At 39.9% G+C, this 144,179-nt stretch overlaps 1 protein-coding gene across 1 annotated transcript; it reads left to right on the forward strand.

Moving 5' to 3' along the window:
• The first annotated feature begins 32,732 nt into the window (after nt 1–32,732).
• Nucleotides 32,733–109,500, forward strand: Tbh (Tyramine beta hydroxylase). Its single transcript, XM_090374952.1, has 12 exons — nt 32,733–33,078; nt 58,247–58,393; nt 77,217–77,390; nt 78,767–78,853; nt 81,750–81,929; nt 82,890–82,992; nt 85,518–85,684; nt 94,256–94,438; nt 94,609–94,668; nt 97,712–97,839; nt 98,046–98,199; nt 109,275–109,500. The coding sequence occupies exons 1-12, from the start codon at nt 32,776–32,778 to the stop codon at nt 109,374–109,376; spliced, it is 1,788 nt and encodes a 595-aa protein (XP_090231078.1). The 5' UTR covers nt 32,733–32,775; the 3' UTR covers nt 109,377–109,500.
• Nucleotides 109,501–144,179: the final 34,679 nt, after the last annotated feature.

Raw genomic sequence — 144,179 nt, forward strand, 5'->3', positions numbered from 1 at the left:
AAAGTTTTTTCATTAAATAATCTTGCGAAATTTCAATATCATTAATTACATATTTTTCAACTTAGCTCCCACAATTTCCGATTGCCACAAAAGATTTTTCATTTGTAAATATCGATGCAAAATAACTGTTGAGTTCATCTGCAACGGCAGCTGTTGTATTTAATACTATCCCCTTTCTCTTACGTAAAGCTCCGATCTGGTTTGTCAAGCTCTTCTTGGCATTTATATATGTGAAGAATTCCTTATCCCCCCCCTCTTTGCTAGTGATTTCTCATAAACTGCCTTTGGCTCGGCGCCTCCGTAGCCAGGTGGAAAGGAGCAGCAGTGCGTAGCACACGCTTCTTGATTACACCGGGGTTCGAGCCCGTCCCCACCAAATACGGAGGATGCGGAAAGGTCCGGGAATGACACCGCATATCCCGGAGCAATATGGCCTTAGTTGCTAATGCTCCAAATAACAACAACAGCCTTTGGCTATATTACAGATCATCTTGTAGCTGTTATAGGCTTCAGCACTTTTTATTGCTCTGTAACCTTTCCATGCCACCTTTTTCTTCTCAAGCAATGTGGCAACTTCACTATTCATTCAACTTGGAACCCTCCTCGTGGAGTATTTTTCGAATGGTAAATACGCATTCAGGGCATCTGTAATTAATGTTTTAAAAGCATAAAAAAGGTAAAGTGCAGCCATTATCAACCCACTGCAGGATGGAAGCCTCCTCAACAATTCATGCTGAGGGAAATGGACCATAATCTGCCACGCTGGTCCAGTGCGGGTTGGCAGATCGACCATATTCAGCACTCAGGGGCTTGAACCCCGGTCTACTCAAAGAGTGTGTGTGCTACTGCACTCCCGCTCCTGACCACTCGGCTACGGAGCCCCGTTATGTCGTCTAATTCATGGGTGATGATGAGGTCTAGGATATTCTTTTCTCTAGTACTTTCCCTGATATGTTAATACAAATAACAGTCATCTAGTTGATTTAAAAATTTTGTTCCCCCTGTCGAGTTTCCTTTCCATTTACTCCAATCAATTAGAGACAAATTGAAATCACCCATAATAAGACATTGACGCTTACTTGCCCATTCCATTTGCATGTAGAGGCTTTCGTCATAATCTTCACAATCACCTGGTCTGTAGATTACTCTTACTCGCATTATACCTTTGTTTCCAACTATCTCACACCATACAGATTCTATACTAGCACGTGAAACATCTGAATCCGGGAAAGCTATCGTCGCACTCAGGCTGCTTCTGATAAGAAGCATTACCCCACCACCCCTTCTATCTAACCTATCCTTCCTAAATACATTATACAAGCCGTGCTGAAACTCATCATCCCCAATTTCCGGATGGCACCACGTCTCCGTAAGCCCTATTATGTCCGCGTTACTTGTTTTAACCAGCAGTTCGAATTCACTCATTTTATTGACGACACTTCTAACATTACTATATAAACAATTAAGACTTACTGTTCTTGTATATTTAACAACCCTAACACAACCCTTGAAGTTATTTAGGCTCTCTTCCCTGGCATTAGCTACCCGCTCACTTGAAACGTTTCTGTCCCCAGAACATCTAGATAATATGTCCAGTTGGGGTAATAGATAAGAACTCTTGAGGTAAGTGCAAGAATTACTTTGACCAATATTATCAGATAAACGCGTGTCAGTATTACCCACATCCCCCCCTAACTTGCAGTTTCCCAGAACCTTTAAGGTATCCTCAATAATACTGGTAAAAACTTTTGCTATTCATCCTTTATTTAAGTGTATCCCGTCTCTACAAAACAAATTCCTTCTACCAAAAATGTGGGCCATGCTGATAGAAATTTCCCCCCTAAAGCCCTTGCAGAGTCCTTCAAGTCTTGAGTTAATCCACAAGGCTTTTAACATATGATCCCTCCTATCGTGTTTGGGCAGAATTGCAGACACATAGACACTGTGGCCTAGCTCGCGGCATTTCCTCAGCATGGGCCTGTATTTTTCCAACAAATCGTCAGATCGTGTACGTTTAATGTCATTAGTCCCCACATAAATAATAATATTTTCTTTACCCCCCTTAAAATCTGACAATCTGTTGCTTACATCATTAATAGTTGTTCCTGGCAGACATATCCTGGTTCTGCTCCACTTATCCTTATTACAAAAAATATTCCCCGTTTCCCTGACAATGGAGTCTCCTAATAAAACAATGTTCTTTTTAACCAGAGTAGTTTGCACTTGGTTTTTCTGTTTTGAGGCCCGAATCGGGTGTGGATCACTTGGTAGATTGCTGGAGTCTTGAGTCCCTGACAAGCTCCCAGATGCATTATTCTCGAGGGCAAGCACCCGTTTTTTCAGTGACTCAAATTGTTCCATCAGTGCACCAAATTGTAATTTAAGATCGGTGCACTCCTTACATGGATCACAAAGAAAAGAGTCCCCAGGTGAGCTATGATTAGTCACCAGGTCGACCTTGGAAAATATTCCACAGGTTCCGCAACGGATTAAATCATTACTCACCCGTAAATCGCCATCGGCTATTTCCGTGTGAGTCACGATACTCTGTGACGTGTTTAAGGCAGATCTCCTAACTACCATTATAAAATTAGCTAAATATCAATGAAAATTAACTTTAAAAAATTATATTTATAATATTATAAAAATCAAACTGTTACAGGAAAACCTATAAAAAAATAATCCAACAATATCTAAATAAATGAAATATTTAAAAGCACTAATTAACAGTAATCCAATCCACTTAACTAAGGAGCCCTGACGAAGCACGTCCGCTCACCTCGAATGCCAACACTCGAATTATATGGTGCAAGGAAGCCTGAGGCTTATATGCTGCACTAGCCAAAAAAAAAATTCTGAGTTACCCTGGGAGAGAAGAGGAGGGAGAGAGAAGAGAAGGAGCGAGTCAGAAGTAGAGGGGAATCATCAAGAAAGAGAAGCATGATGATATCCAGCTCAGGACCCTGTGTGTGCCAAGCCCATACTCACCAGATATCAGTCCCTGGGGTATACGCAAGTTTCTGTCTGTAACTTGCGTATATTCTAAGGTCGACTTTTCTATATATAGTTTGCTGGACGAAAAACCCGAGTCCCAGGAGAAAAAAACCATGCTACCCTTGCCTGAAGCCGACTAACTCATCCACGTTGTGAAAAAGGTCCATAAAAATTCCTCCCGCCATTCACAGCGACTCGAGCTGAGGTCTTTTCCACCCGGTTTGGGGAGGACGGCGATCCTACCAATTGTGCTGCCTGTGAGTTGATTCTTCTACCTTAACCCTATACGTAATATCGTTGTTTACTTTAAGAAGTTTTTGAAGAGAATTTTTTTTTTTTTTTTTTTGCCGCGTGTCACTGACAGAGAAATATAACCTTCTATTTATTATTATTTTTTGTTTGGTGGATTGCAAGTTACAATTGCCTATTTCTATTTAAATCTTCCCTTATATTGGTAACTAAATTTTATTATGTTTATGCTTTTTAACCTTTGGCTTGCGATTTGCATCAGAAACATTGCTATTTTGGTTGCAGTTCCAGCTGTTGGCACCTGATGAAAGGCCGATTTTATAAGTTGTGTGACAACAATTTCATTTGATCAATTTTCATAAATACTGTATATGCTTTTTTATTATGCATATTTTATTTGTTATCTTCACTGTCTGTTTCTCTTACTTTCTTTAATTTTAACTTTCTCATTTTCTCGCTTCTTTAACATTTAAGGAATGCCGAACTGGAATTTGGGGAGTACAATGTATACAGAAAGGATAGACAGGATAGGAAGGGAGGAGGTGTTATGCTGTTAATAAAGAAAAACATAAAATCAAAAGAAGTGCATCCAGTTGATATAGATGAACAGTGCACTGTTGAGTCAGTTTGGTGTGACATAAGCACTGCGAAAGCAAAAATTAGAGTAGGAGTGTGTTATAGGACTAATGACTTGAATGAGTACAATGAACAATTGTACAGAGAAATAGAGTGGGCTAGTAAATCGGAATGTCTTATAATGGAGGATTTTAACTTCCCAGATATTAACTGGAACTTGTGGGTTGGGCACTCACACACTAGTCAGACTTTTGTGGATTTATTGGATGATTGTTTTCTGCAGTAGCATGTTCGAGAGGCAACCAGAGAAAGTAATACTCTTGATCTGGTTATCAGCAGTGATCATTCATGTATTAGGAATTTGCAGATAAAAGAACCACTAGGTGGTAGTGATCACAGTGTACTGACGTGGGATTTACTTAAAGATTTAATTACTATCAGGGGTAAAGAAAACGGTTTTTGCTTCCGTAAAGGCGAGTACAGTGGTCTCCGACAGTTTTTAAATTCTGTACAGTGGGATAAACTGACGGTGTTACCAACAGTAAATTCTAAGTGAGAAGCATTCAAGGAATTAATCGTGGATGCTACCAAACGTTTCATACCCATTAAGAAATATTGTTCAAGGTTTAGGCCTAAATGGTTGTCAAATGAAATAATGAGACTCGTAACAGAGAAGAAAAATGCATGGGATGCATATAAATTATCAAGCAACTCAGAAGCCTATGGCAGATATAAGTTAATCTGTAATCAGGTCACAAAGGAGGTTCGGCAGGCGAAGGCAGATTACGAGAAATCCTTGGCAAAAGATGCTAAGAAAAACAGCAAGGATTTCTTTACTTATATAAACTCTAAAAGGTAGGGGATGAATCTGATTGGTCCACTTGACATCGATGGTTCGACTGTTGATGATCCTGCTCAGATAGCAAACAAACTGAATGAGTATTTTGCATCTACATTCACACGTGAAGAATTATTAAGGTTTGAAAATGGCAGAAGGTTATCAAATTGTAGCAAGATACTTAATGATTTTGTAATAACTGAGAGCAAAGTGGAAGAGAAATTGTTGAAGTTAAACGTAAGAAAAGCACCTGGGGTGGATGGGATCTATCCAGTTATATTAAAGGAGGCGGCAAAGCAACTAAGCAAACCCTTAGCCATAATTATGAGAGCATCCTTGGACTCAGGGGAGGTTCCCACGGACTGGAGATGTGCAAATGTATCCCCAATTCACAAAGGGGGATCGAAGGGTGACACGAGTAATTACAGACCAGTTAGTGTAACTTGTGTTCCGGGTAAAATAATGGAGTCGCTGGTTAAAGATGCATTGCAGGATCATCTAGACAAAACTGCAGCAATAATTCAGACACAGCATGGGTTTGTTAAAGGAAAGTCTTGTCTGACAAATTTGATAGGTTATTATGATGTGGTTACAAAGGAACTGGATGCAAAAAATAATTTTGATATCATATATTTGGATTTCAGGAAAGCTTTTGACATTGTTGCGCATGGAAGACTATTGTACAAATTGGAGCAGAATGGTATTAAGGGTAAGTTGCTACAATGGATAAAAGGATGGTTAAGTGCGAGAAGACAGAGGGTGGTAATCAATGGGTGCTGCTCTTCTTGGACTAATGTTATTAGTGGAGTCCCACAGGGTTCGGTGTTAGGTCCACTGTTGTTTTGTATATTTATCAATGATATTGATGAAGGTATATGAGGCTTAATGTCGAAGTTTGCAGATGATACAAAGGTTGGTAGGGTTGTTAATGACAATAATGGCAGCGTGCTACTGCAACAGGATCTAGATAATTTGGACAGATGGGCTAAGAAGTGGCAACTGAAGTTTAACCTTGACAAATGCAAAGTACTGCATATGGGTAGAAGTAACCCCAGAGAAACGTACCAACTGTGTGGTACTACACTTAAGGTGGTAGAAAATGAAAAAGACCTGGGAGTAATTGTGCAGGCAGATATGAAGTTTTCTGAGCAATGCAGACAGGCTGCCAGGGCAGGTGATGGGGTTTTGTCAATGATATATAGGAATTTTGCTAGCAGGGAAAAGGAGGTGATTATCCCCCTGTATAAGGCAATGGTCAGGCCACGCCTTGAGTACTGCGTACAGGTCTGGAGGCCTCATTTTAGGAAGGATGTAGAGTTACTTGAGCTTGTACAGAGAAGGGCGACAAGATTGGTGAGGGGAATGAAGAGATCCTCTTACCAAGAGAGGCTTAAGTTCTGCAAATTGCAGTGGCTGGAGACTAGGCACCTGCGCGGTGATCTGATTGAGGTATATAAGGCCTTGAATGGGTTGAGCAAGCTGAATTCTGATGGGATCCTTCCACTTGTTCAGATTACGAACCTAAGGGGGCATAAATTCAAATTAAGAAAAGACAGATGTAGAATAGATGTGCGGAAATTTGCCTTTAGCCAGCGGGTGGTTAATTGCTGGAACAAACTTCCATCTGTCGTTTTGGAAGTTGATAGGTTGAATAAATTTAAGGAGGAACTGGACAGGCATTTGGAGGGAATGGTGTGATTTTTTTTTTTTTTTTTTTGGCTGATGCTGCATAAGCTCATACATTTGCTTTCTTGCATCACATGCCACTACTACTACTACCGACCGGGCTAGCCGCGTGGGTAAAGTGCCTGCCTACCAACCCAAAGGTCGCGGGTTCGATTCCGGCCTCGGGCTTGGATCAATGTACTGTAAAAACCTTGGGAGGTGCATTATGGCCACAGAAGCCTATACACCAACAACTACCAAAAAAAACCTACTACTTCTAGTACTATTTTTCTAAACTGTTCTTTTATTCCTTTTCCTCTCCCGTTATCATTTTATTGTCCCTACTCTGCTTTGGTTTAATTTTTGCTGCCTTAATTACTCCCCCATTTTCCTACTTTCACTTGTTATTCTATTAATATATATATACTGTGTATACATACATATACACACACCTGTATTTGTAAATATATAAAGAGGGACGCCGGTCTAAATTAGTTATTTACTGGCTTGTAATCTCGGCTTATATCTTTAAAATTTTTATATGCATATTCCTTCCAATTTACCTTTTTTTTTCCCCTTTTTTTTTTTTTTTTTGCCTTTACTCTATCTTCCTTTATTTATTTGTTTCTTCGCTCTTTTCCATTCTGCCTCTCCTTTATTTCCTTAATAAACGTCGTCTATACACTAAGTCTAAGCGGACAGAAATCATGGGATACCTACATAGTAACGGATGGGCCCCATCTTTCGCCCGATTAAGGGAGGTCACACGGAGAGGCCACTAGTTCACGAAAGCATTCCACAGGTATTTCCATCTATGCTTTCTGCACAGCTGTCCATAATTCCGTCGCATTCCTGGGTGAAGGATCGAAAGCTCGAACAGACCTTTCCACAGCATCCCAAAGATCCTCCAAAGGGTTCATGTCCGATGAACGAGGAAGCCATTCCATGGTAGTAAAATCTACGGAATGCTCTTCGAACCATGTTCTAGTCATCACGGCTCTGTGGGGATGCGCATTGTCCTGCTGAAAGAGTCCATTGCCCTGTGGGTGCACAATGACCATGAAGGGATGAAGATGGTCTACAAGGATCGACACGTAACCTGCACCGTTCAGAGATGCGTCTAGACGTACCAGAAGTCCCAACGTATGCCAGCTGAACACCCCCCAGACCATTACCTCCCGTCCACTCGAAATAACCTGAAACGGGACTCATCACACCAGGAGACCCGTCTCCAATCATCCAAGGTCCAGTGCCGATGTTCGTTCGCCGAGTTGAGGCGTACAGTCCCTGTCGTGGTGTTAGCAATGGGACTCTGGTGGGTCGGCGGCTCCCGTAACCTATTGTGACTAATGATCGCCTGATGGTCTTGGCGGAGACGTTCAATGCGAGACAGACGTCGACGGCCAGATTCATCCACCACTTTTCTCCGCCCACAGTGCTATACAAGATGAGATGTTATTCCGGAAATGGCATATTCCCAATACACTCTTGATACTGTCGAACGGAGACAGTGCAATTTCTGTACCATCTTTGCGATAGAGTGACCCATGTGTCGGGCACCCACTACCATCCTTCTTTCAAAGTCGGTTAACTCACGACGTTTATCCATACTGACATCGAATTACCATCAACGTGAGTGCAGTGTACCTATATACCTGACAAGCGGTGGTTCGTCCACTAGCGAGAGGTGGGCGACAGCATCGCGTTGCCCAGGAACCAGGTGTATCTCATGAATAAAGAACATATTCAATTTAATTTTATTGTGACAACAAAACAAATTAAATTGAATATGTTCTTTATTAGAAACCAATTATTGTATATGACATAACAACTAAGTATAAAATTTCATCAAAATCGGTAAAACCAGTTTTGAAAAAAATGTAATTTTCAAATTAACCTTCAACTACAGTTCACTGACCTTGGCAAGTAGAAAGTTCAGTTTCCGATAAAAAAAAACATTTAAAAAATACTAGTGAAACACAGCAATGAGTTTTTAAAACAGTGATTTTGGGACTCCCACCCTCCCTCAGATCGGTTCCCCCAAGCATATGTCTTTTTTACCTACAGAATAACGCGCCACTGTCCGATATGCAAAATAGATAATCTGTCGCGCGCGCGCGCTAAGCGCCAAAGAAACTAATGCGTAACTTACGTCTCGTAGCCTTAGTTTCTCTTCATTTATTTTTATTATTTATTATTTATTTATTATACAATACTATGAATATGTGAAGACGAAAAACGACAGACACTCAATCATTTCGCTAGTTAACAGCTTTAAATACACTGTTCGACAAAAATAACAGAACAAATTGTGTTTCTTGAATATTTTATTGTATACAGTGTCACCGAAGGCAAATATTTGATATTATAGGCAGCCTGGCATGCAAATTCCAAGTATCCAATAAAAATCGATCTACCACCTTAGAGAGCCGCACATTATGAAAATTATTTCTGCTATAAAAACACGGGTTGAGACCAATCACTTCATTCCCGTTTATTGGCTTGCTCAGTGGGACAGCCACATCTCCAGTACTCAGGATGATCACTCATCATCGTTAGATGATTCTTTGAGATGGTGGGCCGTTGGATGTTCTGTCAACTGTCTCTTGAGGGTTTTTTTTTTCTCCCTCCTATGGAGTGGCCCCCAGAGAAATCTGGCCTCTCTTTTGCCAACATCAAGTGGGTCAGAGGCTCGAATTGAGACAGTGCAAGCTCCATTGGGACTGGCTTACCTTCTCGTGGTGTGGATGAGTACCCAGAATCATCTCTCCAGGTGACTGATGCTTCTGGGTAGCCAAGAGGCCAGAACACACACAAAAATACACTACTCATTTCTGGCCCTTCTAGTGATACTGTTGTTCACAGAGATACGAGGCGGATATGAACTGAATTTCCAGGTGCCACCCATTACAAAAACACATGTCCACACACATGTTAACCCCAGGGGCTCACATCTGGTGAGTACGGGCTTTGCATACACAGGGGTCCTGAGCTGGATAATCATCTCTCTCTCTCTCTCTCTCTCTCTCTCTCTCTCTCTCTGTCTCTCTCTCTCTCTCTCTCTCTCTCTAACTCAGAAATTTCTTTATACACCTCATCAGATCTCGCAGGTGCCTAGTCTCCGGACACTGTAATTTGCAAAACTTAAGCCATTCTTCGTAAGAGCAATTCTTTGTTCCATTCACTAATCTTGTTGCCCTTCTCTGCACTCGCTCCAGCAGCTCTACATCCTTCCTAAAATGAGGCCTCCAAACCTGTATACATTACTCAAGGTGACCATTGTCTTATACAAGGGGACAATCACCTCCTTATCCCTGTTACAAAAAACCCTGTATATCATTGACAAGACACCATGAGCTACTCTTGCAGACCGTCTGCACTGATCAGAAAACTTCAAATGTAAAACTATTATGTATGAACAGGCCGATTTTCATACTGTGTGGGATGAAAACCGAAAATAACTCAATAGGAACCCTGCTTGCTCTGTCTGAGATCTGAAAATTACAGCGCCATTGAAGAAATCTTGCAGAATTTCTTCAGCTGATTTCTTCAACTCATATGACAAACTACTGACAAAAATACTAGATGGAGTAATATTGGTATCTTTAATTAGCATTTATCTGTTTTTATTTGCAGTGTTCTTTTATTTTTTAATCTACTTCTGTTTTAATCTGTTTTATAATATGCAAGTATATTTTACGTATTTATTATAAAACAGGTGCAAGTTATTATTATTATAACTTTTTTTTTTTTTTTCCTTTATAGGATTTTTCCGGCCCATGACGGATACTGGTACCAAGTACATGGTCGCGACTGGTTATTATTATTATTATTATTATTATTATTATTATTAAATTAAGTAAGACAATATTCCTTGAAAGCAATATCATATTCGGGGGCGCGCCAAGGGTGTTTGGTGCTTGGGTGCGAGAAATAATTTGCCACCCTTTAAGTATTTTACATCAACTCTTTTCTCGTCAGTCACTGAAAAGTTAATGAAGACGAGTTCGATTCGTATGTACATGTCTTATTTTGAAGACTAAATGCACAAGGCATATTGTAAACTCTACTGACTTGGTTGTCGTGCCGGAGTATAAACAGAAAATTTAATAATATGTTATGGGTTAAATTAATTCTATAATACTGATGCAAATACACCATAGTTTACCCATAAGTTTAACTACATGTAGTAGTGTAAAGGATTGTTTGATTTTATTTCATATTGTGGCTACCTTCACAATGAGATACCAGGTAGTAATAGTAATAATAATAGTAATAGAGGCATGTGATGCAAGAAAGCAAGCGTATGAGCTTACGTAGCATCAGCCAAAAAAAAAAAAAAATCACACAACTATTCCCTTTAAATATTTGTCCAGTTCCTCCTTGAATTTATTTAAGCTATCAATTTTCACAACGACAGATGGAAGTTTGTTCCAGCGATTAACCACCCGCTGGCTAAAGGCAAATTTCCTCACATTTCTTCTACAACTGTCTTTCTTCAATTCGAATTCATGCTCCGTTAGGTTCGTAATCTGAACAAGTGGAAGAATCCCATCAGAATTCAGAGTGCTCAACCCATTCAAGGCCTTATACACTTCAATGAGATCACCTCACAGGTGCCTAGTCTCCAGCCGCTGCAATTTGCAGAACTTAAGCCTCTCTTCGTAACAGGTTCCCTTCATTCCCCTCACCAATCGTGTTGCCCATCTCTCTGTACACGCTCAAGCAAATTTACATCCTTCCTAAAATGAGGCCTCCAGACCTGTACGCAGTACTCAAGGCGTGGCCTGACCATTGCCTTATAAAGGGAATCACCTCCCTTTCCCTGCTAGCCATTGCCAGTATAAAGGGATAATCACCTCCCTTTCCCTGCTAGCAAAATTCCTGTATATCATTGACAAAATCCCATGACCTGCTCTTGCAGCCTGTCTGCATTGTTCAGAAAACTTCATATCCGACTGCATATTTACTCCCAGGTCTTTTTCATTTTATACCACCCTAAGTGTAGTACCACACAGTTGGTACGTTCCTCTGGGATTACTTCTACCAATATGCAGTACTTTGCATTTGTTAATGTTAAACTTCAGTTGCCACTTCTCTGCCCACCTACCCAAATTTTCTTGATCCTGTTGCAGTAGCACACTGCCATTACTGTCATTAACAACCCTGCCAACCCTTGTATCGTCTGCAAACTTCGGCACTAAGCCTGATATAACTTCATCAATATCACTGATAAATATACAAAACAACAGTGGGCCCAACACTGAACCCTGTGGAACTCCACTAATAACATTAGTCCACGAAGAGCAACGCCCATTGATTACCACCCTCTGTCTTCTCCCACTCAACCACCCTTTTATCCATTGTAGCAACTTACCCTTAACACCATAAATGCAAAGTACTGCATATGGGTAGAAGTAACCCCAGTGAAACGTACCAACTGTGTGGTGCTGCACTTAAGGTGGTAGAAAATGAAAAAGACCTGGGAGTAATTGTGCAGTCAGATATGAAGTTTTCTGAGCAATGCAGACAGGCTGCCAGGGCAAGTCATGGGGTTTTGTCAATGATATATAGGAATTTTGCTAGCAGGGAGAAGGAGGTGATTGTCCCTCTGTATAAGGCAATGGTCAGGCCACGCCTTGAGTACTGCGTACAGGTCTGGAGGCCTCATTTTAGGAAGGATGTAGATTTACTTGAGCGTGTACAGAAAAGGGCAACAAGATTGGTGAGGGGAATGAAGGGATCCTCTTACCAAGAGAGGCTTAAGTTCTGCAAATTGCAGTGGCTGGAGACTAGGCACCTGCGCGGTGATCTGATTAAGGTATATAAGGCCTTGAATGGGTTAAGCACGCTGAATTCTGATGGGATCCTTCCACTTGTTCAGATTACGAACCTAAGGGGGCATAAATTCAAATTAAGAAAGGACAGATATAGAATAGATGTGCGGAAATTTGCCTTTAGTCAGCGGGTGATTAATTGCTGGAACAAACTTCCATCTGTCGTTGTGGAAGTTGATGGGTTGAATAAATTTAAGGAGGAACTGGACAGGCATTTGGAGGGAATGGTGTGATTTTTTTTTTTTTTTTTTTTTTTGGCTGATACTGCATAAGCTCATACACTTGCTTTCTTGCATCACATGCCACTACTACTACTACTACCATTCTGCTCCAATTTGTACAGTAGTCTTCCATGCGCAACAGTGTCAAAAGCTTTCCTGAAATCCAAATATATGATATCAAAATTATTTTTTGCATCCAGTTCCTTTGTAACCACATCATAATAACCTATCAAATTTGTCAGACAAGACTTTCCCTTAACAAACCCATGCTGTGTCTGAATTATTGCTGCACTCTTGTCTAGATGATGCTGTAATGCTTCTCTAACCAGTGTCTCTATTAATTTCCCTGGGCAAGAAGTTAAACTAACAGGTCTGTAATTATTTGTGTCACCCTTTGATCCTCCTTTGTGAATTCACAAAGGAGGATCACTTTTGCACATCTCCAGTCCGTGGGGACCTCCCCTGACTCCAAGGATGCTCTCATAATTAATGCTAAGGGTTTGCTTGCTTCCTTTGCTGCCTCCTTTAATATAACTGGATAGATCCCATCCACCCCAGGTTCCTTTCTTACGTTTAACTTCAACAATTTCTCCTGCACTTTGCTCTCAGTTATTACAAATTCATTGCATTACTTGGAATAAACAACGCTTCTCTAATAGAGGAGACTACTGTTATTTATTTTCAGTGGGCACCAGCACCCCGACGCATGTCAGAGCTTGTTGAGTCACTCATCGGTGGGTGTCTCCTCCATTAGAGAAAGGTTGTTTATTCGAAGTAATGCAATACCTGGTATTTTGTTGTGAAGGTAGCCACAATATGAGATAAAATCCAACAATGCCTTTACACTACTACATGTAGTTAAACTTAAGGGCCTATGGTGTATTTACACCAATATTATATAGTACATGTCTTATGAACCGATGTCTTTACATTAGTCCAGCAAAGATGCCGGTCCGATACTGGTGCATCGTCCGGTCGTCTTAACCATCATACGATGACATCTTGAGAGATGGAATCCTCCCCGAGAGATGGAATCACTACTTTGTGCGACCGGTGCCAAAAAAGAAGAGTCCTAAGGCTTCTTCAGACTTTCGGCCTATATCCATCAGTTGTTCTCTTTTAAACTGCTTTAACCCAACAGCGTTTCGCGCACAGGCCACCCCACCTCCATACCGTAGTACCGAGACGATCCACTACTACTAATCTGTTGGAGACTCTCTTCAGAATGCAGCACGCATTAAATGAAAAAGCCCAAATTGACATCATATTCCTTGACATAAAGGCAGCTTTCGATAATGTGTCACTACCTGCACTTGAAAACATATTGAAAGTATATTTCCGCATTGAGAGCAAACTATTGCAGATCATCAAGACCATTTTGAAGCCAAAGCACCTCATTGTATAACACCAAGAATTCCGTGCAGAATACACCCTCACTTGGGGCATCCCTCAGGGAGGAGTTTTATCAGCTTTGCTGTTTGCTGCCGCCCTAGAGCCTTTTCTGGCGCGAAATCAGAATTTTATTTCCTACGTCGATGATATTAAGTATTTTGTTGTTTCTAACGAAGGATCTCAGGTGCCCGACGTCAATTTCAATGCCAACGCTAAGCTGTATGAACTGGAGACATACCTACGCAAAATCGGTTTGTGGCTAAACTCAGACAAGTCAGCACAACTGACAATAACTAATAAGAAGATAAAAAATGAAATCAAATTATCTATTAATGGAGCACAGATTAAGAAAGTCAACTCATACACCGACCTAGGAGTGACGTGGGACGAGGGCCTTTCCTTCCAAAGGCACTTTCAGAACACGAGAACAAAAACTCTCGCTGCCATATGGGCTGTAAGACAGGAAATAACTGGGGTTCGAAACCAGCAGCTACTGACCCAATATATCCAAAGATGTATCGTTCCTGTATCCTTATATGCTTCGACAATTTGGTCCTCTGCTCCAAACACTTATATCAGTAAATTTCTCAGCCTGAAATACTAGTTGCTCCGGTGGTTAAATAGGATCGCCGGGAAGCCCTTCACAATTTCGAAATCCATACTGTACGCAAACGTGAACACAGCTCCGTGGATTCAGATGATCACAATACGTAACATCTGCACTCTAGCACAACTTCTCACTGGGAGTTTAGATGCCCCTCAAATTGAAAATCTTGTAGTTAGGCCCCGCCCTGGAGCCCGCCTCCACAACCCTCATAGTCTCCGAAGCGCTCTTCACCACACGGACGGATTAAAGCGGATGTTTCCTGCCAATACTCTGGAGCTGTTTAGAGACCTCAAAATAGACCCGGACAGGTACTGCCACGAGAAAACTTACAGGAAGCTCATTGCAGCGGATCTGTATACGAAACTAGAGATATGATGAAGAACGTAATTGAAGAGAGACTTCAAGTGCCCTCGAACTCATAAAAATCTTAAATGAACGATATATTATATTCCAAAAGATTCTTATAGGACTGAGGGTATTCCTTTTGTTCAGAGAATAAAAAATGAGGACCGATTCATAGTGTAAATGACGATGTCATTTTTCTATGTATGTACATTGTTTTGTAATTTTGTAATTTTTCTATGTGTACATATATTGTTTTGTAATTTTTCTGTGAATGCATGATGTCTGTATGTAATTCTTCCTCTATGTGTACATATCTTATGTATTTGCTGATATTTAATCCTATGTTACACTCTAATAAGTGATGTATGTATGCGCCACCCTCCTAGGAAATTTCTGTACAGGGGTGTTTGTTAAATAAACTGATAATAATAATAATAATAATAATAATAATAATAATAATAAAAAACGTCAAACGTCTTTTCAGCTATCAGAGTCAAATTTATTTATTTGCCGCCTGTATAGGTTAAATTTTTTTTTTTATGGAGCAATAAAAACGCAACTACTAGATATTCTTTACCACTTTTAAAATTAATCTAGCTCTGCATTGAAAATATAAAGGAAATATTAAAAATAATAAACTCTATATTTTAAATTTTTTTATTATATTTTAATCAAAGTTATAGAAAGAATAATTGCATAACATAAAACAAATGGGTTTTTCTTTCCACGTTTATCAGAAATATTAGACCAAAAAAATAAAACAAAAATAAAAATTACAGACAGATTTAAAAAAGTAACTTGCATTAACTGCAGAAAACAAAACTTTACAGAAATATGAACACAAAAAATAAAAGAAATGCAATATTTATCACAACAAACAAAAATATATACCTATAGTAAACTATATTAGATTGTTAACTTTAGTAAATTATAGTAAACTGTATTAATATACAATAAAAATTGCATTACCTATATGTCATTACGTAAAATCAATTTTCCTTGCTTTTTATAACTTTTTGTTGAGATTTGTAATATAAGAATTATGTAATTTAATGGCCTTTAGCGTCGGTGCCCCTAAATATTCAACGCCCTGGTGCACCCTTTGCACCCCCGGTCGGCGCGCCCCTGATCATATTACTGCTTTCAAGGAATCAGAAATTTTAACATCTGATTTAACTGACATTATTTTTAACCTCCTTAAAAAAAGTGCGTAATTTTTTTTTTCCTTTTCATTATAATTTCAAATTTTTTTTCCAGTTTGATTTTAATTAAAAGGCAATATTATAAATACTAATACAGGATTATTAAAATCACACAGGGAAACAGGGATTATTCGGAATTTTTTGAAGGTTACAAAAACTTATTTTATAATCTAATGTATGTATAAATATATTTTTGTTCATGTCTTTAAAAATAATCAGTTATATCCGAGAGTGTTACTTTAAAAGATATGCAATTAGTTTAAATAATCTATTAACCATTATTAAAATAGTTTATTATTATTTAAAATTGCATTTACTGAGGCCTGTGTAATTTATGAGTGGTCATTTATAATTTTTCGCTATATAAATGACCATGTCGGCAATCTATTTTCATTTGATTTGTTTTATGTTAGAAATTATCAAAGAATACTTTTAAAATGTAAGTAATATTCTTTTTAAAAAGTTTAAAGATTTGCAAATTTTCTCATGATAAAATATAAATACTTGACCTTTCATCATATCGGTACCCCAAGATGATGAATCTTGATAATCTCTCACAATAGTACGCTGTCTTCTTTCATGCACAGCGCCTGCAACCAGAAAAGCAGGACCGAATCGACGCCTAGCAGAATGTGTAGTTCCCATCTTGTAATAATGATAGAAGAATATCTTGGTTATATCACTTAATCCAAATTATACAAGACATAACATAAATCAAAAGAGTCGCCATTATTAGATACTCATTGTACATTGGATGCAATACTTATGACGTCACCCACTAGATGTCTCCTTACAGTCACATTTATAGATGTATAGATAAATAAATGGCAAAATTTATTTGTTTATTGACATTTATTAATCTCAATGTAATTAATTTTTTATTGTGTAAGAATTTATAAACATTATCAACAAATAATGGCAGTCACAATCAGGTTTTAAATTACACAAAATTCACTGCTATTTAAGTAATTTCCAGAGCTTGGTCTTTTATATTCCAACTTTAATTCGTAGCCAGTTCGGAATATTAATTAGCTATTCTAGAGTCTCACATCTGGTAAGTATGGGCTTGGAAAACCCAAGGCCCTGAGCTGGATATCATCATTATCCTCTTTCTTGCTTTCTTGGTGATTCCTCTCTCTCTCTTTCTCTCTCTCAGGGTAACACGGGAATTTTTTTTTTTTTTTTTTTTTTAGCTAGTGCAGCACAAGCCTCAGACTTCCTTGCACAATATGGCTAATAATAATAATAATGTTATTATTATTATTACGATGTGTTTCTTTTCACTGAAACTTGATTAAATAGTACAGTGTCAATTGTGAACTCCTCACATCAGATTATACTGCGATATTTACAAAAAAGGCCATAATAATCATGGAAGCTTTTGGTGTAACACAATATGTTATTGAATGATGGCACCTTTCTCAACATTGGGGACTGTCCCAACATTAAAGATTCCACTGCCAAATTTGGGCCTTGTCATAAGATCTGAAAACAATTACTCAATTCGAAATTCATAAATAAATTACGCTAGTATATAATGAATGGCTACTTTATTAGATACACAACAGGGGTAAAGGGAAGGGTTTTTGCTTCCGTAAAGGCGATTACAGAGGTCTCAGACAGTTTCTAAATTCTGTACAGTGGGACCAACTGATGATGTTAACAACAGCAAATTCTAAGTGGGAAGCATTCAAGGAATTAATTTTGGAATCTATTAGGATCTTTGTTCCAACTAAGAAATGCTGTTCTATGTTTCGGCCCAAATTGATGTCAAATGAACTAATGAGACTCATGGCAGAGAAGAAAAATTCATGGAATGCATATAAATTATCAGGCGACACAGAAGTCTGTGGCAGATGTACACCGATGAGCCAAAACAGGTCAACTACGGCGCGTGCGCGGATCAGGACATGATATAAAAAACACCTGATACTCAGCTCCGTTAGTATCTGAACAAGTGTTACACTTGTTCAGATGGGAAAGGCAGCGGATTTAAGCGAGTTTGACAAAGACCAAATTGCAATGGCCAGACGACTGGATCAGAGCATATCCAAAACACCAAATTATGATATTAAATATATTCTCTGTTTTATATTAAATATATAAACTCCTCTGACCGTTTGGTCGTCCGGGACGACCAAACGGTCAGAGGAGTTTACAAGATACACAGAATACAAGAAACAGCACCGTATTCAGCAGTCACGGGCTTGAATTCCGGTCACTCAAGGCACGTGTAATTATGCACCCGCGCGCCTGACCACCAGGCTACGGCGGCCTATTTAGGGTCCCCTGTAAATGATTACATCTACCCATATATTTGTTTTGTCTGTAAATTGCGTGTGTTCTCTGGTCGATTTGCCTGTTTGCTGGACGAAAAAATCCCAGTTTCTGGGGGGGGGGGAACCTTGCTATCTACATCTGAGACCGACTAACTGAGCCACAGAGTGAAAAAAGCCCAATAAAGTTCTTCGCATCATCGATGGGATTCGAACTTTGTCTTTTTCCACCCAGTGTGGGGAGGACGGTGCCGATACCGCTGTGGTACCGCGCAGACGGTTAGAGCATATCCAAAAAAAACAAAACTATTATATTTAGGCCACCGGAATAATTAAATTCATCTGCCGTGCTGTGTCTTATGTCTGTTAATTGCGTGTGCTCTATGGTCGATTTGTCTGTTTGCTGGACGAAAAACCCCAGTTTCTGGGAAAAAAAACCTTGCCATCTACCAACCGAAAGTGATCCGAGGAGGGAAAACACACGAACCGCCGGCGAGGTGTTGGACGACCACGGCTCATCGATGCTCGAGGTGAGCTTAGCTCTCCCAGATGGTACGTGGCAACAGAAGGGCGACTGTACTCAACTAGCCGGTAATTGGAATGCTGGTGATGGGAGCAATGTGTCACAACACACAGTACATCGAACTCTGCTGAAAATAGGGCTGTTTAGCCGTAGGCCGCTCCTAGTGCCCATGATAACCACAGTTCACCGACCACAGTATCTACAATGGGCACGCGAGCATCGAAACTGGACCTTGAGTGATTGGAAGAAGGTCGTATGGTCCGATGAATCACATTTCCACCATGTGGACGGCCGGGTACGTATGCGTCGTTTACCCGGGGAAGTGATGCCGCCTGGATGCACCGTGGGACGAAAACAAGCCGGTGGCGGCGGTGTAATGCTTTGGGTGATGTTCTGCTGGGATACGCTGGGTCCAGTCATCCATGTGCCGGACACTGTGACATCTTATCTGGAACATTGTGCTTTAAGACTGGCTGGGCCGCTCTCTTCAGAATTGTAAAATTTTTGCTTTCGCTGGTGACCTGACAATTGTGGTCTCAGGCAGTTCTCGTGCGGTGTTGGAGGTGAATGGAAACCGAATTTTAACTGACCTTTCCACCTGGTCATTGGCTAACAAACTTAAAATTAACCCAGTGAAAACAAAAATTATGCTTTTTAAATCCAAGTTGGATCTCAGGAGGCCTCCCCAAGTAAAAATTTTTGGCAAGCGCTGTCTATAGTGACTGAGGCAAAATTCCGTGGTGTCATTATTAACCATAAGCCTTCCTTCTATCCTCATCTCATTCACATAAGTATTAAAATCAAAAAATTCACAGGGTCAATTATTAGAATTTCCAGAGGGGAGTGGAGTGTCTCCAGGAAGTCACTCTTTCTCTACTCTAATGCTGTTTACCAGTCCATAGTCACCTATGCTGCAGGAGCTTGGTTTCATCGGGCCACCAATTCCAAAATGAGGTTAAAACTGAATTCCACCCAGAGTAGCATGCTCCTCTCTATTACCAGAGTCTGTAGAACAGTTTCCACCACTGCAGTGCAAGTTATTGCGGGGTCCCTTCCGTTGGATCTATTTGTCATCTATCGTGGCTTCTGCTTTCGACACAAAAAATTCAGAATTCAGAAAACCTTCAGAATTACTTGGTATCCAGCTAAATTTAAATGAAGATCCTAAAAAAGAGAAATCGAGATGCTTTAACGAGCTAATTTGCATCTGGCGGACCAAATGGGACACTACCCCGCTTGGAGCGGCCACAAGAAAATTCCTGCCTGATGCGACCTTTTTACTCTCTAAATCGGTTAAAACCTGGTACTCCTTAACTATGGAAACTTCCTTTCTGGTAACTGCACATGGTTCTCTCAATCAAAAACTCTTTCAGTTTCACTTGCATCACACCGATCTCTGCAGCTGCGGTAATACAGAAGATTGGAGTCACCTGCTCTTTAACTATGCAATCTACGACGATCTTAGAGTGAAGCTCTGAACTGACGTTCCAGGTCTCTCTCTCCAGGGCGGGAGGAGTTGCTTCTACAGAATAAGAACCATCTCTCAGCTCTTCAGAACTTTGCCTCCGAGGTGTTTGCTCGCAGAAAGAGAATCAACGCCGGAGTAGCGCACCAAAACAATCCACCAAATATACCTGTGTAAGCGGGACAATAGTTTGCTTCTCTGCTATCCTGGATGACAAAACATGTACTTTCAGGGAACATTCAGAAATTTCTGTGCAGTGCTGGGCTACTCATGAATTAAGCACAATTGCATCAATTCGATATATTTTGTTCTATGGCTCATGTACGCAAGAACTGTCATTGCACTGATCCTAAAGGTCATCAGTTTTACATCTGAATTATCCTGGATACAAGAGTACTTGTTGAAAACTACTTTTCTCTTGTTTTTTTTTTTTTTTTTCATTTTTGTCAACCAGCACAGGTGTTTTTTTTTTTGTTGTTTTTTTTTTCACCAACACCAGTACCTTTTTATTATTATTTTTTTTTTTACCAGCACCAGCTTTATTTTTTATTATTTGTTTATTATTATTATTTATTTAAATTTTATTAAATACTGTTTTTTTATTATTATTAATATTTATTTATTATTTTTTTTATCCCAACTATCACCAATGCGTCTTTTTTTTTGCACTAATGTTTGTTTTTTTATTATTATTATATTTTATTATTATTATTTTTTTTTTTTCAACCAGCACCACGGGTTGATCTTTTTTTTTTTTTCTTCCCTCTCTTACTTCTTTCTTTTCCTCTGGAATGGGCCCCTAGAGGATCCTGGCTCACCTTTTGGCATCACTAGGTGGGTCAGAGTCTCTTTTGAGACATTACTTGCTCTACTGAAACTGGCCCACTTTCCCGTGGTGTGGACGAGTACCCAGAATCATCTGTCCAGGTGACTGATGCTTCTGGGTAGCCAAGCGGCCACATACAACAACAGAACACACACATAATACACACAAACCTAGGTCACACACATATCTGCCCCATTTGTAGTGATACTGTTCTTCACAGAGATATCATCATTTGTTAATGTATATATGGTGGCACCCGGGCAAGCGCCCATCTCCACCCAATATCATATATCCAAAAGAGAACTACTATTAATAGGCGAAAAAAGAAAGCCTCATCGCCACCAGGAGACATACACTCAAGCGTGACTGCCCCTGGTGCTCGTCCCTTAGCACCTGTAGGCAGACCTGAATCATCTCTGTCGGTATTAAGTACCATCTTCACGCCCATTGGATGTAGTGCAATTCCAATGGGCGTCATCTTCCACACCTCCTAGGGTCCTAACTCAGGAGGTCCTAAAAAAAAAAAAACAATAATAATAATATCAACAGCAATATTAACACTATTACGAGTAGAACAAAAACTTAAAAGCGTCAGACCACATGAAGTGGCAACAGTCATCAACATCAACCAGTATACAGAATACCTAAAAATTATCCACCAACACTTGTAACCTTTTTCTCTTCCGAAATATTAACTCACAAAAATTGCTAAACTTATTAAAATTAGACTTAGTCTCCATGTAATGAGGCTCAAATCCTCTTCCAAAATATAATAATTCATTCCTGAACAATTGGCGATATTCCTCATACAATAAACAGTCATACAATATATAATCCCAACTTTCCTTATTATGACCACAATTACAATTTGGCTGGGTTTCCAGACCAAGATCATATAACTTACTCCTTAAGGATCCAAGTCCCGTTAATATATAGGACGTCAACATATTAGGAAAAAAACCACTGCTTATTCTGGTATGTAAAATGAACTCTTGGAATAAATAATCTGGTAACCCCCTCAGTTACACTGACATCCCATCTGCCCTGCCATATTTCCAGGAGTTTACCAACAATCTCCTTTTTTCCCTCTTTAACTCCCACTGTCACATCATTAGTTATTCCTTAAATAGTAACCAAAGGCTGTATGTAACAACTGACAATCTAACGGTAATACTCCTGCAATGACTTGCAGAGCATTTGTTTACACTATCCTGCAAGCTCTTACCATTAACAACAATATTGATCTTTGAATTGACATCAACTTACTTCTAAATTTGACATTGGATATTCTCCCATACAATATCGAAGCCGCGTAGGTTACAATTGGAATAAAAATAACTTTATAATATAGCCCTAGAACTCTCTTATTTAATCCCCACTCAGTTCTTGTCAACCTTACAATAGATGCAGTATAATTCTTAACTTTACTTCTTAAATAATCCAAGTGTGAGAAAAAGGATAATTTATCATCTAACAAAACTCCTAAATATCTATTTTGAGATACCAATGGTACCTGCTTTCCATTAATAAGCAGCCTGGGGGGGGGGGGGTCTGTAATCAAGTTTCCCTTTGAGCAACATCCTTACAATCTTGCTCGAGGAAACCACCAATCTATTATTTGTAGATCAATACACCAGGCTATCAATTATATCCTTAATTTTTAGTTCCAACTCATTTCTGGAATTTCCCTGCACTGCCAAGACCACATCGTCCGCAAAATCTACTTTGTGGCAATCCTTGTGATTCATTGACAACCAAGAATTAATTACCAAATTCCAAAATATTGGGCCTAATACCGATCCCTGGGGACAGCCCCTACTCAAGTTGTCCTCATATCTTAAATGTTGTGATCTGACAACTACCTGCCTTCTGCTTAGATAATTTTGAATTGTCCTATATAACCTATCAGGACATGCCAGTTTCCTTAAAGAATCGAGGACGCTCTCGTACCAAACAGTATCGAAAGCGCCCTCAAAGTCAATAAACACAGCTAACACATATTTTTTATCTGCCAGTCTGTTATAATCCAACAGATCATGTATTGTATCCTCACTTGAAAACTTCTTCTTAAAACTTTCCTCACCTTCTTATTGGTGAGGAAACAATAAATTGTTGTTTTCAAATAAAGATAGCAGTCTAATTAGTAACAGGCGCTCAAATACCTTCCCCAAATTCGCTAATAACGAGATTGGGCGAAAGACTTTTGGGTCATTATTTTTCCCAGGCTTAAACAACTATTTCAGTAAAGCTATCTTCCAAGGACCCGGAAACAAACCTTCCAAAAGACATTTGTTAAACATGTTTAAAAATATGGCAGGAAAATTCTCTACAGCTTTCACAATACAATTGTTTTCAATCAAGTCCATTCCTTAACTATTATTAAAATTTAATTTCGAGCAGACTTGCACAAGTTCATCAGTATTCAACAACATAATTTCCTCTCCCCCCCCCCAACATACTCTTCATTCAGCCTTCTAACCTCTTTTTGCCATTCATTATCATCCTCTGGATAATCTCTCCTAAAAAGCTTCTGTACAATTGCCTTTACTGTTGTTACCCAATCAAAGGATTTCGCTCCGTTCACCACCACAGTATACACCAAGTTACTTATATTGAACTTATTCCTAGTAAGCTTGAAAATGAGGCTGTTCCCCACATCATGCACCAGATCTTGCCACGCTTTAACCTTACATTTTAAAATCTGCTGATGGTAATACAGTACTTCCTTTTCAGCTTATAAAGATCACTATTCCTCTTTTCTTCTCCCCCACCCCTAGCTCTAGATCTTTGATGGTCTTGGCGCATTATAGCCTTAGTAGCTAATGCGCCAATAAAACCAAACCAAAAACAACAACATCTAGATCTTTGATATACTTTCCGTAGATTAAAAACCTCCCTTCTGATCAATGTCAATTCAGCTGACCACCATGGAACAGTTTTACTCCTCTCCCTTTTCTTCCTGGCAGAGAAACTAAGAGCATTAGCTAAACAACTCTGCACGTAAAATACTAACTCTTTTTCTGACATACTATTTAATTCTCCCATGGTATAATCAAAGCTAACAGACAATGACCCTCTAAACTTCTCCTAATCTATTTTTTTATAATTATACCTTTTATAATCATTAAAAGCCAAGGAAGCATTTCCATCACAGGTGTACAATAACTTAAAATCAATGACTCTATGATCACTGTTTGTCAGATACATTTTAACATCCCAATCAATAATTTTTCTGCTTACGTTAACTGACGTCATCGTCATATCTATATTAGAGGAACCATGTACATTATCAAATGTACATGGTTCCTCTAATATAGGTGTTGAATGAGGGAGCTTCCCTCCCTCATTCAACACCTGTAAACCATAACTGTTCACAAATTATTCTAATAAAAAAACCCTTCTATCAGTAAAACCACTATACCATAGATCTGATTTGGCGTTTGCATCCATAGTAAAAACAATACGCTTACATTGTACAAAGCTCATTACATTTTCGATATATTGGATTGATATCTCCATCTCCAAAGAGGGAGGACAATATAATGACACTACATAAAAAGAATCTGCGGGGCTGACACAGAAATACATACACCCCACTGATTACATAGACTAGTTATCACTGTTACATTTAAATCCCTATTCAATACCACAATAACTGCCTTAGGTTTGGCATCTAACCCCTGTATAATCTGGGCTGACACCGGAAACCCTGTCACTTTATAATTTTCACCGAAGGTAGCCACATAAGGTTCTTGAATACACACTATATCATAGTTATCATGTACCCCAGATAATCTGACCTTTTCATTTACAGCGTTGGCTCTCTGGCAGTTTATCTGCATAATCTTAACATATTTCAGATTTATACTGTTTTCAACGTTACTACCTAAAGAACTGTCTTATGCCCTCCTACAATCCTGTATTTCAGTACTACTATTTCCACCAGACGTATTTATATTAGCTGTATTATTCATGATATGTCCTACTACTAGCTAGATCCAAAGCTCTGACCAATCCGGGCAGTTGCTGTCGCTAACCGAATGGTCACATTGCCTCCCTTTCCGCTTACAATTCACACATTTTGGGTCTTGATCTTTACTAGGACAATCAACAAAAATATGGCCGCCCTGGACACAATGCCCACATATTACAGCTTTATGGGTACAATGAATAGCTGAATGGCCGTATCCCAGGCATCGAAAACACTTACTCACAACGACAGAAGCACGCAATTTATGAGATGTAAATCCCAAATATACCCTGTCCTTGTCAAATAAACGCTTGTACAACTTCGGGCTTAACCCCACAATCCAGTTTGTCATTTTAGACTTAACCCCTGTGCTAAACCTAAATATCACCCCATCAGTAACCTCCTTCTCAGAAAAACCATAATCACTAAAATTCTTAGCATATAAATCATGCAATATTTCCTCCTTGGTAAGTTTCTTACTAACATCATATATCAAAATAGATGGATGAAATAGCTTCAACCTGTCAGGGACTATCCCCTTACTTGAAAGTTCCCCAGATCCTATTACTTTATTGAAATCCTCACTACTTTCTGTCTCCAAATAACCCTCTTATTTCTTATCATACGCAAATTCCTTACTCTAATATCCTTATTCAATGCAGCAACCACTACATCTTTAACCTCATGACTAGCAACATATCTAGACTCTTTATCAGCCCTCAAAACAATAGTTGTATCAAATTTCTCCTTAAATTTCCTGTTCTTATTTCCAACTCCAGCACCCCCTTCTACTATTTGGTTAGCTGTACCATCATCATCACTACTTTTTCTCTGTCGCCAACTATACCAGCATATGACTGATGCGGACTCTGCTCAACTACCTTACCCATTCCTGAATATCCTCTCAACAAGTCGTCAAGAAAAGCAACTCTTGTTTGTAACTCCTCATTCTTTACCTTCAGCTTCTCGTTATTTATTAACAATGCAGTTGTCACAGCCTTCATATCCAACCATTCGTCTAATATGAAGTTTGACGTAGCCTTAGTCACTTTATTAGAATCGTGGGTAGTATAATCTACCACGATTTTCTTTAATTTAACCATCAGTTCATAAATGGTGATTACGTCACCATATCCAACTTGCTGCTCACTAATATTTGAAATAATTATCTCACTCTCCCTGACATTTGTAGCTACACTCTTCCGACCACAATCTCCAAAGAAGCTATCAAGACTCCTCGAAGGAAAATCTGTCAGTTCACCCATTTTAGGATCGTCACTCATTTGTAACTCCTTAATCCCCTCAGTGATATTCTCAATCAAGGCTCCATGATCCATACTCGGCCCTGAGCTTTCACTAACCACAGGGGTTCCTACACTCATTGACACAGGTTTCTCCCCTATATCACCAATCACTAGATTTCCCTAATCTTTCTGACGCATTAATCACACCATTATCTTCACTTACTTGGGGAGCGGGGTGAAACTGCACTTCCCCTAGCTTTTGCAACTTTTTGACTTCAAATACTTAGCCTCCAACACTTTTTGCGCTGAATCAGCTTTTAATCTAGGTAACCTTAAAGAAGAACTTAGGGGGGAAAGAACTGGAACCCTCCTCCCTTCCACCCCCCCTCCACGTTGCGACTTCCTACTATAAGATTTACCTTCCATTATCCAGACTCATCGTAACAAATTAACCAAATCATCAATGTCCCTGTACTTCTCCCGCTAGTCCGATTCCAATTTTAATACTCCGACATAACACTACTTGTCGGAAAAAAAAAAAAAAATGCCTAAAACACTTATTCACTGATTACATTTCTATACAATCTCCCCTTCAACTAAAATTGGTATACCTGTCCCCCCTGAACAGACGTTCTAAGTGCCGCCCTATACATATACACATATCCACATAAACATCATTGTCTGAGTAGGTAGCACAGTGTCCTCCCCACACCGGATGGAAAAAGCCTGGGTTCGAATCCCGTCGATGACGATAGGAATTTTAATAGGTTTTTTCCACTCCATGACTGAGTTAGTTGGTCTGAGGCGTAGATAGCTAGATTTCTCCTCCCCCCCCCGCAGAATCTGGGGTTTTTCGTCAGCAAAACAGACAAATCGATCACAGAACACACGCAATTAACAGACATACGACACACAGCACGGCATATGAATTTAAATATTCGGGTTGCCTAATATAAGAGTTTTAGTTTTTTTTTTTTTACCTAAATATCATTGCTGACCAGATACACCCTTTCATGTCAATGGTCTTTCCCTCTGGCGGTGCCGTCTTTCAGAAGAATAATGCGCCACGCCACACCGCTCGGATGGTTCGAGATTGGTTCGCGGAACATGAGGTAGACTTCCAGGTATTGCCCTGGGCTCCAAATTCCGCAGACATCAATCCCATCGAGCATCTGTGGTTTGTGTTGGAACAGCAACTCCAATCTGCGGCGTCTCAACCACGGACCTTACAGGAGTATTCTCCTGTAAGGTCCGTGGATCAGCTGGCTACGTGTTGGTACCATATACCACAAGACACATTTAGAAATCTTATAGCGTCCATGCCTCGCAGCGTACGAGCTGTTTTGGCTGCACGTGGAGGACCAATATCATATTAGATAGGTGGTCAAAATGTTTTGGCTCATTGGTGTAAGCTAGTCTGTAATCAAGTCACAAAGGAGATTAGGCAAGCGATAGCAGATCATGAGAAATCTTTGACAAAAGATGCTAAGAAAAACATCAAGAACTTCTTTACTTATATAAACTCTAAAAGGAAGGGGATGAATCAGATTGGTCCACTTGATATCGATGGTTCGACTGTTGATGACCCTGCTCAGATAGTTGACAAACTGAATGAGTATTTTGCATCTGTATTCACACATAAGGAGTTATTAAGGAAGAAGAATGCCAGAAGTTTATCAAACTGTAACATTATGTAATGTAATGATTTTGTAATAATGATTTTGAACTTAATGATTTTGTAATAACTGAGAGCAAAGTGGAGGAGAAATTGTTGAAATTAAACATAAGAAAGGCACCTGGGGTTGATGGAATCTATCCAGTTATATTTAAGGATGCAAAGAAACTAAGCAAACCCTTAGCCTTAATTGATTATGAAAGCATCCTTGGATTCAGGAGAAGTCCACACGGACTGGAGATGTGCAAATATATCTACAATTCACAAAGGGGGATCTAAAGGGTTACATGAAAAATTACAGACCAGTTAGTTTAACTTCTGTTCCGGGTAAAATAATGGAGTCACTGGTTAAAGATGCATTGCAGGATCATCTAGACAAGACTGCAGCAATAATTCAGACACAGCATGGGTTTGTTAAGGGAAAGTCTTGTCTGATAAATTTGATTGGATACCATGATGTGGTTACCAAGGAATTAAATGTAAAAAAACAATTTTGATGTCTTATACTTGGTTTTCAGGAAATCCTTTGACACTGTTGCGCATGGAAGATTACTGTACAAATTGGAACAGTATGGTATTAAGGGTAAGTTGCTACAATGGATGAAAGGGTGGTTGAGTGGGAGAAGACTGAGAGTGGTAATCAATGGACGCTGGACAATGGACTCTTCGTGGACTAAAGTGGAGTCCCGCAAGATTCAGTGTTAGTCCCACTGTTGTTTTGTATATTTATCAATAATATTGATGAAGGCTTAGTGTTGAAGTTTGCAGATGATACAAAGGTAAGCAGGGTTGTTATTATTATTATTATTATTATTATTATTAAAATCAGTTTATTTCCCAAGAAACCTTGGGTCACCCCGGGACGGCTCTGTGCCAGAAGGGTGTGAATACAGACTAAGGTGCGAGGAACAAAATGTACAATAAACAAGGGTACATTCGTGCTCGACCCGAGACTTTTACAGGATTAAATAAACAATAATGTACAAAATATACAGTAATATACATGATTACATGAAGACAGAAAGTCTTTGTCATATACAAAGAGACAAGTTAAAAAAAAAAAAAAAAAAGGTCTGTCCAGGAGCAGGTGAGTATTATAGGTTCATAATCTGGTAACAGGTCTTGAGGATTTCCTTCCTGTAGGGCTTGTCTTCACAGAACCCATCAGGGTGGATCATAAATTTATTGAAGATCCGAAGACAATTGGCTGGAAACATGTTCCTCAAGGAATCAATGCTTGACAGCGTAAGACGTAGAGGGAGACAGGAGTCGGGGTGCTTCCCTCTTGCCCTGTTCGGGCCAGAGATTAATGCGGATACTGATGGAGCATCAATTCGTCTCGTTATAAGCCGAGCAAGCGTGAGAACATTTTTTGTCATGATGATATGTCTCCAGGGAGTGGTGCCTAGATTTGCTTGTAGGATAGATCTGGAGATAGTTAGGGGATGGCCTACCACCCTGTTCATCCATCTAAGCAACCAGTACTCTAAACTAAGATACTTCTGAAGGTATGAGGCAGGGGCAGATGACCAAATTTCTGAAGCATAGAGAGGAATCGGCGTAATACACCTCAGGATGTGCCGAACAAGCAGCGCTGGCTGATGCACACCAACGAGCTCTTGACGCACTGCCCAAAGAGCAGCGTACGTCTTCTGCCTCATCCTGGCAAAATGAGGCTGAAATGTGAGCCCAACGTCGGTGAGGCCAAGATCAGTAGGAGAGGTCACCTTTTGCACCGGTTCCCCACTCACAAAGATTTGGATATCATTTTTGGCTTTCTTCTTGGTTATCGTTAGTTGTGCTGATTTGGAAGGGCTCAGATGCAGTCCTATTGTGGCAAGATAACTTTCCAAGCTCAATATCTGCCTAGAAGCTTGTTGGTTGTTATCATGAATCTGATGATTATGATCTGAGCTCACGTAGAACTTCAGATCGTCGGCATAAGAAACAAAGTTCGGATTCTGAGCAAGGAAAGGCTCCAAAACTGCTGCAAACAGGATAGCTGACAGTACACTTCCTTGTGGAATGCCTCTTGAGACGTCAATAGTTACTTGAAAGTCATTGTGGGTCACAGACAGATGTCTAGGAAGTAAAATAGACTTCAAAATTTGAAGTAAGGTTTCCGCCAGGCCGAAGTAGTGTTTCAAAATGGTAAAAAGAGCTGGGAGGTGTATTCTGTCATAAGCCGATTTTATGTCGAGGAATATGATATCAATCTGTGATTTGTTGTTAAGGGTGTGCTGAATTCTGAAGAGGGTATCAAGAAGATTGGTAGTTGTCGATCTCCTTTGTAGAACTGTATGGAGGTACTCGGGCCTGTGTGCAAAGCAATGCTGGGCAATTGTTGGCTGAATTACTTTTTCGAAAATTTTGAGTAAAGAACAGCTGATGGATATTGGTCTCAGGTCTTTGGGAGATTTGGGTTTCTTGATCTTTGGAATGGGCTTAACATGGTAAGTTTTCCAAATTGAAGGAACTATTCCAGATTGCAGGATTTGTCTGAAAAGGTGAAGGAGAAGGTCGACTATATATGGGCTGCAAATTTTGATAATAAAGAGTGGGAAACCATCCGGACCTACAGTGGCTTTGTTGGGTAGTTTATTGATGACATCAATTAGGGTCTCTCTAGTTATTTCTATTTCAGATAAGTGTGCCCTAGGTAACCAGTCCTCCTGCGAGAGAAAGGAATCAGAGTCAGGAAAATCTGCCTGCTGTAAGCTGAACTGTGCCCATTCCTGGACAAGCTTTTTGTCAATGGCTAGATGATGATAATTGTCATTACTGTTAACAACAGTAATGACAGTATACATTACTGTTATTTCAGAATGCACAACTTAAGATATCTTGTCATAGATAGGATATCGCAGCCGATGACCGAAATGGGTTCCACTTCTGTCTGCAAATAAAAAAAAAAAAAAAAAACAAGAAGGTAATAGCGTCAGGAGTGGTTTTGTAGTTTTGTATTGTACGAATGAAGTATTAGCCTCTGTTAATACTAATACTTTCATTTGTATTAGTATTAGCAGAGGCAAAAGATGTAAGAAAGCAAGCTTATAGAGCATCAGTCAAAACTTCCTACCACTAATCTGTTTTCTTCAATAATTTGTCTAGTTCTTCCTTGAATTTATTCAAACTATCTATCCTGAAACCAATCTTCTTCAATTTGAATTTATGCCTCTCATGTGTGTAGTCTCAGCTAGAAAAAGAATGCCATCAACATTGAGCTTACTCTTTCCATTCGAAGCCTTAACACATTGGACCGCTATCATGATACATGTGAACTTGTGAAGTAATAATTGAATGTCACAGGTTATCTTGAAATTGTTTCCGACCAAGCGACTTCGTGGCTGTAGTGCATCCAACTACAAAGCAGCTGTTCGAAAAGGATAATGCAACATGGCACAAGAACAGAATTGTACAGAACGGATTCCAGGAAATTAAGAGTAAATTCAACTTACTTGTAGTGGCCTCCCGAGATCACCAGATCTCAATTCAGCACCTGTAAGGTGAGGAGAAACGAGCTTTTCGGTGTAGAAATCAGCAGCCATTCTATTTGTGAAAACTGGAGTTGCGTCAACATGGACAAGCATTTCTGTGGCACGCTTTCGACACCTCTCTCAGTCCATTCCACGAGACTGCTGAGAGAGAAAGAGTGAACACTTCGCCATTAGGTAACTAATAAAGTGGCATAATAAATACTAAATTTCCGCATTGGTTTAAGAACGAGATCAAAATTTAACTGAAACCAAAAAGGTAAAAATCATCGTTGTTTGAAAAGTGCAAGTTCATTTCTGTAGCGTGCTAGTATTGATATCCCCGCGTTAAATGCAGATATTAACTGTTCAGTTGTTTGGTGACGATTATACCTGATAATCCGCTGCCGACTTCAACCATTTCGCTACCACTTTGAATTTACGCCTTCAGTTATGTCCCTTCACGTATGTCTTTCCAAAGATTCGACTGATACATGATACTTTAAACATCCGACTGATACTTTAAACATCCGACGAGCGCAAGTTGCGCAACCGTCCTTGGCTGTAGCACTAGCTAAAAGCACACCAACAATTACATGTCTTCTAAAGTCTGTGAGATTCTGTCTTTTACCCATTGAAGGTGAATTTATTTGGAAAATAATTGGGTAACATGGCTTTATATTTCTTTTCTGCATACGTCACACATCATGTGATCTCTTAGATTTACATATATTTGCGTAGAATAAAGTGTACGGCTTTTCATTACGACTGTCACAGATTAGCTATGTAGTAACAATATATGAAAAATTGTATGGATTAAAGGAGGTGTGGGGATACCGAAAACTTTGCTCTGGAGACTAAACATGCTAAGGAATCCTGGTTTTATCCTGATAAGTAGCAATAACTTCTAAAATCAAGAATGACGATCATTGATTGGAAGTCTTTGTTTTAGTAATGAAGGAGATAATTTATTGTAAATAAATTTCTTTCGTTCTTTGATTAATTGTAATTATAATACAATTATAGTATGTTTAATGAACTAATTGAGCATTAATTATAATCAGTGCATCAGTAAACAGCTTATCATATTTCAACTGAATGATAAAATAAAATAAAACAAGGCTCGCCTCCGCATATGAAAATTTTTCATTTATCGAAGCTGAACTCCATGTCGGGTTAATATTCCTTTCCTCAATAATCAAGCATTTTTCAGAGTTCACATTGGCATTTCTTTAATGCACATTCCACGCAGAACATATCATTACTTCATACTCTCATTGGCTACCGTCGGATGCTAATACCTCATCAGCGTCACAGCACAACTTTCTCTAGGCCTATATAGGCACGAGCCTTTTCGGCGTTCGCTTCAAGAAGAGAGCGCATGTTATTGTCTCAGGATGCCTTGCGTGTCCACTGTCCTGCTTCTCTGCACGGCACACTTAGCGCTCTCAACACCTGTGGAGCAGACGAAGCATCCTGTAACGTCCAATGTGCCCTATTTTGATGTTCCTTTGGATCCCGAAGACCGCATCCATCTGTACTGGATGGTTGACTACGATGATGAGAGGGTGACGTTAGAAGTTCGAGCTAAAATGAGCGAAATGGATTGGATTGGAGTCGGATTTTCAGACTACGGAGAAATCGCTAATGCTGATCTATGCCTGCTGTGGGTGGATAGATTCGATACACCCCATTTTGAGGTAAGCGAATTTCCTAAATTAAAAATAAATTTTTTTTATTCCAAGAAAACATTTGAGTTTCTCTCAAGATATTACGTTTTATTAACTGCTTGAAATTTTTATTATTTGTATATTTATCAAAGCCATTATTATTTGTATATTTATCAAAGCCATTATTATTTGTATATCTATCAAAAATAAATATACAAATAATAATGGCTCCACTCAGTCTCAAATATTTCTGCATCATGGAAATATAATTTTCACTTAATGACGTCGTTTAAATTAAAATTGATTAGATGGCGTGCCTGAGGGAAAAACGCTGTTATACTGAAAAAATAAAAATAAAATAATAACTGTCTTCTGCTTCTTATGTTTAAAAAATATTGTTCCATCTTCATTAATTTCATATACAATCCAAGTTAAAATGATTTTATTTGGAGCAACGACTATTGGAAAAAAAAATACATTTATTATAAGAACTAGTTACGCATTTAGGAGGCCAAAGGACTGGCAAGATTTCGGAATGGTTGATAACTATTATGCAATTTTTGGCATCGTACAATTTAGCTTTCAAATGCCACGAGGAAACGTTATCCTTAGATGCAGCTGAAAATTCAGGTAATTTTATAATGAAATTAATTTCTAAATATGACGCAGTGTTGCATTAGCATTGCCGTTGTATAAATGAAAACGAAGTCAGATCATTACTTATGCCATTAAATCCAAAATGGACTGGCAAAGTTAATGGCAAATAAAGTCAAGCAGACATTAGTGAACAAAATCAAATATTAAGTATTTTGCAATATTATTAGATTGTACTATGAGATGTTGGCCGCGTGTAGCAAATTACTATGATTTTTGAGATGTACTGAAGAGCATTTCGTGGAATTTGTTTCCGATAAAGAGACAACTGTTGCTAAGCTTACTTATTGTAAAAGAACTACAAGGCGATAAGACTCTTCGTAATAGCTATTGGCACACATTTTACATAATAATTAATCGCTGTTTTTAATTCAGTCATACTTTTGGAGGTTCTGAGACAAGAAAACGATGAATGGACAGCACACTTTCAGCATTTCTTTAAACGCAATGTATGTAGTATTTATAAATGTTATGTAAAATGTTTGCCAAAAAATTAAATTGTATGTCTACTACTGTGGAGAGACTTTTCGGTCATCTTGTACTATATCTCGGTCTCAGTGTCCTGTAAATGATCTTGTGGACATGGGTAAGACAATGGCAGAAACATAATTGGAATGAGTTTGGGTGTGAAAATGCGTATACTAGTCATCAATTCAAGAGTTTTTTTTATTTCTATTTCTATTTTTTTTTTTTTTTTTTTTTTTTTTTTTGTACCATGTGGCTATTACAATGAATCTGTTTTGGGTGATGCTTTCAAATCATTAATGGTGGTCAAAAGGTTTTTGACTTAATTTAAAAAGTATACACTATTTCTCCAGCTATCCGAAGAGGTGAGCTATTTTCAATCAAAAATATCTTTGAAACCTCTTTCCGAAATACGATGGAAATGCAGAATGGATAGCGTCAAAGTTATAATATTTCAGTTAGATGGCATATGCAAAACCTTCTTAACACTGGCGATTTGGCAGCTCCCGAGTGAATCTGAACCAGTTTTAAAGAAAATAGCAGTTCTCGAGTTTGTTCTATCATTGATCATATCGTTTGAAATTAGGAGGATTGGCAGGTAATGTGGAAAGTGTGGTTTTTTTTTTTTTTTTTGGCTGATACTGGATAACCTTACATACTTGCATCATTTGCCACTACTGATACTAATACTAAATTCTGTCTTGGTTGGTTGTTGTTAGATTTTAGGCGCATTAGTAACTTAGGTCATATTGCGCCGTTTATAATATATTTCTAAATTGCGTGTCTTCTTGATCGATTTGCTGTTTTCTGGGCGAAAAACCAGAGTTTCGAGAGAAAAAAGCTATGTAGCATAAACAGGCGGCCAAGAAAGCCTATGGTATCCTATCGATGATTTATCAAACAATATCCTGTAGAGATAAGGAGGTCATAATCCCACTGTATAAGGCAATTGTAAGATCGCATTTGGAATACTGAGTCCAAGTATGGAAACCACCTAAGAAAAAAGACATTGAACTTCTTGAAAGGGTCCAAAGGCAGGCAAATCTCATGATGAAATCGGTAAAAGGGCGACCGTACGAGGAAAGACTTCGATTATGTGATCTACAGAGCTTGGCAACCTTTGGGCTGAACTCATCTCCATTTAGCATACCCGTTGGTCAACTGGGGACAAGGGTCACATTACCAGGAACTTTCTTTCCTTAGTCTCTTTGATTGATAAGAAATGGCTTCAATGGTTTACATCAAACCTAGAGACACCCTATCTCTTAACTCATGAAATCTCTTATCTCTTAACTCATCAAGAAAGAGCTGCATGATCTGGGCCTTTCTGAAGATGATCGTTTCTGTGGAGAAACTGAAGACTGGGAACACTTAATCTCTTCTTGCACCATCTATCTTGACCTCCGGCAACACCTACACACAGATCTTCACCTGACTACCATGCAACCTGTTAGTGCACTAATGAATTCCAAGCAAGCTTTCACAGCTTTTTCCACATTTGTTACTTCTCTCTTCAAGCGAAGACGCCTTATCCTGGCATCAGCTCCTCCACAAACCATCCAGCAACCAGCTCCCAAGTCACGTATAAAGTTCCAGCCTGCTTCTCTGAGCCAACGCTTGATGTGTTCCCCTTCTCTTAATTTCTCCTTGCTGACCTGGATACTTCCTTCTCATTTAGGTGGATGAGAAGGAAGTATCCAGGATATGTGGAATTTTAAGTGCAAAACTTGGAAAAATGCAAACTCGGGCCGTCTCTCCCGAGTAGGATCTGCTGACGACGAGTTCTTCGTCGTGGGATTTTTATGATGTCATGCTTAACCCTTCTGGGGTTAGGATTGCTACTTGTTATGTGGCCTTCACGTAGCACTCCCATGGGAGCATCTGTCTCCCATGACTTTCTCCCCCCTGGGGCTAGTCCCCGTCCTCACTCTTCTCTGATTCCATCCCTAGCAGGGCCCCTTCTCCGTGGCCTGCTCTCTCTCTCTCTCTCTCTCTCTCTCTCTCTCTCTCTCTCTCTCTCTCTCTCTCTCTCTCTCTCTAACTACTTTGTACCCCACCTTTCTTCACTATTTCCTTACTCACGCCTTCGAAACCTTTTTTTTTTGGTCCCTGTCGGGAAGCTCAGTCGACCCTGGCAGAGGCCAGCCAGAGTATAATGCTGCTGGCTCACCTCTCTGTGTTGGTGGTGGGCAACGTGGGGTTCCACTAGGGGCTCTGCAGCCAAGCAGCCAGAGAAACAACAGTAGAACATAACACCATTCTGACACAAACCAGACATTACACTTTTGTGGCTTTTGCAGAGGTTCTGTAATTTTTCACAAAATACCATGGCACAGATGAGGGGAACCACTGGTGACGCCTTCCACAAAACACTATGCCACTTATATGCATCTTAGAGGGTATCTGATTGAGGTTTATAAGGCTCTGAGAGGGGTTAATAAGATGAATGAAGGCGGAACTTTCACTGTTATAAAGAATTCCAGAACTACGGGCCATAAATTCAAATTCCAGAGGAAGAAGTTTAGACTATATTGCAGGAAGTTTTCTTTTAGTCAGCGAGTTGTTGATCATGGAACAAGTTGCCTTCGCAGGTAGTTGAGGCTGACAGTTTGAATAAATTCAAAGATCAACTGGACAGTTACCTACGAGAAGTGCGTAATTCGCATTCTCTTGCCTGTTTTTTTATTTTTTGGCGGTTGCAACAAGAGCCTATGGTTCTTTGCGCTGTATGGCTAAAGTTAATACCTCGCCCGAGGCCGACTAACTCAGCCACGTTGTGAAAAAGGCCCATAAAAATTCTTCGCGTCATTGACGGGATTTGAACTCAGGTTTTTTCTACCCCGTGTGGGGAGGACAGTGATTATACGAACTGTACTATCCTCGAGAGTGTCCTATTCATGTTAATAAAAAAATAATAATAATAATAAGTCAACTTAGAAAAGTTGAAACTCATTACATTACACTTTGTGTCATCTTCAATATTCTCATCTGTTTTTCGGCTCCATGAGTATCAAATGGATTTCAATCTGCACTGAAGGGAACTCGCCACTCTGAAGAAATCAGTAAATATGCTATTCCTTTAAATGTGATATTTACTGTTGATGTTATTTCGAAAATGCTCACGAATCTATAAAAAATCCAGAGATCGTTTCACGATCATCAAATCTAAAAAAAAAAAAAAAAAAAAAAAAAAAAAAAATGTCGATGGAAGGCCTTTTAAAACATTGCCAATATTTAAAAAAATCCTTATACCCTTGTAGATAGCATAGTTGGTATAATCACCGTTCTTCCCCGCGCCGGGTTAAAAAGACCCATGAACCCTATCAACGACGAGGAATTTTTATGGGTCTTTTTCACAACATAGCTGAGTTAGTCGACCTCAGGCATGGATAGCAAGGTGATTTTTCTTTTTTTGTCCAGAAAAACAGGCAGAAAGATCAGGGAACACGCAATTTACGGACACAATACAGACATGGGTATATGAATTAACTTGAATACTGTGTACAGGTCTGGAGGCCTCATTTTAGAAAGGATGTAGAGTTGCTAGAAAGAGTACAAAGAAGGGCAAGAAGATTGGTGAGGGGGAACAAAGAGGTGCTCTTACCAAGATAGGCTTAAGTTCTGCAAATTGTAGCGCCTGGAGACTAGGCACATGCGAGTTGATCTGATTGAGGTGTATAAGGTTTTGAACGAGTTGAGCAAGCTCAATGCTGATGGGATTCTTCATCTTGCTCAGAATAATCACCTGAGAGGGCATAAATTCAAATTGAGGAAAGACAGATGTAGGATAGATGTGCGGGAGTTTGCCTTTAGCCAGCGGGGTTGATTGCTAGAACAGACTTACATCTCTTGTTGTGGAAGTTGATAATTTAAATAAGTTTAAAGCTGAGCTGTACAAGCAACTGGTGTGAATAGATGAGCGAAATGGGAGGATTTTTTTTTTTTTTTTTTTTCTGGCTGATGCTGCATAAGCTTGCTTTCTTGCATCGTATGCCTCTGCTAATGCTAACTTTCCTGATGACTCTAATATAACTGTTTGGTTTTTGGTTTTTTGTAGTTGGATTTAGGAGCGTCGGCACTAAGGCCATATTGCTCTGTGTATACTGTTTGTAATTTGCGTATGTCCTATCGTCGATTTTCTGTTTGCTGGACGAAAACCCGGATTTTCCGGGAGAGAAAACCATGCTACCCTCGCCTGAGACCAACTAACTCAGCCACGTTGTGAAAAAGGCACATAAAAATTCCCCACGTCATCGATGGGACTCGAACTGAAGGTTTTTTCCATCTGGTGTGGGAAGGACAGTGATTCTACCAACTGTACTACTCACGAAGGAAAAAGTAAAGTACAGCGAGAAAATTAACAATATAACAAACTTTAGCTCTTTCAATTATGGTTTTTTGCTCTTTAATGTCATACATAGTAGCAGCAGAGCCATATTAAATTGATTCATGGTAACATTGACTTTTCGAAATTTTATAAAGAAATTTTATTCCTGTTTGAAAACTTTGTATGGCTTCCCTAAGCAGCGTCTTTGCCAATGCTGGACAAACTTACGCCAAGCAGGGCCGCCACAAGTGGGTAGGCGTGGTAATAATAGTTTGAGTAGAACGAAGACAATTTCCCTATAACGAACGGATTACGAGAGACTTTACTGGGAACGCATATTGTTCGCACCTATTGAGGCTTTGAGTCAATTAGTGCTGCTGCTAAGCACGAATTAAGAGCCAAAGGGATTACCATTCTGAAACTTGATGTTACTTTTAAAACCTATCCAACGGCCTGTCCCACATACCCAGAAGTCGCGTTGGTCATCCGATTGGTTTTATACAATCAGATGATCAGCGCGACTTCCGTCGTTCACCAGTATTCAACACGACAGGCAAATAATTCATTTGAAATAAATACAGTACATGACATTGCAAGCACATTAAATCGCTTATCCGGATCTGTGTTTCATATTTATATTTTGCAGTCATAAAATCTTCTTTTTCTTCAAGTTCTCTGCCCTCAGGCAGGTTCAGGGCTTCATTGACGCATGCTTCTCTATCTTGTGCTATACTTTTAATTCCTGCATTATAGAAATGGCTAAATAGGGTTGCTGGGCTAACACCTACAATCTCAAAATCTGTTCTGGTCACCAATCTTAATACGCTTCCTTGGAGGTATCACATCATCTCTAGGAACCTTCTTACCCTCTCTCAGCTTCTATCCGGAAAACTGAAGTCACCAGTTATTTGGGATATCATCGCCAGACCGTCCGACAGTAGAAGATGCCAGTAAAACACCTCCCCATACAGGTCGAAGCTGCGTAGCATGTCCTCCTTGGACAACATGTTTCCACACAACTCCTTCCAAATATTTAACAGATTAGCCATAGACGCTGAGAAACTTTGCAAGGACAGAACCTACAGATCTTCCATTCTTGCAGACATGTATGCCTTAGTCAAGCTCTAGGTGGACTCTCTGTGATACCGCAATATCCACGCTTCGATGTATCCGGATGCACTTTTATTTGTTGTAACTTTATGTTTTTGTACTTGTTGTAACTTTATGTTTTTGTATTTCTTATAACTTTATGTTTTTGTATCTTCACCAGTGGCTGTTTAAGGCCGTATATTGTATCTGGCTCTGTATGCAATGCATATGTCTGTATTTTATGTTTTTTTCTCTGTATATAACTCATGTCCTCTAGCTGCATAGCTGTAAAAGGACAGTTCTTCGGAAATAAATTGATATTAATAATAATAATAATAATAATTTCCTCTTACCGTCCAATCCGTCATTCCAATTCTCCTTCTCCCAACAGTTCTCTTCCCACACATCTACCCCTCAATCCCTTTCCTCAGCATGCTTTCTCTCCTCAATACATGTCCTATAAAGTAATTTTGTCTTCTTAATTCTTTGCAAACATTCTGGCTTCTACTTTCCGCAAAATCTCATTATCACTCTGTCCACGCATTTCACCCTTTCCATTCTCTTCCACATCCACATCTCGAAAGCTTCTAGGCGTCGAATCTCCTCTTTCCCGGGTTCCATGGTTCGGAGCCATATAGTACAACAGTCCATATAAATGTTTTCATCATTTGCTTTCTTAATTCCTCCTTTCAATTTCTTCTCAATAGTTCTTTTCTATTACTAAATGCTTCTTTCCCATTGTAATTCTTGTTTTTATTTCTTCCAGGCTTTTCCCGATTTCGGTCATTATGCTTCCCAAGTAGCTGGATCCGTCGACCTGTTCCAATATTATTCCATCTAATGTATTGATTCTTCTTCCTGGCCACTTTGAAATTAACAATACCTTGGTTTTATCGCTGTTAATCTTCATATTTTATCCTTTATTGTGCTGTTCAAGATGTCCAAGGAGCTCTAATTCTTCATTATTAGCAATCAATATCTAGTCATCTGCAAATCTTATTGTCTTTATCTTCCCCCTTCCTACTTTTACACCTCCTTTCTGCTCTTCTTTGAACTCTTTCATCAGTTCTTCTGCATATAAATCAAAGAGCACAGTGGACATGGAACATTCTTGCCTTACACCCCTACCAATGGGAAATCACGGAATATTTTCAAGAAAATGAACAGAGGAAGCATTGCAAAAGATTCTCGATTCGGCTAATAATATGGATACTATCACTGGCATTGCCGCTTCCTTTCCAGAATTAACACTGTAAGGAAAAGATTGAAAAGACGTTCGATTAAGGACGTAGAGAGGAAGCTATTCAGGATCCGCAACAAAATTTCAAAATTAATTTTTTCTTTTAAATTAAGGGTACGCTAATTTTCTCTTTAAAGACAATATTACTCCATTTGAAGTGTTACAATATATTTTTAAAAACAATTTTACAGATACTTTTTCAAATGTAACAGTTGCATTAAAAATTTATGCAAATGAGGGGAACAAAGGGGTGTTCTTACCAAGAAAGGCTTAAGTTCTGCAAATTGCAGCTTCTGGAGTCTAGGCCCCTGCGAGGTGATCTGCTTGAGGTGTTGAATGGGTTAAGCAGGCTCAATGTTGATGGGATTCTTCCTCTTGCTCAGATTGCGCACTTGCGAGAGCATAAATTCAAATTGAGGAAAGACAGTTGTAGAACAGTTGTTCGGAAATTTGCATTTAGCCAGCGAGTGGTTGAATGTGGAATAAATTTCCATCTGTTGTTGTGGAAGTTGATAGCTTAAATAAATTCAAGCAAGAACTGGACAATCTTTTGGAGCGGATGGGGAGGTGAATGGGAAATGGGTTTTCTTTTCTTTTTTTTGTGGCTGCTGTTGCATAAGCTTGCTTTCTTGCATCATATATCATTGCTAATGCCAATTTTTCTGACAATTTTTCCAGTTTCAGTTGGCTAGGTGAACGGAGTTTTTCAAAATTAAAATTAATGAAAAATTATTTACGATAATGTGTCAACAACTCTCTAATTTGGCAATAATTTCAATGGAAAATGATCATTTGGAACAAATAAATATAAATTAAATACATAATTAATAAATTCGTATCTTTTAAAGCAAGGAAACATAGATTTGTATAATTTTTTTAACATTTCTATTTTATTACTGTGATAGAGAATGATTGCTGTGATTTAGAATTTAAATTTTATTTCCAGAATTTCAGAATGATTTTGTTTGTTGTTTCATAATATTATATGTGAGATATGTTGTAATTCTTTTATTTTTCAATAAATTAATAATAATTATATACATTTCATTTTAATTTTTAATGAAATGTTTTGGGGGGGCAAATTTGATTTCGCTTATTGGGGATGCATAGAGTCGCAGTGGCCCTGACATCAGGAGAATATTCGATAGTCCACCATTGCGAAATTTATAGTTTTTAAATTGCTTCATATGAATAATTTTTATACTATGTATTAAATTAATTATAAAAAAGATACATTAATTAATCCAATATTTTGAATCAATTAACATAAATCGAAATAAAAATCACTGAAGATGAGATATTACAAATTATTCCAACATACAAGGTTAGCTGGTTGTTGTAGGGTTTTAAGGCTGTATTGCGCAGGATATATGTCTGTAAATTGCGTGAATTCTGTGGTCGATTTGCTATTATCTGGATGAAAAATCCAAGTTTCCGGGAGAAAAAACTATGCTGTGAAAAAGACCCATAAAATTCATTGCGTCGTTGACGGGATTCGAACTCAAGTCTTTTCCAGCCGGTCTGGAGAGGACGGTGATTATACCAACTGTGCTACTCACGAGGGGCTTCGATTTTCAAAGAGGAGTGGACCAGAATTTTTTTTCTTCATTTTATTGTATAGACTGGGACCACGATAAAAAAAGATAATTTTTATTTTGCTTGTTCTTAATTGTGCTTAAAATCATTAGTGAAGAACAGCATCTGAACTGATTCTCAACGATTTCAAGATATTTCTAGAAAAACCCAAAGAAATGCAAAGAAAAAAATTGCTGCCTCAAGATATCTCAATAGTCCACACGTGTTTATAAACATCCAAGTGACCCAAGCTCCAAATATATACAGCTTAATGCTGTCATATATGAAAAACTAAGCTGAATGCATAGTTTTCAAATATTTCTTTATTTTTCCTCTGATTTAATTCACATGATGAAAAGTTGCTGTGTCAGCGACTTATGAGCACAATTGAAATGCGTTATGTCAACCTAATGCATCATGTAAGAAACACATGGGCAGTACAGTAGTTATAATCACCATCCTCTCAATACCTTCTGGAAAAAATTTGGGTTCGAATCCTGTCAATAACGTCAAGAACTTTTATGGACGCTTTTCACACCGTAGCTGAGTTAGTTGGTCTCGGGCGAAACCAGCAAGCTTTTTTCGTTCAGCAAAGCAGGTGAACTGACCAGAGGACGCACTCGATTAATCGCACGACGTGTGAAAAATCAGATCGCACCCGTGTGATCTGATTTTTCACACGTCTGTGTGAAAAATCAGAGTCACTGATTTTTCACACAGACAGCTGCCTTCCTCGTGCTATAAATTAATTTCAGCACGCAGTTATGCCTTAATTTTAAACAATTGTATTATCATCAGCCATTTTCAATTCAATGCAGGATGAAAGCCTCTGATCCTGCTGTCTTGATGGCAATAAACAATTGTATGCATCTGCATTACTGCGGTCATTTCAAAGTTCGAAAGTGATGACGAGTGTGTGTGTGTGTGTGTGTGTGTGTGTGTGTGTGTGTGTGTGTGTGTGTGTGTGTGTGTGTGTGTGTGTGTGTGTGTGTTAAGCTTCAACGCAACTAAGGCTATGAGGCGACTGTACACCGTGTCTATAAATTGCAGGTTTTTGTGGGTCGATTTGCCTGTTTCCGGTCAGTTTCCGAGAGAAAACTAGCATGTGACCAAATACACTGGTGTACAAAACTTAAGAACCAACACTATTTCTAAAGGTTACAATCACAAAATCTCTACTTAAGGTACTCTTATGAGATTAGATTCAGTCTCAGCAGCGATTCTGGACGTCAGCTAATCTGGCAAGAGGTTGGCACACGTTATCACCCCGCAAACATCACTGAAAGGGATCGATATGGCGGTCGAGGTATTATCTTGGTCCATCCAAGCGTTATCTTGGATGGACGTACACAACTCCAGATACTGGAAGGCGGTACTGTAACCGGTGCACGCTACTGTACTGAAGTAATCCTTCCCCATGTGCGTCTCTGTTCCGAGGTGCCATTGGCCCCGAGTTCGTGTTTATGGGTGATAACGCCACACCCCAGCGCACTGCAGCTGTTTATATGCTCAAAACATCGAAGGCAGATATTGTTGGGATATCAGAGACGTGGTGTCACACAGATATAAGGGATGCAGAACTGGAATTTGGGGAGTACAACGTCTACAGAAAGGATAGACAGGATAGGAAGGGGGGAGGGGTTATGCTATTAGTTAAAAAACACATAAAAACCAAGGAAGTGAAGCCAGTCGACATCGCTGGACAGTGCAGTGTGGAGTCAGTTTGGTGTGACATAAACATTGGGAGATCAAAACTGAGAGTAGGAGTGTGCTATAGGCCTAATGACTCTGATGAGTATAATAAGGAACTGTACAGGGAAATAGAGTGGGCCAGTAAATCAGAGTGTCTTATAATGGGAGATTTTAATTTCCCAGATATTGACTGGTATTTGGGGGCTGGTTACTCACACACTAGCAGGGCTTTTGTGGATTTATTGGATGATTGTTTTCTACATCAGCATGTTCGGGAGGCAACTGGAGGGAGTAATACTCTTGATTTGATTATCAGCAGTGATTCTTCATGCATTAAGAATCTGCAGATAAATGAACCACTAGGTGGCAGTGATCACAGTGTGCTGAAGTGGGATTTACTCAAAGAGGTAACTACCATTAGGGGTAAAGGGAAGGGTTATTGCTTCCGTAAAGGCGACTACGATGGACTGAGACAGTATTTAAATTCTATACAGTGGGACCAACTGATGATGTTACCAACAGCAAATTCAAAATGGGAAGCATTCAAAGAACTTATCTTGGAAGCTACTAGGCTTTACATACCAACTAAGAAATATTGTTCAAGGTTTAGGCCAAAATGGATGTCAGATGAACTAATGAGGCATATGGCAGAGAAGAAAAATGCATGGGATACTTACAAATTAACACATGACACAGAAACCTATGATAGATACAAGTTGATATGCAACCAAGTTACAAAGGAGGTTAGGCAGGCGAAAGCAGATTACGAGAAATCTTTGGCAAGGGATGCAAAGAAACACAGCAAAGAGTTCTTTACTTATGTAAACTCTAGAAGGAAGGGGATGAATCAGATTGGTCCACTTGATATTGATGGGTCAAGTGTTGATGATCCTGCTCAGGTAGCTAACAAACTAAATGAATATTTTGCATCGACATTCACACATGAGGAGTTATTCAGCAAGGGGAATGCCAGAGGTGTATTCAACTCTAGCAGTAAGCTACAGAATCTTGAAATAACTGGGAGTAAAGTGGAGGAGAAACTGTTGAAGATAAACACAAGAAAGGCACCCGGGGTGGATGGGATCTATCCAGTTATATTAAAGGAGGCAGCAAAGGAAGTAAGCAAACCCTTAGCCATAATTATGAGAGCTTCCTTGGACTCGGGGGAGGTACCCATAGACTGGAAATGTGCAAATGTGACCCCAATTCACAAAGGAGGATCAAAGGCTGACACAAGTAATTATAGACCTGTGAGCTTAACTTCTGTTCCAGGAAAATTAATGGAGGCACTGGTTAAAGAAGCACTGCAGGATCATTTAGACAAGACTTCAGTTATAGCTCAGACACAGCATGGTTTTGTTAAGGGGAAGTCTTGCCTGACCAACTTGATTGGATACTATGATGCAGTCACAAAAGAACTGGATGCAGGGAATAACTTTGATATTATATACTTGGATCTTAGAAAGGCTTTTGATACTGTTGCACATGGAAGACTGCTACACAAATTGGAGCAGTGTGACATTGGAGGCAAATTGCTGCTATGGATAAAGGGGTGGTTGAGGGGGAGAAGACAGAGAGTGGTAATCAATGGACACTGCTCATCGTGGACTGATGTTATTAGTGGAGTCCCTCAGGGCTCAGTGTTGGGTACATTATTGTTTTCTATATTTATAAATGATATTGATGATGGTATATCGGGCTTAATGTCCAAGTTTGCAGACGATACAAAGGTTGGCAGGGTTGTCAAGGACACTACTGACACTATGCTGCTGCAACAGGATCTGGAAAGGTTGAGCAGATGGGCTGAGAGGTGGCAAATGAAGTTTAACATTGACAAATGTAAAGTACTACACATGGGAAACAGCAACCCCAGAGCAACGTATCAACTCTGTGGTACTACACTGACAGTGGTAGAGAATGAAAGGGACTTGGGGGTGGTTGTGCAGGCAGATATGAAGTTCTCTGAGCAGTGCAGACGGGCTGCAAGAGTAGCTCATGGAGTATTGTCAATGACATACAGGAATTTTTCCAGCAGGGATAAGGAGGTGATTATTCCATTGTATAAGGCGATGGTCAGGCCACACCTAGAGTACTGTATACAGGTCTGGAGGCCTCATTTCAAGAAGGATGTAAAGCTGCTGGAACGAGTACAGAGAAGGGCAACAAGATTAGTGAATGGAACAAAGGGGTGCTCTTACGAAGAAAGGCTTAAGTTTTGCAAATTACAGTGTCTGGAGACTAGGCACCAGCGAGGTGATCTGATAGAGGTGTATAAAGCCTTGAATGGTTTAAGCATGCTCAATGCTGATGGGATTCTTCCTCTAGCTCAGAAAAATCACCTGAGAGGGCATAAATTCAAATTGAGGAAAGACAGATGTAGGATAGACGTGCGGAAATTTGCCTTTAGCCAGCGGGTGGTTAGTTGGTGGAACAGACTTCCATCCCTTGTGGTGGAGGTTGATAGCCTAAATAAGGTTAAGGCTCAGCTGGACAGGTATTTTGAACGAACAGAGGGGTGAAGTGGAAGTGGGTTTTTTTTTTTTTTTTTTTTTTTTGGCTGATGCTGCATAAGCTTGCTTTCTTGCATCAAATGCCTATGCTAATGCTAATGCTAATGCTAAATATGCTTTTGGAAAGTGAGGACATTGTTCATATGGATTGGCCTGCCCCTTCCACCGATCTAATTGGACGCTCTGGGGAGACGTCTAGCGGCAGATCCACACCCACCAGAAAATGTTCACCACCTGAAGATGGCGCTGACAGAGGAGTGGACGATGTTACCGCAAGAACTTATCAACAACATTGTTCTAAGTATGGACAGGCGGTGCAAAGCCTGCATCGACATTAGGGGTGGCCATATCTCCTACTGAGGACCACCTCTTCCCTTTGTTCCATCTTTGGCAGTGATGCATCTGTATCATGGCAGCCAGTGCTATATTGCCATTTTTGAATAAAATCCCTCTGTACCGTTTTGTTTCCGTTGTTGTGTCGCTGTTGTTTCCTTCATCATTTCTGTACCTCACGAGGTTCCTGTGGTATGCTTTTCCCATATCCAAGCCACACCTATGAGAAGCTACAGGTGAAAACCTGACTGGTCCCTAAATTTTGCACATCAGTGTAACTAAGCCATGTGGCGAAAAAACCCATAAAAACTCCTCGCATCATTGACGGGATTTGAACATAGGCCTTTTCTTTTCGGTGTGCTGGGACACATGATAATATGCACTGTGCTAATCAAGAGGGCTTGTGGGAGGTCAGTTATTATAACCACTGTACTATCGCAAGAGACGAACTTGCTAAGAATTATTATTATGCAGCGAAATCTCCAAGGATTCAAGAAAGAAAATACACACTACGCAGCTTGTTAACTGGCTCGCTGAGATGCCAGTTGATTGTTTCCAGATAAATCACATGTTGTTTTATTTGTGTTAGGTCAGAGAGGTGTTAAGAGCCTAAGCAAATAAAGCTATGGTGTGTGAGTATATTACATCTGTAACTGATTGTATTCTTCGGTGGTTTACTGTTTGCTGAATCAAAACTTGAATTTCCTGGAGAAAAATCTAAGCAACCGTCTCCTGAGACCGACTAACTCAGCCACCTGAAAAAAGCCCATTACAATTCCTCCCGTCCTTTATGGGATTCGCACTTAGGCCTTCTCAGATTGGAGGACGGTGGTTATAACCACGTCAGCGAAGGCGTGGTTATTCTAGAACTAATTCTATAACTTGAAGTAGCTTAATTTCTTAAATGTAATTTACTCGAAAAGGCCCCCGCTTATTGCTCAGGGCCTCTGGATTCGTTTGGCTGCTACTGAGGTATGCGGTGGAAACTGAATTCCTGTAAGAGGAAATATAGTCAGTGTGAAAAAAAAAGGAATAATTATTTAACTTGACAGACTTTTGGATTGACTGCAGAAGCTTTAGAAAAAAATTTGGGCAACTCACCCTTCATTGCTGGGCCGCCCTTTACTGTAGATTCCTCCAGGGAATAATGTTTTCCTTCATTTTCATGCTTTTTCTGTTACTCGAGTAGTCTGTATCGCATAATAACTCGGCCATCAAGAAGGGACAAATGAAGCTTTAACAACGCAGGCTATATGAACCAGAACAATTCTTTGCTTAACATCAACTATCGCCTACCTTCGATATAGACAAAAAGAACGGAGGACAGCTTACCACCATATATTTCCGGATTACCATGTCACAATCGGATGCAAGCGGACACAGACACATTGTACATCCATCCCACATCTCACGCTAAGCCGATTACAAAGGTGGACAAAGGATTTCAGGATTTCCGATATTTGTTGGTTTAATCAATGACATATTTAAGTATTTGGAGTTATTTAGTGCGTGCTCCTATTTTTAAAATATCCACAGAAGCAGGTTTTGTGGGTGTAAATACTTAGCAAATCTCTTAATGACTCGATGGTTGCTTCATCGACTTCAAAAGGCAATGTAGAAAACTATTTCCAGTATATTCCCCTCTCCTCACCCCCACCATCTTTCAACAGCCATCCAAGAAATTGTTTTTCATGACTATTACAATTTTCCTGTAGAATGGCACTGCTAAGCGGATTATTATTAATTAAGATTCATTATTAAAAGCTACTAATTAAAGCGCTATTACAGAATACATTAAATGTCTAAAAAATATAGAATCAATATGTATAACTCCTAAAATAAGAGAAATCTCCATCAAATGTCTCTAAACATTTAATAAATCTCTTAGCGTAGGTACTTATCCAAGGAATTTTAAATTTACTTCCATCGCTCTGATACTTAAATGCAGTTTTAAGTAAGTGTTTTCAATTAGTCTCGCTGAAATGTTTCTTTCCGTTGTCCATTAGAAAGTTTTCCTTTTACTTTCAGTGTAAGTAGGAGGTCACGTGGTGTGATCGATTAGTGCCCATATCAATTCACCAGCACTGTGGCCCAATCATTGTCCCACAGACTTCGAAAGGCCCTCGTGGGTAGCACATTTGGTAGAATTGTCGTCCTCCTCACACCGGGTGGAAAAGACTCGAGTCGAGTCTTGGTGACTGGAGGAATTTTTATGGGCCATTTTCACAACGTGGCTGAGTTAGTCGATCTCAGGCGTGGGTGGCATGGTTTTTTTCTCCCGGAAACTCGGGTTTTTCGTTCAGCAAAGCAACAGAAATTCGACCTCAGAACACATGCAATTTACAGACACGGGGCAATATGGCCTTAGCCTTATGCTCCTAAAACCCTACTACAACGACTAAAGAGATTATTGTCCTGGGGAAAAACAAAAATTTTTAAGGAGAACAATCCTCTGTTAATCTCTTAATTCCTAGCACTACTTAACTATCTGAATATTTATTGCATGGATATGGATACTAACATTACAATCAAGTCATCATGTCCTGCGAATCATTAGGACAGATATTCCATCATAAATTCTGTTTACCTACTGGAAAACAGTCTTTAATCTTTATTTTTAATACTCAGTGTCCACGTCAAATATTACATAATATCCTCAATATCCTCGAGAGCGAAAGAGAAAACCAAGTTTTTTAGATGCAGAGGAAGCAATATTTCTAATGTGCTTGTGCCAAGAGAGATTAAAAGGTAGGGTAATCCCCAAAGAGATATATCATCTTGCCTAGAAATCGGAGTGTCGCCAAAGATAAGCATAGGAGCAGAAGAATCCTTTTAGCATTAGTAGAGGCATATGATGCAAGAAAGCAAGCTTATGCAGCATCAGTCAAAAAAAAAAAAAAAATGTCCCCATTTAACCCCTCCGTTCGTTCCAAATACCTGTCCAACTCAGCCTTAAATTTATTTAGGCTATCAACTATCACAACAAGGGATAGAAGTCTGTTCCATCAACCAACTACTCCCTGGCTAAAGGCAAACTCCCGCACATCTTTCCTACATCTGTCTTTCCTCAATTTCAATTTATGCCCCCTCAGGTGATTATTCTGAGCAAGAGGAAGAATCCCATCAGCATTAAGAATGCTCAAACCGTTCAAGGCTTTATACACCTCAATTAGATCACCTCGCAGGTGTCAAGTCTCCAGACACTGTAATTTGCAAAACTTAAGCCTTTCTTCGTAAGTGCAACCCTTTGTTCCATTGACTAATCTTGTTGCCCTTCTCTGTACTCGTTCCAAAAGCTCTACATCCTTCTTAAAATGAGGCCTCCATACCTCCATACAGTAGTCAAGGTGTGACTTGACCATTGCCTTATACAAGGGGATAATCACCTCCTTATCCCTGCTAGAGAAATTCCTGTATATCATTGACAAGACACCATGAGCTACTCTTGCAGACCGTCTGCACTGCTCAGAAAACTTCATATATGCCTGCACAATTACCCCCAGGTCCTTTTCGTACTCTACCACTGTCAGTGTAGTACCACAGAGTTGATACGTTACTCTGGGGTTACTGCTTCCCATATGTAGTACTTTACATTTGTCAATGTTAAACTTCATTTTCCACCTCTCAGCCCATTTGTTCAACTTTTCTATATCCTGTTGCAACAGCGTACTGTCATTAGTGTCCTTAACATCGCTGCCAACCTTCGTATCATCTGCAAACTTGGACATTAAGCTTGATATATCATCATAAATATCATTTATAAATATAGAAAACAACAACGTATCCAAAATTTCACCCTGAGGGACTCCACTAATAACATTAGTCCACGATCAGTAGTGTCCATTGATTACCACTCTCTGTCTTCTTCCATGAGAAGACAAAGAATGGTAATTTTTGCGAGATATAAGACAAGGCTGAGTTTTAGAAGGATTGAAATCAACTAAGTTGTCTTTGCCCCACTGGAGAAATACCTGGAGATCGGCATTTAAGGAATTGGTAGCGGATATTTGAGAAGGTGAAGCTGATTGAGCCGGAGAAGGTTTCTCAAAATGGAAAGTGTAATGCAATGTGCTATCATAGGCAAAAACTATGGATAGGATTTCCAGTCAATGGAAGAAGGTCATTAATATACAAGAGGAAAAGAGTGGGGGGAAAAAGCTGAACCTTTGGGGAAAACAGCATTATTGGAAAAGTTAGAAGAGAGAGGGCCATCTACCATCACCTTCAGTGAGAGATCAGAGAGATAACTGGATAACCAATTGCCAAAAACAGTTGGCAAACCATAAGATGGAAGCTTGTTTAGAAGACCTTTATGCCAAACTCAGGCCTGACATAGCCAAGTGGTCAGGAGTGTAAGTGCAGTATGACGCGATCTTTGAGTGGACTAGGGTTCAAACCATGACTGCTAAATGCGATTAACATTTGTATTGATGATTTATTATTGTATGCCAAACATGATCGAAAGCCTTTGAGACGTCAAGAGCAACTGCTTGTGTTTCACCGAACATTTCCATTGAATTTGTCCATAAATGGGTAACATAAGCCAGAATATAATAAATAAATAAATAAATAAATAAATAAATTTTCTGTTTATACTCCGGCACGACAACCAAGTCAGTAGAGTTTACAATAAATCGTCAATACAAATATTTATCGTATTTAGTAGTCACGGGCTTGAACCCCGGTGCACTCAAGGAACGCGTGCTATGTACTCTCGCTCCTGACCACTGGGCTACGTCAGGCCTATTGACCGACACTGACAGAATCCTTACTGGAGATCGTTGAGCAGATGAATGGTTTCTAGGTAGTTTAAGAGTTGGCGGTTAATTGATTTCTCCATTACTTTAGAAAGAGCAGAAGTAATTGGAATGGGTCGATTATTGAATGGGACGGATTTGTCACCCTTTTTAGGAACTGGCTGGATATGAGCAAATTTCAAAGCAGAAGGAAAAACACCTTTGGAATAAGAAAGTGAAAAAAGGCGCAAAAATTAGGAGTAAGATCAGGAGCACAGGTTTTGAGAACAAGTAGAGAAATACTATCAGGACCTGGAGCTTTCTTGGCATCAAGATTCGTCAAAATCCTTCTAACATCCTTTTGACGGAAGACCACAGGAGGCATTTGAATGCAGCGTGTTGGGAATGGTGGGAGGTCTTTTACCAAGATCATTAATACATATGTTGGAAGCAAAATGGGATGCTAGCAAGTGAGCTTTATCCTTGGCTGAAGTGACAACAGAACCATCTTGTTTTGACAAAAATGGAAGCAGAGATGGGCAAAAGTTGTGGCCAATAACTTTGGCAAGAGACCAGAATGCTTAGTTACCTTTAGGGAAAGAAACAATTTTTCTACTCTATACTATAGGGATGCATTGGGCCACATTAAAACTTACAATTATAAAGTTGCGTTAAATTACAAAGTTTAAGCGCATCACAGGTATTACCGATAATGAGATAGAATTCTCATCTAGTTCTGCCCAGATTCAACAGGCGTAACATTCTTTTTTTTAAATGTGCTTTGATATCCATTTCGGTTGGTTGTTTTAGAGTTATAAGCACATCAGCAACTTAGGCCATATTCCAGGGGCTCACATCTGGTGAGTATGGGCTTTGGTACGCCCAGGGTCCTGAGCTGGATATCATCATTCTTCTCTTTCTTGTTGATTCCCTTGTACTTCTGACTCTCTCTCTCTCTCTCTCTCTCTCTCTCTCTGAGAACTTTAGAATTTTTTTTTTTTTTTGGCTGGTGCAGCATAAGCCTCAGGCTTCCTTGCATCATATGGCTAATAATAACAATAATATTATGTGGTATATAATATGTCTGTAAATTGCATGGTTGTTTTGCCATTTACTGAATAAAAAGCCGATTTTCATGGAGAAAAATAGGCTACTCTCGCCCGAGGCCGATTAACTCGGCCACGTTGTTAAAAAGGGCCATAATAATTCCTGGCGTCATTGACTGGATTCGAACCCAGGTATTTTCCAACCGGTGTGGGGGAGGACGGTAATTATACTATCTGTGCTACCCACAAGGCCTGGGTTTTCGTTAATCTTGTGTTAAGTATGTAAATTCATTTTTAGTTATTTTGTGTTTGATTTGTCACTCTACTTATTCTAGTATGTGGTTAACCGGAGTTGAAATGGTTTGCTGAAATGAGTGGTTAGGGTGTGTCCTAATTTTTGAATGTAAATAATTTAATTTAATAATACCAAAAAAAAAATAAATAAATAATAATAATATATGAACTCATAACATAACTGTTTTTGATAGCCTTATCCAATAATAAAATTCTATAAATAAATTTTTAAACACAGATCGTAGATAAATTCTTTCTTTGGCTTTTTCTGTAAGCAAACAACTTCATTTAAGTTCGTATTGCGAATAAGTTAATGCTGGAATAAGTGTTGTGAAAATAAATTCATAACCAAATGTGCAGAAACTCTTTCCGATTTCTTTTAAAACAGCAAAATAGATTTAACTCAATGGCACTTTAATATGTTTGATGTAATGTAGTGACGCCTTAGCATGAAGAATACCCTAGGCCTAGGAACACCAAACGAAGAGTACATAGGCCTAGGAACACCAAACGAAGTACACATAGGCCTAGGAACACCAAACGAAGAGTACATAGGCCTAGGAACACCAAACGAAGAGTACATAGGCCTACGAACACCAAAATTAAAATGCAGACGATGTTGTATGACGACCATAAGCTGCTCAAATTAAATCATATGGTATCTACGAATACCATACGAGGAGTACCTAGAGCCTGCGAACCAAATGGTGTCACTGGTTGCCAGACCCAAAAAATAGAGTGAGTGGAACGAGAATGATTATAACCATTTCGCTAATTTTGAGGAAGCACAAAAAAGTTTTTTTTTTTAAATAGATATCTGCATTATCTCTGATTAAGACGGATTCATATTGCGCTAATGATTATGAAGTTTGCACTCAATGTTGCAGAAAAACTGAAAGAAGAAAAACATTAAAAGTTTGCAAAAACTTGCAGCTTTAAAGAACACTAACCTTTTAGGACTGCATTTATTGCGAAAAATCCAAAATCTGAATAATTTGAGCAGCTTATGGTCGTCATACAACATCGTCTGCATTTTAATTTTTTACAGTTTATTTAAAATTACTGTATTTGGATTTTTATGGCACGAGGGAAATTTAGGACATGACGCACCAAGTCCAATGATATAAATATTGTGTGTGTTCTGAGGTCGATTTTCTGTTTGCTAGACGAAAAACCCATGCTACTCTCGCTTGAGACCGACTAACTTAGCCACGTTGTGAAAATGGCCCATAAAAATTCCTCACGTCACGGCCGGGATTCGAACTCAGGTCTTTTCGGCCGGGTATGGGAGGGAGCATGGCGATTCTACCAACTGTGCTATCCACGAGGGGCATGTGCGTGTGTAAGAGCCATATCTTTTTCTATTAAGCACTCTGTTTAGAGCCTACAAACACACACACACACACACACACACACACACACACACACACACACACACACACACACACACACACACACACACACACACACACACAAGGGGTCTGAAAAGAAACTTTGAATTGAGCGACTTTATTCCAATAATAAAACTCTGCAAACCAATATTTAAGCGCAGCTTTCTAAGACAGATTGTTTCTTCGGCTTTTATCATTTGCAAAATCATTAAGAACGTTATCAAAATATAATCCAAACCAAATTTATAGGAACACTTTTGGATTTATTTAATTTTAATATGTTTGATGTAATGTCCTTGTATTTGTATTCTTTTACTCAGCCTCAGTAGTTGCTTACAAAACTGCATTTAGTATCACTGTGGTAATGCAAGATTCTGCAGATGTCAGATGAGTGTCTGAGTTATATGGCGTACCGTGAGTTATGTGTTGGAGTGTTGTTTGTGTTATTTGTCTGGTCATTTAGTTACTGGGAAGCCCGATCAAAAAGAAAGCGCCTTCCAACATCTGTCCATCGGCATGGGTAACCGGGTGAGGACAGGAGAGGACGCTGAAATAGAGTTACCACATTCCTCAAAGCCAGAAATGGAGGAAGCTCAGTACGTGCTTTTACTGCGTCGCCCTGTTCCGGACCCAACAGAGGGAGGGTACCAAAGTTTGGAAGACTCATTCTCTTTTTAATAACTTGACACAGTATGGGTTGACACTGTGTCCAAATTATTTATTAATGGTTTGAAAAAGAAGAAGAAGAAGGCTTCTTCTTCTTCTTCTTCTTGGGTGTGTCAAGCCCATACTCACCAGATGTGAGCTTCTGGGGATATAACAGGGAACAAGCAGTATAATGATTGGGAGATACTGCACATCTGGATTTTTTTTTTTTTTTTTTTAAGTGAGGGATAAATAAAGGAATTAAAACTGTTATTAGATTGATCCGAATCTCTCTGGTATGCCACTTTCCATTAATAAATTAAACAGTCTAATTACAGTTTTGATTTAATTGTAGCTCTTCCGACTATATTTCAGTTATGTTCACCATCGAATAATGAAAAGACTCAAAGCAGTGGTTCCAGGGGGTGATGAAAAGTTGGTGGAGCTTAACTCGAAGAAAAGAAAATAATAAACTCTTATTAACCGTGATCCACACTGAGAAATAGGTCACGTGCTCCTGTTGGCAGCCACCTGAGCTCTTCTAAGTTCAGGAATCCTTAATAACTTTTCACATTTCCTCTCTATTTATCACCCTTCCAGGCAATTGTCGTTTTAATAACCCTCCGACTGTGCATCACGCAGCGCATTCCTGCACATACGCAGAAGTGGGCCGAAAGACGGCCTGTCTCTAATGACGACACAGGACGAAGGACAATAGGCAGCATTTCATAAGGCACTCTTTGTTATTCTGCATTCTTTGCATGTTTTCGAACCACTCTGGCCACATATTTCGTCGTGGCGTTGAGTGACAGCGGGTGAACTTTTGTCAAACCCTTCTTATCACATTAGCGTTCACAGGGAGGGGAATCACAACCCCCAGTAGCAAAGACATGCAAGCCTCTGTCCTACCAGAAAACCTCTATGTTAAAGATTCATTATAAACCATAATGGACACAGACTCGTTGTTTGTTATAAACACAAGCCACGGTTTCATTTTAATGAATTTAATTTGAATTCCCTCTTGAAGTCTGCGAGAAAGATATTCCTATTGTGGGGACCAAATAATCAATAATCAAAATGGGAAGTACAAACTGCTTGTAGAGAAGAATTATAACTTTTGAAAATCGAGGAAGAACGTTTAATAATATAATAAGTTTGGAAGTCTGAGATATTATACGATCAATATGGGAAGAGGGATTAAGGTCGGATCGCAATAGGACACCTAAGTCCTTGAATGTATCAGTGGTTGCAATTAGAGAGTTTCTTAAAAGATGGAGGGGTCTAAAGCGACATAATTTACATTTTAATGAGTTTAAAAACAAGTTGTGTTTATTGAGTAGAGTGAGAGGGAATCAAGACAGGACATTTATTCTTCAAGTTACAGCAATGTCACTTGAAGAATAAATAACTTTGTAAAGTTTAATATCTGCATAGAGTTGCCACTCAACATTAATTTAAGCAATAAAGAAGAGCGGACTCAAGGAACAGCTTGCGAAACAGTAAAGGGATTTTTAATAATTGATGAAGTACCATGTGGATGGTTTACGATTTCTAAGCAATGATTCAAACAAATCCAATAAAGGGGATCGTAGACCATAAGATGGAAGCTCGAAGAGCAGAAAATCGATGTGGACATAGTCAAATGCATGTGAAATAACAAGGAAAAGCGAATCAATTTGATTTCCTTTGTCCAAATTAGTTTCTAGGAAATGAGAGAACAAGGTCAGATTTGAAGCAGTTGATTTCCTGAAAAAATGCGTGCTGGTGATTAATGATAAAAGGGTGAAGGTAGGAACTAAGATATTTATAAAGTAGGAGTTCAAAAAATTTCGAAATTGTACTCAGGGTAGTAATAGGTGGTAGTTGCTAGGAGTAGCTTTCTCACCCTGTTTTTTATATATCGGGATGATATAGGCCTCTTTGAACGCTGAAAGGTTCAAATTGAAGAGATTTTTAAGAAATGGAGCTAGAGACGAACTACTTTTCTTGAATTCTATTATTTTTTCTTTCATTAGCATGTTTATTTTAAGATTTCTTTATTTATTTTTTGTAATTAGCAAATTATTTATAATTTACAATTTAATAAACTTATTAGCAAATTATCTATAATTTGATAATGGCAAAAAAAAAAAAAAAAAGAAAAGAAAAAGCAGGCTTATTTAATTAATATCATCCAAAGCACCTTTTTCTACTTTGAGTAATGTTACTGTAATTGGAAGCCTTGTGAGGTTTCATTTTACAAATGGTTCTTTACGCTTTTCGAGATAGTCAAAGAAGACAATTTAGTTAGCTACAGCATCGAGAATGATAGTTACCATCTATTCGCCTGCATCATATAATAATACATAAATAAAGGCGCATAACAAACCACGGCGGGTGGAGTGATAGATTCTAGTTCAGGGGTTCTCAACCAGGAGGGATTTTAAGGTTTAATGGGGGGGGGGGGGAATTGAGACCAAAGATTGACAGACTCAAACTGTTGGAATATTGATCTTTCTACAAATTACAATTTGTACATAATTTACAGGACATCACACTTTATTGGATGTCACATAAAACTGCAGCCATTATCACCCACTGCAGGATGGAAGCTTCCTCAACAATTCATGCTGAGGAAAATGGACCATAATCTTCCCCGCTGGTCCAGTGAGGGTTGGCAGATCGACCGTATTTAGCAGTCAAGGGCTTGAACCCGGCCTACACAAAGGATGTCACATATTAAATTAAAAATAAAGATAAATATTTCACTTTTTTATCTGTGGAAATATTCCATTTATAGTTATATTTGACTAAAGGGTGCATAGGGCAAAAAAGGTTGAGAACCACTGTTCTAGTATATTGAATTCGCCATATTGGTTTAATGTATTGGCTAAAAGCAATGATTTTAATGCACGAACCGAGAAGATTTCCTTTCTGCGTATCCACCATATTGTCCATGCATTCCTCCGTTTCCTTCATATCAACAAACATAATATCCAGTGCTTCAGCTGCAACATGCAGTATATGGATAGCTTTCCAGTGATCGTTTGTCGAAGCCAAAACTAGAGTCGTGGCCCATGGTAAATGGGGGAGGGATGTTGTCATTTGAGAATATTTAACATTTTTTGTCATTTCTACTGGCTTTCTGCTCTCTCTGTCGTTTCCTTCATACACATATTTTTTCATCAAACATCTTTTTAGCAATTACTATAAATTTTTCAGGATATTAAAACAGATGAAGACGGATTTGTAACCGTTGATGATCACAATGACTGTAAACTGCTGAGTATGCGCAGAAGAGGGAAGATATCTCGGTTTGCATGGACTAGAAAATTCGATACTTGTGACGCTCAAGACTACATTATCGAGGTAAGTGATCTTAACTGTTCATTTAACTGTCTCTCTCTCTCTCTCTCTCTCTGTTGTGAAACTATTGTTACTTATTCTCAGTGAGTACCACTCAGTGAGAATAAGTAACAATAGTCTTCTCTATTAGTGAAGCGTTGCTTATTCGAGGTAGAGCAATACCATAGCAATTCGTTGCAAAGGAAGAGCACAATATGAGATACAGAGCAAATGATGCCTTCCACACTACTATCGTTGTTTCTTAAGAGTTATCTATGATGCATCTACACCGATATTATTTAGATACTAAACTCAGTATATATGTAATGATCGGTTTGCCTGTTTGCTGAATGAAACGCACGAATTTGTGGGTTGGGGACATGAAACGTTCTTTTGTCTGCGCGTGTAGTACAGTGGTATCGTCACCGTCCTCCCCATACCGGGTTGAAAAGGCCCGGGTTCTAATCCCGTCGATGACACGAGGAACTTTAATGGGCTGTTTTCACTCCGTGGCTGAATAAGTCGGTCTCAGGCGTAGATAGCAAGGTTTTTTCCCCAGAAACTGGGGTTTTTCGTCCAGCAAACATACAAATCGACCATAGAACACTCACAATTAACAGACATAAGACACAGCACGGCATATGAATTTAATTATTCGGGTGGCCTAAATATAATAGTTTGGTCTGGGGATGCATAACAAGCAAAGGGGTGAGGCGAATTAATTTTACTAACGGAACGGTGAGTGCAGAAACCTACACAGCCATCTTGGAGGAGTGCCTGAATCTGGAGAGTATGGGCTTGGCACACCTAGGGTTCTGAGCTGGATATCATCATTCTCTTTCTTGGTGATTCCCTTCTACTTTTGACTCTCTCTCTCGCTCAGGGTAGCCCGGGAATTTCTTTTTTTTTTTTTTTTTTTGGCTAGTGCAGCATAAGCCTCAGGCTTCCTTGCACCATGTAGCTAATAATAATAATAACCTGTTATTAGGGATCACCACACAGACGTCCGAAACTGCATTTTTCAACAGGACTCACCACACAGCAAAATTGGTAAGTTTTATGCTATTTAGATATAATGATGAGTTTGTCTTCTTGTCTCGCAAGGCTTAAAACATATTTACACCAATGTTTTCCCTCGTTTTTCTCCCTTAAGGCGCAGTCATACCTCAGAAATGCTGGCATTACAGTGTTGGACTGGCCTGGCAACAGGTCAGATTTGAACCCTATTGAAAATTGCAGGTACATAATGTCGTCTAAAATTGCTCAAAAGAAGCCAACAAATTCAAATTATTATTTTAGGGCCATCCGTAATCTCTTACATATATCCATATATGTATTATGACTCTAAATTGCGTGTGTTCTCTAGTCTGGACGAAAAAAACCCTGTTTCAAGGAAAAACCTTGCTATCTACGCCTGAGACCGACTACTCAGCCACGGAGTGAAAAAAAGCCCATTAAAGTTCCTCGCGTCATCGACGGGATTCGAACCCGGGCCTTTTCCACCCAGTGTGGGGAGGACGGTGAAGATACCTGTGCTACACACGCAGACAGAAGAAGCCAACAAGTAAGATTGAGCTGCAGGAGAGCATTGTAAGCGTGTGGTACCTCGAAATTGTGCAACCGATTATTGGCACTTTTGAAAATTCAAAAGTGATGCAGTATGTAAGAAATTACAGCCACCGTATGTAGGAAATTACAGGTGGCCCTTATATAATAATTTGAATTTGAATGAAACTTTCTTTCAGACTGACTAACTCAATCTCGAGTATGAAAAAAAACTGAATTAAAGTCTAGCAACAAAACAATGTGGGGTGGGGGAGGTGTTTTGTTGGCTGTGAGGCATAGGCTGCCCTTCTGTGATTGGTTCACGCATCATCACATTCTGCAACTAGTCCAGCGTCATAATTCATAGAGATAGAGTATTAAATGGATAAGTAGTTTAGAAAACATTGTTATAAATACTGTTCATTGTTTTATTGCATGTATAATAATTTACAAAATAAATAAGGGGAAGCCTTTCCATAGAATCCAATCAGAGGACGCCATTGACTCACTCAATATGGGCAGTTGACTCGACCATATAACTAGGTTCGCCGCTCAGCCAGGATCCACTACACCAATGGAATTCCCAATCAAGCCGATTTCGACAGACCCCTTAAATTCAGTTCAACTCAACAAATACCAGCTGATCGACGCAATAATGAATTAGCACCTACGGCCACATCCGGTGCCGATGGAATTCTTCAGTTTATGCTGAAATGCCTCAGTACATTTGTTGTTGATCCTATCCTGTCGTTATTTAACAAGATCCTTAATCAAAAATTTTCCCCTCCTATGTGGCATGTCTATCTAGTAAGACTGCTGCCCAAAATACGCTCTGCTTCTCAGCCCAGTCACTTCCGTCCAATTTCTTCTGCATCAAGCCTAAAGCTCTTTGAGAAATCTCTTCTGAGAACGTTAACCATCCAAATTATGCCACAACAGCTACCGCTGATCCACTATGCTACCCGGTCAAGATCCACTGCTACAAATCTAGTCACCACCACTTCCAAGATCCTCGAGGCATTTGAGCACGAAATCACCGTTACATATATCGACGTCCAAGGAGCATTTGATTCCATATCCGTTTACGCGTTGGAAAAGCTACTACGTGAGCATTACCTCATTGGTGGAGACGTGCTCTGGTTCATTCATACAATGTTTGAGAACAGGAACATTATTGTTCGCGATGGCAATCTGCGCTACACCAGGACTATTACAGCTGGAGTCCCACATGGCGGGGGCCCTGTCTGGAATCTTGTTCTCAGCTGTTGTCGTGCCATTTGTGACAGGCCGAACTGACATCCTCACCTTTGCCGATGACATAAAAGTGTTTACTCCCATCAGCCCTGGAGACACTACTGAATACATCAATACCTTAATCCTTCAGAAAATCCGGAACCTTGAGGCCTTCCTCTCCGTTTTCGAACTTCACATCAATCCTGAGAAGTCAAAACAATTGCCTTTCTCTCTCAAACGGGACCCAACAATAGTGCAAGCCATTTTAAGAGGATCCGCGATTTCTGCCGTCCAACAACATACAGATCTGGGCGTTATTTTTGATCAAAAGATCTCCTTCCTACCGCACATAGACCACCTGCAAATAAAGTTCTGTCGACTCCGGTGGATGATTAAACAACAACTTATGCACGTCCATGACCAGGCTGTTGGATGCAGATATATTAAGACATGTGTTTATCCGGTCATACTCAATGGCGCCGAAGTCTGGACTTCAACTGCTACGACCCATCTTAGACAGATTTTCGCGGGGGAATTCTGGCTACTGCAGTGGGCCATATGGAAATTTCAGCTTCCCCCTGCACCAAGGACCACCCAGATGGCGGAAGCTCTCAACATGAGATGTCTTCCTGCGATCATTGACGAGAGAAGTCTCGTCTTTGCCATCAAAATGATGGTCGGCATTATTTCAGTACCAAATTTCTGGGCTAACTGCGGATGGAGGATCCTGGTCCCAATAGTGAACGGTGTTTACTGTTTACTTGTTTGAACTTAAGAAGGGCAAGCTGAGAGGGACTGCCCACGTTTACAATAAGGTAATCTATTTCCAGAGCTTACAAATTTACCCTACTTGTTCATATATTTTCAGTGTATGTAAATATATTTTTCTAAAACATTGAAGTCAGCCTGAAAAAATCGCCAACTTAGTTGTTCAGCTCCTATTTGACCATTTTCTTGTGGTCAAATAGGGGCTTTTTTTGGCAATTACAACGAGCTCTGCTTCAAATTACTACGAGTAGATAATCGATTATCCGTATTCCTCTTGTTAATCCAGATACCCACTAAAACAACATGAGCGACGCTGAAGTTGAACTGATTGTAAAGGGACAGGTGGATTACCCAATCCGCTCAAGGAATGAGGCCCTGGCAACTGGGGAAGGTACGAATAAACCTACAAAGACCAAGGCCAAGAAGAAAGAGAGGGGTAGAAAAGACACCAACCAGGAGCAGATGAAAACTGTAAAAATAAAGAGTATTAGAAAGACCAGACATCCAGGAGTCTTAATAGAAACAGACACCAGGGAGGAGGCACAAACCATTCTGAATAATGCCGTCTGCTACAGACGTTCCAACAACGAAGGAAGTCTCTGAAGAGGCTGCCAATGAATCATTCAGCGAATCTGACCATGAAGAACAAAAGCTAGGAAACTGAGCATGAAGGAAAAAAGAGTCAGGAACCCCCTATTACCCAGGTTCCCCCGTTGACTGGGACTCTAGTAGAACAGATTATGCCATTAGAGGAATCCTAGAAAAATACATGGCCAAGCAATCAAGTAGAATTACAGCTGCCATTAGAACTGACGTAATAGAGATCTTCAGTAAAATGGATACAGTGGTCCAAAAATTACACGTTGACCACGAGAGGCTTAAAGCAAAAATCGAAGTCTCACACAGGAGGGGAGAAAAACAAATGCAACAACGCCCCCGCTCCTTTGAAGAGGCGTTGAGGAATGGAGCTCAAAACGTGCCCAACCATCCAGGAAAAGTACAAAACCAAAAGGCGGTAAGAAAGCCTGAATCACATGTTATTTTGTTTAAACCAGTGGAAGATGCACATCTAGATACCAGTGAAGCGGTCAAGGAAGCACTCACAAAAAACTTCAAGGAGCAGATGAAAACTGTAAAAATAAAGAGTATTAGAAAGACCAGGCATCCAGGAGTCTTAATAGAAACAGACACCAGGGAGGAGGCACAAACCATCCTGAATAATGCCGACATGACAAATTTTGGGGTTAGGGCAGAAGCCCCAAAGAAAAAAGGGCCTTCAGTTGTGATCTTTGATGTGGACCAGAGCTTAACACCAGAGGAGCTCAAAGCCGAGATCTTTAATAAAAATCTAAGTATATACCTGCAAGATGAGGCGAGCGTGGATGATATTAGTCCGAAATACAAAAAGAAGACCAAGTCACCTACAAACGTAAACTGGGTAATCGAACTATCAAACAGAGCATGGCAAATTCTGGGATCTCAAAACAGAATATTCATTGGATCGGGCAGCCATAGATTCAAAGAATATATTCCTGTCCGCAGATGTTACAGGTGTCTCCGCTTTGGCCATACCTCACATACTTGCAATCAGCGTGAATCCACATGTGGCCGCTGTGCCCAAAAGGGGCACGACTATAAGGAGTGTCCTGTCAGAGATCAGCTGCCAAGCTGCGAAAATTGCAAGGCTGCAAAGGCTCCACATCAACATTCCATCCGAGATACCAACTTCCCTGTCTATCTAAAAGTAGTCCCTACCAAATGCGGATAAATTATGGTTAGAATTCCTTCTCCCAATTACCAAGTAGAGACAAGAATTGTACAACTAAATGCACAGAGGGCAAGAGTGGTTGCAGATCAGCTATAGATAAAGTCTAAGGAAAAACAAATAGATCTAATCCTGTTTCAGGAGCCCTATGTTCGCTCTGGGGTGGTTATGAGTTACTCCCTCATCGTATAAAATTGCCCACTGTACAAATGATCAACCATGGGCTGCGATTGTCAAAGGAAACCCTGACATCACAGCAACCAAGATCACCTCACTATGCACTTCCATCAGTGCCTGTACCCAAATCATGGCATCTCTTGGATCACTGTTCGTCCTCTCTCTCTCTCTCTCTCTCTCTCTCTCTCTCTCTCTCTCTACAGTCATTCAGGTGAAGACATCACTGCTGCGATCTCTCTGATTGAAATGGCACTCGAGCTCCTCCCGGGTGGGCGTCTCCGTAGCCAGGTCGGCAGGAGTGGAAGTGCGTAGCACACGCTTCTTGATTAGACCGGGGTTCGAGCCCGTGATCACCAAATACGGAGGATGCAGAAAGGTCAGGGAATGACCACCGCATATCCCTGGAGCAATATGGTCTTAGTTGCTAATTTTTTATTATTATTTTTTTTTTAGGGTTGCCCGTAATTACATTAACCCGTATTTGTGTCTGTAAATTGCGTATGTTCTATGGTTGATTTGCCTGTTTTGCTGGACGAAAAAACCCCAGTTACTGGGGAGAAAAACCTTGCTATCTAGGCGCCTCCGTAGCCAGGTGGGAAGGAGCAGCATTGCGTAGCACACGCTTCTTGATTAGACCGGGGTTCGAGCCCGTCACCACCAAATACGGAGGATGCGGAAAGGTCAGGGAATGACCACCGCATATCTCGGAGCAATATGGCCTTAGTTGCTAATGCTCCTAAAAAAGAAACCAAACCTTGCTATCTACGCCTGAGACCAACTAACTCAGCCACGGAGTGAAAAAAGCCCATTAAAGTTCCTCGCGTCATCGACGGGATTCGAACCCAGGCCTTTTCCACTCGGTGTGGGGAGGACGGTGATGATACCACTGTGCTACCGCGCAGTTCTTAGTTGCTAATGGTACTAAAAACCAAATAACAACAACAACAACAACAACAACAACCTCCCGGGTGGGCAGCTACCGATAGGTATGGACTCAAACTGTCGCTCGCCACTCTGGCATAGTCAGGCACCAGATAGGAATGCCCTAGGAAATGCTCAAGACTTGAGGACCTTATCCTCACATCAGGCTTACAAATCTTAAACCGCCCAGGACATCTACCCACTTACAGTGGCCCACTCTGGGAGAGCGAAATTGATATCACAATGGCTACGCCTGACTTAGCCAACAAACGTTCCGGCTGGACGATCAAGCCGTAGAGTCCTGGACCACTTCAGACTACAGAGCGATCACATTCTCCCTTGTTCGCTCTGTGGAACGCGTCGCATAGATTCCAAAGGACATTGTGCGCTATAAGGTATAAGGTATAAGGTATGTTAGTGTCTAACGGCTCCTGGGATTTCTCCCATCTCCGCGGGTGTACATTGTATCGGGGCCAGAGATTTGAAATGTGTGGGGGTCATGTGCTGTATATTGTGTTGTGCCCTTTGTTCCTCCGGTCTAGTATTAGTATTAGTATTAGTAACGGCCGTATGGTGCAAGAAAGCCTATGGCTTATGCTGCACCAGCCAAAAAAAAAAAAAAAAAAAAAAAAAATCCGAACAAAACAATGATAAAAACAAAAATTAAATAAATAAATAATAATAATTAATAAATAAATAAAAATAATAAAATGAAATTAAAAATTAAATAAAAAGGAAATTAATCCTATCATCCTATGCGCTTCCCTTACCCGAAAGTACTATCCAGATGACCTTTGAATTTCCCCAAACTGTCGGCCTCTACCACCCATGAAGGCAACTTATTCCAGTAATTTATAACTCGCTGGCTAAAATAAAACTTCCTGCAGTCCAATCTAAACATTTCCCCGCGTAACTTGAATTCATGTCCCCTAGTTCTAGCATCATTTATAATCTTGAAAATTTTGTCCTCATTCATTTTACTGATGCCTCTCAGAGCCTTAAACACCTCAATCAAATCTCCTCTAAGGTGTCTAGGTTCCAAACTCTGCAACCCACATATTCGAAGTCTTTCTTCATAAGGACGCCCTTTTGCCGATCTCACCAGGCGAGTTACCCTTCTTTGCACCCTTTCAAGAAGCTCGATGTCTTTCTTTAGGTGCGGTCTCCATACTTGAACACAGTATTCCAAGTGTGGTCTAACATAGGCCTTATATAATGGGATTATCACGTCCCTATCTCTACTTGCAAAAGTTCGATAGATCATCGATAGGACACCATGGGCCTTCCTTGCAACCTGTTTACAATGCTCAGAGAATTTCATGTCTGACCGTATCGTAACACCCAAGTCCCTTTCCTCCAGTACTGGGTTTAGTTGAGCTCCACCAAGTGAATAAGTTATTTTGGGATTACTGTTTCCCAGGTGTAATACCTTACACTTTGTTGGATTAAAGCACAGCTGCCATTTTTCTGACCATTCTTGAAGTCTATCTAGGTCTCTCTGAAGAAGCTCAGCTTGACAGTGATCATTAACTACTCTACCAATTTTAACATCATCTGCAAATTTAGACATCACGCCCTCTATCCCTTCATCAATGTTGTTTATGAAAATTAAAAACAACAGTGGTCCTAATACTGATCCTTGGGGAACCCCACTTCTTACATCAACCCAATCTGAGGAATAGCCATTTATCACAACCCTCTGCCTCCTGCCCTGAAGCCATCCTTCTATCCATCTAAGGATTTTCCCAGTGATTCCAACCTGTTCCAGCTTATAAAGCAACCGCTCATGTGGGACTGAGTCAAAAGCTTTGCTGAAATCTAAATAAACAATGTCGAAATTATTCCCTAAATCCAGCTCGTGAGTGACCCTTTCGAAATAGCGAACCAGATTTGTTAAACATGATTTTCTCTTTACAAAACCATGCTGAGTATCCTTGAGAATTTCAATTCGATCCAAATGATCCTGAATTCCACCCTTGATCAATGCCTCCATGATTTTCCCTACTACTGAAGTCAGACTGACAGGTCGATAATTTCCCACTTCACTTTTAGAGCCACCCTTATGTATGGGAGATACATTTGCAATTTTCCAATCCAAGGGAATCTCCCCAGAGTCTAGTGATGCTCGCATAACCAGCCTCAGTGGTTCAATGCACTCGCTTGCCGCCTCTCTCAAGATTATAGGGTATATTCCATCAACTCCAGGAGTCTTACTAGTCTGTAGGCTTGAAAGTTTTTTCATTAAATAATCTTGCGAAATTTCAATATCATTAATTACATATTTTTTAACTTCGCTCCCACAATTTCCCATTGCCACAAAAGGCTTTTCATTTGTAAATATCAATGCAAAATAACTGTTGAGTTCATCTGCAACGGCAGCTGGTGTATTTATTACTATCCCCTTTCCCTTACGTAAAGGTCCGATCTGGTTTGTCCTGCTCTTCTTCGCATTTATATATGTGAAGAATTCTTTATCCCCCTTCTTTGCTCTGTTTGCTAGTGATTTCTCATAAATTGCCTTTGCCTGTCGAACCTTTTCTGTGGCTCTATTACATATCACCTTGTAGCTGTTATAGGCTTCAGTACTTTTTATTGCTCTGTAACCTTTCCATGCCACCTTTTTCTGCTCAAGTAATGTGGCAACTTCACTATTCATCCAACTTGGAACCCTTCTCGTGGAGTATTTTTTTAATGGTATATACGCATTCAAGGCATCTGTGATTAATGTTTTAAAAGCGTACCACAGTTCAATTGTATTCATTCTCTGCGCGATATCTACCCAGTTAATAGAGGCCATGTAGTACCTTAAGGCATCGTAATTTCCTTTTCTGAAATTAAAACCCATTCCTTTGCCTTTTACTTCTGCTACCTCTCTCGTCATCATCCACCGTAGAACTCCGTGATCACTTCCTGCTACTGGTTCCTCTACTGTCAGCCCTGTTATGTCATCTGATTCATGTGTGATGATGAGGTCTAGGATATTCTTTTCTCTAGTACTTTCCCTGACATGTTGATACAAATAACAGTCATCTAGTTGATTTAAAAATTTTGTTCCCCATGTCGAGTTTCCTTCCCATTTACTCCAATCAATTAGAGGCAAATTGAAATCACCCATAATAAGGCATTGACGCTTACTTGCCCATTCCATTTGCATGTAGAGGCTTTTGTCATAGTCTTCACAATCACCTGGTCTGTAGATTACGCCTACTCGCATTGTACCTTTGTTTCCAACTATCTCACACCATACTGACTCTATACTAGCATGTGAAATGTCTGAATCTGGGAAAGCTATCGTCGCACTCAGGCTGCTTCTGATAAGAAGCATTACCCCACCACCCCTTCTATCTACTCTATCCTTCCTAAATACATTATACAAGCCGTACTGAAACTCATCATCCCCAATTTCCGGGTGGCACCACGTCTCTGTAAGCCCTATTATGTCCGCGTTACTTGTTTTAACCAGCAGTTCGAATTCGCTCATTTTATTGACGACACTTCTAACGTTACTGTATAAACAATTAAGATTTACTGTTCTTGTATATTTAACAACCCTAACACAACCCTTGAAGTTTTTTAGGCTCTCTTCCCTGATATTAGCTACCTGCTCACGTGAAACGTCTTTGCCCCCAGAACATCTAGATAATACGTCCAGTTGGGGTAACAGATAAGAACTCTTAAGGTATGTGCAAGAGTTACATTGACCAATATTATCAGATAAACGCGTGTCAGTATTACCCACATCCCCCTAACTAGCAGTTTCCCTGAGCCTTTAAGGTATCCTCAATAATACTGGCAAAAACTTTTGCACCACCTTTGTTTAAGTGTATCCCGTCTCTACAAAACAAATTCCTTCTACCTACAAGTGTGGGCCATGCTGATAGAAATTTACCCCCTAAAGCCTTGCAGATTCCTTCAAGTCTTGAGTTAATCCACAAGGCTCTTAACGTATAATCCCTCCTATCGTGTCTGGGCAGAATTGCAGACACATAGACATTATGGCCTAGCTCGCGACATTTCCTCAGCATGGTCCTGTATTTTTCCAACAAATCGTCAGATCGTGTACGTTTAATATCGTTTGTCCCCACATGAATAATAATATTTTCTTTACCCCCTTTAAAATCTGACAGTCTGTTGGTGACATCATCAATAGTTGCTCCCGGCAGACATACCCTGGTTCTGCTCCACCTATCTTTATTACAAAAAATATTCCCCGTTTCCCTGACAATGGAGTCTTCTAATAAAACAATGTTCTTTTTAACCAGAGTAGTTTGCACTTGGTTTTTCTGTTTTGAGGCTCGAATCGGGTGTGCATCACTTGGTAGATTTCTGGAGTTTTGAGTCCCTGACGAGCTCCCAGAAGCATTATTTTCGAGGGCAAGCACTCGTTTTTTCAGGGACTCAAATTGTTCCATCAGTGCACCAAATTGTAATTTAAGATCGGTGCACTCCTTACATCGATCACAAAGAAAAGAATCCCCAGGTGAGGTAGGATTAGTCACCAGGTCGACCTTGGAAAACATTCCACAGGTTCCACAACGGATTAAATCATGACTCACCCGTAAATCGCCATCTGCTATTTCCGTGTGACTCACGATACCCTGTGACGTGTTTAAGGCAGATCTCGTAACAACCATTATAAATTTAAATAAATATCAATGAAAGTAACTTTAAAAAATTATATCTATAATATTATTAAAATCAAACAGTTACAGGAACACCTATAACAAAATAATCCAACAATATCTAAATAAATCAAATATTTAAAAGCACTATCCAAAAGTAAACCACTTAACTGAGGAGCCCTGACGAAGCGCGTCCGCTCACCTCGAATTCCAACGTACGACTCAACGTCTATTAGCCGCCGAGCCCCTAGTGGGACCCTACGTTACCACACCATGCCACGGGGAGGCTGACCGGGTGTACCACTGTAGCTAGAGTACTCTAGCTACAGTGGTACTTGGTGGTAGATGACTAGGTGGTAGATGACTCTCATCAACCGGTGAAATACCACCACTTTGCTTATTGGAGGCTTGAAGTGGTGGAACCCATGTTTAGTCTCTAGAGCTAAGTTCCGGTCAACCCTTCCCCATCTCTTCCATCATGCAGTATGATTGATGACTTTTGAGGTTATGATGAACGTTGTGGCGAGATCCAATATTCCTTACATTTCGAGGGTACAGCTCTAAAACGGTTTTCGCAGGCCGGCCGCTAGTTAGTACACCGGACCGAACCTATTGGTAACTCTCTAGGAGGCTTCCGGATCAGCTAGTGTATAATCTTGCTACCTCTACTCTGCCAGATAGTGACTGGAGGGAGTCCGAGTAGTGTGTATGCGGGGAGCATTGTCGAGGCCACGTTATGTCAAGGATCTGGGTATATTCTTCCCACATGTACGCCATATCCAAAAATTTCATTACTTCATACAGCACGTCCCACCCACTTTTTCTTACTATTGAATACACCATGAATTGTCAAACTAATAGAACAAGCTTATCTGCGAAAAGATCTAAACCTCCCAAGGATTTCCTAATTCATTTCACAAATATACGTGGTCTCAATTCTAATCTCAACGATGTCCATTTCCACTTGCAGTCTGCCAAACCCCATGTACTTTTTCTGACAGAATCTCAGTTAGCGGTTGATTCAACTACTGTTCATCTCAGATGCCCAAATTATTCGCTGTATGATTCCTTTCGCCTCAAAGGTGGTACTTGTGCATATGTCCGTTCTGATATTCCCTGTCAGAGACTTGGCAATTTGGAATCTCCTCTCTTTGATCTTCTCTGGCTTAAAATCTCTCTACCTCATTGTGTCAAATTCATCTGTTGTCTCTACCGTTCTCCCAACTCCACTAATCACTTGGAGCTCTTTGACTTCCTCTCGTTGCAACTTGACTTTCTCCAGTCCAACTTTCCTAACAGTGAGGTAATTTTCCTTGGTGATTTTAACGTTCACAACTCCAGCTGGCTTCCGTTTTCTAGTCACACCGACCCAGCAGGTCGAGATGCTGAGGCTTTTGCAATTACTAATGACCTAGCACAGATTGTTCATTTACCTACAAGAATACCGGACAATCCTAATCATACAGCCAATACGCTTGATCTTTTTCTCACAAACAACCCTTCTAAGTACACGGTCGAAGTGAGAGGTCCTTTAGGCACTTCAGATCACAACTTGGTGATTGTCTCTTCTCCAATGGAACCTTTATCTCATGGCTATTCCCAACCTCGTGTTGTTTGGCATTACAAGAATGCAAAATGGGATGACCTGCGAGACTTCTTTTCTTCTTTTCCTTGGTCGGATTACTGTTTCAAAACTCCTGATGTCAACGTTTGCTCAGATCGTGTCAGTGAAATTATTCTTGCAGGAATGGAATCCTTTATCCCACACTCCACTTTAAAATCTCGTCCTTTATCTAAACCTTGGTTTTCCAATAAATGTGCTAAGGCTGTTCAAGAGAAGAATGTTGCATATCGTAATTGGCTTGCTTCTAATTCTTCAGTTTCATTTTCTGCCTACACCAAAGCCCGCAACAATTGTAAAGCAGTTATTAATCAGTCCAAACTAGAGTTTGAACAGGCTAAGAGTAGAAAACTTGCTTCTTGCCCTAATGGTAGCCGAGCATTCTGGTCTCTTGCCAAAGCTATTGGCCGCAACTTTTGCCCATCTCTGCTTCCACCTCTGTCCAAACCAGATGGTTCTGTTGTCACTTCAGCCAAGGATAAAGCTGACCTGCTAGCATCCCATTTTTCTTCCAGCTCATGTATTAATGAACTTGGTAAAACACCTCCCACCATTCCCAACACGGTCCATTCAATGCCTCCTGTGGTCTTCCGTCAAAAGGATATCAGAAGGATTTTGATGAATCTTGATGCTAAGAAAGCTCCAGGTCCTGATGGTATTTCTCCACTTGTTCTCAAAATCTGTGCTCCTGAACTTACTCCTATTCTTTGCCGCCTTTTTTCACTTTCTTATTCCAAAGGTGTTTTTCCTTCTGCTTGGAAATTTGCTCATATCCAGCCAGTTCCTAAAAAGGGTGACAAATCCCTCCCATCCAATTATCGTCCCATTGCAATTACTTCTACTCTTTCTAAAGTAATGGAGAAATCAATTAACCGCCAACTCTTAAACTACCTAGAAACCTTCCGTCTGATCAACGATCGCCAGTATGGATTCCGTCGGTGTCGATCCACTGGTGATATTCTGGCTTATGTTACCCATTTATGGACTTCTTCAATGGAAAGGTTCGGTGAAACACAAGCAGTTGCTCTTGACATCTCAAAGGCTTTCGATCGTGTTTGGCATAAAGGTCTTCTAAACAAGCTTCCATCTTATGGTTTGCCAACTGTTTTTAGTAATTGGTTATCCAGTTTTCTCTCTGATCGCTCACTGAGGGTGATGGTAGATGGCTCTCTGTCTTCTAACTTCTCCACTAATGCCGGTGTCCCCCAAGGTTCAGTTCTTTCCCCCACTCTTTTCCTCTTGTATATCAATGACCTTCTTCCATTGACTGGAAATCCTATCCATAGTTTTGCCGATGATAGCACATTGCATTCAACTTTCCATTTTGAGAAACCTTGCCCTGCTCAATCAGCTTCAACTTCTCGAAAATCTGCTACCAATTCCTTAAATGCCGATCTTCAGATAATTCTCCAGTGGGGCAAAGACAACTTAGTTGATTTCAACCCTTCTAAAACTCAGTCTTGTCTTATATCTCGCAAAAAGGATTCTTCTGCTCCTATGCTTATCTTTAGTGACACTCCAATTTCTAGGCAAAAGGATATATCTCTTTTGGGGATTACCCTGACTTCTAATCTCTCTTGGCACAAGCACATTACAAATATTGCTTCCTCTGCATCTAAAAAACTTGGTTTTCTCTTTCGCTCTCGGCGTTACTTTTCTTCCAAACAGCTGCTCACTCTGTATAAATCGCAAATCCGCCCTGCCATGGAATATTGTTCCCACATTTGGGGCGCTGCCCCCAAAACCTCTCTCAGGCTTCTTGATTCCATTCAGAAGAGGGCAGTTAGGTTAATTAATGATTCATCTCTAACAGAGTCTCTCCACTCGCTTTCTCATAGACGTACTGTTTCTGCTGCATGCCTCTTCTACAGATATTTCCATGGGCACTGTTCTTCTGAATTGGCTTCTATAATTCCCGCTCTCTCTTTCAAAACAGTCCGAACACGTGCCGCCACCAGCCAACATCCATTTACTGTCCAACTTCAAACCCACAGAACCAACTTTTCATCTTCCTCATTTATTCATTCAACTGCCGTTTTCTGGAACAACCTTCCTTCATACGTATTTCCTGAAAATTACAATCTACAGAAGTTCAAGTCCAATGTCAACAAATATCTTCTTTCGTCTTCTCAACCTCCAACCCAAGCACGGTACTAAGTACTAAGTACTCTGGCGGGTCCTGCCACCTACTTTCTTGGGATTTCAGTGGCTAGGACCAGATTTGAGAATGAGATGATCGCTGTTTCTTGAGCAACGGTTGTAATTGTAACAGAGCGTAGGATTGTTCGCTGATAGCTTGTTCTAGGGCCAAATAGGTCGGGCAGTAATTTTGATGTTTTTAGATTTAGACCTGTGGGGCATGTATATATATATATATACACACACACACACACACACATACACACACACACACACACACACACACATACACACACACACACACACACATATATATATAAAACATTGTGCAAGAGAAAAGTAAGGGAGGAAGGCAGAAGACTGGCGGGTAGGAAACAGAAGAAAGGGGCCAACAGGGAAGATGGCCCCTGATGACAGTGTGGCATGCCCAGTGCCTCACCAGAGAGAAGAGTGGGGTGGCGGGTGGACGAAAACCACCTCCCCACCAAAAAAAAAAATCATTCTGTAAGAGAAAAATAGGGGGGGGGGGAGTAAAAGAACAGATGGTAGGAAACAGAAGAAAGAAGCCGAAAAAAAAAAAATGAGAGAGAGATATACCCCGCAAGTTCAGGGTAGGTACAGCTAGCACGGCCAGTCAGTTGGAGCCGACAACTTGCTGGAAATCCAGCAGTGTGAGTGCTGCTATGGCGGATGGGTCAAGTTCAGTAAGGTCTAGTTCAGGTGTCGTCATTGGGACTCCATTTGGTGAGTCTGTGTCGCATCCAGACTGAAGGCTGGTCCAGTAGTCCATGATAACGAATAGTGGGGGTGGTCAAAACCGAGAGTCCAAGATTGATGGTCAAGTCCAGGGATCGATGGTAGGCCTCTTTTTGATGAGATGTGTCACGTCTGGTCGAGAGAAGTTGGTCCAGGAATCAATGATGAGGAATTTGTCAAGGTATGTGTGGACCCTGTCTTTGATTGCACTGCTGGTCAAGTCTTGTGCAAGTTGGTCCAAGGCGCTATAGCACCAAAAAAGCGGATTGGCAACGCTTCCTTGTGGAATTGTCCAGAAGGCTACCGGACGATGTTCCTCTACCGGCTTCACTCTCGCCGGATCACTGTATACGCAATATTACTGCCATCATCAAAAGTGCCTGTGATCTGTCCATTCCGCGTAGGAGGCCATACCGCTATGCTGTCCTCTGGTGGAATACAGACCTTCGGGACTTAAGAAAGAAGGCACAACAAGCCAGGAAAATTTACCTTCGTCTGCGTGAGCATCTTCCCCCACATGAGGTAGAAGCTGCCCGGGAGGCATATCGGATGGTTAGAAACATGTACATCAAGGAAATTCGTAAGTGTAAGAAGGAGTCACGGCACACCCTGGTCTCCACTATTGGCAATGAAGACCCATGGGGAATCGTGTTCCGCATCGTCACCAATAGGCTGCCTAGAGGTGAGGTTCTTAGTACAATTCTCAAACCGGATGGCTCTTCAACCTTTATCTGGTCTGACTCAATAAACAATATTCTTGATTCCATTTACCCTACTGAAGTTTCAGCGATGTCACTGGAGCAACAGCAGTTCATCGACAGTAATCAAGCTTATCAGCCAGAGGCTATGGAACCGCCCTATGTTAGAGATGAATATGGTTCTGGCTAAAATGAAAGATGGCAGAACGCCAGGTGCTAACTTACTCGAAGTCGACGTAGTCAAGAAATTCGCTGAAGGCTACTCCACCACACTCTTGAGCCTCTGCAACAGGTGCCTTGCTGAAGGAACTTTCCCTGTACCCTGGAAGACTGCTACTCTCAAGCTGATCCTGAAAAATCCAGATAAACCGCCCCAACTTCCTGCCTCCTACCGACCAATTGCTCTGCTCTCCGTTTTGGCCAAGCTTCTAGAACGACTTCTGCTGTATCGCCTCTCCACCTACTATACTGATCAGCAACTCACCTCACCATGTCAGTTTGGATTCAAGACAGGCTCCAGCACCGAAGACGCTATACACAACTTGATTACTCAGACCACACAGACAACTTCAAAGTATACTCTATCAATCATGGTGGACTTTGCTGGTGCCTTCGATCGACGGTGGTGGCCCAATGTCCTTCGGAGGCTTCGGCAGGCAAACACGCCCAAAAACCTATACAATAGTCTCAAATCCTATCTCAACAATAGAAAATTACAAGTTGTAAACAACTACCAGACTATCACAAGATGCGTTCACCGGTGTTGCCCCCAATGCTCTATCCTTGGGCCATTCCTCTGGTCCATTGTTCTGGACGAGTTCCTGGGGTTTCACTTGGGTGGAGCCAGACACTTGGCCTTCGCTGAATATCTTGTCCTGGTGGTTCAAGCTGACACAGGAGCGGCACTGGAAGCAAAAGCAAATACAGCTCTGGAAAAGCTCCAAAACTGGGCAGCACTCCACAACCTCTCAATTTCTGGTGAGAAAACAAAATCGATTCTACTCAAGGGAAAGCTACAAATACGCAGGCGTCCAACAATGAAGTTAAATACCTGGGAATCTACATTGACACTGGTCTTACCTTTCACTCTCATCTGAAGTACTTATACACAAAAATCCGAAAGTATACGGCCATGATAAGAAGAGTCAGCAGAGCGGACTGGGGCTCGAAGCATAAAGCTTTGTCTCTCATCTATAAAGTGGCGTTTCTCCAAATTGTGTGTTATGGAGCCTCAGTTTGATGTACAAAGGCCATCCTGGAAAGGACAAGCTTAAACTTGACTCAATACAAAGATCCATGCTGTTGTCTATCTGCAGGGCATGTCGCACTGTCAGCACCCCTGCCCTACAGGTTATTACTGGATGCTTGCCACTCTATCTTGAGGTGATTAAAAGGGGCGTTTACCATCGATTAAAGAAGGGAATTCCGCCACAGTTGTTAAATCTTCAACTGCAGCTTACAAATGACCCGAAACAAGAAAGAAAACGTATCTTCAAACACCTTCAAGGACTTTGGCAGCATTCATGGGAAACCACACCCAAAGGAGAAATTACCAGAAGATTCCTCCCATCCATTGACATGACTTTCCCAAAGTCTCCTTCCTGGTTTTCACGGGTCTGCAAGTTACATTCCTGATCACAGGACATGGGCCCTTTCAACAGAAATTGACAGCAATGGGAATTGAAAGCAATCCATTCTGCCACTGTGGCGAAGAGGAGTCATGGGGGCATCTCATGTATGAGTGCCCTGCTTACGATGATTGTAGGCTCAAATTTTTTACTGAAATCCAGCGGAACCCTCGTAATCACGAAACATACCTGCTTCAGGATGAAACAACATACAAAGCCCTAACGAGTTACGCGCAAGCTGTCTTCAGCATCAGACGGGCAAATTTTGATGAACTTAGAGCTGCTCAGACCCTCAAATGCAAACACAAACTGGAGTCGGATAGCATTTTCCCAACTGATAAAAGAGTAAGATTGAAGATTAAAATACTATGCTGGCATCATTATGGTTGGCACTCCTTGGAAAGCCAACTCCCAGAGAGTGCTTGACCTTTGGCATGCACACCGGGTGGAAGAGGCCCTTTTCCACCCCACACCGGGTGGAAAAGGCTCGGGTTCGAATCCCGTCGATGATGCGAGGAACTTTAATGGGCTTTTTTCACTCCGTGGCTGAGTTAGTCGGTCTCAGGCGTAGATAGCAAGGTTTTCCCTAAGAAACTGGTGTTTTTCGTACAGAAAAACAGACAAATCGACCATAGAACATACGCAATTAACAGACATAAGACACAGCACGGCAGATGAATTTAATTATTCGGGTGGCTTAAATATAATAGGTTTTTTTTTTTTTTTTTTTTGCGCAACGACCATGTACAACATCCCTCCATGTACAACAGCCCACCAGGCTTCGCTCGGTGGGCTGTTATACATGGAGGGGGGGGGGGCGCTTACGGCTGTTGGGCCGACCATGCATGCGGCAGGTTGTACCAGGGCCTGGTAGAAAAAAAGTTCTCAGTCCGCCCCTGGTATTGGTTCACAACATTGTTCTATACTGTACTAGTACATATAATTAAATTTTTATGTGTGTGTATATGTTTCAGGATGGTACAACGCACGTAGTTTATGCTTCGGGACAGGGACCGCTCAAACGGATTGATGGTCTTAAATTATCTACAAAGGATCATGGGTTTCAAAGAGTGCAACTGCTGAAAATTTTATCTCCACCACCTCAATTTCCAGACGATACCAAAACCATAACTATCAACAATAACAAGGTAAGATTCGCATCATAATACGCTTTAGGAGATTTTAGATACTTCAAAATGTCAAGTAAATAATGATTATCACATACATTGCTTAGCCACTTTATTAGATACACAAAATTGAGCACCCAATCTCATGAAATTGATGGGGTTGAAATTGAGCACCCCATCTCATGAAAAGGCACTATAAGAGCATACTCCTGTGACACGCTTTCGACATCTCGTTGAGTTCATACTACGATGAATACAGTATGATCTAATAAAGTGGCCATCACTTATACAAAGTTGAATATGTCATAAATTTGTTGTATTTCAGGAGGAATGATTTCGCCAACTAACATTCTACATTGTTGTTGCAGAAGGGTGTTAGAAGCATTAGCGACTGAAGCCATATAGCTCCATATATACTGTTTGTAAATTGTATGTGTTCTGTGATCGATTTTCTGTTTGCTGGACGATAAACCGAGTTTCCGGGATAAAAAACCACAATTTTACACTCGCCTGAGACCGACTAACTCAGTCACGTTGTGAAAATGCTACATAAAAATTCCTAATGTGATCGACGGGACTTGAACTCCGGTCTTTTCCATCCAGTGTGGGGAGGACAGCGATTCTACCAACTATGCTACCCACGAGGAACATTCTACGAATATACTTTCTGGTATACGACAACTGGGGTAAAAAAACAAAAAAAACTAGGGAATTAGATAAAATGTTACAATGCCTTGGAGCTGGGCGGTTGTGAAATTGTGCCTACAAGGTGCCATCACAGTTGGTAAAATCACCGTCCTCCTCATACCAGCTGGAAAAAACCTGAGTTCGAGTTCCCTCGATGACGTGAGGAATTTTTCTGGGCCTTTTTCACAATGTGGTTGAGTTAGCATTAGCATTAGCATTAGTAGAGGCATTTGATGCAAGAAAGCAAGCTTATGCAGCATCAGCCAAAAAAAAAAAACCACTTTCACTTCACCCCTCTGTTCGTTCAAAATACCTGTCCAGCTGAGCCTTAAACTTATTTAGGCTATCAACCTCCACCACAAGGGATGGAAGTTAGTCGGTCTCAGGCGAGAATAACGTGGTTTTTCCTCATGGAAACTCGAGTTTTTCATCCAGCACAAGAAAATCGACCAAAGATTACTATTTTTGTAGATTTGAAATGGAATGCGGGTATTATTTTCGAGCAACTTTATATTTTAAAAACCAATTACAAAATCGTTAAACCATATAAGAAACACTGTATGGTTTAAAGATTTTTTTTTTAATAATATCCCTGGATATGCCATTGAATTTATAAATAATGGTTAGTGAGGTTAAATAATGGTAATTTATTATTTTAAATATTGATTTTTCATTTAGCTTTCTTTTGATTGGATAATTATTTTGTTCAGGTACAAGTGCCTGGTGTGGAGACAACTTATTGGTGCAGTCTGCATCAGCTACCACATGAGTTTGAAGACAAGCACCATGTCGTTCAGGTAATTGTAAAAATATTTTTCGAAACAAACCTATTTCATAAGATTGTAAAATTACTTTATAAAGTTACCTCCTGGAATCGCACGCTGGTATTTAAACGGTTTGCGCTACGGCTGTAAACTTTTTGGAGCATTGACGTTGATGTTGCTGCGCACACATGCCAATGAGAACTGGCTCGACCACTTCACTCGTGTGTCATGACTGCAGTTTGAACTCGAGTGGTTTAATCGGTTTAAAAACGAAAAGGAAACACTGGGAGATGAACCTTGCACGTCCTTCCAGAATGAGCAATCTCAACGACTGTGGTTGAGATTTCTCATGAAGTTTGACTGTCTGTAAGCTTTGTGCACACAATCCTAACGCAAGAATTATGGATGCGTTGCGTGTTTGCAAAGTTTCTTGCACACTTGCTGTCGGAGGATCAAATGGACTGCAGAAAAGCCATCGACAGAATCCGAGCTTTCGAAGAAAAGAAGTCACTAGGGGGTGGGAGTTGAGTGTTCTCCCGCGACCCCGAGACCATGATGGATCATCCTAATGGTACACAAAAATGTTCCACTGCCCAAGAAGTCTCGTTCAACAAAATTCACGGTGAAAGTCATGCTGATGTTGGATTTATTAGAACGATTATGGATTGCACACCAGGAATTTGTGACTAGGGGGAAGAATATTGCTGCTGCTTACGCCATTGTGTCATAACTGCTATTATGAGTACCAGCTTTTCGCATTTCAAATGTATCTCGATAGTTCAAAAAGAAATTCGAATCTTACACGCGTTTCAAACTGATTCTTCAGTAAGATTGCCTCAATATCCTAAATGGAGAATGTGGTGTGTGCGGGAGCATTGTCATGGTGTAGAAACTATTCACTATATACGGATAACTAGGAGTTTTCTCCTTTTCTCTTAATTGCTTTCACCTTTAATGCTCCATATTTAAGAAATATCCTCACGCTTTACAGTCTTGCGGGAACATAACTCAGTAAAACGTGCGGGTATTTCTTTTGAGTTAAGCATCCTTTTCAGTGGGATTTTTCACTAAAAAGTTTCAAAACAATCAACATCTTAACTAGGACAAGACTAAAGCAACCTACAGTACATCTGCAAATGAACCCTCAAAGCCATAAAAACCCTGTATTTATGAAAGCGACCTAGCCCTTCTCTCTTTTTATTCTGCGTTACTTGCCATACTCTTCCATGACCTCTCCCACCACCTTTAGTCTCCAATTCAAGGAGGCCTTGAACCAGATACTAAACTCTCCTACTATATCAAACACCTTGTCATCCCGCGATACCCTCCGGGTTTTTACTATGGACACGACATTCTACAGACTCATGTGATCATCCAAGCGTGGGATTTTGCTGGTACAGAGTGGGCAGTTGCTAGCTCTGTACAGGATTTCATACTGAGGAGTCTAATGATTTCTTCAACGTGAGATGCTTTACAGACTAACTTTCAGGAATGGAACTGCAGACAGTATCTTTCCTGGGCACTGCTGACTCCCGAAATTTTGCTGGAGTGGATACTTCCTACTACCGATGAGGCCCATGTTTCTGTCGTGCGAACTTCATTTGCTACTGACCTCTGATTTCGGAATCACTTGGAGCACCCATTGACGGAACGTGCAATTCCTGGTTTTCTGCCCTGCAAGCCTCTCTTTCTATATTCACGGACTTGCTTTATTCTAAGTCTCAGATGAACTGAAGACAGCCAGCAAGTGTGACTGGCTAACAGTTCTCGTCTTTGGGGACCGGACAACGACCTACCTGACGACCATACTGGCTGATTACGAAATGGTCAGACCGAGCCTTTGCGGTATCACAGTCGTTGCAATCACCGTTCTGCTTCAATGGTTGGAAAAAGCCCGAGTTCTAATACAACACTGACGCGAAGGATTTGGGCGTTTACACAATGTGGCTAAGTTATTCAGTCAAGCGAGGGTAGCATGGTTTTTTTCCCGAAAACTTGGGTGTTATTTCCTGCAAACAACAACATGTCCGAAGAAACGCAAGCAATTACAGATATAATATACTGATGCCTCATACCCTTAGTTGCTTTGGTGCTTAACACCACTTAAACTAACACCTCAGTGGTCAATCAAATAACACAAACAACACAACATGCACTAGTCTTAGGATAATAAGATAATGCACATGTGAGTGATACATTCAAACAAAGCTAAACTTGCAGATGACGAGGCCACGTATGGAAGAGGTTAGGTGTATGTAAAGCGCCAAGGCTATGAGGTATCATTATATTGTGCCTTTTTCTGAGAGTCTGCGCGTGTAGCACAGTGGTATCATCACCGTCCTCGCCACACTGGATGGAAAAGCCGGAATTCGAATCCCTTCGATTGCAAGGAACTTCAATGGCATTTTTTTCACTCCGTGGCTGAGTTAGTCGGTCTCAGGCGTAGATAGCAAGGTTTCCCCCCAAGAAACTGGGGGTTTTCGTCCAGAAAAGTAGGGAAATCGACCAAAGAACACACGCAATTCGAAGACATGACACGCAATTCACAGACACGCAATTCCATTAACAGAATTCGAAACCAGCCTTTTGGCCCCCGGTGTGGGATGAGTTTGAAAAGAAATATGATTCTATTTTCGTGAAACATTATTGTCCAAATTTGAGGGTATGATCATTCTGACATCTGGACAAACCAGTTCTCTTATTGCTTACACGGCTCTTGATAAAGCCTCGTGGTAATGAGTCCCATTCCTGTACTAGAGCAGATCTCAGGGCATTGAGGAAACCAACGTACCTTTCTTTTTTTCCTTCGGAAAAGAAATAAAAGTTTATTTATTCAATTGCTAAATTAGTATCCATTAACACTGTAGTTTTGATGATTTTCCAACAGAAAAAATATTCAATACATATAATGATGTGGTATTGTTTGCAGTACGAAGCAACTATTCAGAAAGGGAACGAACCGGTCGTGCATCATATGGAAGTTTTCCATTGTGAGGTACCTTCAGAACAGGAACTTCCCTCATGGAATGCTCCGTGTTATGATCCTACCAAACCACCCATTCTGGAAACATGCAAAAGAGTATTGGCTGCTTGGGCAATGGGCGCACTGGTAAGAATTTTTGAATTTCATAAATAGGTTTTTCCATTTCAGAATTTGACAAAAATATTATGGAGTATAAAAACTGCTTAAATTAAATGTACAAATATTTTAGTACATTATCTTAAAGGTTATGAAAAATCACCAGGTGATTTTGTACAATCTCTTGATGGGATTGGCTCTGCACAGCGTTTCCAGATCCATGCACTGCTCGACAAAATTAATAGAACACGTAGAAAACGTGGAGTAACTCGTGGTGTACCTCTGTTCTCTGATGAGTCCAGTTTTAGCTTACAGTCAGATCCTAGACATTATTCCATTTGCAGACAACGAGGAATATGGTACCATCACTCCAATATCAGAAAAAGGGATAGTTACGCTGGAGGCGGTTCACGTGTGGGGCGGAATAATGACCAACGGCTGAACCCCCTTCATGTTTTTGACTTTTTAGAGGTGCGGTTGGCCGGGATTTTCTTTTCATGCACGACAACGTCACTGCACATAGAGCTTAAGTGTGGAGGAATATCTTGAAATTGAAGATGTCCAACGACTGCCGTAGTCAGCACGATCAGCAGACTTTAACCGATCGAAAATGTGTGGGACGCCCTTAGGCTTTGCATTGCACGCCTGGCCATTTCACAGAGTTATGTTTCATCAAAATGTACTACAAAGGAGTTGAGCTGACGTTCAGAAGCTGCCCTACCTAAGACAACGCATGTCCATTGGTATCTTAATTCTTGGGTTCTTAATTTCGTGCTTATCTCAACTGTTTATTTCAATGAAACTGAACACATGCTTTCCAGTCTCTAGAATCATTCGTTTTACATGATATAGTCCTGATGACGGGATTCAATGGAACTCCGAAACGTAGGCAATCTGTATTAAATGTTTTGTCTAGTCTTAGAAAGATTGATTTTAAAATGGAATTAAAGATTTTAATTAATTTTCATAATTTTTTTCCTATTTTTCAAGCCGTTTTCATATCCTGAAGAAGCTGGATTGCCCATTGGAGGAAGCAATTTTTCCCTTTACGTTATGCTGGAAGTTCACTACAACAATCCCGCTCTAAGAAACGGTAAGTATGTGCACACTGGCTTCTTTCCTTTTTCTGTCATTGTAAAGCAACAATTTTTCGTCAACATCCATACGTCAATGAAATTCGAACACCCATATCCATCTAAAAACGCATTCCTCTCGCATGAGTGGTGTATACTTATAAAAACAATCAGATAATTGTAAGCGATTCTTATTTTCATTGAGGGATTTGGAAGCGCTTGATCACATATTTTAAACCGACTTGAATTTTACCTCTCGCGCTACACTGACAGCCACTAATCACAGTACTCTGGAGGGTAACACAGTTGGTAGAATTACCGTCCTCCCCTCCCTAACCCGGTGGAAAATATCTGAGTTCGTATCCCATCGATGGCGTTAGGAATTTTTACGGGTCTTTTTCGCAACGTGGCTGAGTTAGCCGGTCTCACTCAAGGGTAGCTGGTTTTTTCTCCCGGAAAGTCGGTTTTTCATCCAGCAAGCAAAAGATCTACACCAGAACACACGCAATTTATGGACAGTGTACACGGTGCATCATCATCATCAGCCATTTTCAATCCACTGTAGGATGAAGGCGTCTACAGCAACTTTCCAGTTCCTTCTGTTTTGTGCAATGGCCATCCATTTACCACCAACAAACTCATGAATTTCATCTGTCTATCTCCGTCGTTATCTTCCAGGTTTTCTTCTAGCTCCATTTTGGTACCATTCTGCTATTTTCTTAGTCCATCTGTCATCATGTCTTCGAGCTATGTCTTTTGCTTGAGTTTGCTGCCTAATCCATGTGTTTCTCTTTTTATCTAACAGTCTGATTCCCTATATAATTCATTCCATTCTTCGCTGTGTAGTTGTCAGCTTCTCTTCCATTCTTTTCGTGAATGCCCAAGTTTCACTCCCATAAGTCATGGTGGGGAGTATACATTGATTCATTATTTTACGTTTCAGACAAATTGGGATATTGCTCCTCAGTATGTGACTATATTTCCTGAATGCTAACAATCCAAAATTTATTCTTCTCTTGACTTCCAGCCATTTATCATTATTACAACTAATGACCTGTCCCAGATGGTAACAGAGTGGTTTGAGGACATAGGTGTGGAAAAGTTATATTGGCCAGCCCAGAGGGGTGATCTGAATCCTATCGAGCATCTTTGGGATGTATTGAATCGTTGGGTACGTGCACGTCGAGATTGTCCAAAGAACAAGCCGAACTGGTGGCTGCGTTAAAGGCCGAGTGGAGGAACATATCATCTGTCATTTATAAAAAGCTGGTTGAGAGTATGCCCCGAAGATTGAAGGCCGTCATAAAAGCAAAAGATTTCAGCACAAAATATTAAATGACACAATAAAAGCTCTTTTTTTGTCCAAAGGCAGGTGTCCGGATATTAATGATAGGGCAGTGTTCACTGAATGGCCACTTTATTAGGCACACCTGCTCTTTGAAAGAAATGGAGCACTATTGAGAACAGTATCAGTCCAGGCGGTAACGCTGTGATTACAATTACCGTCCTCCCCACACCGGGTGAAAAATGCTTGGGTCGGTCCGAATCTCGTCAATGCGAGGAACGTTTACGGTTTTTTTTTTTAACTATTGAGTTAATCGGTCTTAGGCGTGGACAGCAAAGTTTTCTCCCCAGAAACTCGTTTTTTTCTTCCACCAAAAAAGCCAAATCGGCTAGCGAACACATTATAGACATTTTACACATGGGCAGATGAATTAATTTTCGGGTGGCCCTAACATGACACTTTATACTTTTACCAACTTTATACTTTAGTAACAATTTACATGATTATAACCACTGTGCTACCGCGAAGACACAAGATGTGCAGAGTAACAGAAAGGCTACAATCATAGGAATATATTGCATGTTATATGTGGAGGTAGAAGTCTCCTTCTGATCCACCTGTTTACTCTGAAGTGAAGCAAGAACCCTGCTAAGTCATTCATGTATGTCGAGTTTTGTAGTGTTATGGCATGTTGAGTTGTGCTCTGTTGTATTGTTATCTGGATAACCTACAACCAGAGAAGAGCAACACAAGGAAAGGCCTCCCTCTGTATGAAGGCAGTCTAGTTAAATAATGACCCATCTCTTACAAAGTCCCTCCACTCTCTGCATCATAGATGTTCTGTTTCTACTTCATGCCATTTCTATAGATATTTCCATGGACACTGTTCTTCTGAAACGGCTTCTGCAATCTCCTCCCCTCTCTCTCTGAAACAGATCTGAACATGTCCCTCAACCAGTCAATATCCATATACTGTCTAACTTCAAACTCACGGGACCAGCTTTTCTTTTTTCTTCAACTTGCATTTTCTGGAACAGCCTCCCTTCTCACAGAGGGAGGTTGTTCAATAGAAATTCAAGTCTAATATCAACAAGTAGCTTCTTTCATCCTTTCAACCTTCAACACACGTACTGCACTGAGTGCTATAGGTTCTAATTCCTTTATACGTACTGTAGGTCCTAATACCTCGTATTTGTGATTTTCATAAAAAAATTGTTTCTTAATTATTTTTTTTTCCTTGATTTTTATCCATTCCTCTAGATTGGGTCGATAGCTCTGGAGTGACTATCTACTACACCTCTCAGTTGCGTCCTTACGATGCTGGAGTACTGGAGCTAGGTCTCGAATACACTGACAAAATGGCTATTCCACCTCACCAACCAGCCTTCGAACTTACGGGTTACTGCGTTCCAGAATGTACACGAGCGGTGAGTGAAAATTTATTAATTTATTAGTATTAGAGGTTTCTTATTTTATTTATATATTCTGTCCGTTTTGTGATCATACTTCTGAAGCTCGGTGCAAATGTAATTTAATTTGCCACTCTAGAATATAGAGGTAAATAATGCAAGAAAGCAAGCTTATACAGCATCAGGGGAAAAAAAAAAAAAAAACCCTTTACATTTCACCTAATCATTCCCTCCAATACTTTGTCTAGTTCTTGAATTCATTTAAACCATCAACTTCCACAACAACAGATGGAAGTTTGTTCCAACAATCAACCATACACTGGCTAAAGACAAACTTCCACACGTCTACTCTACAAGTATGCTTTCTCAATTTAAATTTAGGCCCGCTCATATAATCTGAGCAAGAGGAAGATGCCTAATTTCCAGATGCTGCAATTTGCAGCACTTAAGCTTTTCTTGGTAAGAGCATCCTTTGGTTCCACTCATCAATCTCTTTGTCCTTCTCTGTACTCGTTCCAGCAGCTCTACATATTTCCTAAATTGAGGCCACCAGACCTGCATGAAGTACTCGAGTTATAGCCTGGCCATTGTCTTATACAATGGGATAATCACATTCATATCCCTGCTAGCAAAATCCTTGTACATCATTGACAAAACCCATAGTTTCCCAGGTATCTGCATTGCTCAGAGCTGACTGTATGGTTACCCGAGGTCATTTTCATTTTCCACAAACCTGAGTGTAATACCACATAGTTGATACGTTACTCTGGGGTTACTGCTACCCATATGCAGTACTTTGCATTTATCAATGTTAAACTTCAATTGCCATTTCTCAACCCATCTGCCTAACTTTTCTATATCCCGTTGCATACTGTCAGTACTGTCATTAACCACCCTGCCAACCTTATTATCATCTACAAACTTGGACGTTGATCCTGATATACCTTCATCAGTACCATGATAAATAGAGAGAACAAAAAATGGGCCCAACACCAAACTATAGGGAACTCCACTAATAATATTAGCCCACAAAGATCAGTGTCCATTGAATACCACTCTTTGTCTTCTCCCACTCAACCATCCCTTTATCCGTAGCAGCAGCTTGCCTTTAAATTCCAAACTGCTCCAATTTGTCCAGCAGTCTTCCATGTGCAACACTACCAAAGGCTTTCCTGAAATCCAAGTATATGATATCAAAATAATTTTTTGCATCCAGTTCCATTATGACCACATCGTAGTATCCAATCAAATTGGTTATACTAGATTTCGATTTCTCCTTAAGAAACCCATGCTGTGTCCGAAGTATGGATACTGTCTTTTCTAGATGATCCCACATTACTTTTTTAACCAGTGACTTAATTATTTTCCTGGAACAGAAATTAAACTAACAGGTCTGTAATTATTCGTGTCACCCTTTGATCTCCCTCTTTGTGAATTGGGGACACATCTTCAGTCCGCGGGGATCTCCCCTGAATCCGAAGATGCTCTCATTATGACTAAGGGTTTCCTTTGCTGCCTCCCTTATTGTAATGTGATTGTGTGATGACTTTAAATTTAGGTGCTTTGCAACGTGCACCTTATTACGTTTTGCGCATAGATTTTGTTTTAACTTAAAAAATTTGTTTAAAATGAAGTGAGATGAGGTGTGTGTAGGTTGGTTTTGTTGTTGTGCTGTATATAATGTATATAAATTGCAGCGTTCTGTGATGGATTTTCCTGTTTTGTTTGACGAAAAACTCGAATTTTCGGGAGAAAAAACCATACCACCTTCATCCCAGACTAAGTAATTCAGCTGAGCTCTGAAAAAAGCACATAAAAATTCGTCAAGTGATCGACGGTATTTGAACACGGGCTTTTTTCTCCTGGTGTGGGAAGGGGGATATAGACATGTGTGTAGACATGTATAGTATCTTATGTAAGACGGCACCTGAACGAAAGTTCAACTCCGTCTTTGTACACTGTGATGGTTACAGAGCACTGTAACAGGCCAGAAATGTGTGTAATGTTATGTTCGTGCAGTATGTGTGTGTTATTTAGTTGTTTCTGGCCGTTTTGTCACCAGGCAGGCGATCACCTGGAAAGTCTGCCCAGTGTCCTTGGCCAACCTCAAAAGTCACGCACTAAATGTCCAAAGAGAGTTTGGAGACATTCAAAAGAACCCCGTGCCAGCAAGCCGGAAACAACACACACACACACACACACACACACACACACACACACACACACACACACACACACACACACACACACACACACACACACACACACACACACACACACACACACACAGTCATTCCCAGGAGACAGGACAGCAAAAGACGAAGAAATAAGGAAATAGACCACAAAGAGAAAAGGTGTACTGTCAAACAGAAGTAGTAATGTGATTCAAATAAGATCAGCAGAAACAAGTTCTAGATATAATTCTGTTAATCTGGAGTGGTATCAGAAGTCTCTGGTCGATGACGGTATCACTGTGCGGAGGAAGGATTTAGTTGCAGAGAGTCTTGATAAAGGATGAGCCAGATAAGTGCAGCATCTGTTAAAACCTTTGCGTGTTGTTGAAAACCACAACAATTTTGTATATGACGTCATCAGGACGACAGACGAGGCAACAGGCTGTATTATGATTTATCATGTGTTTTCAGTTTGATTTCTTGAATTAACTTTGAGGTTGAAAGCCTTCCTGCGATTAAAAGCAGCATTGCAGAAGGTTTGAAAGGCCTGGAAATTATTGACAGAAATGAGTATCTTCTCACCTCCCGGACACAAGTTTAGTACTGTTGCCTTAAGAGGCAATCTTAAGTCCTCGTAAATGGAACATTCAAAAAGTACGTGAGGAGAGTCTTCCGGTAGCCCACATTGACAGGAGACTGTATTGGAAAGTCTGAATTGGTAGAGTTTTGCGTTAAGCGAACCATGTCCAGTTACTATGTAGGAGGTAAACAGTGAAGATGAAAACCATTTTCTGGTGGATGATGAAAGTAGTGCAGTTACGTCGGGAACGAATTTTTTGCTAATAGCTCCTTTTTCGGTAGAATTCCATCTATTCTGCCAGATGTTCACTAACAAATTCCAGCATCTGGTTCGCTCAGTTTTGGGATCAGCCTAAGGGTTAACAATGATTCTCTGAAATTCCCTAGAAATGCCTCTGCGGATGTAAAAGCAAAGCCCTCTAAACACAATCTGCAGGTCAAGTGGTATGGTGCCTGCAAGAGTCTGAAGAGCTGGAGTTGATACTGTTCGGCAAACGTGAAGTAGGCTAAGGAGAAAACAACGTTGAATGGTGGATAACTTTGTACAGTTTTAAGTGCAGTACATCTAAACCAAAGGCTGGCAGCATATGTTGTAATTGGGATTATGGCAGCATTATAAAATAGATGTAAGGTTTTAGTGTTCAATCCCCAATCTTGTCTGGTAATTTGGAGCAGCACTGTGGTAAAACTCTTAACTTTTACGGACAGATGTTGAATATGTGCAGTAAAGGAAAAGCGGTCGTCGATGATGACTCCTAAAAATTTGGCTTTGGGCAAGTGGAAGTGATTTCTTGTCAAGTTTTACAACTGGTGGTCTGCCGTAGTCCAATTTGTGCGTTTAAAAATCATGATTTTCGATTTGGTTGGGGATAATTTCAATTTGTTCTTAGAGGACCAAGACGACAGTTCAAAGAGTACTTTATTGGCATAGAGTTCTAAATCAGATCTTGAGTTTCCATTCACCAAAATGATAAGGTCATCTGCATACGCAAGGTGTTGCACATTTTGAAATTCAGTCGTCCTAAGTAGCCAATCATCAAGAACTAGGTTCCAAATCAAGGGACCCAAAATTGATCCTTGGAGGCAACCACGGGAGACAGATCTGTGAATCTTCGTGCTTTTAGTGATGACGGTGATGGTGCGATCAGCAAAGTGTTTTGCAACGGAGTACAGTGGAATACATCCTTCTAACAAGTTTATAAAGCTGAAGAGAGCAATGATTGGAACGGAGTCTACTGAGGGCACTCTCCCACCATAAAGAATCAAAAGCGCCCTCAAAATCCATAAAGGTTGCCATAACGTACTTGGAAGTGGAGCTGTCAATAAGGTGGTGAAGTTCTAATAAGGCGTCTTCGCATCCAAGTCCTTGTCTAAAACCGTATTGAAAAGAGGATGTGAGAAAAACCATACCACCTTCATCTGAGACCAAGTAATTCAGCTGAGCTCTGAAAAAAGCACATAAAATTTGGTCAAGTGACCGACGGTATTTGAACTCGGGTCTTTTCCTCCTGGTATGGGAAGGGGGACAGTATGCATAGTGCATAGTATTAGGGTCAGGCGTCGCCTGTGGTTTCCCACCTCTGTACCATATGTACACTGTGAGGCAATACAGAACTACTGTAAATGCCAGAAAAGTGTTCTGTATTGAATCCTTAGTATTGTGTTGGGTTCTGTTGGGTGTCCTGGTATTTGGCCGCAGGGCCCCTGGTGGAATCCCATGTTGCTCGCACACACCGCTAGGAGGTAGCCAGGCCGCTAGGAGGTAGCCAGGCTGCCCATTATTCTCTGGTTGGTCTCTGCAGGGTCGCCTAAGCTTCCTGACAGAAACCAATGTAAAAAAAAAAAAAGAGAGAGAGAGTTAGAGCGGGTGGGCTTTAGAATCAAGAAAACGGGGGATAGGTAGAAATATGGGGGATGAATAAGGCATCCCCCAGGTACAATGGAATACATCCATCAGGCAAAAGTAGGGGATGGGAGTGGGAAAAATTTACCATGCAAGAAAGCACAAGCGTGATCGCCATTTGGCACAATCTTCCTACTTTTCTCATTCAGGTTCGGTCTTGGTCTGTTTAAGTGGTGATGTCCAGTTTGGTAGTTAAGGTCCTATCCAGTGATCTGTGTCTGAGTCAGTAGGGATATAAATAGGAATGCAGCTTCTCAGATCTCAGACACTGGATCTTCTCAGATTTGGTGGTGATGTAGTCTCATTTGCTAGTAGGCCTCTGCATTGATTCCCAAAATATAGGTGGTTGTCTTCTCTTGGTTTTGATGATGATCCGGATAGTGACTATATCCATGGTGGGGTCTTCCGTCGTGCGAATAAGCGACATAATTTTCGGGAAGGGGGATGGGATTCTACCAACTGTGCTACCAGTGAGGGCTGTGTTAAGCTCATAAGCAGTTAAGGTTCTGAGGATTTAAACTGGAACCCCCGCCGTTGGCCACACTTAGCCCCAAAGAGGCATATCATGCAGTAGAGCGATCGCTTAAGTACTCTGGCAGGCCCTGCCACCTAATTCCGAAGATTCATTGGCAAGACTCTGAAAAAAATAATAAAAAAAAAAAAAACACCAATAAAACATGGCGACAAGCTAGAGTAGGAATTTAGTCTGAAGGAGGGGGAGACAGGTAGAAATATGGGGATGATAGGGAAGGCAACTCCAAACTGGTCAGTGAGTAACAAGCACTACCAGGAGAAATGAGAACTGAACTGTCTTTGGCTGTATTCTTCTGTTGCTTTCCTGTTTGCTGTACAAAAAACCCGACTTTCCAGAAATTAAATACCTTACAACCTGAGACTTACAACTTGAGATCGACTAAGTACTCAGTCATTGTGAAGAAGCTTACAAAGTTCCTCGCATCATTATCGGGATTCGAACTTAGGCCCTTTCTGCTTGATGTAGGAAGAAGTGCTAATACCCACTTGCTGTTCATGCGAACTTAAAACGAAGCGCTTTCTTTACTGGTAGAAAAAATCTAATGTTCACTGCCCTACCTACAAATAACCTTTATTTATAGGAAAACTAATAAGGTGGACTGAAATCTTAGGCCATCCATGACAGCATCTAGTTTCAGTGGAACACTTTTAAAGTGGCGACAAGTTCAGCTATGCTTTTTTTGAGCGATCACTCCTCACACTCACCCGACGATCCAGGTCATCCCGACATCCTCTTTAAGTTTCTGGTTAAGGCACTGGACTGGCCAGTCCAACTTTCTTGCGTTAATATCCTCAAAATAGTCTCTTAAAACACGAGCAGTATAACATGGAACGTTGTTCTGGCGGTACAGGCATGGACTTCCCGGACGTTCTGTTATAATGTAGTTAACGCATTATTGTCCAGTACGCCTACACAGACTTCAACATTCATAGTTTTGTTGAAAACAGCCAATGGTCCTAGGACAAACCATGAAAAACAACCCCACCTTCACGTGGCTTCTGCCAAACTTAACAGTCGGGACGATACTGTCTGGCAGGTAGATTTATTTGGACAATCGCCATACGGAGGCACGACTGTCAGGCTGCCAGACCATGTACTGCGATTCATCACTCAAAAGCACATCACTGCATTGGTCTCTGGTCGAAGAGTAGTGGGCCTTACAAAAAGCTAGATTGCATCTGTAATTAGTCGTTAATTGCTTGGTAACCCATATACAAATGTTGTGGTCTGTTCACTGTATTAGTGCTGACATGTGCACCAATCGTCGACCTAACGATCTTCAGTGCGGTTAAAAGTCATGTATAGACCGATTGCTTATGTGGTACCTTATTATCATTCAGCTCTGGAAGTCTCTCAAAATCGTATTGTCTCCTCGAAGGCCTATGAGATTTATAGTTGTATCTGACACGTGGTGCTTGGGTAGGATGTGAAGGACTATCAACGAAAAGATGGCTAGATATTAATGGTAGGGCAGTGTATAATAACGTGCAAGTATTAGACAATACTGTATTGTAATATTCATGACACCTCTGAAGATGAGTTAAATGTTTATATACAAACGAGTTTCTGTGAAAAATTGGCGCAATATTCAAGTTCTATTCGGAATTGTTAATAAATGCTCATTGTGGCTTCCACTAGTCATGTTGCACTCATTTGAATGCAATCTATCTCACACTTTACGCAACATTTCTTGATATTGCATTACGGATTTTGCGAGACAGAATCCATAACAAGAATATAAACCTTGTTGTTATCCTTCATGTATCTGAAAGTCTGAAAACCAATAGGGGCGAGCGACGATGGTGGCCACCCGATATGCTAACTATAGTCAACACATATGTCAGGAAATTTGTCACCAAGAAAAAGTCATGGCGATAATGCGGTTGAGTGCTGCCATATTAGGAGGAAAATGTCTGTTGTTCTCGGTCATCTGCTGTAGCTGGTGAACTAGGAATAGTTTTACATATCTGTATGGAAATCCTGTCACTGTCAGCTCCTTACACGTATATCATTAATTCAAAGGATCAGTAAACCTATGCAAAACTGGGAATATAAAGATGTTCACTTTAGGAAAGTTCTACATATGTTTCACTGAAAATAGGGTGGTTCTACTTCGAATCTACACGTTATGACTGTTCACCCTTCCACTAAAGTGAAACATTACTTGATCACTAAACACGAATTCTCAAAGGAGTTTTCATCTTCAACCATACAGAGCAACATCTCTTCACAAAATCATGCCTTCTATGTTTGTCACTCTTTAACAAAGTTTGCAGAAGCTAATTCCTAAGTGGCTTCACTTTAAGCCGCTTCTTCAGCATTTTGTGGGCTGTGCTTCTAGGAATCTAGAGATCTCAACTAGTCTGACACGTTGACTTCTGAGACTGCGAGTGAAAGTTTCACGCACTGCTTCCACGACGTGTTTCATCTTGGCCGGGATTGCTGTTCACAATCACACATAGTGTTTGTGAACATCCACTGTATTCTGTCTGCGTGGGTAGCAAAGTGGTATCGTCACCGTCCTCCCCACACCGGGTGGAAAAGGCCCGGGTTCGAATCCCGTCGATGACGCGAGGAACTTTAGTGGGCTTTTTTCACTCCGTGGCTGAGTTAGTCGGTCTCAGGCGTAGATAGCAAGGTTTTTTCCCTCAGAAACTAGGGTTTTTTCGTCCAGCAAAACAGGCAAATCGACCATAGAACATACGCAATTTACAGACACGAATACGGGTTAATGTAATCATTTACGGGTAACCCTAATATAGTAATTTGATTTTGATTTGATCCACTGTATTCTATCACAATAAGCCCTCGTGGGTAGCATAGTTGGCATAAATAATCATCGCCCTCCCCACACCGGGTGGAAAAGACCTGAGTTCGAATTCTGTCAATGACACGAGGAATTTTTATGGATCTTCTTCAAAATGTGGCTGAGTTAGCCAGTCGCAGGCGAGAGTTGCATGTTTTTTTCTCCCGGAAATGAGGATTTTCCATCCTTCAAACAGCAGATCGACCACAGAACACGTGCAATTTACAAATATATTATACACGGCGAAATATGGCCTAAGTTGCTGATGGTAGGAGTAGGATTACCCTACAACAACAACAATTTCCATAATGAATTACACTTTCAGGGCGCTTCTAGGAGAATTATGATATTTAAGCAGTGTAGCGATGAACTTGAATGTTTCAACTTCCACCAAATAATCTTTTAATAATATTAATAATTAATAATATCGTACATACCAAATAGCAATTCATATTTAACAAAAAAATCTTCAAGTAAAAACCGTTACGGTTTCTTTCTGTTTTTATCTGTAATTTTAGATCATTATACTGTATATTATGTACATATTTTAGTTATTTATTTATTTTTTTAATTTTTAATGATTTGCTTATAGGGATTACCAGCAGATGGCATTACGATCTTTGGTTCTCAGTTACATACTCATCTGACAGGTGTACGAGTGTGGACTAAACACGTAAGGGGTGGTTTAGAATTGCTTGAACTAAACAGGGATAACCACTATAGCACACATTTTCAGGAGATACGCATGCTAAAGAGAAGAGTAAATTTACTTCCAGTAAGTATTTATTTTCTCAATTCCAATTCCTTAGAACTTTCATTATAAGCCAAAGACGTAATTCTGTATATACAAGTGGTATTGCATGAAAATTAAAGTTTTTAATGTACAGAACAAAATGAAGAATTTGGGATTAAAATATATATATATTTATTTATTTTTTAATTTAGGGAGATGCCCTATTAACAACCTGTCGCTATAATACAATGGAAAGAAAGAATATTACCTTGGTAAGATATTGTGTGTTTTAGATTATTCCTTGTTCTTAAATTAACCATTATTTTTGGTAGTGAGATCCATCATGAAAATACGAGGGGGTATCGTACCCTGATCTAGATCACTAATAACTAACATGTGAAATTTCATTCCCGTAGGTGATCGTACACCAGAGGTGAAGCCCGGAATCTGAGGAAGGACGTTATGGTTTACAAAGCGGACTATCGAGCAGTCAAGTTCTTGCATTTGCAGGACAAGAAAGCTCAGGAAATTGACGAAGAAATGAGAGCTGTGTATGGGCAGAATTGTCCATCCTATGACACTAAAAAAGTGCAAACGGGAGTTCCAGTGCGGTCGTACAAGTGTCTTTGAGGAGCCAAGAGAAGGAAGGCCATCAACATCCACAGACACTGAGAAGGTTGCAAAGGTTGAGCTGCTGGTGCTCAGTGACAATTCATTTCATTGAAAATGCAGTGGGAATTAGTTATGGGTCTGCCCACAGCATTTTACATGACCATCTGAACATATCTAAGTCTCTGCACGATGGATTCCAAGATTGATCGGTTGGTGACAAATGACGAATGCTGAGTGTACCAGTATGATCCAGAAACTAAAGGCATGCCAAAGCAGTGCAAGCACACCTCCTTCCCACCTCCCAAAAAGGCAAAGACCACTCCATCTGCGAAGAAGGTGATGTTGTCCGTGTTTTGGGACAGAAAAGGGGTTATCCTGAAAAAATTACCTACCTCGTGGTTCCACACTTACCGCAGAATACTACAGAAATCTTTTGAAAAAGTTACGCTATTCTTTTAAAGGTGAAAAGGCGTGGAATGTTAACCAAAGGTGTCTGTCTTCTGTCAGACACCTTTGGTTAACTTTCACTGGCCCACACGGCCGTTGCCACCACCAACTTTGTTGTCCAGTGCGGCTTCGAACTACTGCAGCATCCACCCTATTCCCCTGACCTAGCACTGTCAGACTTCTTATTTAGAGAAATGAAGCCTTTCTAGGGCTATTATTTCTATATTTCGATAAGGGTACGAACGTTTTGATTCCCCTTCGTATGTATCGTAAGAATCATTTGAATTTCAAGTCTACAAATCATTTTGATCATATAATTTTCCGATAATAATCAACTTAAGTTTTCAAAATATTTTTTTTGATAATTTAGTATATGATATTAATTTATTGGAAGCCTTTATATATTTTTTAAAATTTACTTAAATATTGGATGTTTAAAATTGTATATTCTTCATATTTAAATATATCTGCACTTACTTTAAATACTAAATAGCTGTTTGAGGTTTCTTTTTTGCCTATGCTGTATTGCTTTTTGTCACAGATTATGAAATAATAATAATAAATAAAAGTGTTTCCGCCATAGGTGTCTCTCTATTTGAACACCTCTGCCATGTGCATTGCACGAAACTTTATTTTGTGATTTAATAAAATAAATACTAACACGTACCTCAGATTGCGTGTGCGGGCAACATTTTTGTGATGTACTTTACTTATATTTCCTCACGGATTTTAATAACATTTGGAAGATTTTCATGATTTATATGTTTAGTAAACTGGTACAAAAAAAAAAAAAAAAAAACGAGCTCCTCAAGTTCCATATGCGCGAATCGAGAATGCTTTTTTTCTGCGCATCCGCCATATTGCCAAATCATTCCTTCAATGAGCGAACAGCAACAATAATAACATCTAGTTCTGCAGCTACAATGTAGTATATGTATGAAGTACACTCGTGAGCCAAAAAATACGACCATCCCTGTTTACACGAGTAGACGCGTCTCACAGGAGTGACGTCACCGCTGTCACTCTATATATAGTGATGGCACGGGCAGTGACTGTCGCTTCGAAGCCCTCGCAATGAGGAAAGAGAAGGACCGAACTGAGTATGAACGGAAAATGATTTGCAGCGCTAAGCAGAGTCCAGCCTCTCAGCAACCGTAGGCATTGTCAGCTGTTCAACGGCTGCTGTAGTAATGGTGTGGCGAGAATGGTCCGAAGAGGGACAAACAACCACTCAACTTGCCGTGATAGGGAGATCACCACTGGTTGACAGTCGAGCTGAACGCCGCTTGGCACATCCTGCTCGGGACAACAAAGTATTGGCTATCTTTCATTAACAGCAGACTACAACGAGAAAAAGGTTTCCAAACAGCCCATCCAGCAGATCGAAATTATTCACGCCTCTGCCTGCAGTGGACCCGGGAGTACTTCCTGGACATTGGACGACTGGAAAAGAGTCTGGTCTGATGAATAGGTTCTGGCTTTGTCATGCCAGTGGACGGGTACGTATTCAATGGCCAGCAGGTGAACAGCTGCAACCAGACTGCACACATGCGAACAAAAACAGGCTAGCGGCGATGGATGGAGGATGTTTTCACATCCCATTGAACACACCCTCACTGCCAGATCCTACCTCTGCAATGTGTCAGGTAAATTTTGTCCTACTTCTGTTTGGTGATCATGGATCTAGATGGCATTGGACTCTTTCGATAAGACACCGGTCCGTGTCACTAGGCCCACCACTGCCTTGCTTCGTTGCCGAACTACCAGACATCCTTCTGTCCAGTTGTTCCAGGATACCTGAGGTTGCGATAGGCGATCCGACACGCTGTTAAGTAGATGGTCATAGTGTTTTGGGTCATGAGTGTATGGATATGTACGGATAAACAGTATATATAAAAAAAATTAAAAAAAGTTAATAATAAAAAATTATAATTGCCGACTTTCTATTGGTGTGATTTTAATGAAATTTGGGATACTTTGACAGATGTTTCTAAAAGATCCAAATATAAAATTTCACGAAAATCTGTTAATGAAAGTCGATGTTCCACAAGAGGATGGATGGATGGACATATACTGCGATGACAATAGGCGCTTCACGTATATATGATACAGCAACCAGAAAATATTGTTGTGAATTTGAAATAGTTTCACCTAATTTTGTTTGTAAATGATTATTGGTTAAACTTAATATGTGATAATTTCTCTTGTGTGAAAGACATTGGCCTTAATGTTGACATTTCATTTGTTTTGATGTAGGGTGGGTTTGCCATCAGCGAAGAGATGTGTGTCAATTACATGCACTATTTTCCAAAGACGAATCTCGAGGTTTGTAAGAGCTCCATCGACTCCCAAGTGCTAAACAGCTTTTTCATATACATGCACGAGTAAGTATTTTGTTCATACATTGCTAGTAATTTGAAGGAGAGACAGTGCCGGATTAAGGTACGCGCTAGCAGGGCGTTTGCCCGGGGCGCAATTCTTTTAGGGGCGGCTAAATTTTACAAATCATGAAAAAATATGATTTGGATAAGATCATTTGTGGGAACTTAATCTAGGAATGTTTTCCTTTCTTTTTTTTTTTTAATGATAGTTATAATGATGAGCCAACTTCAACAGACTTTGGCATTTCGGATAATTATGATGCCATTCACTGGAGCCAGAATAATGCGAATTTTCTGAACCGTCTTTACAACGTTGCCCCCTTAAGCATGCAGTGCAACCAGTCATCGGGAGATCGATTTCCTGTAAGTAATACCAGTAGAGTATTAATTTTATATAAAATATATATTTTTTTGTATAATTTCCTGAGCAAATTATTCATAGTTAGGGAAGGAGTGGTTATTAAATATAGAAATAATTCATGTTACAATTTTGCAGGCTTAATTATTCACCTAGTGTGCCTTCTCTAGAAAGTGTTGAAGCAAAAAACAATATAAATTTTAATATTTCAATAATATATTAAAATTAAGCCACTTTTTCTGTTTGGTCGAAGAAAAACTTTAGTTTCCAGGAGAAAAAACCATGCTGTCCTCGCCTGAGACCGACTAACTGAGCCACGTTGTGAAAAAGACCCATAAAAATTCCTCCAGTCATCAAGGGGATTCGAATTCGGGTCTTTTTCACCCGGTGTGGAGAGGACGGCAATCCTACAAACTGTACTACTCACAAGGGCACCACTTTCTGAATTATAGGCTTGTAATTTGTTAGACAATAGCAGATCAATAAAATGTTTTTATAAGGCTTCATTACAGCAGTAGGTTTCTTATAATAATAGTAACCAATAACAGTGTTTAATATTTAAAAGAAATTTCTTAAATGCAAAAATAAATTTGTTAAACAAAATATTTACTTACAATTAAATTAATCTTACCCAAAGAAACTGTTATTTTCGTTGTGCACACCCTTTTCAATCAATGTCCTTCATTTTAAATGGAAATTATAGCCAATACACAGGGCTGGTTTGTAATTTACTGGGTATACTGGATTAAAGAAGACATAAAATCCCAACAAAGTTCAATGCAGACAAGAAGAACCCTCTATTTTCTTTTTCCCCAGTCGGTGTTTTGGAGGGATCGGTTTCCAGTGTATTAGCAGGACCTTTTTTCCGTGTATTGACTTTTTATCAGTTTTAATTTTGATTAACTTCTCTCCTCATCACTAATGTTGAGGTGTGTTGTGTTAATAAATTCTGAAACCAACGTGGATATTTGGATATAGTTCCAAATAAACCTCAATCAGGTTCCCTCTAAGGTACCTGGTTGACAAACTCTGTAGCCCACATAATCAAAATCTTTCCTCGTACGGTTGCCCTTTGGCTGACCTAACCATGAGTTGCCGTCTTCAGATCCTTCTGGAGTGGGAATTCGTATGCTTGCGGTATCCGTGTGAATTGCTCCCTTGGCAGATGCCTTGAGCCGACTCCATGGAGAAGCATTACATTACGTCACCTGTAGAATCTGTTCTAGTTGATACTCCACCAAAACAGCTGACTGGAATGCCTTCAAGGACAATATAAAATCAAAGCTACAAATGGATACATCCCAACTAAACCATCTTGATCCACAGGAGCACCTCTCCCTCCTAACAAGCACACTCCAACAAGCATGTGAGAGAACTATGAAAAAACGTCAGAAGCACCTAAAAGCTGTCCCTTGGTGGTGCAGGGAACTAGAAAACCTAAGGCGGCAAGTCCACACTGCCCGAAAAGCCTTCCAGAGAGCGAGGCACTCCTGGCCTCCTGCTGAGGTCCAGGCTCTACGGGAAGCATATAGAAGATATCGTAACGACTACACAAGCCTCATTCGGCAGAAAAAGAAAGTGTCTTGGCAGAACCTTGTGACAACCACTGGTAACGCAGATCCTTGGGGGGTCGTTTATCGCATTGTTATGAACAAGCTGCCCAGGGGAGAGATGTTAAATGCAACCCTGACTCCTGATGGCAATCCAACACACACATGGGCTGAATCCATGAATAATATTCTGAATGCCCTACTTCAGACAGATGAGAGTCCCCTCAATGATGAACAAAAGCAAATTAAACAAGACAACCAGGCCTTCTCCAACAATAAAATAGAACCTCCTTTCACCTCTGAGGAAATGAACAAAGCACTTGACAGAACAAAAATGAATAAATGCCCTGGTCATGATAATATTGAGGTTGAGGTCATCAAGAAAGCAGCAACACATCTCCCAAACCACCTATTAGCACTATTCAACAAATGCCTTGCGAAAGGAATTTTCCCTGATTCTTGGAAACAGGCAGTGCTTCGACTCATCCTAAAAGGTCCAGATAAAGATCCTACTCTACCCAAATCTTACCGCCCCATTGCTCTTCTCCCGGTCTTGGGAAAGGTAATGGAGCGGCTGCTTCAATCCAGATTATCCACCTACTACCAGACAGCCAACTTAGACTCTCCAAAGCAGTATGGCTTTAAGCCAGGATGCTCCACTGAAGATGCTATGAACAATCTGCTCAACACAGCAAACTCAACCACAGAAAAATATCTACTGGCTATTTCCATTGACTTTGCTGGTGCCTTCGATTCCATCTGGTGGCCCAGCATTGTCAGGAGATTACGTCAAATCAATATTCCACTCAATCTCTACCGCTGTCTCCAGAACTACCTCTTCAACCGCTCAGTCACTGTTCAAACAAATTTTCAGAAACCTCCCGACCAGTTGTTAGAGGGTGTCCACAGGGCTCGGTTCTTGGGCCCTACTTCTGGAACTTGATACTAGATGAATTTCTTCTTATGGATTTGGGTCCTGTGGACTGCATGGCCTATGCAGATGACCTCATCCTCCTTATCAAAGCTGATTCTAGAACTCAGCTTGAGCAAATTGCCTCCCCTGCCTTAACGATCCTCCAAAATTGGGCAAACAACCACAAGTTAGTCATCTCTGGGGAAAAAACGAAGACAATCCTCCTCAAAGGATCCTTGGACATAAGAAGACCACCCCAAATTAAAATCTCTGGGCAGACATTGCAACTCAAAACAGAACTAAAATATCTAGGAGTAACCTTTGACTCCCGATTAACATTCTTACCTCATCTTAATTACCTCTCCAATAAAATACGTCGTTATACTGCCATGATCGTAAGAATTAGCAGAGCAGACTGGGGTTTGAAGAGGAGGACTCTCATGCTACTTTATAAAACCATCTTCTTACCAGCTGTGTGCTATGGTGCAGCCATATGGTTCCCTCGTGCCATCATTGCACGTAATAAAGCAAAGCTACATACAATTCAACGCAATATCCTACTCACTGTGACTAGAGCATGCCGCACAGTCAGTAATCCTGCCCTGCAGGTCTTAGCAGGCACTCTTCCTCTGGACCTGGAGGTTATTCGTCGCGGCCTTGCATACCGCATAAAGAGAGGAATTGCCACCACCATTCTGGATATAACACTCGATCTAGCTAATGATCCAAAAAACGAAATGAAACAGATTTACTCTAAGCTCTTCCAGCATTGGCAAAGATCTTGGGAGCAAACAACCAAAGGTGAAACAACTAAAAGATTTCTTCCACAAGTTATGATAACTGCACCAAAACCTCCTCCGTGGTACTCACCAGGCCTTTACGTCTCGTTCTTCCTCACTGGTCATGGATCGTTTCGGGCCAAGCTGCATGCCCTGGGTCTCACCGATTCTCCTCTCTGCACATGCGGCGACAATGAAGACTGGATTCACCTCATGTATAATTGCCCTCTTTATGATTTACCCAGAAGTCTCCTAATTACCAAAACTGGAAATATACCCAGTGGGCAGGAACACCTCTACATAATTGACGAAACCAACTACAAAGCCTTCACTACTTTTGCCCAGACTGTATTTGAAATGCGTCAAATTCACCTACAGCAAACTGTTCAACGCACCCCCATCTTATAATGAACCCAAAACTCAATTCACAGAACATATCCTGAATGGAATCAAAGAAAACACAAACAGAATATTGATCTTTGTCATGACCTAACAGGAATCTCTCGACGTTCACAAAGGACAAACCCACGAACCCAAAAAGGACTTTTCTACAATAGCCACAAGAACTCCAAGCAATCCTTGAGTTTCATGAATCCATGTGCCTCCTCTCATCCCCTAAGAGAAGATTATCCAAGTCCCAGTGTGGGACACTGCTCATTGCCTACAAGTCACCCTTGGAAGAAGAAGATTAAATTGCTTGACACTGGGCCCCTTGCCCATTGTGGGACCCACTCACTTGCTGGCACCTCTTCTCTTCAAGGTGTATGACAATATCTGATTTTCCTACTTGTGCAGGAACTCATATAAATACTCCTCTGGGAGTGGGGCTGGCATTTGACTTTCAAATGCAGGATCATGCTATTAGGCAATCTGACTTTGTGGGTCACTTGACCTCACAACCTTTTCTCTTCTTCCTGAGGTAGGGTTGGCTCCCCCCCAGGGGGGTGGGGTGAGGTAAGCAGAAGGTAGGGTGGGCTCCCCCCCAGGGGGGAGCCCATCCTACCTCACCCTCTCTCTTCTGCTTACCTTCTTTCTTCTCCTCAATCTCTCACCCCTTCTCCTATTTCAAAAAAAAAAAAAAAAAAAAAAAAATTTTTTTTTATTTATTTTTTTATTTTTATTTATTTTATTTTATTTATTTATTTTATTTTATTTATTTTTATTTTTTTTATTATTATTATTTTTTTTTTATTATTATTTTTATTAATTTTTTTTTTATATTATTTATTATTTATTATTTTTATTTTATTTTATTATTATTCTTTTTTATTTTATTTATTATTTTTTTTTTTTTCTCGGCCCTCCCTGGGAAGCTCAGGCTAACCACAGGGTCGGCCAGCCAGAGTTCTCTTTCCACATACCTGGTCCGGCTCCCAGTGCCAGTGACGGTAACTAGCAGTCTGTGGTGTTCCACAGACCCTAGGCTAAGCGGCCAGATGAACAACATAACCCGCACTAAGCAAACATGAACATACACTAACATATGATATCTGGCCTTGACAGTACTGTACTGTCTTACTTCACAAGAGATTCAAATGCGGAGTTGTGCGAAAGCACCGGTGCCGCTTGTCAAAAAACAATATGTCACTATGTCTAGTTGACTCTTGTGATGATTCCTAGAGGAGGGAATTATTTTTATAGTAGTAGCGGCATGTGATACAGGAAAGAAAGCTTATGCAGTATCAGCCAAAAAAAAACCATTTCACACATCCATTCCCTCTAAACGTTTGTCCAGTTCCTCCTTGAATTTATTTAAGTCATCAACTTGCACAACGACAGATGGAAGTTTGTTCCAGAAAGCAATTACCTGGCAAATTTCCGCACATCTATTCTATAACTGCACACGCAGTTTAATGGCATATTATATATGGCGCAATGTGGCCTAAGTTGTTGATGTGCTTAAAACCCTACAACAGCCAGCTTAACCAATGGCAGTTGTCATGGAGCGGTGAGGAAATTAAAACAGTCTCCGTACAAAATACATGCATCAACTTTTTCCACCGGACTGTGGAAAGCAAATCCATTACTGCAAATGGCTAATGGAAGAATATGGACGCCATCAGATGTCAGACCGGACTTTATTCTCTGATGAGGCCTGATTTCATCTGAGTGGGTATATAAACTCAGAATACCCGTCTTTGGTGTACAGAAAATCCCTATGTAGTGTAAGAAACCCCTTTACACTTTGAAGATTGGAATGCGTGTCTACTTTCCCGTCTCATGATTTTTGCCCACCTTTTTAACAGATAATCTTTTTCTGTGAAAAAAAGATGGGCAGCAATCCTGTGGTGGGCTGAGAAGTTGATGGTTTCACAGAAACCATAAATATGGGCCGAGAGGTAATGGTTTCCATGAAACTAGCCTCTCAGTGGGCACCTCCGTAGCCAGGTGGACAGGAACAGCAGTGCGTAGAAAACGCTTCTTATTAGACCGGGGTTCGAGCCCGTGACCACCAAATACGGAGGATGCGGAAAGGTCAGGGAATGACCACCGCATATCCCCGGAGCAATATGGCCGTAGTTGCTAATACTCCTAAAAACCAAATAATAATACATTGACATAGTCCATGAATTCCTGGGACACCTCAACGTGGAGGAGATTGTTAAAGTGTGCTTCCAGCAATATAGTTCAAGTTACTTCATTTTCGTTATGGCAGGGCTATGACTCGGTCACGGAATTTCAAAAGGAATAACTACTAAGCTCACTAGATTTATCTCCATCAAACTTCTTTTTTGGGGGGGGGGATTCATTCCCATTCCCATCAGGCTGCAGGCAGTGATTTCTAACAAGTCATGTGAACACGATAGATTATATTCAACAACTTTTCTCACAAATTAGCACACAAAAAAAATGTCACTTTTTAGTTTCTTTTTTTCATTCATTTTTTTTTTTTTTCAAGGTGATATCACGTCTTTTTCGTGTATCACATGACATACATGAGAAGGACCCAGAATTACGACTGCACTCATTTTATTGCCACCCCAAGATTATTTTTAATTCATTTTAATTTCAAAGGTGACTTTTCAACTAATGCCCATTGGAACTCAAAGAATTATACTCCAAAGCATAGGGTTGTTAAAATTAAAGTATCCATAAGTAGAAGGCTCTGGAGCGAGTTCTAAGGCTCGTACTGAAGAGAAATTTGGACAACAGGTACAATAAAGAATGCGCTCGCCATTTATTGGGAAAAAAAATTAGTTACAAAATTTGTCACTTTGAACAGCGCCAATTGTTCAATGTAGCCTCCATTTTGGTCAACAACAGTTTTCATTCGAAGAACAGCACTTTCCATAGAAGAACGTAACGTGTCAACTGGAATAGCCACCACGTGACGTCTAATGCTGTCTCCTTCAGATCTGCCAGAGTTTGACATCCTTCCCGATACACCTGCTTCAAAAAACCCCACAACCAGAAGTCGCATGGGGTGAGGTCCGGTGATCGGGGTGGCCAAGATGTCTGGAAACAACGGCTGATAACCCGTTTGTCTGTAAAGTGTTGCCTTAGCAATCTTTGGACACAATGGTGGATGTGGGGTAGCACACCATCTTGCACGAATATGGTATCCTGAAAGCACCCACGTTGTTGCAGCTCTGATATTGCTAAATTTGCCAACATTTCATAATATCGCTGTCCAGTGACGGAACAGGTGCGGGGTCCAGTAGGTGTTACCTGTTCAAAAAAAATAGGCCAATCATGAATGTGGCCGTAAATCCACACCACGCTGTCACTTTTGGAGAATGCAACGGGACCTCTTGGATAACTCGAGGGTTTTCTGTTGCCCAAATGCGACATCTGTGCGTATTCACTTGTCCATTTAAGCAGAAGTGGGCTTCATCACTCCAAAGGATGTTCCATGGCCAAGTGATATCCACTGTCATTCGCACCAGAAACTGAAGTGCGTATGTGAAACGAATATCTGCATCACCATGCTTTAGCATCTTGTAAGGATAGTACCGCAACAGCTGATGCATTACTAGCCTTACAGTGGAATACAGCATGTCCACTTCACGAAAAACAGCTGGCACATTGCGCTACCACATGGAGATTGACGATAAATCCACGACAGCCATAGCCACATCTTCAACACTAGAGGACCACTCGTTTTCAACCTCTACCTGGCTGAACACCAAGATGTCCTGTCACTTCAAAATAATAATAATAAAAATCTTGAGTTTATTGACTGGATTTTAGGTCCAATTGTTTAAAAAGCGTTTCGTTATGAATTTATGTATAAAATTATATTTATTTCATTTTAAAAACTCCTCACCTCCCGGTAAATCCTGTTTTTTTTTTTTAACAGCTAATTTTTGATCTGAATTCTATGTATCCTATTGTAATTATGCACATTTTACTGACACAGTCGTCCTTCCCACACCGGGTGGAAAACACCTCAGTTCGAATCCCATCAACGACACGAGAAATATTTATGGGTCTTTTGCACAACATGGTTGAGTTAGTCGGTCTAAGGCGAGAGTAGCATGGTATTTTCTTTTGGAAACTCAGATTTTTCGTCCAGCAAGCAGCAAATCGAATCGACCACAGAACACACACAATTTACAGACAGTATATACTGCCCAAACTGGTCTAAGTTGCTGATGCACCTAATAATAATAAAATTCTTTATTCATAGAAATGTAGGACACGATTCCCTCTACAGGTAACCAGAGAAATCTTACAATTAACTGGACACATTACATTCAGTACATAAAAAAACTACGTGGGTGCACAGCAAATACATAGACAATACAATATACATAGCTAATATTGCAATAAATGGATTTTATGGTTATTATAATAGATTGATTACACAGAGCTTATATTGCATTACAGTATATAGATTTTATAGTTATTATATACAAGCTGCAACACATTGAGACAGTCTGGTGACTTTCACTGGGAGTTGACTAGTTCCGCTGACAATTGCAGGAATGCTGAATGCACTTGACTATGGATTTGCACTTTTCTTCTCTGTAGGCAGAATCTCTGGACCACACATCGAAATCAATGTTTGCGGAGTTCAGAACGCCGATGATGCTGTTTGGAAAGTGCCGCTTAAAGGTCGAGAGCTTCTGCAGGTTAGAACAGAGCATTGGATGGTTTCTGAGGGCTCTACCAGGGATTTTCCAGCCTACGATTTGCCAGATATTAACGAAGTCGAGAGCAGCGGAGCACAAATTACCATGAGCTTCCTCGCATATGCCAGCTGCTGGGCTGGGGTGTATCTCAGATTTATGCAGATCTGTGATTTTGATGTATAGGGTAGGTGAGCCCAATTGTTGGCCCACTTTAGGACCCAGAATTTCAGGCCCCAGGGCGCCTTCAGACTGGACATAGGAGCAGCCGACCAAACTTCAATACCATAACTGATGATAGAACTAAAGTAGTAGAGGAGAAATTTTCTGACTGTTTCCTTGTTGTGCGCTGTACAGAGATCAAGTTTCATACCCCAGAAAGCTTGTAATGCTCTTGAACGCAGTTGCTGGATTTGTTTCTTATACGTTAGGTTTTCGTCCATTACCACTCCTAGGAATTTTACGGAATGAGTGGCGACGAGAACATGCCTCGCAATGAATGGCTGCAGAGAGGCTGCTGGGTGAGATGATATATTTGGATTTTTCAGGGTTTATTTTAAGCCCAAAATAGGTAGCGTACTGACAGAAAGAGGAGAGATATTTGTTCAGAATGACAGAATTCAATAATTCCTCTGCCTGGTCTGGTGAGGTGTTAGCCAGGCTTAAGAGGTAACATAAAATGTCGTCGGCGTAGGCCATAAACGCAGATATTTTATTCATTAGTGGAATAAATATCGCTGAAAAAAGCAGTGCCGACAACGATCCATCTTGGGGTATACCGACTTTCACCTGTTTTGTGATGCAGTTATTCCCTTGCTGGAAGGTAAGGCACCTCTCGGTCAGCAAATTTCTGAGGAGAGGTGGAAGTCGGTTTTACTACGGTTTCACGTAGAACTACTACGTGAAACCGTAGTAGTTCTCCAGGAGACACATAAGTGGGTTAACTTGCACTGAGTCAAAGGCCGCTTTCAGATCCAGAAAAACAGCATGTATAACATAGCCTTGCTCCCAGGCTTGAGGGTTTTCAAATTCAGAGCCTAAATGCATGTTTTCGGCGATCTTTGTGAGAGCGCGTAATGTGTATGCTGAGGTCTCTGGGAAAGGATCTGATTGGCAACCACTTTAAACAAGTACTTCTCCATGCATTTGAGAAAAGAGGAGGAGATTGAAATAGGTCTATAGTCAGCAGTAGAGGTCGGATTCTGCACCTTTGGAATTGGGATGACTCTATAATTTAACCAAGCGTTTGGGACGACTCCCTGTTCAAAAATTCTGTTAAACAACTTTGTCAGCTCATCGCTGATGAAGTAGGAGGTAACTTTAAGGCAAAAGGTGGGAATAGAGTCACTTCCGATTGATTTCTTATTGGACAGGGCGTTGATGGCCTTGATTAGCTCCTCTTCGCCAATCCCCACGTTAGTGAGATTAGTTATGTCGTAGTTTGCACTGTTCAGGCCTCCGTAGCCGAGTGGGCAGGAGCGGGAGTGCAGTAGCACACGCTCTTTGAGTAGACCGGGGTTCAAGCCCCTGACTGCTGAATACGGTCGATCTGCCAACCCGCACTGGACCAGCGTGGCAGATTATGGTCCATTTCCCTCAGCATGAATTGTTGAGGAGGCTTCCACCCTGCAGTGGGTTGATAATGGCTGCACTTTACTTTACTTTTTTTTGCACTATTCCAGGGGGAGTCCGCAGCTGCACTGTCTGTTTTGACAAACCGGGTGACATGATCGCACCATTCGGCCAGGTCTAACGATTCTTCTGACCGCATGTGGTTGGCCGATCAGGATCGCTGGCCATATGCTATCCTCTTCTCCATGAACGAGTTGATAGCCTGCTTCTTGGATTTCTGGAAACTATCTGGCTATTGAGTACACTGAGTATGATCTTTCTGTGGGTGATCTCTTGAATTGGGCATGTAGCCGTTGTTTTTCTTTAAACTGGTGATTAAGGATGCTGGACCACCACGGCTTAGAGTGTGGGCAGATGACGGAAACTCTTGAGATGGCCACTCTAGCAATGAAAGACAACCATTTCTGAAGCCAAAACGCAGCTTCCTCTATATGGATTTCACTGAGAGTTCGCCAGGGGTAGAGCCTAAAGAGATCCATCGCTGTTTCAATTTTTAGGTATTTTGGATCATATACAGCTTTCCTGATCTTTTCAATCGAGTTCGGTTGGTTTGGTTGGTTATAGCATTCTTTCAACAGGATGAGAGAAGCTTCAATTGGCCTGTGGTCAGAGGGAAATGCCGAATTAGAACTGATTACAGCTTCAACACTCCCATGGCTGGAAAAGATTCTCAGTAATGTGGCTTCTCCGCGAGAGGGGGGGGGTGAGACACAGATGCAATGGATGTTGAGACTCGATTGATCCGAAATTAACTGATCGAGGAGCTTTGATGCAGCTGGCAGGGACAGGTTGAAGTCTCCGAGAATTATTACTTTCTGGTTGCACTTGATAGAGGTCAGGAGCCAAGCAGAAAAATTAGTAATGCATTGGTTTGCAACGGGTGGGGGTAAGTAAACTGCACATACTAGCAACTGTAGTACATCGACTAGATAGCAGCCCAGTGCAGCCTCAAAATCGTTACCAGGGGTATGCACAAGACTTGATAAGAGGGAACTGTTGCCTTTGGCAGATGTAGCATGTTAGCTTAAAGTTTCGTAAAATTATGACATTCTTAATCTACTAACTATACTTATTTTAATCAAAACTCACCTAGTGACATATTTACTTTTAAAATGCATTACTTTTATTTTTCAGGGTTACTGGAATGGTGTTCCTGTGACAGAGATTTTCTATCCTTTACCACCTTTACCCAGACATTGTTATAATACCCAAGAAGACTTGACCAAAGAAGATTAAATAATTTAGCTAAAATTTCAGAGAAATCAGTTATCCGTCTGAAGTTAAATTTAGAGATGTCACTAGTGTAGAGGGTGTTGTGTGCAACCTGTAAAATAAATGTATTTTTGTCGGAATTTAAAAAATATATTTCAATAACTACGCAGTGTGCGTCTTTAGTTACTGTAATCTACTTCGCCCACCAGGATTTTTAAAAGAAACCTGGTTTAAAAATATTAATTTTTTAATTAAAAATTTAAAAAATAAAAATATTTGGAAGAGAGTTATAGAAACAATAAAAAGGTAAAAAAATTTGTTCAAGCACTAAAATACATTACCTTTATTTTAATGTTACTGGAATGGTGTTGCTGTGATAGAGATTTTCTGTCCTTTATCACCTTTATATGGGGTAACTTTTCTTTCGGCAATGTGGACATTCATAGTACTGAACTTTTGAACATTTAATGACTGGACTTTGAAAGAAATGCAATGGCCTGCATAGTATCTGTGCTTTGTGGACAGATCTCGACATTCCTAAACTTTGTTGCATTTTTTTTTTCCACCTATTGCTGTCTTGTGGTGGGATCGCCGTTTGACCAGAATTGGTGAACTATGGCATGCATGCTCAAAGCAGTGCACAATGAACACTACTGTCCCAATTTTTTTTATGTGAAAACATCTATGGCGGAACTACAGTAAAATCGATTGGTAACCAGATTTCTTTAGCATTACCTAAAGAAATTAGTAGAGGCACATGATTCAAGAAAGCAAGCTTATACAGCATCAGTCAAAACAAAAAATTCCCATTTCACTGATCCATTTATTCCAAATGTTTGTTTAGTTCTGCCTTGAATTTATTAAAGCTATCAACTTCCACAACAGATGGAAGTTTGTTCCAGCAATAAACTACCCGTTGGCTAACACAAACTTCTGCACGTCTACCCTACAACTATCTTTCCTCAGTTTGAATCTATGCCCACTCAGGTCTGTAATCTGAGCAAGAGGAAGAATCCCATCAGCATTGAGCCTGTTCAATCCATTCAAGGCATTGTACACGTCAATCCGAACGTCTCGCAGGTGCCAAGTCTCCAGAAGCTGCAATTTGCAGAACTTAAGCCTTTCTTCATAAGAGCACCCCGTTTGTTCCCTTCACCAGTCTGGTTGGCCTACTCTGTACTCGTTCTAGCAACTCTACATCCTTCCTAAAATGAGGCTTCCAGACCTGTACGCAGTACTTAAGGTGTGGCTTGACCATTGCCATATACAAGAGGATAATCACCTCCTTATCCCTGCTCTCAAAATTCCTGTATATATCATTGACAATACCCCATGACATTCTGGCGCCTGTTTGCACTGCTCAGAAAACATCATATCTGACTATACAATTACCACTTTCACTCTCCAGTACCCTGAGTGTAACACCATATAGTTGGTACATTTCTCTGGGGTTACTGCTACCCATATGCAGTACTTTTCTTTGTCAATGTTAAACTTCAGTTTCAACTTCTCAGCCCATCTACACGACATTTCCAGATCCTGTTGCAACAGCATACTATCATTACTGTTATTAAACCCTGCATCAATATCATCAATTCATCAATATCATTGATAAATATACCAACAATGGCCCCAACACCGAACTCTGAGGGACACCACTAATAACATTAGTCCACGTAGAGCAGTATCCATTGACCACCACTCTCTGTCTTCTCCAACTCAACCATCCTTTTATCCATTGTAACAACTTGCCCTTAACGCCATACTGTACAGTGGTCTTCCATGTGCAACAGTATCAAAAGCTTTCTTGTAACGGAAATGACGCAATTGATTGGTAACGAAATTTTCTTGTAACAGAATTGACGCAATTCCGTTACTGATGGTAACGAAGAAAGCTGACCGCTTAGATGTTAAATGACGCAATTTACGTCACTTCCTGTTGGTGACATTTTAAATTACACAAATTACGTCACTTCCTAAATGGTGCCAACGAAGTTCAGATACAGAAATGACGTCACTTCCTAAAAGCCGTTAACTCAGTCACTAACGTTGATTCGGTAGAATAAGCAGTAGGTATTATTATTATTATTATTATTATTATTATTAGCTATATGGTGCAAGGAAGCCTGAGGCTTATGCTGCACCAGCCAAAAAAAAATTCCCAAGTTACCCTAAGAAAGAGAGAGAGAGAGAGAGAGAGAAAGAGAGAGAGAGAAAGACAAGGGAATCACCAAGAAAGAGAAGAATGATGATATCCAGCTCAGGACCCTGGGTGTACCAAGCCCATACTCACCAGATGTAAGCCCCTGAGGTAGTAATATTATGCAAGAATAAAAGCTTCGAAGCCACCGAAGAAGTCTCTGGTGTCGAAAAGGAACGAATTCAAAAACATGGAGAACGAAAAAAAATGCAGACTTTAATAAAATCTGCAGATTTTATTAAAGAATATTCTTTCCCAAAAGACCATTTCATTGCTTAAAATTTAAACAGCTTTGATTCAAGAACGCAACAATAAAACAATCACTTCAACAAACCAAAAGCAGTAGTTTTTGCTTATGACGTCATACCAGTACAAATGGATTTCGCTAGTATTTCGAAGGTGTCTAAAACTCCAGTTGAGGGAAATCGAAAGAAGTATGCAAGAATAAAAGCTTCAAAGCCACTGAAGACGCTTCCTATGTCGACAAAAGAACAAGTTCCAAAACATAGAGAACGAAAAAAAAAATGCAGAGTTTAATGAAATCTGCTTCTCAAGATTTTGATCAACATCGATTTCTGATCAAGAAGCTGGACCGTCGACATCACGAAATTATATTCAAGAACTTCCTGATGATTTCGATCCAGAAGATTTGAGTTCAATTGAATTACCTGAGGATTTTCAATTGATTCCTGAACCGGCTAGACAGAGTATACCGCAACAACAGCTTCGACTTTGAGGGCCTTCTAGAACGAAGGCTCGTCGGTTTGCTATGGCTAGAGAAATTGATTTAGAAACTGTACCAATCGCAAGTAGAAGTGTGAGTGTTTCGTTGAATAACAACACAGCGATCTCAGCTAAACAAAATCATTTTCCATTAATACCTGCTTGTGCTATTACCATCCATAAATCTCAGGGAGGTACTTTCGATTTCGTAGTTTATGAATACGAGAAATGTCACGAACAACAACTAGTTTATGTTGCATTATCTCGGGTAACCGATATCAATGATCTTTACATTATCGATGCAAATAGAGGAAACAAATTTTATCATGGACTGAGAAATGCTACTCCACTCTTGCACTTCAAGCTGAAATGAGGTAATCGAGTAATCCTCTATTTACCATGCAAGATACTTTATAGTATATACTAGTTAATCAGTAAACGACAAGATTCGATTCTAACGTTAAATTGTCAAAGTTTACGTGCTCACAGTGACGATATTACTGATGCAGTCACACAACAATCCAATTTACTTCTACTTTCTGAAACGTGGCTAAATAACAAAGAAAAGTAAGCATACCTAACTTCGATTGTGTCGTTCAATTAAAACGAGGAGATCAACAAGCTGGTGGTGTAACAGTTTATCATAAGGGAGAAAATCTTTCGTGTGTGCAGAGTACATATGGTGTTTCTTTTTTACTTAGCGATTAAGTAAAAGAAACTAATGTTAGTAGTGCACAGGCATGCAACAAAATTTTTTCACAAGCCTATCAGCATTTTCGGCATGCTCTCAAAAAATGCAGGCCTTGGCCTAGACTGTAAGGGCAGGATTTATTGCAGGGATTACAGATCTTTCTTCGTGCACAGAAAGAAACCTCAACTCCATCAGTATGTTCATCTTAGAACACTAGAGTAGACATTGGCCTGGCTCCATGTGCCAGGCCAAAAACAAGCAATTTCAGCCATCTGGGCTAAGAGGCCATTCACTCAACACAAAGAACATAACGGAACTTACCATTATACTATATGAATATCATTACACAGATTGACCTTTATCTAGTACAGTATCTATACACTATGCAAGGCAGATTTGTCAGAGGTTGGTCTGGATTGTCATAACACACAAAAAATGTATCAGGACAATACAGCCAAAGGGGAACATACCTTGATGTTTTCAATGCAGAGTGAGAGGAAGATTAAGCTAAAATTGAACTTGCTGATGTGCGTGCATGAGAGCTTGAGAAAATGATTGATGCCCTTGATGGAATTAAAAGGAGAGCCTTGTCTTGCACTCAGCTGTCAACACTAGGACCTACACTCTCACATCAGAATCGCATCGCAGACACTGGTCCCACAGCAAGTGGCTATTGTCAGTGATTCTGTTTTAAAGGAAACAGGAAATATAGTTTACAAAAAGGAAAGATGAGATAGGCTAGGGATTAAAGTTAATGATATAGAGAATTTATGATGTTATAGAGATGATGTAAGACAATTTTGAGAGGAAAAAACACGAGTTAGAATTAAATTCCTAGACTGTGAGGGCAGGATTTATTGCAGGGATTATACATCTTGCACTCAGCTGAAACGTGAAACGTCTCTGTAATTTTGCCTGAACAGCGTCATAGAAGGAAATAGACTGCCCTACCATTAAACCATAAACGGAAGTGGTATGTTGTAGCTCAAATTTCCTCCCGCAGATGGCGATACAGGGTCACCTGTAATTCATTACATAAACCTGTGTTTGTGTTTGTAAATTGCGTGTGTTCTCTGGTTGATTTGTCTGTTTTTCTGAACAAGAAAACCGCAGTTTCCGGGGGGGGCGTTGCTATATACGCCTGAGACCGACTAACTCAGCCACAGAGTGAAAAAAGCCCGTAAAAGTTCCTCGTGTCATCGACGAGATTCAAACCCAGACCGTTTCCACCCGGTGACAGGGGGACGGTGACGATGCCACTGTGCAGAGCCGTGCCGAGGGCTTGATGCAAACGAGGCTCTTGCCTCAGGTTAAAAGCTGAAAGTGGGCTCCAAAAAAAAAGATTAAATAATTGCGAACGTTTTCAAATTCATGTTTTGATTATTCCAATCAGGGATGGGGTGAAACGGGCGTGTGTGTGTGTGTGTGTGTGTATATATACTGTGTCGGGGTGGTACCTAGGCATGTGCCCATCTCCACCTAAAACATTTTAACAGAAAAACTGTAAAGTGGGCCTGAATTATAGCTAAGAAATAAAATATTCAAAAGAAGAAAATTTTGAGATGGATTCAATTTTGAACAATGATCTAAAACTAATAACTGAATTTTGTATAGGAAAGGTTAAAATTGTATTAAAGAAGTGTTTGTGTGTATAGTGTGTTGTTAATGTCAGGTCACTTTGCCATCAGGAAGCAGCTGTCATCCACAGCTGCTAAGTGATGCCCGTCCCCGGCACGTGGAGCCGGACCTGCTCTACTATTATGATCTTTAGTGCCAAAGCACAATCCTGCACCCGACAGAAAAAGTGCAATACTGTCGGGTGCCAACATTCCTGGTCTCAGGTTGCCCAAACCCAAGAGCCAAGAAGGGAGGAAAAAAAAAAAAAAAAAACCACCGTAGTGGTACATGTTGAGGAACCACAGATCAGACATATAGCTTCCTGATCTGAAGCTCCCAACCCAGATGCATTTATGCATTATTCAAATATGCTGCCAGCTCAACCTCCGACAAATTTCTTATGATCGTCCTTCTGGTGAACACAGCAGATGCGAACCTCTGCAAGGCCTGAAAACTGGAAGCGTCATTCAAAAGCACCTGCACATTATCCTCAGTGATGTTAGTAAGTTCATTGAAAAGTCGGCTCCGCACAGATCCATACAAAGGACAAAGAAATAAAACATGTGTCCAAGATTCCGCCTCGCCGCAGGAACACCACGGATCAGGCTCCAATCCTCGAGAATGTAGTTTTTCACGAAAGGACCCGTGTCCTGTCAATATATAGTTGGTGTACATCGAAGGATGAAACCATGACGACACTGTTTTTGACATTGCAAAATCTGCTGATGGGATTAACTTTCTCGTTACCTGTCCTACCTCAGAAGAGCCCCACCGATTCCTCCAAACTTCAACTAATGAACTCCAGATTCTAAGTTTTTCTTCTTTGACGTTGTTAGTAAGGTCAACGGAAATGTCCAAACACTCAGTCGAAATTCCCCTCCTCAGTGCGTACAGCATTCCCCGATACATAATATATAAATCCAATGGAATGGTTCCTGCAATGACCTGCAACGCCGCTGTTGACACAGTTCTTGGAGCATGTAAAAAGCCAATAACATTGATCTCTGCAGTGACATGAGTTTGCTTCTGATTCGGACCTTATTTACTGCACCCATCCACACTCCTGCCGCGTAAGCCACTATTGGCAGAAAGACAGTTCTGTAATATAATATCATAGTTCTTTTGTTAAGCCCCCATTCCTTCCTAGAAATCCGAATCACTGCAGAGGTGAATTTCTTGATTTTTTCATTTAGGTGCGACACATGCAAATGAAAACTCATCCTGTCATCCAAAATCACTCCTAGATATTTTGTATTAGAAACTAGAGGAATTTGTTTTCCCTTTAATAGCACTCTGGGCGGACGGTTGTAGTCAAAGTGATTTTTGAACACCATAAAGTTGGTTTTTTTGGGTGAAATTTTCAACTTGTTTAAGGTGGCCCACGCGGACAAGTCATCCAAAATGTTCTGTATTTTTTGCTCCAGTATTGTTCTGGACCTTCCAGAAACTCCCACAACCAAGTCGTCCGCATACGCCACCTGTAGACCTCCAGAAGCTTGAGATCCGTTCAGCCACTGATCCAGAACAGCGTTCCAAAATATTGGTCCCAACACCGACCCCTGTGGGCATCCTCGATTAATACATTTGTGATACATCAAATGCCTCGCACAAACCTTCACCATTCTATCACTAAAATATGAACGAACCACTCCATATATATTTCTGTCGCATCCAGACAATCTCAGGGATCTCAACACGCTCTCCCACCACACGGAGTCAAAAGCACCCTCAAAGTCTACAAACACTGCTAAAACATACTTTTCAGGAGAGGATTTTATATAATTGATCAAAGTCAAAATGGCATCTTCAGTTGAGTGACCCTTCTTAAACCCGAACTGATCGTCTGATATAGCGTGATTTACTGTTAGCACATCAATGATCCTAGGGAGCAACAACCGTTCAAACAACTTTCCTAAATTTGCCAAAAGAGAAATTGGCCTATATGCCCTAGGTTCCCTCTTGGGTTTGCCAGGCTTGTGAAGGATCTTAAGGAGGGCAATCTTCCAAGATCTAGGAAACTTCATCTCCAAGAAACACTTGTTGTACATATTTAACAAAATCTGAGGACAAATGTCATAAAATTTTAATAAAACCTTATTTTCAATCAAATCCAATCCCGGGCACTTTTTAACATTCAGTTTAGTAATAGCTGCTCCCAGCTCCAACATGGAAAAAAGGCTGATCTCTGATGAACCCTCGTACTTAATATTCTCCAAGCGTATTTTTGACTGTTCAGCCGTATCCTGCCCTGGTACATCCTCAGGAAAGAGCTCCCCAACTATTTTTCCAACAGTATCATGCCAGTTGTCAGTTTCCTTTCCGTTGACCACTACTGTGTTATAAATTTCTCCATGTAATAGCTTATCTCTTGTGATCCTATAAATCAGTCCCCAGGGGTACGAATTGCCCACCTCTTTGACTAAAGTCTGCCAACATTCACTCTTGGCGCAAGCTATTTGCTTGTGATATTCTCTTCTTAATTGTTTGTAGTTATTACTAAGCAGTAATACATCTTGTACCGACAGATGCTTATTCCGCTGGAGCATTCTCCTGGCCTTCATCACCCTAGATCTCAGCTCGGTCAGCGCTGGAGACCACCAAGGAACCGGGACCGCTCGGAATTGTTTTCTTTTAGCACTTAGTACCATAGCCTGATATAGATGATACTCAACGTGGGACACCAATTCATCGGCATTGAAATCATTCAAGAATGTTTTATTGTTATCATTATAAACGGATTTCAAGTAACTACTAAATTTGTCCCAGTTTACCTTTTTCATTGAAAATCTCTTCAGGTTACCTAAGCCAAAGTTCCTTCGCGCAGCTTCAGGAGCAATATAAAAAGAAATTGCGTTGTGGTCACTGTTCACCAAATCAGGATTCACGTCCCATTCTAAAATCCTCTCATCATATCCTGACGAGACAATTGTCACATCTATGTTGGACTCACCGTTACTAGTTGAGAATGTAAAAGGCTTCCCAGGTAAATTCTGAACGCTCAAATTATACGATAAAATCAATTCCTCTAAGAGAGACCCGCGAGAGTCAACAACTCCACTATGCCAAAAGTTAGACTTGGCATTGAGGTCAGCCACAAGAATCAATCCCCGCTCTGCAAATCTCGAACAGATTCTATCAATGTGGTGCAAAGAAATCTGGAAATCATCCGCTGGAGAGCAATACGCAGACACTAAACAAAAGGAATACTCCATCAGTGACACGGCGACGCATACCACATCCCTGGAACACTCCCCAGTAATAGCAGTCATCACTATGTCCTGATTAAAAGCGACTATTGCCGATCTAGGAGGGGCATCCGAAACAGAAACCACTCGGCATGATGATGGGTATCCCATTACCTTATATACAAGTCCTCCCACCTGTGCAGTGTAATATGGTTCCTGAATACAAACCAAATCTATGTTATTGTCAAAAGCAGCCACTCGAATTTCATCTGCTACAGCACGGGACCGTTGTCCATTAATCTGCAAGACTTTTAAGCATTGATTATTAAAATTATCTGTGGTAAAATGCAAATGATTTCCTTTATTCATTATATGTTCTCCTGTCTGTCATTTCTGCAGCTCTGATGTATTCAGGACATTTGCTGTCCCGCACCGAATGATCACAGCCTCGACCTCTCCTTTTGCAATTAATACACTGTGGGGGACTTTCTTTGTTAGGACACTCGGCATAAACGCACTGCACTGGGACGTCAACGTTCAATGGGCGCCTGATAACGTGAAACTTACATACACATATGAAGAAAATTTTAAAAGGGGACGCCAAATTGCGATTGGACCCGGTACTACATACCTTAGGAACGCCCCTGATTACAATCCGTTTATCATCTTGATTTTGCAAGACGAAAATCTTTGTCTCGCCACTGTACAGTTACGAAACTCTGCACGCCAGCGCTATTTGGGGTGCCCCACTGGTTGTCATTTTCATGACCTTATATTTTTATTAAAATGTGTACCGGAAATGTATTTTAAATAAATTATTTTTTTTTAATTAAAAAAACATTGAACATTTTAGGAGAGGGAGCACTATTTCATTCTTGCCTCAGGTACTAAAATGGCTCGGCAGACAGTGATGAAACGCCAAGTCATACCAGTGTGCTTGAATGGTATAAGCTGTTCAAAGAGGGACGTTTGAATGTTTGCGATGACCCAAGAAGTGAACATCCTCCAACCTCTCGAAATGAGGAGAGAGTCGCAAAAGTTTGGAAATCGTAGCAAAATATCACCGTTTGGCCCTCAAAGTGATGTCGGATGAGTTGGATATGAATAAGGCGTTGATTCGTCAAATACTACATTAAGATTTAGGGAAATGGTAGGTCTGTGCAAAATTTGTGCCAGATAGGATAATCAGAAGCAATGAAGAGTGTATTTATGCAAATACATCATCCAGATTTGGCAAGACAGTTCAAATTTCCTCGACCATATGTGTCACTGGAGATGAGTATTGGGTGTTTCAATACGACCCACAGACGAAGCATCAGAGCATCTGGACTTTAAAATCATCACCAAGGCCCAAAAGTTTCGTTTACAGAAGTCCAGGATCAAGACGATGCTGATCATGTTTTTCGACGAACAGAGTGTGATTCACGGGGAACGTGTATACCTGAGGGGGAAAGAGTCAATGCCGCATACAGGTGCTTCAAAGACGATTGTAGCACATTTCCCGGGTAAGGTCACAATTTCGAGAGCTGGTTTTTGTTGCTCGATAATGCTCCGCCCATTGCACTCTTGTCAAAAGACATTTCTGACGAAACACGGCATTGTACAGATTAACCATCTATCCTCTTCTCCCTCTCTAGGACCAGTTGACTTCGTCCTCGTTCCCAAGGAGTGAAAACTGCTCTTAAAGGAAAGAGATTTCAGTGTTGAGAAAATATAGAAAAACGTAACCATCGAACTGAATGTCATTTCTTTGGACTCCTTCACTGACTATTTTCAGCAACTTTTAGAATGGTCTAATACGCACATTAAATGATGTGGTGATTACTTTGAATATAAATAAAAGTATCTTTTAGCTCCTTCAGTTTGTGTTCTTTTTTTGTACCAGTCCTGGAACTTATTGCCACACTTTGTATATTGTGTCTGTAATTGCGTGCATTCTTCGGTGACATTGCCGTTTACTAAACAAAAATCTAAGTTTCCAAGAGAAAAACTATTCAATTCTGAAACCGAGTAACTCAGTTATCCAGAACCGCCGAGAAGTGGCATTTGACGTTCAACTTTGATAAATGCAACGTACTGCCTATGGGCACCAGTAATCCCAGCATCTCTTTGAACGAATGCAAAACAGAGCAGCAAGATTAGTGCGGGTCAGTAAAAGATTCTCAAATCAAAAAGAGTTCAGTTCTGTGAATTGCAGCTTCAGGAAACTTGGCACCTTTAAGAGACTAAAATTTTTAATACCTTAAAATTTTGATACCTGTACTCTTTCCCAGATGACGCACATAATTCTGGATTACTTTAAATTGGAAAAAGGATCGTTGTAGGATAAACGTGCAGAAACTTGTTTTGAGTGAGAAAATAATTGATTGTTGTGTCATACCAATCATTGGCTTATACGAAATGAGAAAAGTTTGTTTTATTCTGTATAAGCTTGCTTATTTGCACCACTATTTATACTGAGAGAACAAGCTTTGTCTCGACAGCCATTTGCGCTGCTTTGTACTAATTTCAAGAAAATGGCATCACAAAAAAGCTTAATTTACCATTTATTTAAAACGGAAAAATATCTAAATAGGAGGTTAACCTTTTGGCAATATAATTTCATTTCTAAAAGTTTAGTCGAGCCATTTTCACTATTTCCAAAACAGTGCGGTTGAAACTCAGTGCAATACTAGAGCAACTCATTGTGAAGGCAAAATTTGTCCTGCACTTCCAGACAACACTGGCTATACCTTACTCACGTCCGCATCAAGGGATCTTTTATACGAGTGTGTTTCCCGCAGCGGACACAATGCAAACTGGGCAAGTTAGACCCTGCGCGCACGTCTATTTGTTTTTAAGATTCAAGGCGGACTACACTCGAGTGGATTGACCCACTTCAATTCTCCTCCAGTACTCGTTGGTGTTTGGTCTTTTTATTTGTATTTTTTTAAATTGATTAATATGCTCGACATTGGAAAATTAATTAGTGAAGTTGGAGAGAGATCGAAGGAACACAATAATCATCAAAGCTCTTCACTGACATTCGGTAATAAAAAAAGAATCCATCAGGCTATTTTCTGTGATCGCTGAACTTCAAGTGAAAAACAGTTGTTGACAGTCTGGTTGACAAGATAGGATGAACCCACCAACGACGGTGTTCAGTTAGAGAGCAATGTACACTATTCTCCTGGGAGCTTAATACTCACTTAATCAAAGTAAATATGTGTCAAAACTACAATATATTCATCATAGCCACAAGAGCAAGGGTTAACCGAGACAAAAGAATGAGAATAATAAGTAATTCGTGATTAATGCTACAGATGGCGTTACTGGAAGCAGAAAATATATTATCGAAGACAAGTGCATCCTCTTGAAATATGCTGTTTTTCTATTAATAAATTATTAAATTGTAATAATCGCATCTAATTTTTAACACTAAATGGGAATTCATTACTTGAAAACTGTCACCAAAACTTCTTTTGTGTGCATCTGCATTCAGGTTGAAGACAATAAAATAAAAATGTGCTTTGTAACAAAGTTTCGTAATCATTGATATAAAGAAATGACAGTACTGATAATTTAAATTTCGATCACCAGGTGGCGCCATGCGCCAAAGTGAAAGATTTGTAAGATGATTATCCTGCTGTAGCGTAAAAGTCATTATTAACAATGCTTAAAAAAAAGAGAGAAGTTTAGTCTTAGCTTTGTAAACATACTCAGGTAATGTTTGTGCGTGAATTAAATATCAAAAAAGTTATCTGATTTGGTTTTAATTTTTAATTTCGTATTCAGTTCGGTTTGGGTTCGTGTGTTGCTCTTTCCGTTGCTAACCCCAGTGATTCCGGTGACTAATATGTTTGCAATTTTTTATGTTTTATTTATGAAAAGTTGTTTTCAGTAATGGTTATAAAACTTTAAGTTTTATTAGTGGGCAGTTGTTTTTTTAGTATCACTTGGCAAGTATTTGGATCATCAACAAGAAAAGGTAACAGTAAAATATTATCAATATAAGCAAGTAAACAGAAACCTCGTGTGTTTGTTTACATTTCTCATAACCAGTTTTATATATGTATTGTGTGAGAATTTGATGTGTCTTAATAACTTTGAAATTGTATTTAAATATATTATTTTTTCTCAATATATTTTAACTCTTTTGTTGTTTATGCGATGAAGTTTCAAAGATTTTCAAATATCGCTCTTTGTTTTAAATCTTTACGTGGGTGTTTAGTTCAGTACATTATAGCTAGGCCAGTTTGTTTACTACGAATAAATGTATAATACATAGGTTTAAATACACGCAGATAAGTGCAGTTAAATTTTATTAAACTGTAATGAAAAATGAAACGTCCACACCAGATTACTCAGGTAATTCTCAGTGTTTTTCCTTATTCACAATAGTAGCAAATGCAATGAAGCAATTTTTTTTAGTGATCTTATGGCAGGAATGCATTTTGTTGTTATCCAGATTTATTGAAGAGAATAATTTACATATATGGATTGGTTACGCATACAAAGTAATGTAGTTTTTTTTGGATAAGTTCCGCATCATTCTTGAAATAAATTTTAATAAATCAAATGACCCAAATCTTTTTGTGTTTAATCCTAAACATGAAAGCATTTTGAAACTTACAGCATTCAAAATTCGATTGGTTTATCACTTTTGGAGAGGTCTGGATTCAAATCGTGTTAAAGACTGGAGAATTCTTAAAGACCTGTTTGGTCTTTAAGAATTCTTGTGGGTAGCACAGTTTTTAGGATTGTCATCATCCCTACACTAGATGGAAAAGACCTGACCTTATATCCCGTCAATGATGGGAGAAGTTTTTATGGGCTTTTTTCACAGCATGGCTGAGTCAGTCGGTCTCAGGCAAGGATAGCATGGTGTTTTCTCCCAGAAATTCAGGTTTTTCGTTCAGGAAACAGAAAATTTCCCTCAGAGCACATGCAATTTACAGACAATATACACAGTGCAACATTGCCTTAGTTGCTGATGCACCTAAAAAACCCAAAAACAACAAGACCTCTTTAGTAGAGGCTGTAATTAGCCAATCACAGGTAGGGTTTTTTTTTTTCTGGATGAATTATTCCATATTTTTCAGCTTGTGCAGCATGAAAATTAGCCCATGAACACACACGTGTACAAATTTAATACATAATTAAAATATTAAAGAGAAGCTACTATGCCAAACCAACTGTTGCCCTCCCCACCCTGTGATGACAGACCTAGAGTGTTGCAACTGGAACTGGCATGACATATGAGCCTCCACACTGCCAACAGAATATTTGATGACAATGTGGTGGTTGCCCCCCCCCATCACACATTAGAACTGAGCCGGTGAATCGACAAGAGAAAAAGCTTTGATAACACAATTTCCACAATTTGTAATTTTCAAAAGATACAGGCTTAGGAAAATTTTTTTGCCTTTAGGCAAGTGGACACGTTAGCATTAGCATTAGTAGAGGCATATGTTGCAGGAATGCAAGCTTATGTAGCATCAGCCAAAAAAAAAAAAAAAAAACATTTCAGAGATCCATTCCCTCTAAACGTTTGTCCAGTTCCTCCTTGAATTTATTTAAGCTATTAACTTCCACAACGACAGATGGAAGTTTGTTCCAGCAATCAACAACCTGCTGGCTGAAGGCAAATTTCCGCACATCTATTCTATAATGGTCTTTCCACAATTTGAATCTATGCCCCCTCAGGTTCATAATCTGAACAAGAGGAAGAATCCCATCAGAATTAAGCCTGCTCAACCCATTCAAGGCCTTATACACTTCAATCAGATCACCTCGCAGGTTCCTAGTCTCCAGATGCTGCAATTTGCACTTAAACCTTTCTTGGTAAGACCACACCTTGATCCCCCCTTCACCAATCTTGTTGCCCTTCTCTGTGCTCACTCGAGCAATTCTACATCTTTCCTAAAATGAGGCCTCCAGACCTGTACACAATACTCAAGTTGTGGCCTGACTGTTGCCTTATACAAAGGGATAGTCACCTCCTTTTCCTACTAGCAAAATTCCCATATATCATTGATAATACCCCATGACCTGCTCTGCTCAGAAAACTTTATATCTGACTGCACAATTACTCCCAGGGCTTTTTCATTTTCTACCACCCTAAGTGTACTACCACACAGTTGGAACATTTCTTTGGGGTTGTCTACCCATATGCAGTATTTTGCATTTGTCAATGTTAAACTTCAGTTCCCACTTCTCAGCCCATGTGTTCTACTTTTCTATATCCTGTTGCAGTAGCACGCTGCCATTACTGTTATTAACAACCTTGCCAATCTTTGTATCATTTGTAAACTTGGACATTAAGCCTGATATACCTTCATCAGTATCATTAATAAATATACAAAACAACAGTGGACCCAACACCAAACCGTGGGGACTCCACTTCGTGGACATTAGTCCACGAACAGCAACGCCCATTGATTACCACCCTCTGTCTTCTCCCACTCAACCACCCTTTTATCCATTGTAGCAACTTAATCTTAATACCATTCTGCTTCAATTTGTATAGTAGTCTTCCATGTGCAACCGTGCCAAAAGCTTTCCTGAAATCAAGTATATGATATCAAAATAATTTTTTTGCATTCAGTTACTTTGTAACCACATCATAAAAAAGGCACCAATCAAATTTGTCAGACAAGACTTTCCCTTAACAAACCCATGCTGTGTCTGAATTATTACTGCAGTCTTGTCTAGATGATCCTGCAATGCATCTTTAACCAGTGACTCCATTATTTTCTCCAGAATAGAAGTTAAACTAATTGGTCAGTAATTATAATTACTCTTGTCACCCTTAGATCCTCCTTTGTGAAATGGTGATACATTTGCACATCTCCACTCCATGGGAACCTTTGCTGAATGGGATAGATCCCATCCACCCGGGTGCCTTTTTTTATGTTTAGCTTCAACAATTTCTCCTCTACTTTGCTCTCAGTTATTAGAAAATCATTAAGCATCCTGTTACAATTTGATAAACCTCTGGTATTCTCCTCTCTTAATAACTCCTCATGTGTGAATGATGCAAAATACTCAGATGCAAAATACTTATTGAGATCGTTAGCAATCTGAGCAGGGTCATCAACAGTCGAACCAGCGATATGAAGTGGATCAATCTGATTAATCCCCTTCCTTCCTTCTAGAGTTTATATAACTAAAGAAGTTCTTGCTGTTTTTCTTAGTATTCTTTGCCAAAGATTTCACGTAATGTGCCTTCGCTTGCCTTGTGAGTTGATTACAGACTAGCTTATATCTACCATAGGCTTCTGTGTCTCCTGATAATTTATATGCATTCCATGCATTTTCCTTCTCTGCCATGAGTCTCATTAGTTCATCTGAAATCCATTTAGGCCTAAACCTTGAACACTATTTCTTAATCGGTATGAAAAGCCTAGTAACTTCCATGATTACTTCCTTGAATGCTTCCCATTTAGAATTTGCTGTTGGTAACATCATCAGTTGGTCCCATTGTGTAGAATTAAAAAACTGTCTGAGAGCACTAGGCGCCTCCATAGCCATGTGGGCAGTAGCAGCAGTGCATAGCACACACTTCTTGATTAGACTGGGGTTCGAGTCCGTGACCACCAAATACGGAGGATGTGGAAAGGTCAGGGAATGACCACCGCATATCCCCGGAGCAATATGGCCTTAGTTGCTAATGCTCCTAAAAACCAAATAACAACAACATCAACAACATCGAGTCCGTGACCACCAAATACGGAGGATGTGGAAAGGTCAGGGAATGACCACCGCATATCCCCGGAGCAATGTGGCCTTAGTTGCTAATGCTCCTAAAAACCAAATGACAAACAAACATCTGAGAGCACTGTAGTCACTTCTAGAAAAGCAAAAATCCTTCCCTTTATCCCTGATAGTAGTTATGTCTTTAAATAAATCCCACCTCAGCACACTGTGATCACTGCCACATAGAGGTTCGTTTATCTGCAAATTCTTAATGCATGAATGATCATTGCTGATAACCAGATCAAGGGTATTACTCTCTCTGTTCGCCTCTCTAATGTGTTGCTGTAGAAAACAATCATCCAGTAAATCCATAAAAGTCTTGCTGGTGTGCGAGTGACCAACCCACAAATTCCAGTTGGCTGTTGTCTGTTGCCCACACCTTTTGTTTGTCCCAATAAGATATAAAAAAAAAACAAAAAGCACATATTTGGTTGACTATTGGTAACTCCATTCCTTAATACAAGGTATAAATGAGTGCAGTAGTCAGTGGGTTGCACAAAGAAATTGAACATCTACATGAATGACTGCTGCACACATCCACAAAGAAATTGTGGATGTGTGCTCTTACTTTCAGGGTAAGGTAGTAACAGTATGCACCATCAGGCCTGGCTGTAGTGTTTTCAGCACCGAGTACTAAATAACTGGGTCCTTTTGAATACTAATAACTGTGTAGGGATAGCAATTAACATTCAGACACTTTTTTTTTTTTTTTGTAATAAAATAATTTTTTGGTATCATTACAGAAATACTGTGGAATACAGCCATACATTATAGAAATATATAAATACAGTGGACCCCCACTTTACGATATTAATCCGTTCCAGAGACACAGTCATATTGTGAAAATATCGTAATGTGAACCCAATAACACATTGTTTTTTGGTTATTTTAAAGACCTCAGAAGATGAAAATTTCGCTATATAACTAAGCTATTTATCTCTCTAAAAGGTGATTTTTATAATGTAAATTGTATATACAGATTAAAACTAATATATTGATCCAAAGCACAACAAAAAAAAAAAAATCGCTTCAATTAAAGGATGCAAAAACAAAACACGCAACCAACATGTTTACATATTAGCTTGGAGACAATCACAAGCACATCCCATCACAAAGTGAAATAAGTAGGTACTGGTTAATATGATCACTGGTTAGTGGAATCAGCCACTTTAATTTCAGAAAACCAATTCAAATCATTAAACTACACTTTCATTGTTATCATATGCTTGGTTATAAGAATCAATTTTGAAAGCTTTTGTGATATTTTTCTAAAGCACATTTCTGGAGTGGAGGTCACTACCACAAAACAATAAAACCAATTTGCAGTTTCTGGTTTATTGGTTTTTTCTGTTAGTGCAATTCGCTTATAAACAGGTAGTAAACTCGATCTTATTGCATTTGCAATAATACCTATAACTGGAATTCTGTGGGTTTTTACGTTATTACGGTGAAAAGTGTTTCCCCTTCCTCTTCAATCTAGAAAACATAAATAAATAAATTTTCAGAACCTTCTCTTCATTCCTATTTTTAAAGCTTCGTAAACTTGTTACTCCGTATCTCACTTGCACGTATTGTGTTAGTTGCAATTTTTGTGTTGCTGTGTTCTTTGTTATTGATTGCTTGCTTATTTTTTTTACTGTTTTAAATTTTACAATCCAAAAAAAAAAAAAAAAAAAAAAAAATGTCAGTGAACAGAAATATAATTAGTTAGTATGTACATATGACAATATTACAATATTATCTCGGTGAAGACAGGATATTAGAGCTGGAAAAGGAATTAGAAAATGTGAATTGGAATATCATCGGTTTGGCTGAAACAAGAAGAAGAAATGAATCACTTATAAGTTTATCAAGTGGAAATCTGCTGTACACCAATGGAAACAGTGAAAGGAGTGAAGGTGGAGTTGGGTTTCTGGTCCATAAAGATTTTAAAAACAACATTTTGGAATTCAAAAGTACATCACCAAGGGTGTCAAGGCTAATACTCAAGATTTCTAAGAGGTACAAGCTAAAGATTATAATGATTTATGCACCAACATCGAGCCATGATGATGAAGAGGTTGAAGAAATGTACACTGAAATTGAGAGTCTTCTAGATGAGCAGAAAACCCACTACACTATTAAATTATTATGGGGGACTTCAATGCTAAGGTTGGAAAAAAGCAAAACAGCGCAGAAAGAGGAACTATAGGAAATTTTGGAATTGGTGAAAGAAATAAAAGAGGTGAAAGACTTGTGGAATTTGCAGAATCTCAAGGACTGTCAGTAATGAACACTTTTTTCAAGAAAAGGGTGAACAGAAAGTGGACATGGAAGAATCCAAATGGATTAACAACTAATGAAATCGACTTCATTCTCACTAACAGAAGATATATTGTGAATGATGTTACCGTCCTGAATAAGGTAAATGTTGGAAGTGATCACAGAATGGTAAGATGTACACTTGATATAGATGTAGGAAAGGAAAGGAAAAAACTGACTCGAGTAAATAATACAAAGGTCTTTGAGATAACAGAGGAGGAGAAAAAGCAGTATGTACTGGAACTTAAAAACAAGTTTGAGCTTCTGCAGACTGCTCAGGACCAAGATATCGACGAGGAATATTACAACTTTCTGAAAGTGATAAAGCCCAAGAAACCTATAGGGAAACAGAAATCCAAAGAAGAAAAAATTAGTCAAGAAACACTTGTCATGATGAACCGAAGACGACAAATGAAGAGCAAGAAAAACACTGACAGGGAGAATATTGAGTATACTGAGTTATGCAAAGCCATTAGAAAGAGACTCAGAGAGGACATAAGAAGATTTAACACAAGAAAAGTAGAACAAGCATTAAGGGAAAACAAAGGATTTAAATCAGCAGCCATGAGCAGTAATACAGAAAGACAAATGATACTGAAACTGAAGAATAGCGATGGTGTACTTATAAACAGCAGAGAAGGCATAATTCAAATAGCAGAAGACTACTATAGAGAATTATACAAGGAGCGAGGGAATGATACCAGCAGTGGGGAAGATGGATTGCAAAGTAGCAACACATACAACATACCCGATATTCTTCCTGATGAGGTAGAACATGTATTGAAGAAAATGAAGAATCGGAAAGCCCCGGGGGAAGATGAAGTTACTGTAGAGTTGTTAAAATTGGGAGGAAGAGACATAACACAAAAACTGGCAAGGCTCTTCGCAAAGTGCATTAGAAAAGGTGTGACGCCTAAGCAGTGGAATAATGCAATCATAGTTTTGCTGCATAAGAAAGGAGATAAATCAGAAATTGGAAACTATAGACCAATTAGCTTGTTATCCCACATCTACAAGTTGTTCACAAGGGTCATTACTAACAGATTAGAAAGAATACTTGATGAGAATCAACCGAAAGAGCAAGCTGGCTTTAGGACAGGATTCTCAACTATGGATCACCTTCATGTAATATCACAGCTAATGGAGAAAGCAAATGAATATAAAACACCATTATACCTGGCATTTGTGGATTATGAAAAGGCATTTGACTCCATACAGCATAAGGCAATGTTTCGGGCACTGGAAAGACAAGGCATAGATACCCCATATATTATGATTTTGAAGAAAATATATGAGAGTGCTACCTCCTTTATTAGACTAGACAAAGACAGTAGCAAATTTAAAATCGAGAAAGGAGTTCGACAAGGAGACACAATATCTCCAAAGCTGTTTACTGCTGCCCTTGAGGAAGCTTTCAGAAGATTAGACTGGTCGCAGAAAGGAGTCAATGTGAACGGAGAGTACCTAAACCATTTACGATTTGCAGATGACATTGTGGTCATAAGCCACGATCCCAAAGAATTAGAGGAAAATCTTAATCAGTTATGCACAGTTAGTAAGGATTTTGGACTAAAGATGAATATGGCTAAAACAAAAGTAATGATGAACAAGTATGCCACGGAAAGGGAAATAATGATTGAAGGAGCAGTAATTGAAAAGGTGGAGTCATATACTTATCTGGGACAAGTTATTAGCTGTAATAATGATAAATGGCTGGAAGTCAAGAGAAGAATAAATTTTGGATGGATAGCATTCAGGAAATATAGTCACATACTGAAGAGCAATATCCCAGTTTGTCTGAAACGTAAAATAATGAATCAATGTATACTCCCCACCATGACTTATGGAAGTGAAACTTGGGCACTCACCAAAAGAATGGAAGAGAAGCTGAGAACTACACAGCGAAGAATGGAACGAATTATATTGGGAATCAGACTGTTAGATAAGAAGAGAAACACATGGAGTAGGCAGCAAACTCAAGTAAAGGACATTCTTATCAAAACTAAAGAACTAAAATGGTCTTTGGCAGGACACATAGCTCGAAGACATGATGACAGATGGACTAAGAAAATAACAGAATGGTATCCAAGAGGAGCTAGAAGAAAACCTGGAAGACAAAGTCGGAGATGGATAGATGAAATTCATGAGGTTTTGGGTAGTAAATGGATGGCCAGTGCTCAAAACAGAAGGAACTGGAAAGTTGCTGGAGAGGCCTTCATCCTGCAGTGGATTGAAAATGGCTGATGATGATGATGACAATATTAATTAAGCTATATATGTAAGTGTAAATTTATTTTTATTTTACTCACCCGTGATAAATATTCTTCTGATTTTCTTGTATCATTTAATTTTTGTCAATTGGTAGTGTAATAAAGTGTAAATTTGTGAACTTTACTTTTATAGCCTGTGGATAACATTCCTCCTATTTTTACTTATTAGAATTGCCATTTAATAGAATTAAAATTCAATTCTCAAACATGATCACAATGACCAGCGCTTACCACATATTGTGTAGTGAATGGTATTTTATTATTATTATTATTTTATTTTATTTTTTTTGGTAGTAGTTGTTGGCACATCGGCTTCTGTGGCCATAATGCACCTCCCAAGGTTTTTGCAGTACTTTGATCCAAGCCCGAGACGGGATTCGAACCCGCGACCTTTGGGTTGCTAGGTAGGCACTTTACCCACCCGGCTAGCCCGGTCGGCGTATTTTATTATGGAGAGTCGTCCATCATAAAGTGATTTGATCGTACAGTGAACCAATTGTAAAGCAGGGGATACACTGTAATTGTAAACTTAAACATTTAGTTTTTAAAACACAAAATAAAATATAATTATTTGAGTATACAGTAAAATCTTGTTACAGCGACTACCGTTTTGAGAAAAATTTCACAACAATGAAAATATTTTTAGATCCTGGACAGTTTCTTTTATTATTAGTGTTTCCTTGGTGTCATTTGAATGAAATAGTTCTGATGAAAATTTCAGTAAAACGAATTATTTTTAAAGTCCACCAGTGCCAAAAATGTATTTGTGTACTTTTAAGTTTATGACTACTATCAAGGGTAAAGTGAAGGAATTTTGCTTTAGTAAAGGTGACTACAAAATGGTCTTAGACAGATTTTAGATTCTTTTCAGTGGGACCAACTGATGATGTTACCAAGTAAGAGATGTTGTTCAAATTTTAGATCTAAGTGAATGTCAGATGAACTGATGAGACTTGTAGCAGAGGAGAAAAATCATGGGATGATTATAAATTATCATGTACTAATCAAAAATGAAAGAGCAATAAAGCCCAATATGTCCTATTATTATTAAGCTTAAATTATAAGAGAAAACCTCATACCTTTATTGTAGGACTGTAATTCTCTCAACACTCAATCACGTATAAATGTATTCTTATGTGAATTAGCATACCATGTTAATTAAATCAATTTGATTTTTAAAAAAAGCTACGTATTAAAATTCAATACTCATATCCAACCTAGCACATCAAGAAGATTCGCGGCAAGTCGACAGCCATCAACCCCCCAAACCAACCAATAACTTATGCTGATATGAGAATTGAAATTGTCTTGATAATCTTGACACCACAAAATAAATATATATCAATTTACAGATAATTTAAACTTTAAAATTGTCTAAAACTTCCTTTAAGGGACTAGCTTATTTGGATTATTTCTGTGTTCACAAGAAGTCATAAGCGGATCGCGAATGATATCCCCCCTTGTTTTATATAAACTTTTTCGTAACCTAGCACAAGATTATTTATTTTTTTTTTTTTTTTTTTTTTTTGATTTGGTAGTTGTTGGCGCATCGGCTTCTGTGGCCATATTGCACCTCCCAAGGTTTTTTTTGCAGTACTTTGATCCAAGCCCGAGGCGGGAATCGAACCCGCGACCTTTGGGTTGCCGGGCAGGTACTTTACCCACTCGGCTAGCCCGGTCGGCTAAGATTATTTATGCTGACCAATGTATGAACTACTGTTTATACAAGCGCATTAGTCCACAAATCCGAGATATTGTAAGGTTTACATACATTAATAGAGTTGGGATTTAATCTCATTTCCAATGTTTCTGTATTTAATAATTTAAAGTATTCCTACTAAATATTCAGGACCTTCGACTCATCAAAAAGGACCATGTGCCCATCATTAATAGCATGAAAAGTTAGATCTGAGGTACCTGTCCTAGCAGATGCCGCATGCTGTTGTATCCTCGTCGAAAGTGGATTCTGGGTCGAACCAATATAAGCTGAATTGCACCCACCACAAGGAATATTGTAAACAATATTGTGTGTTTCCATGGTTGTAACGGTTTCAACTCTTCTATGTTTTAGAACAACTTGTGGTTTACTCATGGGTTGTGGAACAATTTTAAATTCAGTGTTCTTGAAAATGTTAATGAATTGTCTGTACCAATGTTGTATATAGGGAACCTTAATAAAATACTTCTGATCTGATCTGTTATACCTGTCTCCATTTTATAATTTGCCTGATGACTAATTTTCATGGTGGTACCCAATGATGGTACATGATTGAGTGTTGAGAGAATTACAGTCCTATAATAAAGGTATGAGGTTTTCCCTTATTTGAAATTATCATGTGGACACAGAAACTTGGAATAAGTACAAAATAGCCTGTAATAAGGTCACTAAGGGGATAATGCTCCCCCAACGACATTATTACTGATGAGGAAAGCTTAAGATAGATTATGAAGTTTCAGCTAAGAATGCAAAAAATTCTTTACTAATTAATGCTAGAAGAAAAGGGATGAACCACATTGGCACATTAGAGGTGAATAGCATAATTATTCTTGATGTTGTGTAGGATATTTCATTTTGCTGCAGATTGAAATATTTTGCATTTGCTTTCACATACAAAGAATTTTGTAGGGATGGGAACAGCAGAGATACACAAAGTTATACCTCAGAGTTAATGATTTTATGATAACTGAGAAGAAAGTGGAAGAGAAATTGTTGAAGTTGAAAGTAAATAATGCATCTGGGCTTATGGAACCTATGTAATCATATTTAAAAAAGTAACAAAAGAGATAAGCAAAACTTTAACCATAATTTTGAGAGCATTCTTAGCTTCATGGGATGTCCCTGTGGATTTGAGAACATCTACTCAATTCACAAAGGGGAGATGTTCTCACATCTCCAAAGGGTGGCTTGATTAATTTACAGACCTAAAAGCATGATTTCTGTTCCAGAAAAAAATAAAGGTGTTACTGGTTAAAGAGGTAGTACAGGATCCTCTTGACAGAAATGTAGTAATATGGGAATCACAGCACAGATTTGTTAAGGAGATCTTGTCTGACCAATCTGGTCAGCTATTATGACGTAGTCATAAAGAAACTGGATACAAAAAATAATTTTTTTTTTGACATACTTAGATTTCATTAAAGCTTTTGATACTGTTCCACATGAATGACTGCTGTACAAATTGGAGCAAGTTACTACTAGGGATAAAGGGATTATTGAGTGTGAAAGACAGAGAGCACTTCTCAGGGCCGTGCCGAGCCATTTTAGTACCTGAGGCAAGAATTAAAAATTGCGCCCTACTGTTAGTGATGGCAACATCGGCAATTGTTTAATATTTCTTTTGGCGTCCCCTTTCAGCTTTTAACCTCAGGCAAGAGCCTCATTCTCCTCACCCTCCGCACGGCTCTGGCACTTCTAAATGGGCACTGCTCTTCTTGGATAGTCTTTATTAGTGTAGTCCTTCAAGGTTCAGTTAGCATTAGCTAATGCTAACTGAACCTTAACAAACCCATGCAAGAAAGCAAGCTTATATAGCATCAGCCAAAAACAAAGACCCTTATTTCACCCATCCCATCGCTCCAAATGTTTGTCAAGTTCTGCCTTGAGCCTATTTAAGCTATCAACTTCTAAAACGACAGATGGAACTTTTTTCCAGCAATCAACCACCCGCTGGCTAAAGGCAAACTTCCGCACATCTATCCTACAACTGTCTTTCCTTGATTTGAATTTATGCCCTCTCAGGTGATTATTCTGAGAAAGAGGAAGAATCCCATCAGCATTGAGCATTCTCAAACCATTCAAGGCTTTATACACCTCAATCAGATCACCTCGCAGGTGCCTGGTCTACAGACACTGTAATTTGCAAAACTTAAACCTTTCTTCGTAAGAGCAACCCTTTGTTCTGTTCACTAATCTTGTTGCCCTTCTCTGTACTCGTTCCAACAGCTCTACATCTTTCTTAAAATTAGGCCTCCAGACCTGTATACAGTACTCAAGGTGTGGCCTGACCATTGCCTTATACAAGGGGATAATCACCTCCTTATCCCTGCTAGAAAAATTCCTGACACCATGAGCTACTCTTGCAGACTCTCTGCACTGCTCAGAAAACTTCATATCTGCCTGCACAATTATCTCTCAACACTCAATCACGTATAAATGTATTTTTATGTGAATTAGCGTACCATGTTAATTAAATCAATTTGATTTTTAAAAAAGCTACGTATTAAAATTAAATACTCATATCCAACCTAGCGCATCAAGAAGATTCGCGGCAAGTCAACAGCCATCAACCCCCCAAACCAACCAATAATGATATGAGAATTGAAATTGTCTTGATAATCTTGACACCACAAAATAAATATACATCAATTTACAGATAATTTAAACTTTAAAATTGTCTAATATTTCCTCAGGTCCTTTTCATTCTCTACCACTGTCAGTGTGGTACCACCGAGTTGATACGTTACTCCGGTATTACTGCTTCCCATATGTAGTATTTATTTATTTATTTATTTTATTTATTACTTTACATTTGTCAATGTTAAACTTCATTTGCCACCTCTCAGTCCATCTGCCCAACTTTTCTAGATCCTGTTGCAACAGTGTACTGTCATTAACAACCTTGCCAACCTTCATATTGTCTGCAAACTGGACATTAAGCCTGATATACCATCATCAATAGCCGACCGGGCTAGCCGGGTGGGTAAAGTGCCTGCCTGGCAACCCAAAGGTCGCGGGTTCGAATCCTGCCTCGGGCATGGATCAGAGTACTGCAAAAACCTCGGGAAGTGCATTATAGCCACAGAAGCCGATGGGCCAATAACTAACAAAAAAAAAAAAAAAAAAAACCATCATCGGTATCATTTATAAATACAGAAACAACAATGGCCCCAACACTGAACCCTGAAGGACTCCACTAATAACATTAGTTCACGAAGAGCAGTGTCACTGATTACACTCTCTGTCTTCTCTCACTCAACCATCCCTTTATCCATAGCAGCAATTTGCCTCCATTGCCACACTGCTCCAATTTGTGCAGCAGTCTTCCATGTGCAACAGTATCAAAGGGCTTTCTAAGATCAAAGTATATGATATCAAAGTTATTCTTTGCATCCAGTTCCTTTGTGACCACATCATAGTATCCAATCAAATTAGTCAGACAAGACTTCTCCTTAACAAACCCATGCTGTGTCCGTGCTATAACTGAAGTCTTGTCCAGATGATCCTGCAGTGATTCTTTATCCAGTGCCTCCATTAATTTCCCTGGAACACAAGTTAAACTAACAGGTCTGTAATTACCTGTGTCTCCCTTTGATCCTCCTTTGTGAATTGGGGTCACATTTGCACATCTCCAGTCCATGGGTACCTCCCCTGAGTCCAGCGAAGCTCTCATAATTATGGCTAAGGGTTTGCTTACTTCCTTTGCCGCCTCCTTTAATATAACTGGATAGATTCCATCCACCCCAGGTGCCTTTCTTATGTTTATCTTCAACAATTTCTCCTCCACTTTACTCTCAGTTATTACAAGATAGCTTGCTTACTGCCAGAGTTGAATACACCTCTGGCATTCCCCTCCCTGAATAACTCCTCATGTGTGAATGTAGATGCAGAATATTCATTTAGTTTGTTAGCTACCTGAGCAGGATCATCAACGGTTGAACCATCGATATCAAGTGGACCAATCTGATTCATCCCCTTCCTTCTAGAGTTTACATAAGTAAAGAACTCTTTGCTGTTTTTATTTGCATCATTTGCCAAAGATTTCTTGTAATCAGCCTTTGCCTGCCTAACCCCCTTTGTAACTTGGTTACTGACCAGCTTATATCTATCATAGGCTTCTGTGTCACATTTTAATTTATATGTATCCCATGCATTTTTCTTCACTGTCACATGTCTAATTAGTTCATCTGACATCCATTTAGGCCTAAATCTTGAACAATATTTCTTTGTTGGTATTAAAAGCCTAGTAGCTTCCAAGATTAATTCTTTGAATGCTTCCCATTTTGAATTTGCTATTGGTAACATCATCAGTTGGTCTCACCGTATAGAAATTAAATACTGTCTCAGACCACCGTAGACACCTTTACGAAAGAAAAAACCCTTCCCTTTACCCCTGATTGTAGTTACCTCTTTGAGTAAATCCCACTTCAGCACACTGTGATCACTGCCACCTAGTGGTTCCTCTATCTGCAGATTCTTAATGCATGAAGAATCACTACTGATAATCAGATCAAGAGTTTTACTCCCTCTAGTTCCCTTCCGAACATGCTACTGTAGAAAACAATCATCCAATAAATCCACAAAAGCCTTGCTAGCATGTGAGTGACCAACCCACAAATTCCAGTCAATCTCTGGGAAATTAAAATCCCCCATTATAAGACACTCTGATTTACTGGCCCACTCTATTTCTCTGCACAATTGCTCATTATACTCATCAAATTCATTTGGCTTATAACACACACCCACTCTCATTTTTCCTTTCCCAGTGCTTATGTCACACCAAACAGACTCAACATTGCATTGTCTACCAACATCTATTGGATGCATCTCCTTAGATTTGATGTGTTTCTTAACTAACAGCATAACCCCTCCTCCCTTTCTGTCCTGTCTATCCTTTCTGTACACATTGTACTCCCAAAATTCCTGTTCTGCACTGCTTATGTCTGTGTGACACCATGTCTGATATCCCAACAATATCTGTCTTTGATGTCTTGACTAGCACTTCAAGCTCATCGAATTTATTAACTATACTCCTAGCATTAGTGTACATGCAAGTATACATTCACCTGTTTCTACTCTTAGTTACCCTAATACAGCCCATGTATTTACTTGTTCGACTATGATTCCCAGCAGTCCTGGAAATCCCCATTGCCTTGCTTTCCAGGCTGCTGCTCAATTGCATTTCAATAGTAGTGCAAGAATCACTTTTACCTCTGCCACCGGCTCTGTTAATCTGTTAGTCCGTTTGGGGGGATACACAGACTAATCTATTAGTCCGTGTATCCCCCCAAACTAGCAGTTTTCCGACCCATCTAACTCTGCCTCGATAGCATCAGCAAATATTCTTGCACCCTTTTTATTTAAGTGTATCCCATCCCAGTTCTATGCCTCTTACTGTTTTCAGTATTTATTAATCGGGGAAGTCTTGCCTGACCAATTTGATTGGATACTATGATGCAGTCACAAAAGAACTGGATGCAGGGAATAACTTTGATATTATATACTTGGATCTTAGAAAGGCTTTTGATACTGTTGCACATGGAAGACTGCTGCACAAATTGGAGCAGTGTGGCATTGGAGGCAAATTGCTGCTATGGATAAAGAGGTGGTTGAGGGGGAGAAGACAGAGAGTGGTAATCAATGGACACTGCTCATCGTGGACTAATGTTATTAGTGGAGTCCCTCAGGGTTCAGTGTTGGGTCCATTATTGTTTTCTGTATTTATAAATGATATTGATGATGGTATATCAAGCTTAATGTCCAAGTTTGCAGACGATACGAAGGTTGGCAAGGTTATCAAGGACACTACTGACACTATGCTGCTGCAACAGGATCTGGAAAGGTTGAGCAGATGGGCTGAGAGGTGGCAAATGAAGTTTAACATTGACAAATGTAAAGTACTACATATGGGAAACAGCAACCCCAGAGCAACGTATCAACTCTGTGGTACTACACTGACAGTGGTAGAGAATGAAAGGGACCTGGGGGGTGGTTGTGCAGGCAGATATGAAGTTCTCTGAGCAGTGCAGATGGGCTGCAAGAGTAGCTCATGGTGTACTGTCAATGATATATAGGAATTTTTCTAGCAGGGATAAAGAGATGATTATTCCCTTGTATAAGGCAATGGTCAGGCCACACCTAGAGTACTGTATACAGGTCTGGAGGCCTCATTTTAAGAAGGGTGTAGAGCTGCTGGAACGAGTACAGAGAAGGGCAACAAGATTAGTGAATGGAACAAAGGGGTGTTCTTACGAAGAAAGGCTTAAGATTTGCAAATTACAGTGTCTAGAGACTAGGCACCAGCGAGGTGATCTGATAGAGGTGTATAAAGCCTTGAATGGTTTGAGCATGCTCAATGCTGATGGGATTCCTCCTCTTGCTCAGAATAATCACCTGAGAGGGCATAAATTCAAATTGAGGAAAGACAGATGTAGGGTGGACGTGTGGAAATTTGCCTTTAGCCAGCGGGTGGTTGGTTGGTGGAACAGACTTCCATCCCTTGTCGTGGAAGTTGATAGCCTAAATAAGTTTAAGGCTCAGCTGGACAGGTATTTCGAACGAACAGAGGGGTGATGTGGAAGTGGGTTTTTTTTTTTTTTTTTTTTGGCTGATGCTGCATAAGCTTGCTTTCTTGCATCAAATGCCTCTACTAATGCTAATGATATTGTTGAAGGTATATCAAGTTTATTGTCTAAGTTTGCAGATGATACAAAAGTTGGTAGACTGGTGAAAAGCAGAAATAAAGGCATTCTACTGAAAAAGGATCTCTAAAATTAGGCAGATGGCTTAAGAAGTGGCAGTTGAGGTTTAGCATTGATAAATACAAAGTACTGCATATGGGCAGCAGTAATCTTAGAATAATGTAATATTTGGATGGTATTACACTTAGGTTGGTGTAGAACAAAGGAAAAACTAGGGATAATTGTGCTGAATAGTGCAGAGGCTGCTAGGACAGTTCTTGGGGATTCAGTCATATGTAGTAACTTTATTGGGATTGACAAGGAGGTGATTATTTCATTGTAGAACGCAATTGTTAGGTCGTATCTTGATTACTGCATACACTTTGGACGCCTCACTTTAAGAAGTATGTAAACTTTTGGAATAGTGCACGGAAGAGCAACAAGATTAATCAAAAACATAAAAGGATATTCTTTCCAAAAAATACTTCATTTCTGCAAATTATAGAGCATGGAACTAGCACTACAATTTATAGAACTAAAACCACCAGCAAGGAGACCTCTTTGAAGTATTTAAGGCTATAAATAGTATTAGTAGTGGCAAATGATGCAATAAAGCCAGTTTATAGAGCATCAGCTACAAAAAAAAAAAAGTCTTCATGCATCACTTGTCCATTCCTTTCAACAGTTTGTCTGGTTCTTCCTTGAATTCATTCAATTCAAACTACCGACCAATATTCACGACAACAGATGAAAGTTTCTTCCAACAATCAATTACCCACTGGCTGACGGCAAACTACTACACATCTATCCTACAACCATCCTTCCTCAAATTGAATTTATGCCTTCTCATGTCTGTAGTCTGAGCAAGAAGAATGCCATCAGCAGTGACCTTACTCAATCCATTCAAAGCCTTAAACTCCTAAGTGAGATCACCTCACAAGTGCCTAGTCTCCAGATGTTGCAATTTGCCCTTTTTTGACCTGTTTCAGGAGATCTGCATCCTTCCAAAAATGAGACAGCCAGATCTGTATGCAGTACTCAAGATGATGCCTCATAAGGATAATCATTTCCTTATCCCTGCTAGCAAAACTCCTGTGTATCATGGGTAAAACCCATAAGCTGGCCTGGCAGCCTCTCTGCACTGCTCAGAGAACATGTCTGACTGCACAATTTATCCCAAGTCTTTTTCATTCTCCTCTACCCTGAGTATAGTACTGCACAGTTGGTACATTACTCTGGGGTCACTGCTACCCATATGTAGTAGTTTGCATTTGTCAGTGTTAAACTTCATTTGCCACTTCTCAGCCCATCTGCTCAACTTATCCAGATCCTGTTGTAGTAGCATACTGTCATTAACAAACCTACCAATCTTTGCTTTACCTTCATCAATATCATTGATAAATATACAAAACAACAATGGGCTCAGCACTGAACCCTGAGGGACTCCACTAATGACATTAGTCCACAAAGAGCAGTGTCCATTGATTACTCTGTGTCTTCTTCCACTCAACGATCTCTTTATCCATTGTAGTAACTTTCCCTTAATGTGCTCTAATTCTATAGTAGTCTTCCATGTGCAACAGTATCAAAAGCTTTCCTGAAATCCAAGTATATGACATCAAAATTATGTTTTGCATCCAGTTCTTTTGTGACCACATTGTAGTATTCAATCAAATTGGTCAGACAAGACTTTCCCTTAACAGTCGTATGCTGCATCTGAATTATTACTGCAGTCTTGTCTAGATGGTCCTTCAGTGCTTTTTTAGCCAGTGACTCCATTATTTTTGGAATAGAAGTTAAATTAATAGGTCTGTAATTACTTGTCACCTTTTGATCCTCCTTTTTGTATTGGGGATACATTTACATATCTCTAGTCCATGGGGACCTCCCCTGAGTCCAAGGATGCTCTCATAATGTCCCAACATGCAAGTGTTAATTTTAGTATTCCACAGTCAATGTTTTTATTTTTGATGTGCATCATTAATTGTATTAGAAATTATTTGTCATAAAAAAGTAAAATTTAAGGCTGAACTAGACAAACGTTTGGTGACTGGATGGGCGAAGTGGGAAGTTTTTTTTTTTTTTTTTGGCTGATGCTGTATAAGCTTGCTTTCTTGCATCATATACCTCAAATAATGCTAATGCAAAAATGGCAGTTGTAGTTGTACTACGGCACACACATGTGCTGCCACACATGTTTAATTAATTTTTATAACCCATGGTGAGTGTAATATTTTTTAATGAATATTAACAATACATGCTTTTTACAATCATTTTTGATGTGCCAACGTTGAGAGGGATGCACAAAGTGTGATCTGCACTTGTTTGTGATTCTTATTCAGTGCAAGGTTTACGTGGCGGAGCAGTATCAGTAAAGTGGTCCAGTGGGTACATAAAATTAAAAAATCAACAACTTGGTGATGGTCTCTTCTCCAATGGAGCCTTTCTCTTGTGGCCATTCTCAGCCTCTCGTTTGGCATTACTAGAATGTAAAATGGGATGATCTGCAAGATTTTTTTCTTCCCTTTGGTTAGATTACTGTTTAAAATCTTTTAATGTCAGTGTTTGCTAAGATCGTGTTAGCGAAATTATTCTTGTAGGGATGAAATCCGTTATTCCACATGCCACCTTAAAATCTCATCCTTTATCTAAACGGCGCCTCCATAGTCAGGTGGGAAGGAGCAGCAGTGCATAGCACATGCTTCTTGATTAGACTGGAGTTCGAGCCCGTCACCACCAAATACGGAGGATGCGGAAAGGTCAGGGAATGACCACCGCATATCCCGGAGCAATATGGCCTTAGTTGCTAATGCTCCTAAAAACCAAATAACAAACAAACCTTTATCTAAACCTTGGTTTCCAATAAATGTGCTAAGGCTGTTCAAGATAAGAATGTTGCATATTGCAGTTGGCTTGTATTCAAATATCCAGGTTCATTTTCTGCATACACTAAAGCTTGCGACTATTGTAAAGCAGTTATTAAAAAACTAGCTTTTGAACAGGCTAAGGTAGAAAATTTGCTTCTTGTCTAAATGGTAGGCGACCATTCTGGTCTCTTTCCAAAGCTATTGGCCGCAACTTTAGCCCATCTCTATTCCCACCTCTGTCAAAACCAGATGGTTATATTGCCAATTCAGCCAAAGATAAAGCTGAACTTCTAGCATACTACTTCTCTTCTAACTCGTGTACTGATGATCTTGTTAAACCACCTTCTACTATTCACAGTACATTCCATTCAGTGCATCGTGTGGTCTTCCATCAAAAGGATATCAGAAGGATTTTGAACAGTCTTGATGCCAAGTAAGCTCCAGGTTTTGATGATATTTCTCCGCTTGTTCTCAAAACTTGTGTTACTATACTTACTCCTGTTCCATGTTGTTGTTTTCACTTTCTTATTCCAAAGGTGTTTTCTGTTCTGCTTGGAAATTTGCTTGTATCCAGCCAGTTCCTAAAAATGGTGACAAATCCCTCCCATCCAATTATCATCTCATTGCACTTATTTATACTCTTTCTAAAGTAATGGAGAAATCAATTAACTGCCTACTCTTAAACTATCTTTTTTTTTTTCTTTTTTTTTTATGAAAAACCCCAAACACGAAAGGTATCAAAACCTATAGTACTTAGTACCATGCATGGGTTGAAGGAGAAGTATGGGGGAGGGGGATGCCGGAAACTTTGCTCTATAGACTAAACATGGATTTCACCACTTCAAGCCTCCAATAAGCAAAGTGGTGGTATTTCACCGGTTGATGAAAGTCATCTACCATGAAACCTTTTATCTGATCAACGATCGCCAGTATGGATTTCATCAGTGTCGATCCATTGGTGGTATTCTGTCTTATGTTACCCATCTGTAGGTAATTCAATGGAAAAGTTTGGTTAAACTCAAGCAGTTGCTCTTGACATTTCGAATGCTTTTGATCATGTTTGGCATAAAGGTTTTCTAAATAAGCTTCCATCTTATGGTTTAGTAAATAAATTTGATGAATTTTCCAACTGTTTTTTGTAATCAAGTAACTAGTTTTCTCTGTGAACTCTCACTGCAGTTGATGGCTTTCTGTCATCAAACTTCTCCACTGATGCCAGGGTTCCCCAAGGTTCAGTTCTTTCTTCCACTCTTTTCCTCTTGAAAATTAATGACCTTCTTCCATTGACTGGGAATCCTAACCATGGTTTTGCTAATGATAGCACATTGCATTCTATTTTCCAGTTTGAGAAACCTTGCCCTGCACAAACAGTTTCAAATATCCACTACCAATTCCTTAAATGCTGATCTCCAATGGAGCAAAGATAACTTAGTTGATTTCAATTCTTCTAAAACTCAGTCCTGCCTTATATTTTTCAAAAAGGATTCTTCTGCTCTTATCCTTATCTTCAATGACACTCCAATTTCTAGGCAAGGTCATATATTTTTATTGGGGTGATTTTACCTTAGCCCTGATGGCTAAGGTAAAGAAAGCCAACATAAGAACTTAGGGGGAACTTACCGGACAAACTGCTTTGTGGCTATAGCAGTTTCTCCCTGCATTCTTGGTAAACAGATGTTGCATGTTATTGGTAGTGAGAACGATATATTGATTGACATGTAGGCTTGACAGACGATGTAATGATTAGTTTTTTCTCATTAGATTATTGCAGATTATTAGAGTTTATGAGTGTCTATATGTTTCACTATGCATATTTGTTCATGAGCGTTTGTACTTTTTTTTTTTCTAACTTAACCTTAAAGGATAGGTTAGGGAATAATAGGAAAACAAAGAAAGATTCTTTATATATATATATGTATCATAACATCAATGAATCACTTAACGCTATGATGTTATCGTCTGTCATGCCTGCATATCAATCAGTATATCATTCTCAACTTCTACTGCCAATAATGATAACATGCACTGTCTGTTTACCAAGAATGCAGGGAAAAACTGTGGTAGCGGCAAACCAATTTGTCCAGTAAGTTTTCTATAGTTTCCAGTGGTTCTAGTGTTTGCTTTCTTTACCTTCTCCACCCTGACTTCTAACCTTCCTTGGCACAAGCATATTACAAATATTGCTTCCTCTGCATCTAAAAAAACTTTCTTTCACTCTCGGTGTTGCTTTTTTTTCAAACAGCTATTCACACTGTGCAAATCACAAATCCACCCTACCATGGAATATTGTTCCCTCATCAGGAGTGGGCCTCCAAAACTTCTCTCAGGCTTCTAGATTCCATTCAAAAGAGGGTTAAAGTTAATTAATGAGTCATCTCTAACAGAGTTACTCCACTCTCTGTCTCATAATCATTCTGTTTCTGCTGCATGCCTTTTCTATAGATACTTCCATGGGCATTGTTCTGAATTAGCTTCTATAATCGCTCTCTCTTCCAAACTAGTCTGAACATGTGCTGCAACCAGTCAACATCTGTTTACTTCCAACTTCAACTCACAGAACCAATTTTTCCTCTTCCACATTTATTCATTCAATTTCCATTTTCTGGGACAGTCTTCCTTCATACGTATTTCCTGAAATTTACAATCTGCAGAAATTCAAGTCTAATGTCAACAAGTGCCTTCTTTCATCTTCTCAACCATCAACCCATGCACAGTACTGTATTTTTTAATACCTCTCATGTTTGGGGTTTTCATAAAAAAAAAAAAATGATGATGCTGCACCAAAATAATTCTCAAACGAAAACAAACAAGCATCTGAAGCTTCCGGTACATTTAAAAC

Source organism: Mastigoproctus giganteus, chromosome 6 (genome assembly GCF_048544385.1).
Source record: "Mastigoproctus giganteus isolate SK-2022 chromosome 6, ASM4854438v1, whole genome shotgun sequence".
NCBI lineage: Eukaryota > Metazoa > Arthropoda > Arachnida > Uropygi > Thelyphonidae > Mastigoproctus > Mastigoproctus giganteus.

Bases quoted from the DNA above. Each gene is read 5' to 3' on its own strand.
- Tbh (XM_090374952.1), top strand. From the start codon at position 32,776: ATGCCTTGCGTGTCCACTGTCCTGCTTCTCTGCACGGCACACTTAGCG. The intron at 33,079-58,246 runs GTAAGCGAATTT...TAAATTTTTCAG, and splicing joins TCGATACACCCCATTTTGAG to GATATTAAAACAGATGAAGA. The intron at 85,685-94,255 runs GTGAGTGAAAAT...ATTTGCTTATAG, and splicing joins TTCCAGAATGTACACGAGCG to GGATTACCAGCAGATGGCAT.